At 42.3% G+C, this 139,628-nt stretch overlaps 1 protein-coding gene across 1 annotated transcript; it reads left to right on the top strand.

The window, feature by feature from the left end:
* Nucleotides 1–57,878: 57,878 nt before the first annotated feature.
* On the top strand, nucleotides 57,879–116,837 carry LOC147629813 (26S proteasome non-ATPase regulatory subunit 7 homolog A-like). Its single transcript, XM_086811347.1, has 10 exons — nucleotides 57,879–58,195; nucleotides 97,804–97,896; nucleotides 97,985–98,066; nucleotides 98,310–98,406; nucleotides 115,114–115,189; nucleotides 115,283–115,341; nucleotides 115,550–115,672; nucleotides 115,751–115,808; nucleotides 115,887–115,972; nucleotides 116,310–116,837. Exons 1-10 carry the CDS (start codon nucleotides 58,009–58,011, stop codon nucleotides 116,376–116,378), a joined length of 930 nt encoding a protein of 309 aa, XP_086667473.1. The 5' UTR covers nucleotides 57,879–58,008; the 3' UTR covers nucleotides 116,379–116,837.
* The last annotated feature ends 22,791 nt before the right edge of the window (nucleotides 116,838–139,628 follow it).

The raw sequence follows: 139,628 nt of genomic DNA, 5'->3' as shown, positions 1-139,628 counted from the left end.
GCTGGTCATTCTCAACTACATAGGAAGAAACATACATCTTGGTCTACATGTTTAGAACCAAACCTTGGAGAACCTAAAATATTATCTTCACATCCCAAGGGGAACCAATCTTCTATGTTTAAAGAGGAGTTGTATGTTGATGGTGATGTGGTTGAGCATGATTGGGAACATATGTCATTCACCGAAAGGCATAGGGAAGCTCTTGATATATGGATGGAAATGCCTAATTTCATTAAGAAAGAGTACAAATTTTTTTCTCAATTTGTAAATTCTTACACGCAATTCTAAAATATTGAGGATATTTATGAAGAGGATGTTGATGCAATGCAAGCAAGGAGATATGCATTGTTAGTGCCTAATGGTGGAGGAGAAACAAGCACTTGGTTGTCCTCTAGGCAAGATTTCTTTGATATAAGGAGACAAAGAGTGCAAGCTATGATAGTCAAACCACAAGCTTATGGATCTCTTGTAAACACTTCATATGCAAATGGAGTACATGACCTTCAAGCTAATTTGCAACAACAAGGTGATCGGAGTTGTGGTTTTATTTTTAGGAAGAAGAATTCACTTCCACCTTTGATGCACCAAGAGGAGACAAGTGCATTGAGGATTCCTATGCAACAAGGTGGGACAAATGAGCTTGATATACCCATGTATCAAGTTGATGTACATGATGAGACACATAGTCAAACATTATTTTCTTCAAAGGGAGTGATTGGAGGAAGACAATGTGTAATGATTGATGTTAAAACCTCTACAAGTGAAGCCAAGAGAAACAAGGGTATTTTATGTGAATTGTTGGTACCTACACTTGGCATTCCTCTTGCTTTGAGTGGGGATAGATCTACTATGCACTCAATTTTTCAAGATTTTGGCTTGAGAAAATGCAAAAGTGGACTTCCATTCACTATCACATTTGGTCATTGTATAGAGTATGACTATGTGGGTCTTTATGCACACATTGTAGGTGTTGAAGTGGATAAGACACTTGCTGTACTTTATGGACAACAAGAATATGAAGATACTTTGTTGTTGAATCTTTATTGACAAGTCACCAGTGTATCTATGGTTAAAGGGGATACGCAAGCTGAAAATGGGGGTGATTAGACAGCTTTCATAAGTGCTTTGATTGAGGAATTTTCAGCTCATGATATGACACCACGAGATTGTGAGGACATGGTCATTGATGACATTTTGGATGAGTACTCATTTGTTGATGAGACGAATGGGATGATGACTCATTTGTTTGGTGATACAAGTGATGACCATGCTTTGGATGATCATGCATTAGAGGTTCATGGAAGATTCATGAGAATGCATTGTATGATCCATTTTCAAGTTCGGTTTGGAAGACATATGATTGCCTCTTGTTTGACTATGAAGGCTTAGAAGATGTGGATCATTATTATGAATACAAGGGAGAATTGTCTCATGACAAGATTGTCGATACATGTGTTGAGATCATGCATATATAGGTAGTACACATATTGTTCATGGAGATGATGATAGTCTTGAGGTGACATATCCTACTCCTATAGATCATGACTATCACATGGATTTTATGCATGCTCTACATGTGGATGAGGATGAAGTATTCATTGGTAGCAAACATGAAAATCTTGAGGATGACACCTATGCTTATGGGGATGCTAGTTATGAGGTATGTGCCTTTACATTTTGTGGATGCCAACATGATTCTATGATCTATGGGAGTGGAGCATTCACTTTCACATGAATTCTATGTCACTTGAGATGCACGATATATGACTATGTGGCACTCCATGGTACGCCAAATCATAGTGTGGCCATTAGTCAGGATTTCTATGAGATAGGAGGATTCGGTGCTATGATCATTGTGATGGAGTTCCTCATACTACCAAGGTGGCATTGGTTATATGTTTTGGATTTTTGGATGGGATGTTATATCTTCCTTTTGATCTAGGAGATCACACAATTGTTTCATGGTGGTTGGATGATCTACATTGTGGTTATCTATTCGACCCAAGAGGATTGGCTAGTCGCGTCACCGACATAGGCTTTCTATATTCTCTATTCGATCCAAGTACTTTGTAGCTATTGCTTTAGATTCTACATGGCTTGGATTTACATTTCGTCCATGTGGTCATAGTTGTATGGATTACCTCATCTTTGGGGCGATACTCATAGCTTTTTCATTTAACCCCAGTGGTTAGAATAATGATCACATTGTGGATGACAGGGCATTTCAAAAGGATACATTTCCATTTGACCCTAGTGGTGGGATTCTTCTATGAGAGAGATGTTTACATTTTGGGTGGATTTACTTGTGGATGAGGATGAATGGAAACCACTTTCTTAGGTGCAACAACAAGCTCTATTATGTGAGGATGTGGTTGGGCCATTCGATATTCATTATATGGGATTTTATGACTCCTACAATGGAAGATGTGCATTTCGGAAATTTCGGACAAATTTGGTAGAGGCACTTTTTGGAGTCTTCTGGTGATCTCAATGAGCTCTAATAGTGACTATGATGGTAGTTTGTGATATGTAAATGCTTTGGAATCATGCACATGTCATTTGGGGCCCATTTTGAAGTGTTTTCATGAGATATTTGCAAGTGGTTTCAACATCGACTTGGGCTGCCATAACAATCCACTATGCTTCAAGATCACTTCTTTCATGATTGGAGGGTCTGGTTCATGGATGAGGCTACTTGGAAATCTTTGGAGTATGTGCAACAATATGACATACTCGAGGTAGGTGTTTCTTGACCAAGTGGCCTGATTGGTATGAAGAAAATGGGCAATAGTTGGGATTATAGGCATGTTGTAATTTCTGGATAGTTTTGGTGAGGTCCATTGTTGGGGTCGATGCTCTACTCCAACAAGTTTCAATGGTCATCACAATGGAAGAATATGATGCCGGACATGTTTGGCTAAAGTGTATGCATCACTTGCGTCCTATTTCATGGAGTTTTCATGAATAATTTTTTAAAGGATTTCATCTACAACAAGGGCTGCCACAATAGTTCCACACACATGCATTGGAGATGAAGTTTTATGGAATTCCTTACAATTGGAGAGCATAAAGGAGGAGCTAGTGTCCACCCAAACCCTCAAAGTGTGAGGGATCCATTCAGCCTCTTTCCTAGAGTATACACTGTCAATTCTAAAAGAGCTATGTTAGGATATTGTAGACTAAAATAAGTGTACCCCACTTAGATATCCAATCCCCCCGTATCCAACCACCATTACAAGACCTTTGTGAGCTATGTTAGGATATTATAGACTAAAATAAGTGTGCCTCCACTTAGATATCCAATCCCCCCGGATCCCAACCACCATTACAAGACCTTGTGGGAGTAGAGATCATTCCATTGCCTTTTTTAGCCCCCATCAGTACAACACTCCCACCCTTTCTATCCCTATATCTTTTAATAATGTTAAAATCCCCCATGAGTATCCATGGACATTGAGAGCCCATATTGTCTAGCCATTCCCATAGCTCCCTCCTTTGCTTAGATGTATGCCATCTATACACATTCACTAACCATTACTTTTGCTACTCAGCCTCAATGATGAGAACCCTTCCATTGGGGTGGGTGGCAATCCCTAAAGGCATAAGAGTTTTGTAAATAAGATTCATCACCATTTCTAAACTTCCACAGTTAGATAAGCCGCTATTTGTCTACTGCCAAATAGGTTGTGCTCGTGGGGATAGCCTAGATTCTCTAATTTTCCTTAGCAACATGTCTTCAAAAGTCATCCTTTTTGTTGGTAACACTTAAAAAAAATATGTCACGATCAAGACATGTGTTCATAAAAAGGCTGAAAAACATGTCTAAAAATGTGTATCTACACATGTAAACTCAAGTAAGAAGAGGCATGTAGGTTTCAAAACTCAAACCTCTTCATTCAAACCCAGATGTCTAGACCACTATGCTAGATTCACCACAATGACCTCCTCCTCATCCCAATTTATGTACTCTTACATTACAAACCTATATGGCCTTAGCATTTTTAGTGTGCGAATTAAATTTTTGAAGAGAAGACTAGTTGTCACTATGTTCATCACTCAGATGGGCACATACATTGGGGGAGGATTATTTCCATCTACTCAAGAAATATTTCTAGAGGTAGAGCATATACATTAGGGAATTGTTTCACTCACGAAAGCATATACATAAGGGGGAGTAAACATGGGGTAAGATAGGGGATTATTTCCCTCTGCTTCTAGAAATATTATAGCCTCATGGGTTAGAATAGTAGAACATAATAAGATGCAAATAATCATACCTCATTGTCAACAAAGCTTAACGATAGATAAGTAAATACCTGATGAGATTCTTGGCTATCGATAGAGGACATGTCACTCTTTGATTTAGTAGAACATAATAAGAATACTAAAACTCTTTGACTGTAATAAGGAAATACCTAATGAGATTCTTGGCTATCGGTAGAGGACACGACACTCTTTAGCTGTGCCCTTGTTTCCTTCAAAGCCTCTTCATCAATGCATACTTCTCCCATGAAGCATTCTATTATGCTGCCTCATCATGGCCAATAGCTTCTGAAAAATATTTTCTATTGCTTCATAGCATTTTCTTCATCTTCCCTTAAAGGGTGCTTCATGATTCATCCCCACAAAGAAATAGAATCCCCCCACTAAATGCTAAGCCAAAACATCCCCTCCCACATCCCTTTGCCCCTTCCCAACCGCTCTGCATGGCCCTTACCTCAAAGGGTTCTTCATCTCTCCACATAGAAATAGGGTCCCCCCACTGTATGTATGCCAACCCACTCCGTACCCTCCCCCTCCCACATCCCTTTGCCCTTGTTCCACAGCTACCACCCTACAATGTCCCCTTACCACATTTAGCCTTACCATACACATTTAATGATAACACACAAGTCCTTCGTACATACATAAAAGCCTCTTTAATCCACATCCTAATGAACTTTTAGATGCTTAAGCTTATTTTGAAATCTTATCTTCATCTTTCCATCTTGTGTACCTTGTGTGTGCATTAGTCAGTGTGTGAAAGCAATAGGGGCTTTAAGGCCTTTGAACCATATCCCAGTCTCAGTATAAAAGATTCATGAGCTTTGAGGCCCATGAACTACATCGCATATTAGCCTCAATGATATGGTTTTGCCTACAACAAAGATCTCACCTTTGAGAATAGAGGCACTAGAGGGTAGCACATCACTGGTTTTTCCTCCATAATAATGTAATTTGAGGCCCATGAACTACATCGCATATTAGCCCCCTCAACGATATGGTTTTGCCTACAACAAAGATCTCACCTTTGAGAATAGAGGCACTAGAGGGTAGCACATCACTGGTTTTTTCCTCCATAATAACGTAATTTGAAACAAATTTCCTTTTTGATTAAATAGCTGGTAATTATTTTTTCCTTTTGAGTTATGTAAATAGTTTAGGATGATTTGAATAGTTATAGTCATCTAGTTGGTGAATTTTCATATTAGTGGTGCAAGCATGATGTGGGTCTACATTTAAATTTAAATTCTCTAAATCTCATGATTCATGCAAGGTTTACCTGACAAAATACCAAATTGAATATGTGAAGGAAATTCCATGCATGTGCTGTGTTGGAGTATTTTGATAATCATCTTGTAGTCTAATCAAGGGCTATGTAGAACATTGTGGTACTCTTGAAATTTTTTTACAAATGCAATGAACTAGTCAATTTTGGGTCATAGTTGCAGATAGTTTAGACAATGTAAAGTGCTTCAATGAGACGTACAATGACATGAACATGGTATAAGTTTGATGAGGGCTATGCATACATGTGCTAAAGATAGAGTTCCAACAAAGGGAGCTTCATCTCGAGGCTTCAATGATCTTGATTTAAGTCAGTTGATGTGTTGTTGGGATTGGTTATTATTAAGAGGACATAGGAAGACACTAGAGTGAGACACTAGTGAACCTTCATTTCCACCCAGCTACCCCAATATGGACACTATTTGGATGCAATATTTTTTACAAACAAGATCTGATACCATCTTTTATACCTAATAGTGCAAATTTGAATATTGTAAGACCTTACACAAGGGGAGAATTTTGCCTTGTATATAGCTTTATGTGAAAATATGTTATTTCACCATTTTGTCTTTTTTGCAACATGGCATTTCATCTCTATTACACCAATCTAAATTTGCCATGTCAGTTGGTACTGTTTTTGATCTATTATATGTGACCCTAACCTTATTATATCTCGGTGCAAAGAAGGGAGATGGAGAAGAACACTGTATATTAAAAACAAAAACAAGGTCTTTAAAAAAATATGAGTTGTACTTAATAAAAAAGTAGGGCATTCTTTTGTTTATTTTAGGTGGGTGCGAATGAGCTAGAGGGAGGTGGGGTAGTGGTCATGGGACCTCCTTTTGTTTGTCATGAGGGTGAGGTGGATCCCTTGCAACCTTCCCCTTTTCCTCTTTAGTAAGGTGGGAAGGTGGCCTTGAAATACACACTCTTCCAAAAAAATAGGGGGTGGGGTCCTAACGACATTGACCTCTTCTATTCCCTTTTCCTGGTTTAATGAAGAGTGTTGCTTGGCAAGCCATTATCTCAGCCTCCACCCCTTGGTGCAAAGATGCAAAGAAGGGAGATGAGGAGAAGAACATTGTGCATTGAAAACAAAAAGAAGGTCTTATTCTTATTTTGGGTTGTAGTATTAAAAGTCTAGGGCATCATTTTGTTAAAATTAAAATAGTAGGCCATATTGAAAAACAAAAAGAAGGTCTTATTTTCTGGGTAATAGTAGGTCTTATTTTTATTTTGGGTTGTAGTCTAGAAGGTCTTATTTTTATTTTGGGTTGTAGTCTAGAAGGTCTTATTTTTATTTTGGGTTATAGTTATTAAGAAAGTAGGGCATCATTTTGCTTAATTTAGGTGGGTGATTTGGGGGGGGAAGATCCCCCACTTTGTTTACCATGAGGGTGAGGTGGAACCACTTGAACACAACACATGAATGTAATTTCCTCCACATATTCTACTAGGTAAGCCTTGCATGAATCGTAATTTTTGGAAATTTTTGGTGAATTTAGCTTTAATGGTAGACCAATAGCATGGTTACATCACTAATATGAAAAATCACCAAGTAGATGACTATAACTATTCAAATCACTATAAACCATCTCCAAAACTCACAAGGAAAAAAGATATATGTTCCTTCTACACTTGTGTAAACCCTAAAATTTTAGACATACACTAGCAAGAGCACACAATGGAGTGAAGATAGATCTTAACTAAAGATTTGAATATAATAGAGGAGGTTGGTAAACCCATCCATATATATTTCCTAGGGTTGGTAGCTCGGCCACCCTACAAATTCTTGTCCAAATGGACCATACCACATCACTCGACCAGGGGAATATTAGACTAAAAAAGATACCATACGTCTTATCATAGCTTCTAAGCCTGTTCGAGGTCATATAGGTGCCTACTCTCGGGCCTCGCATTTGGTGTCCTAGGAAGATCTCTTGCTACCCCATGAGGGAAGTCTACAATGTTAACTCATAGTTTTATCCTTAATTATTTACTTATCCACCAAATAGCCATAAGAATTCAACCAACATACTGAATCTATGTGACATAGTGTACCATATCTGTTAGCATCTTAAGGCGCAAAGCACACTGCTTATGTATTCTCTTATTCATTCATTCAGAGCAGCAATAATATATGCAGTCATTACTGATGGTTTATTGATTACCTATTCTTTATTTACTTGTTTGCATTGTTATCTTTTAATGTTCTATAATTGATGTATGTTAACATGCATAATTGTATACGTTGGCTTTTTCGCCAACACTTTGGCGATCCTGTTGTGTTCGATTTCCATTTGAGTCTCTTGGTTCTGTTTATTTGTTAGTGTGTTCTTTTCCATGCATGGATCTTTCACTGGTTGAGCGATCATCTTTCCTAGTAGTGAAACGTGTGATTGTGTCTAGCCTTTTAGAGACTGGCAATGTTGAAATCATCCATCACAATGTGGCATCGTTGAGTTCTATCCCCATTTACGTCTAGATTATGGTCGTAGATGCCTATGCATTCTTATGCATTGATCACTGTCCCATTGAATTCCTTGCCATCCAATTAGCTAGTCATTGTGGTATTATTGATTGCATTGAATTTAAAACCATTCATTTTTCAAATGGGTTGGGTTATTATTACCACATCAACTTTTACACTGTATTCCCCGTGGGTTATTTACTTTTACACTGTATTCCCCATGCCATGTGGTTTGATGATTTTTGTCAGTTTTTCCCTTTACTGAACTCTTTGGGATGAGCAAGGGTATGATTCATGATCGTCGTGGATTGCATGACTGACTGTGCACAATGTTATGCCACTCGTCATCATCAGGAAAGACTTTGCCTCATTCCGCTGGCTGACGATAATCCCCTGGACAACACCAGCCAATATAATTCGCATCCCAAAGATGCATGGGAGGAGAATTTCATTGACGAAGAATTTGGAAGTGAGTTTGAATGCTCAGATGGCCTTGTTCATGCATGGAACTTATTAGTCTTTGGTCTCCTCCTCACGGGTCTTGGTGCGCCACTATTGCTTTGGTTTTTTTGGGCCTTGGTATTGCCGCTTTGCCACTCTGTTCGAATGGCTCATCATGTCTCCTTAAAGTATCCAAAGTTCAATGTAAAGAAAAAGGAAGATCCAAATACCCATGTCGATAATTTCAAAAATATATGGCATGCTAATGGTATGCCTCCCACTGTTCCCACAGTGACCAAGCAGAATGGTTTTAGTGGCACTTTTGATGGTGAAGCAACAGGCATGCTCAATATGGTCCCAATCATTTTCTTACCTTTGAGGCCCTTTGAGATGCTTTCCTTCATCGGTTTCATAAAGACAAAACCTCAACTTAGGTGCTGGGACAAGCTTCATCGGCTGGAATAGAAGTGGTTGCCTATGGAGGATTATGCGACCCGTTTTTGTACTCTTTGGAGTCAGGTGGATCCTGCAGATCGGCCTACTAAAGATTTAACGAGGGAATGGTTTGTTCATGGATTGCACAAGAAGCTAAAACTAGTTATTGCTTCGGTGGATCTTACGGTTGGGGACTTTGATGCATTGGTGGAAGCCGCTTGTTGACGTGCTAAGCGTAGCTTGACAAGTCGCACTTCTTAGAAGGGAAAGCATAAGCACAACTTGGATTCCTTAGATGATGACCAAGAAGCGGAGGACACTTTGGATGTGGACTCAAATTCGGATTCAGATGAAGATTCCAAGCACCAAAACTGAAAGCAGTGAAGCTAGAAGCCGGATAAGGAAGATGAACGACTGTTGGCGGTATTGGTGAAGCTTAGTTTGGTGTACCAAGTTACCCAATGAAGGTCATACTAAGGAGGAGTGTAAGCTGACCTCATATTATGCAATTTTCATGACCAACACACATAGCATAGAAGCCTATTGGTACAATAGTCATGTTTATTATCCACCACGTCGCAGGACTAGGGCAACCCAGTGTTTCTAGTAGGTGGTGCCTGTCAATCCAAAAAATGCGTATGCATTGTTGTATCGTTCTTATGGGTGTGGTAGATCTGGAGGAGTACACGGAGGTGGTTTTCATTGTTATTATTGTAAAGCCCTAGGTCACCACCGTAAGTTTGAATGTCCAGTTGTCTGGAAGCACCATCATGGGGAGTTACAACAAAATCAGGTGGAGGGGTCTACTTCTCAGGCTTTGACAATTAATATGGTTCAGATTGAGCCTATTCCGGTGGAAGATAGTCCACCAATGGGGGTGTGCTAGTGGTGACACGTTCACATGAGTCAATAATGCAAGAAAAGAATGCTTTGCCCCATGGGCAAAGGATAAACCTACGGATTGGGTGGACCAAAAGCGTGTTCATCGGGATCAAGTTTCCAAGTTAGTGTAAGAAGCATAAAAGGTGGTCTGGAGCAATCAGTAGGTCTTGTCCTAGATCCCAATGGCAAGTTTGACTTTGCTGAGGACAGAGAAGCACAATAAGGAAAGTACGATTATCATGAAGAGAGCGGGAGAGCGAGAGAGAACACACAGAGAACTAGAGAGCCAGAGAGCACACACACAAGATAAGGGGTTAATCCACAATTGTTGTGTGTTCCCCACTCGCACTTGTATATAACTATAAGTGACTGTTACAAGTGGGTACATGGTCGGTCGGACCCGCATAGCTAAGAGACAGCTATCTAACTAAGGCCCATAGCCGTTACCCCAACAACCTCCCACTTAAAGGCAATGGGCCTAAGGGGAGTGTGAGTATGTACAACAATGTACAACAATAGAAGAAGGTCACCTATCCAATACCCACCATGAGGTCTCGGCAGTGTGCAAACCTCTCTGAAGCTAGACTCTTCGTAAGAAGATCTGCAAGATTGTCGTCTGTATTATGAATCTTGACAAGCTGGATGAGCTTATCACCAAGTACTTACCATATGAAATGGTACTTGATATCAATGTGCTTTGTCTTGGCATGGAATACTCGATTCCGGGCCAACATGATAGCACTCTAGCTGTCGCAGTATAGCACTGGAATCTCCTGTAACATACCAAACTCTGCCAAGAGACGAGAAAGCCATATGGCCTCCTTTGCGGCCTCCGTGGCTGCAACATACTCTGCCTCAGTGGTAGAAATGGTAACACAACCCTGTAGACGAGAGACCCATGAAATTGCACCACCTGCGAATGTGAACAAGTAGCCTATAGTCGACTTCCTGCTCACTAGACAACCTGCATAATCAGCATCTACATACCCATGTACCGCTGAATCTGTCTACCCATAGCATATGCACATATCCTGAGTGCCTTTGAGATACCTCATAACCCCTTTCACTGCTTCCCAATGCCGTTTGCCAGGATTCGCCATGTATCGGCTCACTACGCCCACTGCATAAGCAATGTCTGGTCTAGTAGCAACCATGACATATATCAAACAACCAACAGCCGATGCATAAGGTATCTTGGACATTTCAGCCCTCTCCTCATCTGATTTCGGATTGTCCTCTTGAGAAAGCTTGCAATACGTAGGCAATGGAGTAGAAAGAGCCTTTGCACCCTGCATATGGAATCGCTCCAAAACTTTCCCAATGTATTCCTTTTGAGACAGGTAAAGCAATCGCCTTTTTCTATCTCTCTGAATACGCATGCCAAGAATATGGCTCGCAATGCCCAAATCCCAGCTCAAATGCCTTATGTAGTTCAGCTCCTTTCAAGGAATTTAACGACTGCTTACATGTCCCGGCTAGAAGCATGTCATCTACATAGATGATCAAAATAAGAAGGTTGCCATCTTCGGCCCTCTTTACATAGAAATAGTGATCCTCTTCACTCCTGCCAAAGCCCTACTTTCTCATGAATGCGTCAAACTTGTGATACCACTCCCTTGGAGCTTGTTTCAAGCCATATAAGCTCTTCTTGAGCTTACATACATGACGAAATTTCCCTTTGTCAACGAACCCCTCTGGCTGTTGCATGTATATCTCCTCATGGAGATCACCACCATGAAGAAACGCAATCTTCACATCCATTTGATACAACTCCATGTCATCTCTAGCAACCAAAGCTAAAACAGTCCACAACGTAGTCATCTTGACCACGGGAGAAAAAACCTCATCAAAATCAATCCCATGTTCTTGCTTGAAACCTTTCACCACAAGCCTGGCCTTGTGTCATCCGGTGTAAACTTTTGCTTATACACCCACTTGCATGGCAAGACTTTATGCCCATCCGCCGCCGGCAAAGGCACCAAATCCCATGTGCCATTCTTCTTGAGAGATGCCATCTCGCTCTTCATGGCCAACTCCCACTTAATCTTATCTGCCCTCTGCATAGCCTCTTTGTAGCATGAAGGCTCACCACAATCAGTCACCATAAGATAGTCCAAACTTGGCTGAAATCTGTCAAGAGGATGTGACGGCCGAGTACTCCTCCTCAGCTGAGGGGCAGGCTGCTCATGTGAGACTCGTTGCCCATCAAAACACAGCTATTCTACATCATTATATGGCTGAAATTGTGGTACATGTGGACCTGTGGGTGGCTGATCTACCTGACCACCATCCAATACATTTTCAGGCTGAACTGGAGATTGTACTACCTCCTGCTGTACTTGCCTAACTGGCTGTCCAATGTATGTGTCCTCAAATATGGTACGTCTCACCACTTCTGGTCTATCAGCTGATCTTTTTGGCATAGAATGCTCTTTGAAGACAACGTCATTTCTGCGTACAATTTTATGATTACTAGGATCCCAAAGTCTATATCCCATCTCTCCCTCCTCACCATAACCAAGAAATATGCATTTCTGTGCTTTTGGATCTAACTTGTTGCGATCCTCTCTGCGTATGTTCACGTACGCATCACAGCCAAGCACACGCAAGTGTTTATAAGACAGAGGCTTGCCTATCCACATTTCTTCAGGCACCTTGTAATCCAAAGCACGATGAGGGGAACGGTTTATTAAATGTATAGCAGTTTTCACTGCCTCAGCCCAAAACCCATGAGATAAAGCAGCATGTGACAACATTGAACGGACTCTATCCTGTATAGTCCTGTTTAACCTCTCAGCAACACCATTCTGCGATGGGTTGTGAGGTGGAGGGAGTTCCCTTTTTATACCTTTCAAAGCCAAGAAGTCATCAAACTCTTTCGACACATACTCACCTCCATTGTTAGATCTAAGACATTTCAATGACCTACCTGTTTGATTTTCTACATATGCAAGCCATATCTTGAAAGTCTGAAACACATCATCAAGTATGGCATCATACACACATCTGTATGTACCAAATCTAACGGCAAGAGCTTACGCATAAGCTTCTTCTTGTGAGGAAATTGAACTTGCTTCCCATAAATGCAATGTTCACAATCAGCAAATTCAGAGCCACTATACACAGGCAAGTAGCCACAACGAGATAAGATTTCCATTCCTTTCTTGCTCATATGTCCCAACCGGCAATGCCACAACACACCTGTTAGCAGCTCGGGTGATAGCATGAGCTGAACCACATGAAATAGTACAATAAAGAGGGTATAGGGTATCAACCAATGATCCCTTTGCCATGACCAAAGACCCTTTACAGATTTTCCATTTCCCATGCCCAAAAGAGAGTGCATGACCACTCAAGTCAAGCTGACTAGTACTGATGAGATTCTTCTTTAGCTCAGGTACATGCCTTACATCATGAAGTGTAAAAATACGTCCATGACCAACCTGGAGATCAATATCACCAATGCTTGCAATACATAGCTCATGATCATCTCCAAGAAAAACCGGTCCCATGTCACCTGCCATGTATGTCGTGAACCACTCACGATGCGGAGTGACATGAAACGAAGCTCCCGAGTCAATGAGCCAAGTATGCATAGCAGTGCCCATGCTAGCTAGCAAGTGCTGGTCATCACATGAGAAGACATATAAAGTATCTCCTATTCTGCTACATACTCATCCACTGTGTCATCAATCTCCTCAATGGTAACACCACCTTGGCGTGTCACACCTCTATCATGAGAACCTGGAGAAGTGTATGAAAGAGCATTTGCTTCAACTTTGCCCTTCTCTTTGTCCTTGTCCTTCAACTTTGCCCTTCCCTTTGTCCTTGTCTTTGTCATCGTCCTCTTTCTTATCCTTTGACTCCACTTTGCCTGCCTCTTTGTCAGCCTACAACTTATGACATTGACTCTTATAATGCCCTTTTCTCTCATAGTAAAAGCACACAATGTCCTTTTTAGATCTAGATTTGCTTCTAGACTTGCCTCTTTTTGTCTTTGTCTCTGTCCTGTTGTCTACCTCTGACATTTATAGCACTTCTAGACTTGCTTCTAGACTTGCCTCTTTTTGTCTTTGTCTCTGTCCTGTTGTCTACCTCTGACATTTATAGCACTAGAGGCTTTAGAACCTGCTCTATTCTGCCTATTCATGTCCTCCTGCATGATGGCACCCTCTACATCAGCATAGACCTGCAAATGATGAGAGATGCTAGTGGCCGTGACAAATGTATCCCAACAACTGGCTGACCAAGAGCAATGATGACTTAACCTCATCATCCAAATTCAGCCCATGCTGAATGACATGACTGAAAGTCTTATTAAACTCATTCAAATGAGTCAATACAGATTGCCCTTCTCTCATTTGCAATTGCACAAGCTTCTTCAACCAAAAAACTTTGCTAGAAGCGCTTTGTTGTGCATACAATGTCACTAATCTCTGCCATACATCCCATGTAGTGTTCTCATTCTGAATGTTCATAATGATGTCATCGCAACATGTCAACATAATAGTGGCTTTAGCAAGTGTGTTTAGCCTCCACCATTCAGCATATGTCATAGACGTAGGCTTCCTGTCTTGCTCTTGAATGGGAACATATTGCTCCTTGAGATACAATATGTTCATGCATTGTGTCTACCACACATCAAAGTTGAAGTTCCCTCTAGCTTCTTAATGTTCATCATAGATGACGAATTTGTCCCATAATGTCCAAACAACAACAACAACAAGTTAATGATGCTCAAATGCTTAGCTCCTTGCAAGCAATCAATGCCGCAAAAGAGTGAAATGCACTACAAGTGCACAACTTGTACAACGACGAGTGCCCCCAATCAGCTACGAATATAACCTGTATCTGTCACTCAAAGAGAGTACCTCCCACTTCAGATAAACATCTGATACATGTGTCAAATACACAAGACTCTGAGCATAAGTGTCCAAGCAAGAAACCGCAAAGCGACGGTTCACAAACACTTGCTCAATGCTAACCAAACAATAGCAACCTATTTGCATCCATAGCACAAAACAACAATTGTATACATCAGCCCAATGACATGTGAAATGACCAAACATAAGTGCAAACGATCCTCTATCTGCAGCTCAGATAGGCATCCAGCAATCGTACATATCAAAAACAACCAAACATCCGGAAGCGAGCTGTTTTGACACATAAAGCAAGATGTACACTCAAGCTTCCAGCTGAAAACTGATATGTTGCTGTTCACGACGGCTGAAAAACGGGCTGCTCGGCTCTTTCTCTGACGCGCGATGCGGAATGCCTACTGCTCTCCAACGCACGGATCTTCCATAGCCAAAGCTTTGATACCAGTTTGAAGAGAGCGGGAGAGCGAGAGAGAACACACAGAGAACCAGAGAGCCAGAGAGCACACACACAAGATAAGGGGTTAATCCACAATTGTTATGTGTTCCCCACTCACACTTGTATATAACTATAAGTGACATAAGTGACCGTTACAAGTGGGTACATGGCCGGCAGACTGTTAAGATTCTAGAAATGGGATTGATCATGGTGAAGGACATAGATTAAGCAACATAATTAAGGTGGATTAAACCACACTAAAAACTCCATGAGAGAGAGGAAGATTGCACACTCAACAATAGCTCTATTCCCCTTGTATATCACAACAATGAACCATACAATGATATAGGCCCTCTAGCCTTATCCCACTTTACATGTCATCATCCATGTGGCAACTCTTTTTCCACTCTTTTGGTCAACACTCACACACCATACAATGTTACATGTGGCATTCCTATCTCACCACAATATCTTGCACCTCTAGGGTACTTTCCCACATACACAACACCGTGATTATATCTCTCAACACCCCCTCTTAATCGATTATATCACAGTGTTCCACAACTCACCCATCATCCATCACCCATATCAATGTAGCATTGCACAAACGCAATCGCTACCTCTCAACACCCCCCCTCAATGATACATTGGAGTGTCCATCAACCAAACATGTGTGCCCGTGTCTACCATCTTAGACACCTAGTCCATTTTGAGTCAACTTGCTCACAATGGAACCATTGAGTCCGATTTGAACATGGAAGTTCGGGTAGGAACCAACCCATGCGCATGCACCTCACATGTGCATCGCTCATGCACACATCACAAACAACCATTTTGAGCTTCTCGGTGAGCTCGCGGGCATGGTTACCCTCATACCATGGGTGAATACATATCTCGTTTTGAGCACGCAAGCTCGGGCACGGTTTGCCCTCATATACATGGGTGAAACAAATACAATCCTTTTTATGTGTGTGCAAGGGCAGGGCACCCATCAAATCCAATTGAGAGAGAGAGAAAAAATTCCACGGCTTTATTTTTACAAGCCGATATTTGCCTATTATTTCAAGGCATAGGAGAGATACAACCACATTTTGGGAAATAAATTTTGAGCTCTCCCATGGTGCTTTTACATGTGACCACCGTCAAATATGGATACCATACATGTGGTTTTCCATGACCATAAAACAAGGGCTAAAGTGGCTATGCACCATAGAAATAATGTGGCTAAGGGTCGATTTTTGAGCCACGCATTTTTTATTTAAAAAAATTTTAAAATTCTAATGCGTGTTGAATGCGCCTCTGTGCACCGCGTTGAATTTCCTGACACCTTCCTCTCGACTGCTTTTGAACTCGGCTACTTCTGCAACAACAGCTATGGCGGGTACCCTTGCTGCCTTCTTGCTACCTTCTTGCTGCTTGTGGCTCTGTGCATCGCAAGCCTCTCTCTTGCACGAGTGTCACCTCTCACTGCCACTGGGATTGCTACCCATTGCCCAGCATTGCTTATGCTTTCCGATGCCAACCCTACCCTGCTCTTTCCTTGCATGCGCCCCTTTGCTACCTGCGCAGTGCTGCAATTGTCCTTCTTTCCGATGATGAAGTTGAGCAGGTGATGCATGCCTTCGTCCTCTAGCCTCCATTTGTTGCTGCTTGGTGATATGTTGACTCTCGACCGAGCAGCACAGGTTGTTGTGCTACCCTCTGCAAAAACTGTATGCTGAGCTCTCTGCTCCATACGTTATTGATCTCCTCCAGAGGGTGTCACAGCTGCATCTGTTGCAACTTTCGTCGTCCTCTCAATGTGCCTGCTTTCTTTCTCTGCTACTGTTTTTGCTTTAGCTGTGCTTCGTCTCTTAGCCCTAAAGTCTGCTAGTTGTAAATTAGCATCTAGAGCCCCATCACTCTAGTGCTTCTCTGCTTCTGTCTTCAACTGTGTTTGTGCTTCATCTTTATGCTGCCGGTTTTCTACAGCTCATCTTAGCCATAGCTGTCCGTCTGTCGCTACAGCTGTTTTGCCGCCATCAACTCCTCTACTGATGGCGCTTGCAATTTATCAAGACTGCAAGCTTGCATGTGCTTTTCTCAAAGCTTCCATTGGAAGCTTGCTTCAACTTTCTTGATAGGCCTGCGTTCAGGCTGGATTCTAATAGCCATCAATATAGCCATTGTGAGCTCCCATTTGAGCTCCAAATATGCATGCATCCATTCAAGTTTCAGTCTCTTTGCCTCTTCTAAACCTCTCTCATTGAGGCTTTTCCCATAGCCATCAACATGGTCTTTCATGAGCTCCAATCTTCATGCTCCTCCTTTGTGCATGCAACCACTCAAGGGTGCTTCGCCATTTTGGTTTCTCTCAAGAAACCAAGGTGCATAAACATGTGGAAACTGCCAAGGTTTCCATCCCCTTCTTTGCTCTCCTTCATTGAGCAAACATCAACAAGTGCATCTTCTTCTTGATGCACACACATGTGAACTCCATTGAGTCCACCATCTCACTTGCCATCATCTTGACAGGCATGCACCTCCTCCACTCTTTGCCCAAATGCAAAGAACCATGGGATCTTCACATCCCTCAAATCAGCAACCCTTCTTCCATGCTCAACAACAAAAACTTGAGGCAAAACCGCACTTTTACCTTCACAAAACTTTGTTGGCAGCTTCTTGTTGATGATGACAGAAATTTTTGTCTCCAACTCCATTTGCATCTTCCCTTGATGCAAATCTTCTCTTTGTTGCAAAACTCCATTTGCAACTCTCTTGGGCAGCTTCTTTGATGTTTGATGAAGACTCCATAGTCTTCATAATGCTGAAATCTTGATTTTCAGCTTCATAGGCAGCTTTGAACTCCTCTAGAAAACAATAATAGAGTGTGCATAAATTTTTTTTAAATGAACCATAATAACATGCTTAATCAAACAAACACACAAACAAGCTAATATACATAATAATCACCATAACCAAGAGCCCATTTGGCTCTGATACCATGTTAAAATTCTAGAAATGGGATTGATCATGGTGAAGGACATAGATTAAGCAACATAATTAAGGTGGATTAAACCACACTAAAAACTCCATGAGAGAGAGAGAGAGATTGCACACTCAACAATAGCTCTATTCCCCTTGCATATCACAACAATGAACCATACAATGATATAGGCCCTCTAGCCTTATCCCACTTTACATGTCATCATCCATGTGGCAACTCCTTTTCCACTCTTTTGGTCAACACTCACACACCATACAATGTCACATGTGGCATTCCTATCTCACCACAATATCTTGCACCTCTAGGGTACTTTTCCACATACACAACACCGCAATTATATCTCACAAAATGGACCCGCATAGCTAAGAGACAGCTATCTAACTAAGGCCCAGAGCCGTTACCCCAACATATCATTCCTTCTTCTATGAAGCCTCATGAAGGCCAAAGTAAGAAGCAATTGCGAATGGCCTAGGAAGAATCCGACCTCTGAGAGGAACTAACAAAGGATAAAGGAGGCCGGAGAGTGCCAGTACACACCGGATGTGTGAAAGAAGTCCAGTTGGATGAAGGAGGCTGGAAGGTGCTAGTTTGAATAAGATCTGGGAAAGCTATTGAGTTCTTGATGTCACTTTACCAAAGAGGCGTGAATAGAAGTCAAAGGAAGCAAAAAGCTTCAGCCAGATGGGGAAGCAGACCCCGGAGACGATAAGTCAATCAAAGCAACATGATACTATCCACCGCCGACAGTTTGGAAAGAAACAATTTGGATGTGGAAAGATGGCACCCTTGGAGTATGATCTCTGGGAGGATTTGAAGAGTATCAAGCTGAATCTGACGCTGGATCAATTGCTATCTTTAGTATCCAATTTCTAGACAACTCATCCGAAAGCTTGAGGGAGAAGATTATCTTATTGAGGTTCTAAGCACAGTGGTCTATGCTCCGGAAGACAAAGAGGATCAATTTGATTTTAAAGTCCAGCTAACTGCGGATTGGGATGAGGAAATTCCAGAAGTGGTAGTTCAGATTCAAGGTAAGACAATCAAGGGTGTGGTTCTTGATGGTGGTAGATCTGGAGTAAATGCTAGGATAAAACCTGCCAGGAATTGGGCATCCTAGAAAAATAATTAGAACAGGCTCCGTTTCTCATCTGAATAGTAGATCAGCGAAGAGTGAAGCCGCTTGGTTTACTTCGAAACTCCGAAATCTAGATAGCAGGATGTGACTTCCCAATTACTTTCATTGTGCTGAAGATGGAAGGAGTTGTTAAATCTTACCCATTTTGTTAGGTAGACCGTAGTTGAGGCAAGCAAATATTCAACACAATTGGGCAACTAATCAGATTACAATCTTGAACCGGAAGAAGAAATTCCATGTACAAGTGGCATCCTGTTATATGTTACAAGAATCTATGTGCCCAGTTTATGCTAAAGGATTTAAATGCATGGAAGGAGTTGAAATGGTTGGAAGGAGTTGATGTGGATGAAGAGGAAGAAATCCTTAACCAAAATCCATATTTAGTATCACTGTTGAAGTGGATGTGGATAAAATTGTTTCCCATTATAGTCCAACTCTGGATATGGTCCAGTCTTCTACATTGGAGAGTACTGTTTTAGATGATGCGGGTGTACTGGAGGAAGTTCAAGATCTCTTGAGGCAAAAGAAAATCATGAGAAAGAAATGAAGCACAACTGCAGGGTGACAATCGATGAGTTGGAAGACATGAATCTAGGTGATGCGGAGGATCCAAAGATGGTTCGCATGTCAACGGTAAGTTGAATGCAAAATTTAAACAAAAACTCTAGAAATTATTAAAAACATATGTGGAGTTATAAAGATATGAAGGGAGTTAATCCTCATTTTTATCAACATCACATCAATCTTAAGGAGGATGCCGTCCCCCCATCAAGCAATAGCGGTACCGGATGAACCCGAATTATGCAAAGCAGGTTAAGGAGGAAATTGAAAACTAGGATTTATATATCCAGTGGATAAGGTGACTTAGCTATTGTCATTAATAGTGATTGTGCTGGAAAAAAATTGAAAGCTCCACATTTTTGTGGATTACTGGAAGCTCAATGCTGCAATACAAATAGATCCTTTTCCACTTCCATTCATAGATTCAGTGTTAGATGTTGTTTCGCAGGCCATGAGATGTATTCTTTCTTGGCCATGAGATGTATTCTTTCTTGGATGGTTTTAGTGGATATAATTAAGTCCTGATGGCCATGAGATGATTTCTTTCTTGGATGGTTTTAGTGGATATTATTCTTTCTTGGATGGTTTTAGTGGATATAATTAAGTCCTGATGGCTTGAGATGGTCAAGAAAAGATAGCTTTTGTTAAAGAATGGGGAGAATTTGCTTCCAGTGTGATGACATTTAGTCTAAAGAATGCTTCAGCAACATTTCAAAGAATGGTTGAGGAATGGTTCAAGAAATTTTATATGATTACTTGGTCACGTTTATGAAAGTATTCTTGGATGATTTTAGTGTCTTCAGTAAAATGGTGGAGCATCTCTTGTTCTTGACACTCTATCTCGAAAGTGCCGAACCGCCCGTCGTCTGAGTCTCAATCCAGCTAAATGTGCATTTTTAAATTCCTTTTCACATTCAAATTTTGATTTTTTTGGTATCCCAATACCTTTTCCATAAAAACCAAAAATATAGTGACTAGGCCATGCACGAAGTATAAAAGAAGCTCCATCTCGCCCTCATTTGGACCCAAGTTCACATGCGTATTCAACATACATGGAGCCCATGAGTGCTATGAACCTTTAAAATTTTATCAATTTAGGTGAGAAAACATTGTTCCCATGCACTCGTTGTTGCAAGTACCAAGTTGCTCGACGTGGAAGAAGAGTGGAATCCTGTTAGGGCATGTAATGTCAGGCAGCCAAAATTGTGGTGGATTCCAAGACAGTGGAAGTAATTAAGGCTTTATTGGCACCCCGCAATATCAAAGCATTACAAAGATTTATGGGTAAGATTAAATGGGATAATCGATTCTTATGGTATTTGGCGGATGTGGTGGCTAATACGATGTATCTTCTTACAAAGAAAGACGTTTCGTATGACTGGATGGATGCCTATCAACAATCTTTTTGGTATTTACAAACCTAATGTTGGTAGTCGCACCAATTGTTCAACCACTAGATTGGTCTAAACCATTCCATGTCTTTGTAGACCTCTTTTGTTGTGTGAAGAAGAAGAATAGTTTTCAGCCTCTCAGCTTGTGTGTTCTCTTCTAGGGTTGTGCGAGTGTGTGTATGCTTGCAAGAGCTCAAGTTCTCTTCTCCCTTGCATTTTTTCATGGTATTAGAGCCTGGTTCATGCTAAGGGCTGAGCGGCAAGCAAGAGAAGAACATGAAGCGGTACGAGGGTAAGAGCTTCATCTACTCTTCTCCCTTTGTGTTGGCTACTATACCCTTGTCTCGGGAGCTCTTTGAGAGGCACCGGCAAATGAACTCCGATTGAGGAGCTTTATTTGTGGGAGGAGAGCTATAGGGCAACTCTCCTATATTTGTTGGACTTCAATTTTTGGGTCGAAAACGCGTTTTGGGCGTGTCTGGATCTCCGTTTTTTAGTTCATAGGTGTTCACAAGCACTACGGGTAAGTCTCGATTCTTTGCAGAACTCTGTTTTTGGAACTGCAGGAAGGGCAATTGGTTGTGCAGACACTGTGTGTACTATAAAGAGGTCTCAAAGTTGCCCATTGGGTGTATGTATGTAAATTGAGGTCACTGGTTGTAATAGTTTGCGTGTAGTATAGTACTGCTGCAGAGAATACAATAGTTTGTGCAAGTCAAACAAGAGTGCTATTTTTGGTAAAATTTTATTGCAGACAAGATGTCAAATGATGGAATAAACCAGTTTGTTTGCAGAGAAGCTTGACAAGAACAACTTCCATGCTTGGAGGTTTAGATTGACCAATTTCCTGATGGGAAAAGGTTACTGTTGGAACTACATTGAAGGTGAACATGAGGAGGCCCAACAGCTGCTGCTGCTGCAGATATAAAAGAGTCCAAGAATTGGAATCAAGGAGCAAGGAAAGTCATGTATTGGCTTTCTATCAGTATACAGGACACTATGATTGGGCATATACAAGATACCAAGCCACCTAAGGAGGCATATACAAGATGCCAAGCCACCTAAGGAGGCATGGGATGCCTTGGTGAAGCTGTATGAAACCAACACTAAGGCATGAAAGATTCAGCTGAAGAATGAGCTTCATACTGTGGGAGAATGAGCTTCATACTATGGGAATATGTCCGCCGTGAATGATTATGCTTTGAAGATCAAGTGCATTGTGGAATCCCTTGCATCAATTGGTGTTTCTGTGGATGATGATGATAAGGTGGAAGTGTGTCTGCGTGGTCTCGGGCCACAATACAAGGCATTTAAGATGTCTATTCAGACTCGAGAGAACATTCCCACCTTCATAGAAATGGTGTTAATGTTGATCATTGAAGAGAAGAACTTGGATGAAGATCAACAGTCTTCACAAAACAAAAACACTTCACAGAAGCAGGCCTTCTACACAAGTTCATGTAGAGGACAAGGTAGAGGTTGTGGACGTAGCCAAGGTGGTGGCCGAATAGGTAATCAGAATTATGGTCAGTAGTAGCAACAATCCTAAGATTCACAACACACAGGTGGAAGAGGCGAGTTTAGAGGCAAGGGGAGTCAACGAGGTCGTGGTAATTGGCAAAGGCAGCATAATGATACACAAGGTTGTTTTTACTCTGGTGGTAAGCCTGGGCATGTGCAAGCAGATTGCTATGAGAAACAGAGTGACATGCGAAATGAAAAAGTGCAGTAAAACAATTTTGCATCCTCTAGCATAAATAATGAGGATAATGAGAGGTTGTTTGTTATGCAACATATGGTTAATGCTGTGTCTGGAAATGATGTAGCAGCATGCAAGGATGATGTATGGTATGTTGATTCAGGTTCCTTGTACCACATGACAAGTCATGGTGAGTGGTTGAAGGAAATGAAGAGTCTTGAAAGACCAGGTTTTGTTAAAACAAGGGATGACACTGCTCATCCGATTGCCCATGTTGGGGATGTGCCATTGTCTATGCAGGATGGTAAGGTGAAGTATCTTGCAGATGTACTGCATGTTTTAAACATTACAAAGCATCTGGTTTCTATTGGCCAGATGATTGAGCAGGGTTTGCAAGTTCAGTTTAGGGGCTGTTATATAGAAGACTTTAAAGATAAGTGTAGGTTGGTTGCAAAAGGCAACAAAGTGGGCAGAATGTTTACATTGAATGTAAATATTCCTAAAGTGAGTGCTACAATGTTTACAAGTGGTTCAGGAGTTGTTGTTTGCAGATACAGACATTTGGCATAAGAGAATTGTTGTTGCAGATACAGACATTTGGCATGTCAATGTGCAAAGAATGAAGAAGTCTATGCAGACTAAACAAATTGTGATAGGGCTACCTAAGTTTAAAGTTGAAGGTATGCAGAAAGTTTATGAAGTATGTCAATTTGGAAAGTAAACAAAACATGTATTTCCACATGGCAGAAATGTGAGTAGGAATGTACTAGATGTAGTGCATTTAGATGTATGGGGTCCTGCAAAGACTATGTATATGGGTGGCTGCGCAGGTACTACGTAACATTCATTGATGACCACACGAGGAAAGTGTGGGTGTCTATGGGTGGCTGCGCAGGTACTACATAACATTCATTGATGACCACACGAGGAAAGTGTGGGTGTACTTCATGAAGGAGAAGAGTGAAGTGTTCACTCATTTACAAAATTTCAGAGTTATGGTGGGGCTGAAAAATAGACAGGAAAGCATGTGAAGCACCTAAGGTCAGATGGAGGGGGAGAATACTTCTCCAATGAGTTCTCTGAATTCTTACGGAAGAATGGCATTTAGAGGCAATTTACATGTAGATACACTCCGCAACAAAATGGAGTTGGCGAGCGAAAAAAAGGCACATTACAGAGATAGCACAAGCATTGATGGGGCTGAGAAGAATATGCCACATAGCTATGGGCCTGAGGCTATGTCTAAAACAGTTTATATCATGAATAGGACTCCTACTACCAGCCATACATGATGTAAAGCCAGAGGAGAAGTTTATTGGCAAGAAACCTGATTTGTCTCACTTGAAACTTTTTGGATATATTGCATATGTGCATGTGCCAGATGAGTTACGTACCAAGCTGGATCTAGAAGCAGAAAAATGTGTGTTTATTGGGTATTCCCTTGAGCAAAAGGGATATAGATGTTATAATCCTACTACACATGAATTGAGAGTAAGCAGGGATGTTGTATTTGATAAGATGAGTAGCTGGTATACTGTTGAAAAAGATGATATTGGGGTTAAATGTAAGTGGAAATATGGCTACACAGAATGCAAGTCAGCAATCAGAGTCATTGAGTGGACCAGGAGAGTCCTCATCCAATAGTTCTGTTGATAGACCATGGAGTGGTAGGCTGCGTCATAATACCAGTCCTGAAAAGACTGTTGGTACATTACATAAAGGCAAAGAGAAAGTGGTTGATCCCCTTGGTATGCCTAATATTTATGCACGGCATTCTCTTGTTGATGGAGATTCTAGTGGCTCAGAGATGAGCCTTGATGAGGAGCTTGGGATTCCAGCAATGAGGACACCTGGTGTGAAGAAGGCTATGGAAGCCATGAATGCAAAGTTATGAAGATCTGGAAGAGTCAAAAACCTTGTGCAAAGGTTGACTTATGATGGTTATGTGGCACATCACTATACTTATATGGCAAAAGTTGTGCAGGTTGTAGAACCCACATGTTTTGATGAGGCTCTTGGAAATGTGTGTTGGGAGAAAGCTATGGATTAGGAGATAGATGCATTGTATGGAAATGAGACTTGGGATTTGGTGCCATTGCCTGAAGGCAAGAAAGTTATTGGCTGTAAGTGGGTGTATAAGGTGAAACATAACAATGATGGTAGCATAAGCAGGTACAAGGCTAGATTGGTAGCCAAAGGATATGCGCAGACACATGGGATTGATTATGAGAGGAGACATTTTTCCCAATTGCAAAGATGGCAATTGTGAGAGTTATGATTGTAGTGGCTGCAACTAAAGGCTGGTTTTTACATCAGATGGATGTAAAAAATGCATTCTTGCATGGTGATTTACAAGAAGAGGTGTATATGGATCAGCCACCTAGTTTTGAGGATACAAGTCACCCAGAGTATGTGTGCAAGCTTCGTAAGGCCTTGCAAGCTCCACAAGCATGGCATGACAAGATTGCTGAGTATCTTGACACTATTGGTTTTCATATGGCAGATGCAGATCACTCTTTATATGTGCGCAAGAGTGATAAGGGTATTGTGATCATCACCATTTATGTAGATGATCTTATTGTTGGGGATGACAACTTGGATGAGATTGAGCATGTGAAAATTCTTCTCAAAAGGAAGTTTGAGATGAAGGATTTGGGAGATCTGAGATCATTTGCACACTTGAGGGTATTTGGCTGTCGCAAAGACAGTATGCATTGGACATGTTGTCCAAGTATGGGATGGTTGATCGTAAGACAATCTTGGTGCCATTAGATCAAAATGCAAGCTTAGTGCAGATTCAGGTTTTCTGTTGGAGGATCCCACTATGTACAGGAAGATTGTGGGGAGTTTAATCTATGTCAGGATTAGCAGGCCAGATTTGAGCTACACTATTGGCTTAAAGAGCTAGTTTATGTAGGTTCCATGCAAACCACATCTTGACAGTGTCCAACGCACACTTCGGTATTTGAGAGCCACTGTTGATTATGCATTGTTTTATGCAGCAGGTGTACCATTGGAGCTATATGGGTACACAGATGCAGATTGGGCAGGTATTATCTCAGACAAGATATCTGTTAGAGTGAATTTATGTTTTCGTTGGGGAGTGCTGCTGTGACATGGAGCAGCAAGAAGTAGCCCATAGTTGCCTTGTCGAGTACAGAGGTAGAGTACAGAGGAGTTGTGGTGGCAGCATGTGAGGTAGCTTGGTTACGCAAGCTACTTGTTGCTGATTTGGGGTGTGACAATCTTAGCATCATACAGTTGGCCAGGAACCCATTTTTTTATGTGCAGACAAAACACATTGAGGTGCATTACCACTTCATTAGGGAGAGAGTCTTGGCAGGCGACATCGACTTGGCCTACGTCAGCACACAGGATCAGGTTACTGACATCTTCACGAAGGCCTTGGGAGGTGAGAAGCTCTGTAAATTTCGAGATATGGTTGGAGTTCATGAGCTGGAGAGTTGAGCTTGAGGGGGAGTGTTGAGATATTAAGATCAACATGAGCTGAGCTTGAGGGGGAGTGTTGAGATATCAAGATCAACATGGGCTGACACTCACGAGATGCCTTCATGACCACCGTCGACATTTATATCACTGGCGAGTTTGGTTGGCATCAACATATCTTCGCCATAGATTCTACAGCTGGACTACACCGACTATGTGAGGTCCCTATCCCCATCGCACAACGAATTCAGGGGTTCTAGCAGTGGAAGTAGCATTTCTTACGCAGGGCAGGGTCTCACACTCGAGGCCTTACCCATGGATATCCAGACAAGATACTAATCCATCGGTTCTTCCAAAACTGATCCCGAAAAAACTTCCCTTGCCCGGAAAGCACGAGCGATTCCTCCAGGATAACTTTTCTCTAACGTAGTCAAAAGCCTTACTAACTGAACTGATCTGACCAAACTAGTAAGTCCCAAGTCAAATCAGGGAAAAGATTGCACTTGGATCATAGAGACCAACGCTTTTTTCCTCATTGAGAGGCACAGCCGTTGATTCTTTTTCATAGAACAATTTTTGTCCGGGATTTACTTCATCTATCGTACCATAAGAGAATTGAGCCTTAATTTAAGGATCCATCAGTCCAGCCTAACCCCATCCAGTCCCATGGGTTAGCCAACCGCCCAACCACTGTAGTGATGGGATCCAATTAAGAATTTGGTTAGGTTTTGTTCTGGGTACCAGGGAAAAGAGTTCCCAGGTCCCCTAGCCAGATATTCATGCAAACTTAAAACTAGTCACACCACTTACACACCCAATATGAAATTCCCTTTTTCTCTGCATCAGCTATCTTTAAAACAATCATTTAATGAAACCATTGTGTCACTGATCACAATCCTCAAAATCTTCGGTTGAATCCTTATTTCCAATCATTCCTTGATCGGTGTACGTATGCATCATTGGCAACCAAAACGCTCACCACTTGTTCAGGGGCCTTTTCGATAGTTCCTAGCTCATAGTAACCGGTAATATATTCACATATCAAAATGGAATCTCCATTGAAGATGAGCAAGATCAACATCCATATAAAAGAGCCATGGACTCATCCGTTGAGGACCAGCAAGGTCAACCAACCAAATCCATGCCCGAATTAAAAAAACAACTCTTACGCCTTGTTCCAATATCTTCCCCGACATACGTGTGGGTACCTTCGACGACCCAGAACCCGAGCACCGTATGGTCAGCACCCTCTAGGATCCTTCGCAGGTCACCTAGCGCTTCACTCATAGGCCGCTTCCTTGGTCCCTCATCCACTGTACCAGAAGCTCACCATTTAAATCAAACCGAGGCTGGTCAAGACCTCGGCCGACCTTGCTACGCGAGACGTCCTCTGTTGACTCTCCATCACAGCAGTTGCAACTTTACCAGATAGGTCTCCACGACCTCATTCACAAAACGATCAAAATACTTCCCCACCATTCTTGACATAAAACAGTCATTTAAAAACAGATTTCACATACAGATACAGTTCCAACAATATTTCCATTTTTTCTCATCACTCCACATCCTTCACATTAGTCCCCATCTTTTCTCATCTTCCCACAAATTTTTTTTCTTCATCAATCCCTATCAGATCACATCATTCCCACATCAAATCACATCCAATTGCATCATCCACACATCAATCCACATTATCCATACATCCATCCACATCAATCCACATTATCCACCCATCCATCTACATCTTCCATACATCCATCCACATCATTCCACACGTCAATCCACATCATCCATCCATCCACATCAATCCACATTATCCACACATCAATCCACATCATCCATACATCCATCCATATCAATCCACACGTCAATCTCCACATCATCCATATATCCATCCATCATCCATATATCCATCCACATCAATCCACATTATCCACACATCAATCCACATCATCCATACATCCATTCACGTCAATCCACATTACCCACACATCAATCCATATCATCCATACATCCATCCACATCATCCACATCATCCACATCAATCCACATTATCCACTCATCCATCCACATCATCCACACCAATCCACATCATCCATACATCTATCCACGTCAATCCACATTACCCACACATCAATACACATCAATCCACATTCATTTCATAAGTATTCCCATTCTCATCTAATCACATCTTTTTCTATCTCATCACTTATTTCCTCATTTATCCTCATCAGATCACATCTACTTGCATCTACCCATACATCTCATCACTTCACATACATTAACATCTATCCAGTTTACATCGCATCTTATCACATCCATTTCACATCACATCTCATTCATTCACATCCCGATTCACATGCTCACATTCATTCACATCCCTTATCGTTCATTCACATCCCGATTCACATGCTAACACATTCATTCACATGCTCACATTCATTCACATCCCTTATCGTTCATTCACATCCCGATTCACATGTTATCACATTCATCCACATCCTATATCATTCATTTATATCCTGATTCACATAACATCACATCTCATCTATTCATTCACATTTATCTGATTTACATCACATATCATCACATCTATTTACCTTTCATTCTCATCACTTCTATTCTCATCACATCCATCCATCCATTCTTTCCCATCTATCTGATTCACATTACATCTCATCATATCTATTCACCTCACATTCTCGTCATTCCTATTCTCATCGCATCCATCCATCCATTCATTCCCATCTATCTGATTCGCATCACATATCATCACATCTATTTACCTCTCATTCTCATCACTTCTATTCTCATCACATCCATCCTCTATTCATTCTCATCTATCTGATGCATATCACATCTTATCACATCTATTTACCTTTCATTCTCATCATCACTTCTATTCTCATCACATCCATCCTCTATTCATTCTCATCTAACATCACATATCATCATATCTATTTACCTCTCATTCTCATCACATCCATCCATCCATTCATTCCCATCTATCTGATTCGCATCACATATCATCACATCTATTTACCTTTCATTCTCATCACTTTTATTCTCATCACATCCATCCTCTATTCATTCTCATCTATCTGATTCATATCACATCTTATCACATTTATTTATAGAATGTACGAGAATTCTTATTTTTGATATAAAGATTCTTTACGCATCTATTTATGCATAAGAACAACTTAAGTGGGAAATAACACTTTTAAAAAATCCGTTTATGCATTTATATATGCATAAATTTAATTTTAAGGAGAATAACACTTTCGAAATAAAAATAAATCTTTTATGCATCTTTCTATGCATAAATTCAATTTTAATGAGAATAACTCTTTTGAAATAAAAATAAATTTCTTTATGCATCTTTCTATGCATAAAATCAAAATTGATGAGAATAACTCTTTTGAAATAAAAATAAATTTCTTTATGCATCTTTCTATGCTTAAAATCAAAATTGATGAGAATAACTCTTTTGAAATAAAAATAAATTTCTTTATGCATCTTTCTATGCATAAATTCAAAATTTGATGAAAGTAACGCTTTTATTAAAAAATTTCTTTTATGCATCTATCTATGCATAAATTCAATTTCAATGAAAGTAACACTTTTATAATAAAAAAATTCTTTTATGAATAAAAATCAATTTTGATGAAAGTAACACTTTTATAATCAAAATATTTCCAATATGCATCTTTTTATGCATAGAAATTAATTCTAATGAAAATAACACTTTTATTATAAAAATATTTCTAATATGCATTTTTCTATGCATAGAATAAAAATAACACTTTTAGAATACACAAGCAGTGGGGATTACTCTTTTTGAATAATAAAAGATAAAACTTATTTCACAAAATTTAAGAAAATTTTGCCATAACCTCCTTTGTATGGCTGACCATTTTTTAAATTTTTTCATTTTCAAGTTACTTAGAAATTATCCCAAATGGTTTAAAGCATTCTAAACTAATCAAATTTCACTTTTTAAAGAGAAAAAATATAAAAAGTTTAATTCTAACAATTTGATTACACATCTAGGATAAAGAAAGGCTGAATTCAAGAATGAAGAGAGGGGGAAAGCCTTTCCAACAAGGCATAGCATCATTTTTCATTTTAAAGAAAATAAAAATTAGAAAACCATTAAATGGAATAAAGAAAAAGTAGGATTTCCAACTTACATGAATTTTTGTGAGCTTTCCTTTGGCTTGATGGTTTGAGGGATCTACTCTTGTTTGCAACAAGAGTGGCCACCAATTCTTTTGAAGAGAAAATGGTCAAAAACTACTGAATTATCAATAAATTCACTGTTTTTTGGCTCTGGGGAGGAGTAGAGTAACAGTGCATAAAACACTATTAACCATTTACAAAGGGGGAGGCTTCATTTATAGGAAAAAGTGAGCCTCTAACCAAGCAAAATGATTCTAGAATGAACAATCCTTCATGGAAATTTTCAATTATACAGATTTTTAATTTGACATCCCTTAACTTGATCCACTGGGTCAAGTGTTAACAGCACCAATCTGCCAGCACAATCCACTAATCTCATAGTGATTTATTGAAGTCATTAACGTCATTCCAACTACGAACATCATCACAGGGACTCGTCCCATTCATTCTCATTGTGGTTTTGCTTAGTTTATTATATTTCAACCAAAATTCAGGAATCTTCATTTCTCAATCAGAATCCAAATCAACTCATCAGTTCTCAACCACAATTTAAAATCATATCAACCACATTCGAATTCATCATCTGGATAGTATTAATGTTTATAATTTCAAGTCTTAGATTTACTCGTATATAGTGTCAGTTAAAGAGCTGCAGTTATACGCTCGGTATATACGGGTAGTCACGATCCTTGGAACTCTAAGGTAAATACCATCATGTCTAGGCCTCAAGCAAGTCAGGGATTCCATACAATTGCGGTACTTCCATCTGAAGACCCAATTACCATCATGTCGAGGCCTCGAGTGTGACCCTGTCCCACGCAAGAAATGCTACTTCCTCAGACTCAAAATTTCCATTCAATCCTTGTTTCTCACAAAACAGTATCACTCTAGACTCTCCGTTGAGACCAGCAGGTCAGCAAAACGAGATCCAGATTACAATAATTTTCTCATCATCATACATATATATATCTTCCACGACATACGCATGGATGTCCTAAGCACCGCAAGCCCGTGCATCGCCTAGTCAGAACTCTCTAGGATCCTCCTTAGGTGTCCTGGCACTTCACTCAAGGACCGCTTCATCAGCCCTCACCCATCGTACCGGAAGCATACCATTTTTCACCATACCCAGGCTCATCAAGACCTGGGCAGGTTTTTGCCGTGTGAGCCATCCTTTGAACACTCCCCGCCAGCTGTTGCAACCGAACTTCCCTTAGAAAAAGACATATACCAAATGCTCCCTCTAGCATTATGGCGTAAGACAGTCCTTTAAGAAAACATGGTTTCTATGCAAGTTTTCAGTTTTGATTTTCTTTTGAATACAATGGGTATATCTTAAATCCATATCCCAATACTTCTAGATCAGAGGTCTAAAATTCCAACAGAATTTTCTGAATTCTGTAACCTTGATCCTCAGATCAGAATCAAGGATCTTAACTTGATTTCAGATTCGGTGGGTGATTTGAGTGAAACTTTCCTGAACTGGTCACATCGTCTTTTCTTGAAACTCACGAAGGAGATTAAATCTTGGTCATAGTCTGATTCAGGGTTTGAGTCTGGAAAGGTTCTCCTTGAACTAACTCTCTCGAAGGATAATATTTCAATTACTACTTTACTGAATTTCATTCATTGAGTATTTTGCTTAACCGAATTTAAAACTAATCATGAATTCTTGAGGAATAAATTAATCATTTATCTAAAATTTTGACTTCGATAGTTTTTTTTTAAATTTTCTCATTACTATCCGAGAGAATATGAAACGGTAGAATTTTCTCTCAAAGAGTATTTACTTATTCATTTACCAATATTCATGGGATTTAAACATAGGATTAAAGAGAACTCTTATTTTGATATAAAAATTCTGTATGCATCTATTTATGCATAAAATCCAACTTCTATGGAAATAATACTTTTATATAAAAGAAAACCCTTTTATGCATCTATTTATGTAAAAAAATCAATTTTAATGAAAGTAACACTTTTATAATAATAAAAATCTTTTATGCATCATTTTATGCATAAAAATCAATATTGGTGAAAGTAACACTTTTATAATAAAAAAATTCTTTTATGCATCATTTTATGCATAAAAATCAATATTGATGAAAGTAACACTTTTATAATAAAAAAATTCTTTTATACATCATTTTATGCATAAAAATCAATATTGGTGAAAGTAACACTTTTCTAATAAAAAAATTCTTTTATGCATAAAAATCAATATTGATGAAAGTAACATTTTTATAATAAAAAAAATTCTTTTATGCATAAAAATCAATATTGGTGAAAGTAACACTTTTATAATAAAAAAATCTTTTATGCATAAAAATCAATATTGGTGAAAGTAACACTTTTATAATAAAAAATTTTCTTTTATGCATCATTTTATGCATAAAAATCAATATTGATGAAAGTAACACTTTTATAATAAAAAAAATTCTTTTATGCATAAAAATCAATATTGGTGAAAGTAACACTTTTATAATAAAAAAAATTCTTTTATGCATCATTTTATGCATAGGAATTAATATTGATGAAATTAACACTTTTATAATAAAAAAATTATTTCCAATATGCATCTTTCTATGCATAGAATTTAATTCTATTGAAAATCACACTTTTAGAAAAAAAATTCCAATATGCATCTTTCTATGCATAGAATTTAAATCTAATGAAAATCACTCTTTTATAATAAAAAAATAACTAATATACATCTTTCTATGCATAGAATTTAAATCTAATGAAAATCACTCTTTTATAATAAAAAAATAACCAATATGCATCTTTCTATGCATAGAATTTAAATCTAATGAAAATCACTCTTTGATAATAATAAAAATAACCAATATGCATCTTTCTATGCATAGAATTTAAATCTAATGAAAATCACTCTTTGATAATAAAAAAATAACCAATATGCATCTTTCTATGCATAGAATTTAAATCTAATGAAAATCACTCTTTTATAATAAAAAAATAACCAATATGCATCTTTCTATGCATAGAATGAAAATAACACTTTTAGAATACACAAATGGTGGGGATTACTCTTTTTGAAAAATAAAAGATAAAACTTATTTCACAAATTTTAAGAAAATTTTGCCATAACATCCTTTGTATGGCTGACCATTTTTCAATTTTTTCTATCCTCAAGTTACTTAAAAATTATCCCAAATGGTTTAAAGCATTCTAAACTAATCAAATTCCACTTTTAAAAGAGAAACAATATGAAAAGTTTAATTCTAACAATTTGATTACTTATCTAGGATAAAGAAAGGCTGAATTTAAGAATGAAGAGAGGGGGAAAGCCTTTCCAACAAGGCATAACATCAATTTTTCATTTTAAAGAAAATAAAAATTAGAAAACCGTTAAAAGGAATTAAGAAAAAGTAGGATTTCTAGCTTACTTGAATTTATGTGAGCTTTCCTTTAGCTTGATGGTTTGAGGGATCTACTCTTGTTTGCAACAAGAGTGGTCACCAATTCTTTTGAAGAGGGAAAGGTCAAAAACTAATGAATTATCAATAAATTCACTGCTTTTGGCTCTGGGGTGGAGTAGAGTAACAGTGCATAAAACACTATTAAGTTTCTACAAAGGGGGAGGCTTCTATTTATAGGAAAAAGTGAGCTTCTAACCAAGCAAACTGATTCTAGAATTTTCCAAATCAGTTTGGTCAATTTTTGACCATTTTTGCGTCAGTTTAGCTTACTTTTTTGAACTAGACTTGAATTAGGAGAGAGGAGAGATGAAATATCTCAATATTTGAGAATTTAAAACTCCACCACACATGTGAAATAGGTGCCTCCTTCATGAGGGGGAATCCCCACTCTTGAGGTGTCAAATATTCATTTTTTTAGTATTTCCTTTGGTCCTTAGTCCACTCTTCATCTTATGTGAGTATTTACTCATTTTTGGGGAGATTTTCTTTATTTCTTTAATTTATCTCCTCCATACATTTGGATGAATCTAATTGGCCCCTCAGAACCTTAATTTAAAATTTTCAGAAAATATGGACCCTTAGGATAAGGCCTTTTGAACAGATTATAATTTATTTCTAATGCACCTTCTGAAAATCTTTTTGAACTTCTATTTTTGGAAAATTTATTTTAATAAGAAGAGATATTTTCCATCCAAAAATATCTAAAATCTGAATAACCTCTCTCTATGACATTTTCTCTCTCTAAGCATAAATAGGTAGAAACAAGATCTTTTATTATTCTGAAGAGGGAATTGATTACAAGGGAAGATACTGGACATCTTGAGGGGCTGGGGAGGAATCTTACATTCTTTGCCACTTGAAAAACATAGTCCTCATCTCGCAAACTGGGGGTAATCCCGCAAACAGTTCGGCTTCTTTCTCCTGGGTGGCATCTTCAAAAGGACAGAACTTCCATTTAACCAATAATTCTCTCAGAATTCTATTCTTGAGAACCTTTTCTCGAACATCAAGGATTTCTTCAGGTTGGAGTTCCATCTGCCCTTGGGTTGAAGAAGTTAAGATTTCATCAAGCACATGATTCGGGCTTGGTATATACTTTTTAAGAAGGTTGACATGAATACATTATGTACTTTGAGAGGAGGAGGTAGAAGAAGCTCGTAGGCTAAGTCACCTACTTTCTTTGTAATCAGATATGGTCCACAATATCTGGGGGATAACTTTTTGTACTTCCCAAGAGATAGAGAACTTCTTTTGGGGCATACTCGAATGAAGACCGTATCTGCTTCTTCAAATTTTCTGTCTGTCCTCTTCTTATATCTGTTTCTGTCTATCCTGGGTAACTTTTATATCTTTGTGAATTGATTGCATTTGTTGCTCCATGTCGTCAAGCATCTGTCTGGACATCTCGACCCTAATCAATGGGTCAGACCAAGTTAATGGAGTTAAGCAATCTTCTCCATACAGAGCTTTGAAAGGGCTCATCCCAATACTTCGGTGATAAGAAGCATTGTAGGCAAACTCGACTAGGTGCAGATAGCTTAGCCACTTCTTGGGTTCCCTGCCACCACAGCATGACCAAATTATATCTTCGATTACTTGGTTCACCCTTTTAGTTTGACCATCGGTCTCAGGGTGGTAAGCTGTGCTGAGATCCAAAGAAAGTTCCTACTGCTTCGAAAAATGCAGTCCAGAATCTTGACGTGAATTTGGGGTCTCGATCACTTACTATTCTTTTGGGTAGGCCATGCAATCTGAAGATTTCCTTGAGGAACATTCTGGCCACATCTACTGTAGACATCAATCCACACGTCAATCCACATCATCCATATATCCATCCACACCAATCCACATTATCCACACATCAATCCACATCATCTATACATCCATTCATGTCAATCCACATTACCCACACATCAATCCATATCATCCATTCACATCATCCACATCAATCCACATTATCCACTCATCCATCCACATCATCCACACCAATCCACATTATCCACTCATCCATCCACATCATCCACACCAATCCCCACATCATCCATACATCCATCCACATCAATCCACATTATCCACACATCAATCCACATTCATTTCATAAGTATTTCCATTCTCATCTTATCACATCTTTTTCTATCTCATCACTTATTTCCTTATTTATCCACCTCATCAGATCACATCTACTTGCATCTACCCATACATCTCATCACACTTCATATACATTAACATCTATCCGGTTTACATCGCATCTTATCACATCCATTTCACATCACATCTCACATCCCGATTCACATGCTAACACATTCATTCACATCCCTTATCGTTCATTCACATCCCGATTCACATGTTATCACATTCATTCACATCCTATATCATTCATTTACATCTTGATTTACATGACATCACATCTCATCTATTCATTCACATTTATCTGATTCGCATCACATACTATCACATCTATTTACCTTTCATTCTCATCACTTCTATTTACCTTTCATTCTCATCACTTCTATTTTCATCACATCCATCCATTCTTTCCCATCTATCTGATTTGCATTACATCTCATCACATCTATTCACCTCACATTCTCATCATTCCTATTCTCATCGCATCCATCCATCCATCCATTCATTCCCATCTATCTGATTCGCATCACATATCATCACATCTATTTACCTCTCATTCTCATCACTTCTATTCTCATCACATCTATTTACCTCTCTATTCTCATCACATCTATTTACCTCTCATTCTCATCACTTCTATTCTCATCACATCCATTCTCTATTCATTCTCATCTACCTGATTCATATCACATCTATTTACCTTTCATTCTCATCACTTCTATTCTCATCACATCCATCCTCTATTCATTCTCATCTATCTGATTCACATCACATATCATCATATCTATTTACCTCTCATTCTCATCACATCCATCCATCCATTCATTCCCATCTATTTGATTCGCATCACATATCATCACCTTTCATTCTCATCACTTCTATTCTCATCACATCCATCCTCTATTCATTCTCATCTATCTGATTCATATCACATCTTATCACATTTATTTATAGAATGTACGAGAATTCTTATTTTTGATATAAAGATTCTTTACGCATCTATTTATGCATAAGAACAACTTCAGTGGGAAATAACACTTTTATAAAAATCTGTTTATGCATAAATTCAATTTTAAGGAGAATAACACTTTCGAAATAAAAATAAATCTTTTATGCATCTTTCTATGCATAAATTCAATTTCAATGAGAATAACTCTTTTGAAATAAAAATAAATTTCTTTATGCATCTCTCTATGCATAAAATCAAAATTGATGAGAATAACTCTTTTGAAATAAAAATAAATTTCTTTATGCGTCTTTCTATGCATAAAATCAAAATTGATGAGAATAACTCTTTTGAAATAAAAATAAATTCCTTTGTGCATCTTTCTATGCATAAATTCAAAATTTGATAAAAGTAATGCTTTTATAAAAAAATTCTTTTATGCATCTATTTATGCATAAATTTAATTTTAATGAAAGTAACACTTTTATAATTAAAAAAATTCTTTTGTGCATCTATTTATACATAAAAATCAATTTTGATGAAAGTAACACTTTTATAATCAAAATATTCCCAATATGCATCTTTCTATGCATAGAAATTAATTCTAATGAAAATAACACTTTTATTATAAAAATATTTGTAATATGCATTTTCTATGCATAGAATAAAAATAACACTTTTAGAATACATAAGCGGTGGGGATTACTCTTTTTGAATAATAAAAGATAAAACTTATTTCACAAAATTTAAGAAAATTTTGCCATAACCTCCTTTGTATGGCTGACCATTTTTTAAATTTTTTCATTTTCAAGTTACTTAGAAATTATCCCAAATGGTTTAAAGCATTCTAAACTAATCAAATTCCGCTTTTTAAAGAGAAACAGTATGAAAAGTCTAATTCTAACAATTTGATTACACATCTAGGATAAAGAAAGGCTGAATTCAAGAATGAAGAGAGGGGGAAAGCCTTTCCAACAAGGCATAGCATCATTTGAGTTTGGTCTTGGTCATTGTCTGATTCAAGGTTCGAGTGTGGTAAGATTTTTCCTCAACTATCTTTCTAAAAAAGGATTGATAATTCAGTTACTAATTTACTGAATTTCATTCGTTGAATATTCACTTAACTGATTTCTAAATTAATTATGAATTCTGATGAGGAATAAGTTAATCATTTATCTGAATATTTTGATCTCGAATTTCCTAAATTTTCTTTTTACAATCTGTGTGAATATAAAACGATAGAATTTTCTCTCTTAGAGTATTTACTTATTCATTTATCAAATACTCATAGAAATTAAACATATATTTTAAGAGAATTCTAATTTTGATATAAAAATTCTTTATGCATAAAAATCAACTTCAATGGGAATAACACTTTTATATAAAAAAATCCTTTTATGCATAAAATCAAATTTAATAGGAATAACACTTTTAAAATAAAAAGAATTTCTTTATGTATAATTTATGCATAAAAATCAAAAATTTTTAGGAATAACCCTTTTATAATAAAAAAATTATTTTATGCATCTTTCTATGCATAAAAATCATATTTAATAAGAATAACATTTTTACAATAAAAAATTTCCATTAAGCATCTTTCTATGCATAGAAATTAAATTTAATGATGATACCACTTTTATAATAAAAAAATTTCCATGATGCATCTTTCTATGCATAAAATTTAAATTTAATAAAGACAACACTTTTATAATAATAAAATTTTCATTATGCATCTTTCTATGCATAAAAATTAACTTTAATGAAAACAACACTTTTATAATTAAAAAATTTCCATTATGCATCTTTCTACGCATAAAAATTAAATTTATTGAAAATAACACTTTTATAATTAAAAAAATTTCCATTATGCATCTTTCTATGCATAAAAATTAAATTCAATGAAAACAACACTTTTATAATAAAAAAATTTCTACTATGCATCTTTCTATGCATAAAAATTAAATTTAATGAAAACAACACTTTTATAATTAAAAAAATTTTCCATTATGCATCTTTCTATGCATAAAAATTAAATTTAATGAAAACAACACTTTTATAATAAAAAAATTTCCATTGTACAAAAATTAAATTTAATGAAAACAACACTTTTATAATAAAAAAGAAAATTTCCATTATGCATCTTTCTATGCATAAAAATTAAATTCAATGAAAACAACACTTTTATAATAAAAAAAATTTCCATTATACATCTTTCTATGCATAAAAATTAAATTTAATGAAAACAACACTTTTATAATAAAAATTTTCATTATGCATCTTTCTATGCATATAAATTAAACTTTATGAGAATAACACTTTTATAATAAAAAAATTTTCATTATGCATCTCTCTATGCATAGAAATTAAATTTAATGAGAATAACACTTTTATAATAAAAAAATTTCATTATGCATATTTCTATGCATAGAAATTAAATTTAATGAAAACAACACTTTTATAATAAAAAAATTTCCATTATGCATCTTTCTATGCATAAAAATTAAATTTAATGAAAACAACACTTTTATAATTAAAAATTTCCATTATGCATCTTTCTATGCATAAAAATTAAATTTAATAATTAATATTAGTGATATCCATGCATATTCACGCGTGAATATGTACATGGAGTAATTAGAATATTTCTTTTAGAGTGCACAAACAGTTGGAATTACTCTTTTGGAATAAAATAAAAACAAACTTTCTTTTCCACAAAATTATGGAAAATTTTACCATAACCTCCTTTGTATGGCTGACCATTTCTCATTTTTATCATTCTAATTTCAACTTAAATTAACCCAATCTAGATGTATCGGACTCTAATCTACTCAATTTTTAGAATTCAAGAGAGTAAACAATAAGAAAAATTTAATTAATCATTTAACTAATCTTTCTAAGATTAAGAAAGGCTGGAATGTAAAGAAGAGAAGGGGGTGGCCTTTTCATCAAGGCATAGCATTAGAATTTACTTCAATCAACTATAAAACAAGAAAATCAAGAAAACCATAGATTTAAAATTAAAAAGTAAGAAAATTTACCTTATATGGAGTTGTAAGCTTTCCTTTGGCTTGAGGGATTGAGGGTTCTACTCTTGTTTGAAGCAAGAGTGGCCACCAATTACTTTGGAGAGGATTAAGCCAAAAACAATTGAATTATCAAGAAAATTCAATATAAATGGCTCTGGGTAGGAGTAGAGTAACAATGCATAAACACCATTAAGCATTTACAAAGGGGGAGGCTTATATTTATAGGAAAAAGTGAGCCTCAAACCAAGCAAACTGATTCTAGAATTTTTGACTATTTTGGGGTCAGTTCAGCTTACTTTTTAGAACTAGACTTGAAATAGGAGAGAGGAGAGATGAAATATCTCATTTAATTGATTTAAAATTGGGGGGTAATGATGAGAAAAAGGTGCCTCCTTCATGAGGGGAGATCCCCACTCTGAGGTGTCAAAATTCAGTTTTTTAAATGTTTTCTTTGGTCCTTAGTCCACCACTCTTCATCTTATGCAAGCATTTACTCATTTTTGGGGGATTTTTCTTTTATTCTTCAATTTATCTCCTCCTTATATTTGGATTAATCTTATTGGTCCATCAGAACCTTAATCCAAATTTTTCAAAAAATGTGCTATGGCATCATTGTTGGCAACCAGAACGCTCACCACCTGTTCACTCAGGGGCCTTTTCTATAGTTCCTAGCTAATAGTACCCGGCAGATAATCACTTATAAAAATCAAGATAGAATCCTCGTTGAAGATCAGCAAGATCAACCAACAGATCCATATAAGAGAGCTATGGACTCATCAGCTGAGGACCAGCAAGGTCAATCAACTAGATCCATACTCGGTTTCAGAAAACAACTCTTACTCCTTGTTCCAATATCTTCCAGGACGCACGTGTGGGTATCTTCAGCGACCCAGAGCCCGAACACCTTATGGTCAGCACCCTCTAGGATCCTTCGTAGGTCACCTAGGGCTTCACTCATGGGCTGCTTCCTTGGCCCCTCATCCACCATACCGGAAGCTCACCATTTAAATCGAACCGAGGCTAGTCAAGACCTCGGCCGACCTTTCTACGCGAGACGTTCTCCATTGACTCTCCGTCTCAGCAGTTGCAACTTTATCAGTTAGGTCTCCACGACCTTAATCACAAGACGGTCAAAATGCTTCCCAGCATTCTTGACATAAAACAATCATTTACAAACAAGTCACAAATACAGTTTCTATATTGAACTCTCGTCTTTCCACATTGTTCCACATTCCATCCATATTACTTAACCCAATTCCAAATCATATGTGTATCCATTCTTGACCAGATACATCATTTTCCATCCCATCACATCAGATTCATTCACTTCACATAACATCCATTTCTATCTTTCTTAATTTACATTACGTCTCATCACATCCATTTCTCATTACATCTCATTTGTTCACATCTTATATTATTCATTCACATTCTGATTCACATGACATCTCATCTCATCCATTCGCTCATATCGACTTCATATCCATTCACATACATTTTTGCATTCATTATTCCACATACACATCCACATTCGTACATCCACATTCACATCTACATCCATACATCCATTTTCACATCCACATTCATACATCCACATCCACATCCACATCCATATCCACATTCACATCTACATCCATATCCATACATCCATTTTCACATCTACATCCACATTCTTACATCCACATTCACATCTATATTCATACATACACATCCATACATCCACATCTATATTCATACATCCACACCCACATCCACATTCATACATCCATATCCACATCCACATTCATACATCCACATCCCCATTCACATTCATACATCCACATCCACGTCCACATCCATACATCCATTTTCACATCCATATTCATACATCCACATCCACATCCATACATCCACATCCACATCTACATCCATACATCCATTTTCACATCTACATCCACATTCATACATCTACATTCACATCTACATCCATACATCCACATCCATACATCTATATCATACATTCACATCCGCGTTCACATTCATACATCCATATCCACATCCATACATCCATATCATACATTCACATTCGCATTCACATCCATACATCCACATCCACATCCATATCCACATTCACATTCACATACATCCACATTCTTACATCCATATCCACATCCATATCCTTATCCACATTCCATATCTACATTCATACATCCACTTCCATACATACACATCCATATTCATCCATCCAGATCCACATCCACATCCATACATCCACATCCACATCCATACATCCACATCCACATCTACATCCATACATCCATTTTCATATCTACATCCACATTCCCATTCATATAACCACATACGCCTTCACATCTTTTCTTTTACATCACATCCATTCTCGCCCTATCACAATCCATATACATCTTATCCCATCAGATACACTTCTTACCTCATCCCATACACATCTTATCACACCCTAACTCATCTTATCACATCCTAACTCATTTCATATGCATCTTATCACATCCTATCACTTCTCATACACATCTTGTCACATCCTATCACTTCCCATACGTATCTTATCACGTCCTATCACATCTCATACACCTCTTATCACATCCTATCACATCTCATACGCATCTTATCAGATCCTATCACTTCTCATACACATCTTATCACATCCTAGCACATCTCATACACATCTTATCACATCCTATCACATCTCATACACATCTTATTAGGCATAAAGACAACTTTAGTAGGAATAACACTTTTATAATAATCCTTTTATGCATTTTACTATGCATAAATTCCAATTTAATGAGAATAATACTTTTGAAATAAAAATAAATCTTTTATACATCTTTCTATGCATAAATTTTCATCTTAATGAAATTAACACTTTTAAAATAAATCTTTTATGCATCTATCTATGCATAAAATCAAAATTGATAAGAATAACTCTTTTGAATTAAAAATAAAATTCTTTATGCATCTTTCTATGCATAAAATCAAAATTGATGAGAATAACACTTTTGGGTTAAAATAATTTCTTTATGCATCTTTCCATGCATAAATCCAATTTAGTAGGAATTACACTTTTAGAATAAAAGAATTTCTCTTATGCATCTAATTTATGCATAAAATCCAATTATGATGAAAATCTCACTTTTAATATATAAAAAAATCTTTTATGCATATGTTTATGCATACAAATCATTTATGATGAAAATCATTCTTTTGATATAAAAGAATTTCTTTTATGCATCTAATTTATGCATAAAATCCTTTATGATGAAAATCATACTTTTAATATAAAAAAATTCTTTTATGCATCTACTCATGCATAAAAATCAATTATGGTGAAAATCACACTTTTATAAATAAATATTTCTAGTATACATTTTTCTATGTCTAGAATGAAAATAACCCTTTAAGAATACTCATACAATGGGGATTACTCTTTTTAACATAAAATTTAATTACTAGAAATCCTCTTTTTCTTAATTCATCAATTATGCATAACATAAAAATCATTTTCTCCATGATTACAATGAAATTCTTTCAATTAATCTAGGATGATAATTCCTAGAATATGGTAGGAAGTCCTCTTTTCATGCTTTGAATGAAATTATTTTATGTGTAATTTTTACAGAAATTTCGCCATAGCTCCGCTGCTACTATGACTGATAAATCTCAATTATTTTAAAGGATAAAGCTTATCATTAAGGGAATGATTAGAATGATCCCTAATTGGATCATTAACCCATAATGGATTGAATCATCAATATTCATGAAATACAAAAACTAAAAGTATAGAAAAAAGCCATTAATTTGGCCTCAAGCATAGATTAATCTTGGATTAAGAAAAAGCTTTATGAAAAGCTTCATTTGGATTGAGAATAGGTCATGAGAATGTCCATTCTTTGAGTGAGAGAGAGAAATTACATAAAAACCATTAAAATTAAGCATAAATAAAAATTTATGTAATTCTTTACTACCATTCATCAATTAACTTCAATAGCATTCAAAAACCATTCCAATTAAGCTTCTCAAGCTTGAGAGGGGTTGAGAAGAGAGAAACATTGAGAATTTATAGAAAAGATCAAAATTCACCATTTACCTTACAAATTGCTTGATTCTTTGTTCACGATAGAGGCCCCCAACCAATCAATTGGTTTGGTGTGCTGATGGAGTCACCAATGGAGATTAAAGAAAGAGGGAAGCTCTGATTTCTTCAATTTGGAGAGAATTTTAGAGAATAGTAAAAATTAGCATTATTTCAGCATAATTTTGGCATAGTATAATTCTCATATTTTTTTACAAAGACTCAAGTTCTATTTATAGGAGAGGGAGGTTCTAACCAAGACCAACTGATTTCTAGAATTTTCCAGATTTCAGTTTGGTTGAATTTGGACTAGATTTGGACCTAGTTTGTTTCCTTTTTATTTCGGTTTGATCCAAGAGAGAGGAGAGATAATCCAAGAGAGAGGAGAGATAAAAATATCACATTATTTTTTAGCTTAAAACTCATTCAAGCATGTGAAGTATGCACCCTTGAAGGGACTCCCCTTCCTTACATATGTGTCAAAATGGAATGATTATACCCAAAATATCTCATTTTTTAGTAATACTCATAGTTTTTTACTAATAACCCTTGTACATAGTCAACTCTTCATCTTATGTAAGCATTTACTCATTTTTGGGTAATTTCTTTTACAAATTGGATTTATCTCCTCCCCCCACACATGGATTGATCTTATTGGCCCATAGGAACCTTAATTTAAAATTTTGAAAAAATCTTGACCCTCAGGATAATGCCTCTTGAGCAGATTATACTTGATTTCTAATGCACCTTCTGAAAATCTTTTTGAACTTCTATTTCAGGGAAACTTATATTAATAGGATGAGAAATTTTTCTATCCAAAAATATTCAAAATCTAAATAATCTCTCTCTAGAATATTTTCTCTCTCTAGGCCAAAACAGGTAGAGACAAGATCTTTGATATTTCTGAAGAGGGATTTGACTACAGGGGAAGATACTGGACATCCTGAGAGGCTGGGGAGGAATCTTACACCCCACTTAAAAAACGCGAGATGTCCTCATCTCGCAAAATGGGTTCCTTATATTTTGGAGAACCCAAACAGAATCCTGGGATAAAGATCCCTTATATAAAACTCATTATTAAATAACAATTCACTCAGATCATAACATTCAATTCTTTATCACACGATCATGTAGACGATGAGCCAACTCCGAAAAGGAGAAGGGTTTAGTGATTTTTCAGTGATGATGATCATGATACTCATCAATATTGTATATGATTTTGTTTTGTAATTTTTAGTCAAAATTTTTGTTTCTCGCATTGAAAGAGTATTACAATTCAAAAGGTATACTATTGTAAATTGCCTTGTGTGCTTTAGGGGAAAGTCAAAACATATTTTGACTATGCAGGAGGCTTGATTGCTCTAACCAAATGTGTGTATGTGAAAACAGTTAGTTGATCATCCCAAAGCTTGTACATGTCATCTCCTATGGATTTATACTAGTTCCCCTCCATGAAATAAGTATTTTTATTATTAATCTTGTTACCCCATGCATCCCTTTGATCCTTAGTTGCCAACCCTTTGACTACTATACATTTGACAACAAGGAAGAAATTAACAATTTCTTCATTCTCCTCTTCGCGAGGGATTACAAAGTTATCTCTAACACAAAGGGCATCACTTAAGTAATCATAATGTCCCGCATAAGTGGGACCATGAATGTTATCAAAAACACATGAGTTGTCATCGTCATCATCTGATGTATCAACATCATTATAATCATCATCGGGTATAGGACCAAAGTGTGGTATTGCCACATCTCTACATGCGACCTAACCTTATATCTTCCCCATCTACCCCCCATACAAGGAGTACAAAAGCATGACAATCTCCTTGACCGCACGCAATGCAATAGCATCAGTTTTATGGCATAGACATTTGACTATCTCAACACTGCCTCCCCCTACCATTCCTAGGGAAGATAAGTGCTAAAAGTGCCACCCGAATCAGTGGCACTGAGTACAAATGCTTAGGGTGTTCTAGCAACTAATCTATATTCTAGAATCTACGATATGGAAACCTGAAAGTACAACAATGCCACCCGAACCAATGACAAAGTTTTACACAGGTGGTGCCTAAAGAGAAGAAGGAAAGACCCGAAAGTGATACATTGCCAACCGAAACACAGTGACAATGTACTCACACGAGTGAATACAAACAAAAACCTAGAAGTGCACAATGCCACCCGAAACAGTGGCATAGGTAGCAAACAAACAAACCTACAATCACCAAAAATAAAGGTGATGTCCCACAACGGTATTCGACAATAGCGGAGTGGGACAACATATGCAATACAAATGAGAACAATGCTTTTTTGAAAAATTTAAAACAAATTCTAATTTGAAAACACATTTGAAAATCTAAAATTTAAAAATTTTACTTTTTTTTCCTATGCAAATGGAAAGAGAGAGAAAGAGAGAGAGAGAGAGAGAGAGAGAGAGAGAGAGAGAGAGAGAGAGAGAGCGAGACGGTGAAAATGGGAGGCAGTTTTGCGTTTTTATTTCGGTGCTTTTTATTCGATCGAATGGCTTTCGATCGAATCACTTTCGTTCAAATATCTTTCGATCGAATCAAATGCTTTAAAAAATGTTATTCCTTGAATTATACATTTATTCATGTATATCCTCGTATTTTTTGGTAAAATATCATTATACGAGACATATAATGCAACTTATGGTAGCGTTGATGTCTCGGCCTCTTCCTACTACAACAAGTTGGTATATTGGTTTGACGCCTCCTCCAACATTAACTACATAGTAGTTAGGGTAAAGGTCTGTGGAGTCTTCAGTGGCATGAGAGATGCGGTCTCGAACTCAACCTCATACACTGAGGATAATCAACAGGTCCCTCAAAACCTATTTGATTAAGTGGTATAATCCTTGGAGGTGAGGGTTGAGGTCTTGAAATTAGTGGGGGTAACGGCACATTTAGTGCATTTTGTAAATTCCCCTAAAGATAGGTTAGGTCAGATGCTCAACAGTCAGTGGCTTGAGATGTGGTAGCAGGAGCCATGGCTTGTGGTTGTGAGGGTGCTGGTAAGTCAACTGTCATCTAGAAGCATTAATGAGAAATTGTAGGTATGTTCGACATTGTGAAGCTTCATGACCATAGAGTCCACATTGTACCGCGTGCCCACAAGATTGGGCATTCACTTATTATATGCCCTTTGTTGGCACATTGAACACCATTGTTATATATATATATATATATATATATATAACAATGGTATACTCCCTCCTTGGGTACATATGTACGTTCTTAGGAGCTTTGTTGGCTTTCATTCCATCTTGGAGTGCTGTCATGAAATCTATGAAGTTCATGGCCGTGCTAAAGTATTACCTTTAGCCATGGGTTCGATAGTTGCAGTGCTATGTGTAGTAGCTTCGGAAGATAGAGATTTGGAATCAAAGGTTCTGGCCCCTTTAATCATGAGGTTATCTTCCAATTGGATGGCATTAGCTGTAACTTCATTCCATGTGGTGATTTCTCTAATGATCAAGCCATTATAGATCTCCTCATGTTTTAGCCCATGGATGAATATGTCACGAAATTGATTATTTGAAAAGCGTTCATGGGGGGTGCAATGAGAATTCAAATGTTTAAGTGCCAACAATTAGTGAAATCTCTAACTAAACCTCTTTCTCTCTCTCTCTGCTTTGTGCAACTGTGAAGCTACACTCCATAATTCCCCTTCATGCACAAATTGCTTTAGGAACAATCTTCTAAGAACTCTGAAGGTCATGCATTCCTTAGTCTTGAGAGTTCTATACCACTCCCTAGTTTTACCATCTAATGTAAGGCTAAAGGTATTGGTCTTGGTGATCTCATTTTGTTCTCCTAGGGCCTCACAGACTTGATCGAACACCAAAGTGTGCTAGTATAGGCGCTAGTGCAACATGTGGTATAATCTGAGGGCATAGTGGTTTTTACCCTAGCGAGGTTGGGCGAGCAATATATGGAGGTGGCATGGGTCCCACACTAGTGTTATAGCTAAGTGAGTATGTGCTAGCATTGGTTTGGTTGGCAATATCATTCTCACTCTAGGATGTGAGTGTGGCATCCATGTACTAGAGTGGAACATGGGAAATGGAGGGTATGAGAAGTGGACGCTCCTCCCATGGCTTGGTTGGCCATGGTAGCTGTATTAGGAGCATAAACTCTAGGGGCGGAAGAAACTATGGTGGTGGCTACTGTGGTAACCATGGGCATGCAGCTAAGAGGCAATGATGTTGCATTAGTCGTAGGTCTTGTAGTTGGTGGTGTGGCTAATGCAATGATGTTACATTAGTCGTAGGTCTTGTAGTTGGTGGTGTGGCACCAATCACTGGGTTGGAAAGCGTGCTAGCATTGTCATGTGTGGAGAGAACTCTAAAATCTAGGAAGGTGAAGCTCGTGTTTAGCTAGTTCTTGGATTCCTATAATGGCCTTATAGGATAAAGGGTGTAGTCTGGTCTAGGTTATAGCCGAGTGAATCTATAATGGTAGGGTCTTGTGGGCTTACAGAAGGTGTTATCATTTCACTTATTATGGGGTCTCTAGCCTTAGATGATCCTTTCATGTTCAATGGTCCTATAAATGCATTCATATGGATGCCCCAAAAACGTTCCCCCTCAGTTGTGGCTCCAAAGACTATTTGGACAATCTCTTCCCAACTAACACCATACGTTTGGGCAATCCCAAAATTTATAAGAGTTTACTCCCATTCTTTTGTGTGAGTAGACATTGGTCTAGAATTTGAACTTCTAGTTCCCTCTTGGAGTCATGCGCAATGTCACCATTCATGTCTTGGTGGCTGTTAGGTATTACACCTACGTAATCCTAGCTTGAGACTGGTTTGGCAGATTGAGTTTCCTAGGCTATTAATTGTTGTTGTGCCAATTGTGAAGTCTCTTGTTCTTTTGCTCTAGCAGCCTAAATTAGTGTCTCTACTATTGCCTACACTTCTTCCGATGGTCTGTCATCAATCATAAGCCCTTGTATAGGAGGTGGGTCAGTGAGTAGAGTAACAATAGGAGCTCCTTGGCTAGGGATATCAACGTGGATGCTTTCTCCTTGCAAATGAGGCTACATGTGGTATTGCTCTGGAGTCCACCTTAACTCCTCCATTGATGGGATGGTATGTGATGTAGAGTGGCTTAGAGGTAATAGACAAAGCCGAACTTAAATCCTCCACTGTGGGATGGTATGTGTTGTAGAGTGGTTTAGAGATAGCAGTAGTAGCAACCGAAGCCAAACCTTTGAGATAACTCGCCCACCATAAGACCAAAAAGGTTGGAAGCCGGTCTAGTTGACGTCGGTTGGGGTAGGGCTCTCTCTCCCTAAATATTGAGAACCTTCCACTTAGTCAAATTCAGATGAGATTAGTGGCAAGTCCAGGATCCTATACTATGCTAAATTGGGTTCCAATCAAAGGTCCATAGCTTAGAGTAGGCTGGTAGATCCCTAGCTCAACGGATGTGATGTCCTCTAAATTGGCCTCTAAAACACATCCAAGCCGTAAGTGCATGTGACTTAGGACAAGTGGTCGGGGGCCAAGGAATTAAATGACCAGTTTTTTCTTTTAAAAAAATTTACTTTCTAAATTTATAATGTTAGGGAAACTTGTCCAAAGTGGGCTGTTTTGAACACTCTTGGAAGGGTTGTATATGCATTTTTTTGGGGTACCAGTTTGTATAGTTGCTGCAAATTTTGAGATTTTTTGGGGGGTTGTACAAGTTGTACCAACGTGATCCCCAATGGCCTAAAATGGCTATCTAGAGAGTTTGTACATGCGCTTTCTTTTTTAGGCTACTGGGTGGTAACTTTTCCTTTTTAAATTTTTACTTTTCTATTATTTAAAATTTTATTTTTTAGTTTAGTTTTTTGTGGTTTTGGTTTCGGTTTGTGGTTTCATAGATTACCCGAAAAGGGGTGGTGTTAGGATTTTTGGATCTTTCCTAAAAGCCTACGCACATATTAAATGTGGCCAACGAAAAAAGCTAACAACTAGTGGCCCAAATTACATGAGGATTAAGCCAAGTTAGTCTCCATTATTAGTACTAATGCAAAAAACATGCAAAACACAAAATTAATCCATTTTGCAAATCCTACCTAAATCCTTGTTTTTATCCCAAATTCTATGTGTAGGGCATCAAAATTGGGATAAAACCCATGCTTGGAGACCAATTTTCAGGTCTATTTAACCATATTGATTCAATTTCAAGACCAAATTATTGTTTTTTTGGTTAAAAATGAACAAAAATAGAAAATACAGAAATTAACCAAAATAGGAATTGCAAAAATTAAAAGATACAGTTTTAGGTAACAAGAAAAACTAAACATAGATTTCTTAAGATAAAAAGAAAATGCAATAGAAAACAAGAACAATGCAACAAGATCAAAGGTTTTTTGAGATTTCATTTCTACTCCATTCTTGAAAAAAACCACAAATATAATAGAATTACACCATTCACAATGCATTTAAAATGCATTGTAGCTATATGTGGTGGAGCTATTCCTCGGCAGTGCGGCGCCATTTGTGGGGGTAACTCCTTACACCATGGGAAGGGCGTAGGAAACTACTCTTATCATGGGGCTCTGCCTCACTGCCCTCCTCGTCGAGAGCACGTGGAAGCTCAATCAAGAAACCAATAAGCCATGGTATAAACACAAAGCATAGTTGGGGGGTGTCACTCACCTCCTAAATGCTTGCAGCTCGCCAATCCTATAGCTAGCATCATAGAATTTTAGCCATTTTAGCACCTATGGCCTAAAGAAGGCAAAAATGATATGGTGGCCGACACTGACGCCTTAGAGGTCTTCGGTAAGGGTTAACACCAAAGTACAAGGGAATGGGACTATTCCTAGTGTGCGAACTCCCACCTTAAAGATCCGCATGCATTAACACACTTGACGGTGTGGAGATGGAAGGATTCTTCAAAATGGTAAAGCAAACTTAGATGCCATTATGGCCCATTAATTATAAATACTGTGAAGGATTCTTCAACAGTAGCAAACTTAGATGCTACTATGGCCCATTAACTATAAACGCTAAAAGAAAGAAGAAAAAATAAAAGAGGCTGTAATAAAATGTGAGGCCTACCATGAAGCTAACGTCAGGTAAGACAAGTTGCATAACTACCACATTTCCATTAACGTGGCCTAAGTCATTGACCTGGAAGAGGAAGCCTGGGAAGTGAAGCTCGCCTGACTTTAGCATGGAATGACCACACGGACACGGGTCTAGTACAAAAGCTGGCACTCTCTTCGACCTGGGGGGGCTAGCCATAACTTAATGTCCCATCATGAGACCTAGTGTGCACTATAGAAATCATCATTGACTCCCACAAAAGTGCAAGTGGAAGCACAAGTAGAAGGTGTAAACGCATTAAAAACCACATGCATGGGTTCATTGACTACCATGTTTTCACTTTGGAAATAATCCCTCGAAAGGGATGTTCTATACCATGCATGTAGTAGCTAGCATGCGTGAAGAAGTGCTTCTTGGATGAGGATGGATGGGGCATAATCAATGCTAAATAGAAAGGAACTCATGAAAAACCGCTACCTTGCAACTAGCCTCAGGACATGTAACCGTTCTAATGATAGATGAGGAGCCCATATCTTGTAAAATCTTAACACTAGTGGACCATTATCCAATCAAAGATGTGCTAGAACCCATTGAGCTTCCAAAGGCAACCCACATTCTTACCATGTCGCTCAAAAAGAAGTTTGTTCTTTACTTAACCATAGGGGTAAAAATAACCCCCTCAACACAAGTGGACTCTCCAAGAACTAACCCAACTAACACTGATAATTCTAACATTCCTAACCTCGTAGAATCAGAACTGTAGGTGTGCCACCCATCAGCCCCCAACAACATGAATGTTTCCATGATGGGAGTGATAAATGGTGGGTACCAAAAGAGATGCTTTAGGAACAATATTACTATGGAGGGTAGAAAAAAATCTAGTTACCCAAGAGGAAGGTCCAGCATATGTCAGTAATAACCACACCACCTGCTGCCATCGGACCACATTGCAAAATACTGAGCCCCAAACACAAACCAAAAACATGGTTTATCAAAAAGAAGTTGTTGAAAGCCCAAGTGTACTATGCAGGTCACACATAACTTTGGCTACCCAAGGGTACTATGCGTGAAGGTCACACAAAACTTTGGCTACCCAAGGCAATGTAGTCAAAACCAACCCATCAAAGAGGACAACCCCGACAAAGGAGAACTACCAAAAGATGGTGGGTACTTGGTACTCTAGTGTCCCAAGGGTATTATGAAGGTAGCAAAAGCATTTAGGTCCTTAAAGTCACACGAACATTACCCCAAGCTCTTCAATCGCCATAAAAAGACCAAGGAGAGATGGAAATGACAACATAAAGCTACCAACACCACAAAAACCCCATATGAAACCCTAGCAAAGGGTAAGGCAAAAATTGAAGAATTCAAGGAGCCCCATGACCACTGCCAAACACCACACCATAAATAGGATATTCCTTCCACCTTGAACTCAGAAGCCTATGATGAATTTGAAGGCCCTAAATGACATTACTCTTAAGCCTCACTAATGGACCAAAAATAGATACCTCACCCTTGCCAAATGAAAAGGGATGCTAATCAAATAAATAAATAAAAACTGTCGAAGAAAGTAGGCAAAAGACTTGAATAGGAAAGTAGGTAAGATGGAGCAAAGAAGAAATCAAAAATGAAAGAAAGCAAAGGAATGGAGACTCATAAGAAGGAGAATTTGTAAGAAAGCCAGGACTCAAGGAAAGTAGGTAAGATGGAGCAAAGAAGAAATCAAAAATGAAATAAAGCAAAGGAATGGAGACTTATAAGAAGGAGAATTTGTAAGAAAGCCAGGACTATTTATGTAAAATAGCTTTTCTAATCACTAGTCTTCTAGGTACATGTGAGATATAGTGCTCCATCTCATGTTTTCTACATGGGTTTCTCCAAGAGGGAACAAAATATGGGTTTTCTCTCTCCCCTCATGTTTAAATGACATCTGATTTGTGAGACCAAACTTTATAAGTTTGTGGGGGGTATCAAAAGTTGTTCATGTGAGATATGGTGCTCCATCTCATGTTTTCTACATGGATTTCTCCAAGAGGGCCCAAACACACAAAATATGGGTTTTGTTTCTCCCCCCATGCTCGAACAGCTTCTAATGATGACCCAAAATTTGCAAGTGTGGGAGATATCGGATGACATCGGGCAAAATGTGGTGCTCTATCTCATGTTTTCTATGCAAGTTTCTAAAAAAAAGGTTTTCTCTCTCTTTGTCGTGTCATCCTGGTGATCAAACTTTGCAAGTGTGTGGAGGGTACCACTGTTCATGCTCTTACAAAGTTTGGTCTCATCAATCGATGATGCCATGGTGGGTGTGGCGGTAATTCCAAGGATCACATTAATCTTGTTCTCGTTTGTGAAAATACCATTTTTGGAGTTAATCTCAAACAATGACATTGTGTTTAACCTAGAATTAGCATTTGAGTGGATTCAATGAGATATGGTAGAGTCGACGTCTTTCAAAAACAAGCCTAAGATGAGCAAGAGGCTTTTTCCACTTTGAGTGCACACAACGGTCATCATAATGAATATCTGTTGGATTTTTTGGAGGAGATCCTTAAAAAGGCAATAAACAATAAGCATTGGAAGGTGGTGGGGGCATTGGTCAAGCTAAACCACATGACGTAATGAGCATAGGTCCCGCACTCTAGAGTAAATGATGTCTTGTATTTGTCAGTTGGGTTGATTGTCGCTTGGTTCTAGGCTGAGAAGCCATCCAAAAAGTTGTAATCCTCTGCTCGATTGACTCTTTTTCCAACATGTGGTCCATGTAAGACATGGGATAATGGTTTTGCACCTTCATGAAGAGGCTTCATGGAGAGGGATGATGTGTTTCATAGATTTTGGAAGACTTCTGTTAATGTCATTGTTTTCATGTTAGTGTACTTCCAAGCAAAAACATCTTAAAATTCCCTTCATGTCAATGATCTTCTAGGAAAAAAAAAATTTACAATTCTTTGTGAGCATAGCACCAATTTGTTCTTCTGTTATAAATAGCTTTGCAACTTTGTTGATTCGAGATTATTAAAGGGTTGTAATATGATCTTCTTTATTCTTGAAGGATATCACTGCATGATTATTGCTTTCATGTTGAATGTAAGGTATCACTTTTTCCTCCCATTTAATCGTTGTTTGATGTGGCATTGGTCACATTTGTTAATGTCTATCACCCATTAAGAAGTCCTTTGATGCCAGCTTGAAGAGCTAAAAACTTAATACAATTACATGGTGTCCACTTCCTTTGAAGAGCTAAAAACTTCATCCAACTATGTGGTGTCCACTTCCTTTTGAAGGTTGTGTGTGTGTGTGTGCGCGCGCGTGTGCATGTGCACGCACAAGCACGTGCGTGCGTGAGAGAGAGAGAGAGAGGGGGGGTTTGATGTAAGCACGACTTTAAAATTAGGAAAAATACCTTTTTCTTTGGGTAAAGTTAAGCATATTTTGGTGTTCTCTACTATAACGAAAGTGCTAAAAAATATATTAGTATCCTCTATCAACATAAGGGCTAGATTAATGAACACAAAGGTTAAAAAATACCTTTAAAGTTTGAAAGTCTCAAAAGCTCAATGTTTGATAGATTGTGGGGAAAAAAACCTTCAATTTTGAACGTTTCTTTAATTTGAAATAAAGGTTTCATAGTTTTTGTGTCGACAGTATAACATTAAATTGGGAATAAAGCCACAACATTAATACATATGGCATCGTGTTATTGGTCATAGAGTCGTGTTATTGGTAATAAAGTTGTGTTATTGGTAATAGAGCCATGTTATCATTGCTTATTATTTATTTATGGAATTATACAAAATAGAGCCTCTCTTTCTTTACACCAGAAGCATAGAAGCGTTCTCTCTCTCTCTCTCTCTCTAGTTGATATAAATGATGCTTCCTCTCATTATTTTGGTTCAATCCATAAGCATTGTTCTTCACCTTCACCAACTAAGCCTTAAATTCGTAGGGCAAGTAGTGAGGTTTGAGTTTCCTTTCTTAAACAAAAGCCTTTAAATTTGTAAGGTAGGTACTGAGGTCTAAGTTGCCTTTGTCATATGAACAAGTAGAGAAAGATGGTGGTGTGTACCTACTAGAAGAGTTGGTTCTACAGCTCAAGACATTGGATAAGTATCTTGTGAGGATATCATAAGGGCAAGCTACCCTTATGAACAAGTAGAGAAAGATGGTGGTGTGTACCTAGAAGAGTTGGTTCTACAGCTCAAGACATTGGATAAGTATCTTATGAGGATATCATAAGGGTAAGCTACCCTTAAAGTAGAGGTTTTCCATATCAAAAACCTCCTCATAGGATTTTATGGTAGGATCAATAGAGACTTTGGATTTTGATTAGGGTTTCACCATTAAAAAGATATGAGGGTGTTAACCACTTTGTAGGTTAACATGGTTTATTAGCTTGACCTATCATAAGGCACTTTGCAGCTTAACATGGTTTCACTAGCCTAACCTATCATGACCTACCTATCATAAGGCACTTTGCTATCTTATCCACGGATGGAAGCCCATCTTTTGTAGACGACACTAGACTTTATAAAGCAGAATTACCTTGGCTTAATGCCAGATGGGAAAATGACAAACCTCATATACATATTTGCGTAAGGCTAGAACTATAGTGGCCCACGTTTATTTTTTAGCAATACACATTCATTCCCTTGCAATAAAATACTTGTGAGCTCTCCTTCGTCTCCTTACACTCTTGCTTGCTTGATGGCTTGATTATAGGATCTCTCTTGTATGAGCTTCTCCTCTCCTCCTTGTGTGATTAATCCATAGTGTAGGCAACCTTCTTCTCAACTCCATCACAGTGATTGAAGTTGTACCTTCACACCCATAGCCATGGAAGCATTATGTTGACAACAGAGTGAGGATGCAATGGACGAGGTAGCGCACCCACATGGGAAGTTACACTATGTGGCTATATAACAAAGCACAAAAGACACTTGTTTTAGCAAATGCCAAGGTAAGACCTTGACTTGAACATTAGCGCCATCAGGGACTAGCCTAGGGATTAACTCCATTTTTCCATCTATTTTAAGCTATTGGGACCACCCAATATTGCCCATTATTGATTAGGAGGGTTACACTCCAAATAACATATGGTTTTGGAACTTTGGATGTGTTAGATTTGTTGTGTTTCATTTTGTTTTAAAGCTTATTTGCATTTTATTTGATGATTTACATGACTTCGAAGTCCACAAGGCTGTGATTTTGTTGCATTGAATGAAGAAATAGCTTAGCATTTGTGATTAGAAGTGTAATATGCACTTTGACCACTCCAACAAAACATAAGCTTTGAGATTCATTCGTGTGGAGTAGGGTCAAAAAGTTAACTTTTGTTTATACATTGTTGGAATTGGTAGCTTAGAAGCATCTAAAATCAACAAAAAATAATCAAAAAAAGACTCAACCACATTAACAAACACCATTAATTAGGATTAGGAACCTTAATCATGCTAGCATTCATGGTGCCTGGAACATGTGCAAAGAGAGGGATGAAGGTTTAAGCCATAACTATGGTGGATGGAAGATAGCCATGTTGAGTGTGTGTGTGTGTGTCTGGAGAGAGAGAGAGAGAGAGAGAGAGAGAGAGAGAGAGAGAGAGAGAGAGAGAGAGAGAGATGATAACTACAAGAACAAGAGAAATATGATACGTAACTCAAATGAGACTCTAGTATTTAGAGAACCTCCCAATAAGTACATGCTTTACAAGCATCAAGCCTTATCTTCTGACCTAGACTTTAATAAGGGTTGTTCACATCCATGGAGGGTGTTTACACTAACTCTAAAATACCCAATATCCCCCTTCAGAGTGATGGAGCTGATGCGTCCTTCAATAGTTTCTATACTCCAATACTAGTAAAGAAACAAGACATGTTCCCCACTACTATTGACTTATAGGCTCATAAGCATAGCTCAAAGGCATAAAAGCATGGCTAAGAAGCTCATGTATCATGGTTTATTCAGAGGTCAAGTCCTGCCTCGGGAGACAAAGAGAGTCTACATTAGCATACCAAAACAACCCCCTTGCTCAAGTAGGATAAAGAGAGAATGATGGAGCATTATAAAAGGAAACACAAAATATTCAGATTTTGGGGGACTTCCTAGGCAGAGAACCCATGACTACAAAATATTCAAATTTTGGAGGACTTCCTAGGCAAAGAACCCATGACTCAATGCATAATAGGAAAAAGATAACTTTAGAAGTTTAAAGAATTTCATTTAAAAACTTTGATGAAGATTTGTTATGTTATTTTAATGTTTTTGTGATAATTTTATTAGTGACATTGGCTTATATACTAAGGTTTATACGTGGCTCGTTAATTAATACAGAACAAAATTTAAGTGAATAGACATAGAACACAAAATAAAGCACCGAAATGTTATTTTGGTGCCTATTAATTAAATTCATTGTTTTGCTAATCTCAAAAGCTTAAATACTATGGTTTTATCTATTACATATTAACCATGGACAACCAAGGAACAAAGAGAGGAGAAAAAAGAAATCCTTGATTTCTAAAAAATAAGAAGAAAAAATCCCTTCATTTGACCCTTTGTATTCTGATATTCTGATTTTTAATCCTTTGTATTCAGGACTAGTGAATATTATTTAATGGTAAATATATATGTGATAAGTAGAAGGAGAATATAAATTGAAAAAAAAAAAAATCTTGAAAGCGAAACTCTACATGGGCGACTGATACGGAAAACGTGCTGCTCCGGAAACTCTTCTCTTTGTTGCGTCGGTTCTTGTTTCGGGAAAGAGCTCCGCCGGACCCATAAGCATAGAAGAGCAGAAGAAAAGAGAGCAGGTAGCAGTAGGACATGGACGTGGTAACATCTAGCCACGCAGGGGAGAGGCCCGTCGAGAAGGTAGTGGTTCACCCGCTGGTTTTGCTGAGCATCGTGGACAACTACAACCGCATGGCCAAGGAAACCCGCAAGCGCGTCGTGGGCGTCCTCCTCGGAGCCACCTTCCGCGGGCAGGTGGACGTCACCAACAGCTACGCAGGTCAGGACGCCCCTTTCACAACCTTCAGGGTACCGGTTTAATCCTTGTTTTTGCTAGACGCAACAAAAATGACACATCTTTTTAGTTTGCACATGGAGGGTGCCATGATTAGTATTTTTCTGGCTCGCTGCACATGGGCTAGAGTTAGGATTTGTATTGCTAGGGTTTCAGGTAAATTAGTTCTCTGTGAGAGCGCATCAGGTGAAATGCTAGATGCAAAACAATGCACACATCTTTCAGTAAAGAATGGGTCCTGAATCAGGGCTTTCCTCATGGAGGTTTCCCATATGCACACATGATTAGAAGAGGAGGATTATTAGCACTCATCAGATAAAATTGGGTTTTACACAGTTTCCCTGAGAGAGAGAGAGAGAGAGAGAGAGAGAGAGAGAGAGAGAGAGAGAGAGAAGTTTCATGATGCCGAGAGGATATCCATGTAAAAAGAAACATTCTCTAATATTTTCTTAATCATGTGATCAAAGCAAACACATTGCAATAGACAATGCTACGCACCATTTCTCTCTCATGGATACTATGCTCAACATCTTGTAGACCAATGGAGGATTACGATGGTGGCGGTAGAGTCAAATCAAGTATATGAATTACTTTCAGGGGACCCAACACATTTATGGCTATTCCAATTCTCGAGTGCCTTACCAACATGATCTGCCATGTCCATGGAAGGAGTAAGCCTCTTGGTCCAGGTCCAAGGTCCAGACCACACTAAATCAATAATAATCCAAGACTCACTTATATAGGGCTTATTGCTGCCATAAATAACAATCCAATCATAAATAGTCAATAACCTTGGACTTATTAAATCTGAGCCTTAGCCACCCATCCAAGCCTGCTTTCCTTGCCCTTGCTGGATTAATCCCTAAGCCCAAGGGTTAGTGCTAGGTACATAACATTCCTATCCACTGAGGACATTTCCATTTTTTTTTTCTCAAAAAGAGACTTCTATTAAGTATGAGAAAAACATACAACAATCACAGCTATAAGCCGGAAGAGAATAGAATCACCCCAATATGTAAGGTGATTTCAACCACTCAGGAGCATCATGATGCCATGTAAGACCTGTGGTACTAGAGGAAAAGAAGATGCCATGGTCCCATTCCCGCATAAATATCACACGCTTCGCCTGTGCAGAACGAGAGGGCCCCTGAATGCGAGCCCAAATAGCCATAGATGAATCACCCCATATAGTACTAATGCACTGAGACCCAAAAATCTGGACACCCTGAATAGCCTCCGTGCATCTAGCTTTCCAGATTTGCCATGCTGTAATACTGGCAATAATCTCCCAACTGGTGTCAATCCTCTGTCTAGGGGGTGTATAATCAGAGTGAGGAACATCCTGCAATAAACCATGCTGGGCAATACCTCTACGAAAACAGAATCTCTTTACCACTGCCCTCATAAAAAAGTTGCGGACCGGACTGGGAGAGCCAAGCAACTGCCCCTAAGTCACATGCATGGCTTGGCCACTCAATTTGCCCATAAGTTGGGCTACAAGACCCCAAATATGCTGTGCAATGCTGCACCCCCGTAGACAATGTAGGATCGAAGGCATCAATCCACTCCCACTCTCCTGGATCCCACTGAAGATATCTGATAGGACTGCCACCATATAGCGACAAACACCAAGAGCCATGAGTCACTATCTGAGGAGAAGGGTCAATGAACTAGTGCTTCCTCGAGCGACCAACAATCCTCACTGGACTAAGCCTAGTGTTTGGTATCATCTCCTCCATACATCTCTTCAATCTCCCACTAGGCATGATAGAATACATGAGGAAATCTGTATCCTCCTGGTCTGGTAGAGCAATGACCTGCAGAGGTATGCCTATCCTCGAAAAAACTCCCAGCCAACTCGGATGATAGTCTCCGTGAAAGGTCCCAGAAAGCCACTCCAGCGGAATAGCTGCATCAATCTGATCAATATGAATGCGAGAGCCCCTAAGATGCTGAGTGGATGCAACTCTCCGATCCTCCGGAAGACTCTTAAAGGTCTTCCAAGCAAGAACTGTGTATGCGCATCTCTCCCATCCTGACCATTGCATATAACGAGATGCACCAAGTGGCCGACCTGCCTCATCCCTAATGAACTCGTTCCACATAATAGGTTGTCGGTCAACCTCGTCCAAAGACCTAGGAAGCCTTTGTTGCAAAAAATATCTCATGCTTCTCCATGCTCTGACAATGGCTGCAATAAGAGGGGAAGATGGCTAGCACTGGGGCTGGAAAGGGCCGGCCCCCCCTCAATACTTTTTGTATGTCTTGGAGTATTTATGTTTGTACAAGTGTCATGGGCGTGACTGGCCAGATTTCTCCACAAGGGAGTGAAAACAACCAAATAAAAATGGTTCAAGTCGATGAAGAGGTGTTGGTCGGAGTATCCCCAAATCACAGGCTCATTCCCACCTTCACTGGGTGGACACCTGCCTTTTATTGGTCTTTCGGGACCGTGCACCAACAGGCACGCCCGTACTAACGCAGGCTAAGGAGTACACCGCGGAGGGAACGTGGCCTGGTTCTCCCCAGTGAGCTTTGCTCCCAAATTCCTTGGTGAGTAACCTTCACTGGCTCTCAGAAGCTCTGAGAGCGCGGTTAACAACACCACACAGGAAAATATACTAGCCACACTAGGAAGAATTTCCTGAACATGGTCAGAATATACATGCCATGCTCCTGCACTACACAACTTAAAGCATTCTCTGAATTTAAATTAGCAAATTTCAGATTTATACAAATGAGAAAAATATGAGAGCACCTGGTACAATGAGTACAATTCCGGTACAATAGGTACAATTTGCAGCAAGTACAATCAAGCACTTCAGGTACTTCACATGTGTGCAGGTACAACCAGCCAGGTAGTATTCAGGTTTTGTACTTGCAGCAGGTACAACAGGTACATAGGGGCAGCCAGCAGGTAGAGGTGGGCAGGTACAGTACTTGGGGCAGCAGCTGCAGGCGAGTTCAGCAGGTACAGCACATGGGTACAACAGGCGTGGGCAGTAGTCGGGTACAACAGCCAAGTACAGGGCAGGTACATGCGGGTACAACAGCCAGGTATAGGGCAGGTACAGGCGGGTACAACAGGCATCTAAAGGGCAGGTACAACCAGCAGCAAGGAAGCCAGCAGCAAGGAGGCGGATACAGCCAGCAGCAAGGAGGTGATGGAGAAAGAGGCGATGCAGAGAGAAAATCCACCAACCCGCCACACGTGGGAAATTTTCCAATAATGTTCCATGCAAAAGCCTTATCAAAGGTTATAAAACCTTAATACATAATTAACACTTATGGGCACCATCCAAAAGAAAATGTCTAGCCCCTTTTTAAATGTGTGTGGACACAGGAATGGGTCTTAGACTAGGACTGTTTTGGGTGATGCCTTTTATGAAGGCAGCCTAGGGCTGTAGCAAAGTACCCTTTCTACACCATATGAAATATACTGAATTTCCAGCACATCTCTCTCTCTATACTCTCTCTTCATATCTGCGTTTTGCATCAGCATGTTTGCAGGAGTGTTTAGGGCTGAAAGAAGACTCCCAGAGCTTCCGCGCGTTACATTGGTATCAGAGCATCAGGCTCAGCAAGGCTAAACACTGAATCAGTCCCATATGATGGTGTACAGGTCCAAGGTACAGGAAAGTACACGGATACGAAGCCCAAGGCAAAGAACACAGATCGGGAAGAGCTCCCGGGAGGTTTGTTGGTGGTGTTTCACAAAGCCAAAGGGGATGGCAGTCCTGTGAGCCAGATAGGTTCTCGGGCAACAGTCCCAAGGGAGGATTATCCTCCAAGGGTGATGTGAGAGTGCCAGACTCATTTCTCAGGAATGAAGACCAAGACGGTGTTCAGAGTCAGGGCAAGAATGGATTGTGGACTAGAGGGAATAGCTGCATAGATCTTCGTCCGAGACAGAGTGGTTTGGAGAACCGGGCCGGGACTTCAGAGAAAAGGGTTGCCAGGGATGGATGGATGACAGAGGGACTGCGGGAAAAGATTGGGATGATGACAGTCATCCAGGAACAGGCTGGAATCCCGTCATCAAGTTTAGCAGAGGGGGATGTCATGTGCATGTTTGCCCATGGACATATCCAGATGCTAGTCCAGAAGAGGCAACCAGTAAAAGATAACTAGAACTAGGATTTTGGAGCACAAAGTGTAGAAGAGGCTAGTGTGGACTTGGAGCAAGGCATGGAGGACATTAAGAGGATGATGTCGGCTGCAAGGAGTGTGCTGTCGGCTGAACCATGAGGCGGCTGCAGGCGCATCAAGGATATGATATTTTTTGTCCAGTCGGTCGGCCAGATCTCCTTTGGTCCAAGAGGCCTATAAAAGGCACATGAGCTCATTGTTGTAGTCATTCATTCCCTCATAGAATGGGTCTTAGACTAGGACTGTTTTGGGTGATGTTCACCTTTTATGAAGGCAGCCTAGGGCTGTAGCAAAGTACCCTTTTTGTACCATATGAAATATACTGAATTTCCAGCACAACTCTCTCTCTCTAATGTCATGGCCCTGTGAAAATGGAACAGTACAAGTGTGGGCATGGTGGTTGCAGAGTCAGAATATTTTATGATTCACATGGGGGGTGCCCGGACAGAGTTTAAGATGTGTGGACATCCCTAGGTGTGAAGGGGGGAACTAGAAACATTAAACTTTAATGTTTATTAAAGTTTGCCCCTAGGCCTTAGTGGCCCTAGGGAACTTATTAAAGTTTGGGGCCCTAGGGATTATTTTGGGGAGGAGAGTCACTCCACTTTTGGAGTAAGTGTATCTCTCTCTTCTTTCTCTCTCTAGCTTTTGGAAAAGAGGGAATCGTGGAGTTCTTCAAGCGCATGTACACAAGCGTGGAGAAGTGGAAGGAGAAGGGCGACTGCTGAAGACTGTTTGCTGCTGTTTTTCCCTGTGCAAACCAGCCGTACCGCCCTGTACGGACAGGCTGCAGGCTCTTTCTTGGTCCACGCTACACACACAGGAGCTGCTGTACGCCTTTTTCTCTGCTGGATTCTCTGCGCACAGGTCCTGTGCAGGCTGTACCAGCAAGTACACAGCCAGTACAGTACTGTACGGCGGCCGTACAGTGTACGGACAGCCAGGTACAGCAAGTACAGTTGCTGCAGGCGGTGCAGACAGGTGCTGGACAGAACTGAATATTCAGATTCAGGCGAGTATAAGTGTGGACAGCCGACTGTTTGTGCAAGTACAACTCTTGGCACGTATCCCGAGGTGGTACAGACGGGTACAGTGCTGATTTTCAGATCTGTATTTTCAAGGACAGCATAAGAGTGAACATCAGGAGGAGGGTACAGGCAAGTACAAGCACATGGGTGAAGCAGGGTTGTGGATACAAGTGCCTGCAAGTACAGATTGGTGCTGTTGCTTCCTCCAGTGCTGTTTCACGAGCTGAATTTGGTAAGCTCCGTTTCTGTTCATCTATCTCTCTTTCTACTGCTTGATGTCTGTTGCAGATATGAGTTATCTGGCCCCTTGTGAGAGGAGGGGTATGGCAGATTGACAAGGGTTGAGACAAAGTTTGGACAGCATATGTATGTATGAGCTGAGATGATGTATCATGCACTTGAGTTATGCCAGATGTATGCCCATGGCTGCCCTGCTTAGTGGTCTTGGCTGATCAGAGGGAGGCACAGTGTGTTATTGTGGAATACAGATCTGTGTGCATAGATCCTCTGTGCTAAGAAGGATTTGTGGGCCGTCAGATTGGACATACAGGTGTAATCTCTTGGCTGATTTTTGTTGTACTCAGCCATTCATATTATTTTAATTGAATAAAGAAATACCGCAAGGGGCGCCAAGCTTTGGGGCCAACAGGTGTCGCCTTGTTTTCAGATTTGGGCACTCTAGCTCCAATCAATTTTGTTTTTCACATCTAGACTACAAGTGGACGAGTGACTGCTAGTCTACCGCACTCTGGTTTTCTATCAGAGGCCGGTTTCACTCTACTCTCTCTTCATATCTGCGTTTTGCATCAGACTCTAATCTGTTTCCAAAAGAGAACTCTCGTTATTACAGCGCAGCATACCATAGAGAATGCACACTTGTACAACACCTCCCTGCTTCCAAAGGTATTCTCCATCTCTACCTTGGATCCCTCAACCCCTTTCCCAAACAGCAGTAGGGCTGTACCAAACCACATGTCCTTCTCTATAACCACAGCTTGCATGTAACTAATCTCCTCGAGAAACCGATAACCTGTTCACATGAATCCAAAGACATGTTTCCACATGAAACCAAAGTCTTGTTTCCACTTGAAACTAAAGACCTGTATCCCATAAACCATAGGCCTATTTCCTGTCTCTTCCTAGGATACATCTTTGCTGTACACGCAGCCAAGTGTCCATGCATACAGCTGTAAACACAGCCCACAAGCTCGTCCAAAACAGCCCCGGAGCTTTCCCTGTTCTTGCTCTCCAAGCCGCCAAACCCTTCCTCTCACAAAGGGCCAGAGGAGAACCTCCAAGACAACGATGAGCCAGCAAGAAGAGGAGAAATGAAATGAAATGAAATGTTATATTAACGTCTTCAAAAGGCCATAATGACCTATGAGACCAAAAAGTTACATCATGGTGGGTCTGATACAATGTTTGGATAAAAAACTAGAAAATGAAAAATAAAGATGATACTACTGGCACCTAGAAAATGAAACTGGATCTGGAAGGTAAACAGAAACCCTTATAGGGGTGGGCGTCTGGACCACCCAAGCTCAATCGCACGATCAATCAGTGTACCGCTAGTGTGGGCGGTATCCATGTCCTGCTGCTGCTGTGGTCCATCTGGCGCAGTGATGGTTGGACTAAAGAAGTCTGTAATGTGCCTCTGAGTCTGGCTCTCTGTGCGCCTAAGCAGGCTATCTCTATATCTCCGCAGCTCAAGTAAGAACAATCCCAAACACCTCTGGTCCTGGTACCCCATGACTCTGGAAAGTGGTCCAAAACCCTCTCTGAATAAACAGTGGAAACGACCTCGTATCTCATAGTATGCAGTACAATGGCATATATAATGCAGCTCTGTCTCTGGCTCCCCATGGCATACTCGACATATCCTGGCCTCAGCTGGTATACCTCTATATCGGCCAATCTCAATCTCAAGCTGATGTGAGGATGTGCGAATCTGACCAATAGCACATCGTACTGCATGAGACAAGTGTACATCCATGTAACTGGGTCTGATCACAAAACCATCTGCTGTGAGCTGAAGAAAATGCTCTCTGTAGAAAGCCATCTTCGTGCCCAGCTCCTCAGTCGGCTGCATCCATGTCCTCCTAATGTCCAGTTGAACTAAATCCTGACAGGTGAGTCTAGTAAGAGAAAACGTTGCCATTCGAAACACTGATGAAACAGCGAACGCGTATGTGTGTTCGGGGAAGCAAATCTCCAAGGATCAGACTCCCGGTCGTGAGATAGGAAGAGAGATGAGTTTTCAGCCCGTCTTCTCCTGTGCCACGTGTTGGCTGTGCGCCTCCTGAAGCCAGCTCGATAGTAGCCAATAAGGGGAGCAAATGTGCTGCAGCTCTCCTGCAGTTCTACTGTAGCCAACCTCTCTCAAAGAGCATGGACAGCCCTGTGCGCCTCTAGTCCAACCCGCCCGTGTGCCAAGCGAGGAGGAGAGAGAGAGAGAGCAAAACCCTGTCTGCAGCTCTGTGCGCGCCACTTGCTTTTTGCAAAGAGAGCCCAACCGTGAGCAGTCCACTTCCTACAGTGCAGACCATGTGTTCGTTGCAAGGAGAAAGAGAGAAAGGCGTGTGTGCTGCAGCCTGACCAGCCCCATCTTTGCCAAAAGAAGCCCCCCTCCCCCCCTTCATGTGCAGTTGTAGTTCAGCCCTCCTGTGCCCGCCTTGCTTTTCACCAAGAGAGAAAGGATAAGCCCTGCGCTGCAGCTCTGTGTCGCCTATGATCCCTGGCGACCAGCCATCCAAGAAGAAGCACCCCACCATCGTCTCTTCCACCCTCTCTCTTTTTAACAATAAGGAGGTGCCTCAAAAACAGCCCGTTTTTCTCCTAAAAAGCAAAAACAATAGCAATAGCAAAAAGGCGCATCCTCCAAATTAGTTTTTTTTTAAAAATCATCAAAGGTTATAAAACCACCAAAGGTTATAAAACCTTTAAACTTTAATTCTTTTTGTCCCCTTTACACTTGGGGTTGTCCACACATGGGTTTTCTTATCAACTCCAAACCAATGCCATTCACACTGTCCACCATGTCCCCGCACCCACCTGCATACTGTCGAGAGAAAAACACAGGGTCGTAACAAGGATTATCCAATTCAGAGGACCAAGTGTTCTAGCATGGTCCAAGCACTCGAGACGGCTTCTTGGACACAGAAATGGGCTTTGAAGCTCAAGTGTCAAGTGGAAAGTATGTATGGCGAACTCTTGAGGATTTGGGAGAGATCAAGTGATGAAACGGGTTTCTACATGGTGCTTACATGTATTTCTCATGTGGTGGAATACAAAGAGATCATCTCCTAAATTTTAGGGGAAGTTCCTATTTTTGGCAATCTTCGATGGATTTTTGTTCGTGTCATTACCTCCGGAATTTGGCAGAGATCAAGGATTGTTAAAGCGCCATTGTGAAATTAGCTATCATCTGGGATATTTTGAGCTGAAGATTGTGGAATTTTTGGCCTTTGGATTTGGGACATGTGGTAGATAAGAGGATAAAAGTGAGACAAGTGTCCCCACACTTGTCAATTTTAGCTCTACACATGGCATTGTAGCATTTTCTTGCTTATTTGAATATGAGAGAGTTATCTCTTGGGCGAGTTTGAGCTTCAAGTAGGTTTTTGGAGGCTGAAAACTCTGATTTTTCACAATTTCTCTTCATTTCTAAGCCCACCATAGCCATATCCAGCTTGGGGAAGATGATTTTCACTACTCTACACCATCTTGCACACCCCGGATGACTGTTTTTTAGCAAAATAGTCCTAAAGCTTGCTGAAATTTTTGGTTTTATGTGATATACAAAGAAATACACTAGTTTATCTGTTCATGGATGAGCCCCATGGGATGGTTTACAGGTCTTGGCACTCATGGATGCGACATACAAGTTGTTGTACAGGCTTATGTGCTTGTGGAAGAGCCATATGGGTTGTTATACATGTTTGTGCGCTTATGGAAGGACATGCTGGATAGCCTTATTGAATGAAGGACATTTTTATGGTTGTATATGGATAATCCGGCATCTCCTATGGGTTGTTATACATGTTTGTGCGCCTATGGAAGGACATGTTGGATAGCCTTATTAGATGAAGGACATGTTTATGGTTGTATATGAATAATCCAGTATCTCCCATGTTTGTGCATTTTCGAAGGTTTGATAGAAACTCAGTATACAAAGGGCTTTGTGTGAATATATACTCTTATGTGTGTGTGTGTGTGGAGTGCGTGTGTGAGAGCATATCTTGATACAGAGTTCTATACCCACTATTGGGCACTGATGACGTTAGTGGGGATGTCGTAGTATCTAGTCCATACTATGCATAATGGAGTTGATAGTTATATAGTCTTGTGGGTTGACTACCATGTGGCATGACTATATAACATGCACGTTTCTAAAAGGTGAATTTGGACATGTTCTTGGATTCATCTAGGTATATATATATTTCTCCTCGGATGGGGGGGGGGGTCGGCCCATTTTGGCCTCTATGCGGTGTTATATGTGTAACTTCTATTTTCAGCTTTGTGGATTGTTTAATGGTTGTGATTAAATCCCGAAATGTTTAATTGTGCTCATGGTCAAGCGATGCACTCCCACTCCCGCGCTTCTCGAGCGAACTACACTCCATGGCATAGCCGCTTGTAGTATGGCTGCCCAGGGCTTGGCCGGCTGTTGCGAAGGCCCCTCGGGCTGGCCGACTAGCTGCCTAGGCTTGGCCGACAGCTAGTCCATGCCTTCTAAGGGCTGGTGGACTGGGCCTTTGCCTCCTAGAGGATGAGCAACAATGCTTATGTCCTATAATTGTTGGCCAATCATGTTATGGGCTTCTTGAGGGCCAATGTCATGGCCCATGGGCTGCCCTGCATACGGGATGGATATTTGATGATGCAAAATCGCGCTTGTGTGCATAAGGATTTATGGGCTAAGGTGATGGATGAATGCCATGTACCGCCCTATGCAGGACCTAGAGGAATTCTTGCCACTATCCAGGCTTTGGAGAGGTACTTTTTTTGGCCAAACATGCGCAAAGACATATGTTTATGTGCACGAATGTATGGTTTGCCAGAAAGTGAAGTTTGACAAGCATAAGGCACCCGGTTTGCTTCAACTGTTGCCTATTCCGGATCAGCCATGGGAGTCCATAGCCATGGATTTGCCTAAAACGCAGCATGGAAATGACGCCATATGGACCATCATTGATAGGTTTAGTAAGTAGGCTCATTTCGTTCCTGTGCGAAAGAATATTAAGCTTGAGCACATGGCGAGAATATTCTTGGTCCAGATTTTTAAGCATCATGGTATGCCTAAGACTATTGTGGGAGATTGGGATCCGAGAACCATAAGTTTGTATTGGCGGGCTTTATTGGATAATATGGACATAAAGCTGAATTTTTCATCAGCTTATCATCCTCAGACGGATGGGCAGAGTGAAATTGCAAATTCAGCTTTACTTGATTTGCTCAAGTGCTATGTGGCTGAGCGGAAACCAGATTGGGAGAAGTACTTGCCTCTCGTGGAGTTTGCTTATAACAATACGGTGCACACCTCCACTGGGAAAGCACCCTTTGAGATTGTTTATGGTAGGGAAGTACTTTCACCTATCCTTCGCACGAAGGATGAAATCTTTGTTGCGGATGAGTATGTTAGAGATTTGGATACAGCTTTCTCACAGGTACGGACAGCCATACAAAGAACTTTGGAAAAGCATAAGAAAGCTGTAGATAAACATTGTAGACAAGTGGATTTCAAAGAGGGTGATTGGGTGCTTCTTAAGTTTGAGAAGGCACGCCTTCGGAAGCAACCTGGCAAGGAAGGCAAGTGCCCAAAGTTGTCTCCCAGGTACCATTTCAAGTGTTGGAACGGATTAATGAGGTGGCTTTTAGGCTTGCTTTGCCTGAACACCGGCGGATACATAATGCTTTTCATGTTGGCCTCCTCAAGAAATATGTGGGTCTTGAACTGCTTGAGCCGGTTATTGAGGACCAACCTGAAATTGATGAGCGTGAAGAAATGCTTCAACCGGAACATATTGTGTTTCATAAGGAACGGAGAGCTATTGGTGGCAGGCTTATTCGTAGGTTCCTTGTGAAGTTTAAGAACTACCCCGCTGTGGATGCAAAATGGGTAGATGAAGGCTACCTCTAGGATTATCCGAATCTTCTACATGTTTATTTGGCCACTTTTCAGTTGTTGACAATTGATTAGAAGCCGGGGAGAATGTCATATTTCTGACTAAACACATGTGGAGGAACACCATGGAAGGGTAGGTATAGACATTGGTGTGTGTTCTAGGCATGGTTTAGTACATGTGGAAGGAATCCGTGGAAGGATTGAGATCCTGGTGTGAGCTCATGGCATGGTTTGTTACATGGGGAAGGACTCCATGGAAGGATTGAGATTCTGCTGTGAGCTCCTGGCATGATTTGTTACATGTGGAAGCGCTCCATGGAAGGATTGATATCCTGGTGTGAGTTTTGGCATGGCTCATTGCATGTGGAAGGGCTTCATGGAAGGGTGGATACAGTTCTGGCATGCTGATGAAGTCTCATGGAAGGGTGGACACCCTGGTGAGCATTCGTTGTTGATTATAAAGTGTTCACATACACTTAAGTTTGGGCGGATAGTTTATAAAGTGTTAACATCAAGAGGACCAGTTTCTAATGAAACTTGGCCATTTTTCAAAGTGGGCAGCCCACCAAGCAATAATAGCTCCACGAGTTGCTATTCTAGGAGGGAGAGGCGAAAAGTAGCTAGGTGCCTCCTTTTGAGCTGTTTTTGGAGGTGGAACACCCTAGGACTTCACACAGGTGTCAGTTTGGCATGCACAACAGCTCTAAGGGCTGGTCGACTCCTTCTTGGGCTGATACATAGCTGGGTGCTTCCCTCCATAGCTGCTACAGACACAAGTGAATTCTTCTCTCTCCCCCTTGAAGCAGGCTATTACTTCTAGCTTCTCTACAGGTCTCGTCGACTGCTGCACAGCAGGTTTCAGGGCTGAGTTTTGATGCGCTGAAGGCTTTGGGTTCAAGGCAAACAAGAGGGCACCCATATCATCTCTTGGGGTGACCTGGACAGCATGTTTGTGGGCTGAAACAGTGCTATTCATGAGTCCAATTCAGCAAGGTTCTTCGTGACAAATTCGAAGGCAAACAATATCTAAACCTATGTGAAGCCTGTGGCTCTAAGGGTGGAACCTTCAGGTGGCCAGAGGCAAGGTTTTCATGGCTGGTTATTCGGGACAACACTACTGCTAGAGGGTGTGATCACGTACTAGAGTATGGTTGTGCCCGAGGAACTCTTGGAAGGCTGAGTTGAAGTCTTAGGCAATTGTTTGATTTGTTTTCATCATATTCCGGATGTATCTGGTGCCAGTCTGAAGAGTGTTTACTCTCTGGCACCCGTTCTCTTGTACTGGAACACTCTGTTGGTAATAAAGATACCTCAGGGGGGGCTGGCCCAACTTCAACCCCTAGTGCTGTGTTTTGTATCGGTTTTCATTTTGTTGATTCATTGGTTTCAAAGTATGATTATGTATTGTCAGATGCTATGTATTATGCCATGATGTTATGTATGGGATAAGGTTTTCTATGCACACACTTCCGTATTTGTGCATACAACCCTGTCTTTGCTATCATGTGAAGTGTTGCACTGCACATCCGGAACCATATGCACATTGGGCTTTGATGCATTCGCATTATCACGCTGCTTCTTGTTTGGGCATGCATTTGCAATATGCTCAGTGCTACCACAAGTAAAGCATTTCCCCTCGCTCACATACTGCTTTTTCTGCTTCGGAGTGAGACCATAGTCTCTCACTTGGAAGGGACGCTTCTTGGTAGACCTATTTTCAGCCTTTGCTCCATTTTTATCTTGGTTTTGGTCCTTTTTAGGTGGCTGTCCATTATTTTGCAGGTTTTTGACAAGCCTCTCTTTGCCTTGGAATGAGGGCTTAGCCTTATCGGATCAACTCAACTTGAGTTCCAATTGCTCGGTGTGGCAGTGGCGGCTGCAATTAGTTGGTGTAAGGTGTGACGAGGATACATTGTAGTCCCGCTTTGTACACGGGTTGCAATCCCGATTGAAACCTTCTCTTTCTTTCCGTCTCAGTGACATATGCATAAATGGAGACACCTCCAAAAGCACTTTCCAAAACTTTTGCACATATGTATTCACTGTTTCCTTCTCATTTGGCTTCACCTAATTCCACTTCATTGTTATCGCATTCAATGCATTGGGAGGCAAGAACTGGGCATAGAACCTCTCCTTGAACTCTTCCCATGATCTAACAGGATTTGGTGAGAGCTTCTCCATGAGCCATTAATGAGCAGCAGTGCCTTTCATGAACATGCTTACATGCTGGATCATGGATTTCTGAGTGAAATCCTCATCACTAAAAGCAATATTAAATTGGGCAATAAAAGCAAGGGCCTTTGATGTATCATATTCCTCATGATATGCGTCAAACTTCACAGATTTGTATCCGGCTTTGAAGTCACGAGACTTTGATGCATTAGTCTACATCTCAACATGTTTTCCCGCATGTTTGTCCATTGGGACAGCCCCTTTGACTGGCATCATGATAGGAATAAAAGGTGATGCATTAGGCATAGATACATGTGCCCTGTAAGCATGAGGCATGGTTGGCTCCTCAACACACACTGGTGCATTTTCACCCATAGCTTCTTCCTCACGAGCACACTCAAGGGCATGAGAGAGATGCGGAATACCTGCACCAACAGAAAATTATAGTCCATGTTGCATGTGTTGTGTATGCACATTTTTAGCCGGCAATGGCATTTGACATACATTTTGACCACTACCATAAACATTGTATCCTTCACGGTCTACATAAGGTCCTGTTGCATGGCGTGAAGTCGTTGATGGTTCCTCTCCAATAGCATGAGGATTCATCCTCTTAGACATAAGTTCTTGTTCGAGCATCTGTGGGGATACCAAGACATGTGGGATGGTTGCCTTTGCTGCACAGGCATTCTCGGTACGAGCCAAGTATGCACGCGTTGCATCCCTTGGTTGCATGTGCAACTCTTGAGCAATCATTGCCATTGCATGATCCATATAAGATTCAGCTTTCTTGGCCTTCAAAATGATCATGTACCAATGGATCCTCGCGGCGGTAGATCTTCAATTCTTCTTCTTGTTCATAAAGAAGAGCTTGCATACGAGTAAGTTTAGCCCTTAAGGCTATGGACTCTTCTTCTAGCATTTTCTCTTTGCCATGGGACGGCTGTCCTACATGTTCCTGTTCCCTAATGTGCACCACATGAGTTTGCTCTTCTTATAAAGCACTGGAAGTACGCATTTCGCCTCTTGTGTTAGCATCTCCAACATTCATAGTGTTCTAAGTGTAGAGATAGCTAGTGTTTGCGGTGATCGTTTTTCATGATTGAAGTCAAAGAGAACTGTATGCTCTGATATCAATGCAACTTGGTTGAACACAATGCTAATCAATACACTTAAATACACCAAGATTTAATGGACAACATGCTCAATACAAGAAGTAATTTGCTGAATTGACAAGAGACGCACAATGAGCCGGAATGGCCGGTCCCTCCATCATATAAAGTATATTGATCTTGGGAGAATCAAGTACATAGTGTCATGAGCATTTCTGACCAGATTTCCATACCAATGCATATGAATACAGTATTGCAAACAATGTGGTTGTCGGTGTAGACTTGCAACTCACACTACTCTCTCAAGTGCCCATGTTCCCTACCATGTGCTCTCTATTGTTCCACCAACACATGGTAGCAACAATCTGTAAGAGAGCACGTAGGACAAGAGAACACTTACACATGGTATGTGAACATGGAGTCCTGCTTCTTCCTCTTGCTATTGTTGGGTAGGAGGGAAGCTAGCCTGCTCACTCACACACACACACACACACACACACACAACCTCAAGCACAGAGAAACGTGAGTGCTGGAAAAGATGTACTCAATAATGATATGAAATGAAAGTACAAGTGAGTACTAAAAGGCCTAGGGCAAAGTGTCCAACACACATAAGTGTGTTTCCATGGGGAAAAAACGTGTCTAGTCACAGGGAAAAAGTACCCGTGAGTAAGCCGGGTTCACACCTGAACTAGCTGGGAGTGGACACGACCAACAAACCCCCCTCAAGTGAATGGTGTGAACGGGTAGCAGCAGGGTGATAAAGCTATGAATGCTACCCTGCACTATGCTCCACAGTAAGAGTGAACTGCAGTGCCAATGGAAAAAGCAAGCACTATATGATGGGGAAAAGGAGAATCTCCAATGTCATAGTGCTAATGCTAGAGCACAGTAGTACATAAATGCATCACCAGAAATGCATGGCAAAGATCATGTGGACATCAACTCCATCAAATCAAGAGGCATCGCATAATACCACCCTGAAGGCAAGTACCAAATGCCAAGCTGAACTGCATGTAATCCACATCAATGCTCTGTAACTGCACGAGTGATAAGCATAAGAAGAGGTAGCAGATATACGCATGTGTAAAGGCAACAGGATCCAAAAGTCATGCTTGCGAGACATGCAATGTAAGTTGCAAAAGTGAGCTTGCCCCCAAGGTAAGCTACACGAGCCTCATTGCGACCTGAATACAACACCGCCAAGGTATCCCAAGCACCCGTAGGTCCTTCACATGCGTAAGGTACTGATTGATAGAGTCACCTTCAAGCATGCGGTCAGCTTGCCCCCAAGGTAAGCTACACGAGCCTCATTGCGACCTGAATACAACACTGCCAAGGTATCCCAAGCACCCTTTGCAGTGGTGCAAGAACGAATGTGCGGAATGATATGCCTGCGGCACGAGAGAGCAATCAATGCATGGGCCTGAGTATCCCTAGCATCCCAAGTACGTTGCTGCTGAGTAGGAGGAAGACTAGGAGGTGGACCTGCATGAGGGTGAGCGGGAATCACTTCACCTTCCGTTGGAGCAGGTGCAAGAGGACGCTCCTCAGCGTCATCCACATACAACCATACATTTTTGGCAACCAAAACATGACGCATCATAGGGTAGTTATCCCCATTGAGCTTGTCCTCTTGAGATAGCATCCCAAAGAGGTCATTATTACTATTGGCCATGATAGTACAACAAATCTGTCACAAGTCACCAAGAGTAGGCAATGCTCAGCAAAACCGTAAGAATGTGGGAGATAAATAGCAGGATAACCAATGGATTGAAAGGGAACCCCTTCACCACGAGAAATACATATGCATGTCCCAAATCTGCAAGTGTACTGCACGATGATGCAAATCTGTCAAAGTGTCTACAATGGCATACATATACTGTAGCAAACCACAAATGTATACATGTGCTGTGAAAAACACAATCAGCTGACACCTGTAAAAGCTGCAAGTGCGCAAATCATGGCAGGTAAGTTGGTCGAATGCTCCAAAAATGGGCTCAATGTAGAAAAGCCCTAATTTTTAGGCAGCTAGTTAGACCAAATCTGAACCGGATCTCGATTGTCACCTCGACCAAATGCTGCAATGTCCAAAAATTGGGGGAAATGCCCCAATCCCAACCAAATGTGCCTGTAATACCCAAAAAATTGGGGGAAATTTCCCAATGCCAACCAAATGTGCATGTAATACCCAAAATTGCCTGCAAATAGTGTTTCTGCAAAATTCCCAAATTTCTAGTGCAATTATCCACCAAATCTGCTCAAATCAATGCCAATGTGTGCCAATGTTGCAATTGCAGGCTCAATGGTGAAAAGCCCCAAAATTACTGCAACTAATTTGCTAATTTTTAGCAATTTTAGGTCAAAATTTAGGGAAAAAAATTGCAATTCTTTGAGCATAGCTATCAATTTGTTCTTCTGTTATAAATAGCTTTGCAACTTTGTTGATTTGAGATTATTAAAGGGTTGTAATATGATCTTCTTTATTCTTGAAGGAGATCACTGCATGATTATTGCTTTCATGTTGAATGTAAGGTATCACTTTTTCCTCCCATTCAATCGTTGTTTGATGTGGCATTGGTCACATTCGTTAATGTCTATCACCCATTAAGAAGTCCTTTGATGCCAGCTTGAAGAGCTAAAAACTTAATACAATTACATGGTGTCCACTTCCTTTGAAGAGCTAAAAACTTCATCCAACTATGTGCTTGTAATACCCAAAAAATTGGGGGAAATTCCCCAATGCCAACCAAATGTGCCTGTAATACCCAAAATTGCCTGCAAATAGTGTCAATTTTTGCAAAATTTTCAAATTCCTAGTGCAATTATGCACGAAATCTGCTAAAATCAATGCCAATGTGTGCCAACGTTGCAATTGCAGGCTCAATGGTGAAAAGCCCCAAAATTAATGCAACTAGTTTGCTAATTTTTAGCAATTTTAGGTCAAAATTTGCAAATTTCACAAACCTGAAATCTGTAAGGGATTTGGAGTTGCAGTTGGGCCGAGCGGCGAACAGTGGCGGCGGATTTGAAGGCAACTGCAGAGGCGTTTGAGGGTGGTGGCGGCGTGAGGGCGGCGGCGGCGGGCAGCTGAGGGCGGTGGCAGGGTGGCTGAGGGCAAAACCCTAACTCTAACCTAATGCAGCAAAACCCTAATGCCAATAGGTTGAAGCTCAATGGCTGAAGCGCAGCAACGGGCAAACCCTAACCCTAACCCTAACCACGCTCTGATACCAATGTTGGGTAGGAGGGAAGCTAGCGCGCGCGCGCATGCACGCAACCTCAAGCATAGAGAAACGTGAGAGTGCTGGAAAAGATGTACTCAATAATGATATGAAATGAAAGTACAAGTGAGTACTAAAAGGCCTAGGGCAAAGTGCCCAACACATATAAGTGTGTTCACACGGGGAAGAAACTTGTGTCCAGTCATCACAGGGGAAAAAGTGCCCGTGAGCAAGCTGGGTTCACACCTGAACTAGCTGGGAGTGGACATGACCAACAGCTACTTGCTTCCATATTTAAGCATCAAAGCTTACCAATGCAAGTAGAGTTGATGACAGTGGAAGTATTTGCGATGGAAGCGTTTGGAGTGTTGAAATCTTCATTCTGTCGCGATCCTTCGCGACAAAAGTCTTCAAGAGGATGAAGGGATCCCTGGGAAAGCTTCCCCTATGGTTCAGCTTGAGAAACTAGGACTAAAATTAGGGTTTTCAGAAAAAAGACCAGAAATTATAGCAAATATAAGAGCTGTTTTGGTGAATTTCAGTCGTTAGGTGTGACATGTGAGGGATTGACCGTAGTAATCACAACCTTAGGCTAACTAAACTTTACTTAATGATGCTTAAGAGATCGACAATTAGTGTCAATGCAATGCAGTGCAGCTATATTAAAATGAATGGGTTACAATGAGATCTAAATAGATCTATGATGCTGTCCTAGATGAAGATCCTTCTCGGGATGAGAGGGATATGGTGAATGCTGATGATGAGGACCTTTCCTTGCTCCAATGCTGAGGTCCACCCTTTGATGCCGGCTTCCCTCTATGTAGGACATAGGGCTGATGAACTATGTGCTGAATGTGTTGGCTAAACTGCTGATCTGCTTCTTTCTTGCTCCATGGATGAGAAACGCTGAGGAGAGATGAGATCATGGATTGAATATGCTACCTATGATGACTGTATGCTGAGTGAACTGCTGTCCCGTTGACTTCCCTTGTCTCCTGGGAAGGAAATGCTGAAGAGAAGCTGAGATGATGGACTGAATCTGATGCTTGAGACTCCCTATGCTCCCAAGGTGGAAACGCTGAAGGGAAAGGTGCCTAACTGCTGAAGAATAATGCGCTTCGATATATATGGTGAGATGCTGCTGGTCGGCCAGCTCCTAGATGCTCACGACCTGCCCATAAATGCCATAAATGCTCATAATACTAGTCGGCTGCCACCTACTTGCTGTCGGCTGCCTCCATAAATGCCTATGAAGCCTAATGAATTCTAATGTGTTGCTTTAGATGATGTACTCAGCCTATACCACGAGATACATGCTGAATACCATGCTTAAATGCTTGAGAAAATGCTGGAAAATACCAGATGAATCTTGAAAAATCCCGATTAATTCTTGATTAATGTTTATGATTCCATGTCACTTGTACACCTTTCGGGTGTACACGTGACATTCCCCTCTGCTAAATTGTTGCTGGGTGGTATACCTTGGCAGCCTTTCGACTCCTCTACTGATCCTTCTCTACTGAAACCACTGCCCCCCTTCTGACTTCTTTTGTTGGGACTGAGTCGGAGTTGAATCCTTTGAGCCAAAGACTTGTCTACTGTGGGAATTGAATGCCAAATGCTGCTAAAACTGCTTGGACATACGTGAGTCACCCCTGTGAGTCACCCCTGATCTGTCTGTGGAATCCTTTCACACACCATCTTCGTCGTTCTTGAACCTCTGAACCTCCTGAGGCGATGTTGGAGAAAACTTCCGTCTTATTATGTGGAACAGAACCCCCTGCTGTTGCCAAGTCGAAGCCCAAAACTTCATTTACTCCCTTGATGATGGATGTCATTCTTCCCTAGAGAACTCATGGGCAAAACATGTATGCCTTGCAGATGCAAGAGTGACTGCTAGGATTACTACTATGCAAGCCATGTGCAACCCTATATGTTGTGCAAGAATGCAGATGGATGGGTTACTAATGCATGCCTAAGGGGAAATCCCTAAGGATGGCTTGCAAGATTTTGAGAACTGGGTTTAACTGTGCGGAAGCGATTAACATGATGACTGACTGAATGAATGATGGAATGAAAAATGAATGATGGAATGAAAAATGAATTAAGGCTGGTTACCCTGTAACGCTCTGATACCAGTGTGACATGTGAGGGATTGACCGTTGTCATGTGCAAGTTTGCCCATGGACATGTCCAGAAGCTAGTCGAGAAGGGGCAGCCAGGAAAAGATGACTAGAACTAGGAATTTGAGCACAATGTGCAGATGTGGCAGTATGGGACTAGGAGAAGGACATGCGAAGGATGGTGTCGTCTGCATGAAGGGTCTGCTGGCTGAACGAGAGGAGAGTCGGTTGTACCAAAGGAAGGCGACTGCAGGCGCTTCAGTATTTGTGGATTTATGACCTTTCGGCTGGCCGACCAGCAGTCGGCCAGCACTCCAAGGGGTCCAAGAGACCTATATAAAGGCGCATGTGCTCATTGAATTTGTCATGTGCATAAAATGACATGGACATTCTCAGATGCTGGTCCAGAAGAGGCAGCCAGAAAAAAAGTATAAGAACTAGAACTTGGAGCACAGAGTGCTATTGGCAGTGTGGACTTCGAAGAGATGGAAGGCTTGGAGAAGATGGTGCTGTCGGTTGCTTACAGAAGTGGGCGGCTAGACCAAAACAGAGGCAGCTGGACCAGTTCAAGAGGCGCTGCGTTTTATTGACTAAAAGCCAAGACTGCCTGCTGGTCGGCCAGTTCTTCAAGGAGTCCAAAGGCCTATATAAGGCATAGGGTGCTCATTGTGTTGTTCATTCACTCCACTAGGGAGTGGATCCTTAGTGTAGGATTGTTTTGGGTGATTACACCTTTTCATAAAGGCAGCCCATGGCTGTAGATTTAGGGTACCTTTTTGTACCATATGAATATACTCTCTCTCTCTCTCTACTCTCCCTTCTGTCTGCGTTTTTGCATGAGCATGTTCTAAGTGGTGTTTAGGGCTGAAAGAAGGCTCCCAGAGCTTCCGCATGTTACATTGGTATCAGAGCATCAGGCTCAGCAAGGCTGAACCCTGATTCAGTCCCAGATGATGGTGTACAGGTCCAAGGTACAGGAAAGTGCACGAGTACGAAGCCCAAGTCAAGGAACACAAGATCGGGAAGAGCTCCCAAGAGGTTTGTTGGTGTTCCACAACGCCAGAGGGGATGGCTATCCTGTGAGCCAGATAGGTTTTCTGGCAACGGTCCCAAGGGAGGATGATCCTCCAAGTGGTGGAGTGAGAGTGCCAGACTCATTTCTCAGGAATGTAGACCAAGACAGTGTTCAGAGTCAGGGCAGGAACGGATTGGGGAGTAAATGGACCAGATGCATAGATTTTATTCAGAGTCAGAGTGGTTTTGGAGATCGGGCCGGGTTTCAGGGAAAAGGGTTGCCAGCGATGGATGGATGACAGAGGGACTCAGGGAACAGAATGGGATGATGACAGTCATCCAAGAACAAGTTGGAATCCCGTCATCAAGTTTAGCAGAGGGGGATGTCATGTGCAAGTTTGCCCATGGACATGTCCAGAAGCTAGTCCAGAAGGGGCAGCCAGGAAAAGATGACTAGAACTAGGAATTTGAGCACAATGTGCAGATGTGGCAGTATGGGACTAGGAGAAGGACATGAAAAGGATGGTGTCAGCTGCATGAAGGGTCTGTCGGCTGAACCAGAGGAGAGTCGGTTGTACCAAAGGAAGGCGACTGCAGGCGCTTCAGTATTTGTGGATTTATGACCAGTCGGCTGGCCGACCAGCAGTCGGCCAGCACACCAAGGGGTCCAAGAGACCTATATAAAGGCGCATGTGCTCATTGAATTTGTCATGTGCATAAAATGACATGGGCATTCTTAGATGTTGGTCCAGAAGAGGCAGTCAGAAAAAAAGTATAAGAAGTAGAACTTGGAGCACAGAGTGCTATTGGCAGTGTGGACTTCGAAGAGATGGAAGGCTTGGAGAAGATGGTGTTGTCGGTTGCTTACAGAAGTGGGCGGCTGGACCAAACAGAGGTGGCTAGACCAAAACAGAGGCGGCTAGACCAGTTCAAGAGGCGCTGCGTTTTATTGACTAAAAGCCAAGATTGCTGGCCGACTGCTGGGCGGCCAGTTCTTCAAGGAGTCCAAAGGCCTATATAAGGCATAGGGTGCTCATTGTGTTGTTCATTCAGTCCACTAGGGAGTGGGTCCTTAGTGTAGGACTGTTTTGGGTGATTACACCTTTTCATGAAGGCAGCCCATGGCTGTAGATTTAGGGTACCTTTTTGTACCTTATGAATATACTGAATTTCTCTCTCTCTCTCTCTCTCTCTCTCTCTCTCTCTCTCTCTACTCTTCCTTCTGTCTGCGTTTTTGCATGAGCATGTTCTAAGTGGTGTTTAGGGCTGAAAGAAGACTCCTAGAGCTTCTGCGTGTTACAACCGTAGTAATTACAACCTTAGGCTAACTAAACTTCACTTAATGATGCGTAAGAGATGGACAATTAGTGTCAATGCAATGCAATGCAGCTATATTAAAATGATTGGTTTACAATTGTCACCAATTGGCCGACCATTTGGTCCATCTCCAGTTTTTGCGTCTCGTTAACTTGAGGCCAGGCCGGTGTCTCATGTGAAGAGGCCAGTATTTTGCTGACATGGACGGGAGCCAGACTGGTGCCACCCGTGTGTTAGCAGGATGGTGTCGTATGGACGGGAGCCAGACCAGTGCCACCCGTGTATGACCTGGACTGTGTTCGACCTATGGGATTGTCACGCCATGGAAGAGCCAGTATTCGTGCCATGTTTTGCCTATGGGACTGTCACACCATAGGGAGACTCGTGCCTGGAACTGTGTCTTACCTATGGGACTGTCACTCCATAGGAAGACCAGGTTTTTATGTTTTTATGTTGTGCCAGTTTTGTGCCGACAGATATTTTGTACTTGTTCCATGAACGGGAGATATGTCCATGTTACTATTTGCACATGCACACATATTTTGCATGTTTGAAACTGTTTTAGCATGACATGTATTTGTGTGTTTGCCTGCTTGACGTGTTACTTACTGAGCGGGGACGCCTGCCAGTGAGTCGTGAAGTCTGCTCTGTATTCTGACGAGCTTTAGTGCATGTGAATAGGTGGTAAGTATGTTGCACATGTTGTTTTTATTATTTTATCTCTAACCTCTTATTTTATAAGGTTAGGTGTTCACATTGATTTAAAAGTGGGCACCCCCTTTGGGCACCCACTTAGGGGCCAAGGTGGGGAGCCCCACTTTAAGTGAGCGTGGGGGTGGGCATGATCACCTACCCAAACTCCCCACCCACATGCAAGCGTGGAGTAAACTCCACATTAATATTATTTAAAAAAAAAGCTCCCTCCTTCAAGCGTACACCCCATCGCTTCCACCCTACGTGAGAACCGGCGGCTGTGTATTTTCTTGGCTCCCAGGCGACTGAAGATTGCTGCGCATGCTTCTCTGGTGGACTGTGCGTACCATCTGCAGCAAGAATCTGCAGCAAGATTGCTGCGCATGCTTCTGTACGGCTGTTTCTCCCTCTGGCGCATGTTCTTCCTGAAGGCGACTGCTGTAGTACCCTCTGCTGCTGGCTGCGCCTGCCTCTCTACAGGTGGCTGAGTGTTGTTGCAGGCGGCTGTTTACTCCACGCTGCTCTCTCTCCCAGGCGGCTGGCTGTAACTGTACTACAGGCGGCTGCTCACCTCCCATACAGGCGACTACACCTTCACTGCTGGCGGCTGCTTCTCCTCCCCCAGCCAGGCGCCCATCACATGCTCTGCCTACACAGAGTCGGCTGCCACCATCTGAAGGCCACGCCTCAACTCTACTGCTCCTCCAGGCCTTCTCCTTTTCAGGCTACAGCCAGGCGGCTGTGCACTGCAGCCAGGCGTTACTAAACTGCACACCGAGGCTACTACTGAATTGCTCCCCCAGGCGGCTGTGTGTCCAACATTGTCAGGCTGCGTGTGCATCACCCACAGGTGGCGTCTTGCATCCAGGACATTGTCCACCACCAGTAAGCTGTACTTCTTCTCTCACAGCAGGCGGCTGTGGTTTCTTGCGGTGGTACTTGCCTTGGTGGTTCATCACGAGGCGACTGAGTCTTCTTCAAGGGGACTTCGCATCTCCTGGGTGGTTTCATATTCTACACAAGCACCACAAGTATTGGTTTTCTATCAACCATCTACAAGTAAGTGAATTTCAGATTTCAATAAAGTATTTTATGTTTAAATCTGATAAGGGATTCATCCCGCTCGACCAACACCCATTCGGTGCCGGGTTGTCCAAGCTATATTGGCGAACCTCGGTCCAAAGGTGCTGAGATCGGGAGAGCCAGGCGTTAGTACGAGAGCGCCTGTCTGCGTGTGGTCTCGGAACACCAGTGAGGCGCTCTCCGCGGAGTCCAGTGAAAGCACAGGACCGTAGAGATTGGACCACACTAGTGGTCGTTCTGCTTCGAGCTTCTACATCGAAATTCGAGCCTACTTGTTTGGTACTGTTTTCATATGTACATGGACATTATCTGGTTCTTGGAACCCATGGAGCATTGTATTCATTAAATACTCCCAATAAATATATCATATATTGAGGGGGGGGGTCGGCCGTTCCGGCCCCAGTGCTGGTGTCCATCTTTCCATTTCATTTCATTTAAATTTCAAGTTGTTTTAAGTTGTCCATTTCATATTTGTGGTTTTAAAGTTGTGCTATTAAGCGTGTGGGTGTCCAACGGAGTCTTTCCCACTTGACGGGATCGGTTTCAACAATGAGATCTAAATAGATCTATGATGTTGTCCTAGATGAAGATCCTTCTCGGGATGAGAGGGATATGGTGAATGCTGATGATGAGGACTGTTTCGCGACTTGCCCATAAATGCCATAAATGCTCATAATACTAGTCGGCTGCCACCTACTTGTTGTCGGCTGCATCCATAAATGCCTATGAAGCCTAATGAATTCTAATGTGTTGCTTAAGATGATGTACTCAGCCTTTACCACGAGATACATGCTGAATACCATGCTTAAATGCCTGAGAAAATGCTGGAAAATACCAGATGAATCCTGATAAATCTCGATTAATTCCTGATTAATGTTTATGATGCCTTGAATGATGCCATGTCACTTGTACACCTTTCGCGTGTGCACGTGACATTGGGAGTGTGTAGGAGAGTGTGCACCACTTGGAAACACTATTGGAAGCACGGAAAACACACTAGCAAGCTTGGATATGGAGTCGGGAAGCTGAAAGTGCAGAAAGTACGGCCAAAAAGGTCTCATGAAGAGGGGCATCTACTGCTAGAGAGAGGGAAGAGAGATGGTGAGATGTCCACTCTTAAGTGTTAGGTAGAGGGGACAGTGACTTGTGGTGCAAGTTGGCACGAACACATGGTTGGTTGCTTCCTTTGTACAAAGGGGATAAGGTTTGGGCAGTGGGCATTGAGTTCTGTCCACCTCGGGACATCAATGTGTGCGAACACAGGGCTAATCATAATTTGTAAGTGTGTAAAATTTGAACAATTTGATTTTAAGGTTTTGGAGGTCAGTCACTTTCTACAGCTCAGTACGGGCCTTCAAAGGAGAGCTTTGGCTTCGATACACTTTCGAAGTTGAAACGAGAGTGCACTTACGACCTTTTTCATGGAATCAGGTTCCCGAGACAAGGGTCCTCAAGTGAGAAGTGCTTTGTTTTCAAGATGTCCACCATTGGATCCGCTTTAGGGTTGGATTTGGTGAAGCAAATGTGACGGACCGGCTTTGGCGACTTGTGACATGGGTGGATACAGTTCGACCACATCCGATGAACATCATATTAGGTGACCATGGCTTGTCATGTGTATGATCCAAGGTAGCATATTAAGAATGCAGAGTATAGAAGTAGTTAGAGCTGGTCAAGTGTGTTTGGTCGCCCAAAACTTAATGAAGTGTGTACACACTCATTTATAAATTAATGCTAGTTTCTAAGGCTAGGTTTATGACCAATACTTACCACCTATCACATGCCACATAACCATGTCAACAGACAATTTTACACGCACGGTTCACGGAGGGCAGATTTAGGGTGGATTTGCAGCCCTACAGGTTCCTGGAAGTGCCCAAGACAGCCCCATGGTTGGGACACCTTTCGGGCATAGTTTGGACACAAAATATGACTTTTTTTGGAGAGTGTTTTGTGGGAAAATAGGCAAAACCAACTTGATTACGAATTGATATCATTAGGCATTCATTAGAATCATCATTCAAAGATCAAGAGGATCCATTTGTCAGAGTCTGCAAGGCAGGAAGGACACAATGGTGGATTGGCATGAGCTTCTCTTGTCCGATTGCAAGTAGGGGGTTGCAGGGATCTTTGGTATGCACCATGAAGCTGTGAATCAGCAAGATCATTGTATATATAGCATGTTTTGGCAATCTACAGTGGATTAGCCTCTGATTAGGTCTCTCTCTCCTTCTCTTCTCTGTCTTTGTTAAAGATAGGATTAGCGTTAATCTTCTTTGCTTAGCGTTAATCATGAACATGCTTCCGCAACGCATGTTACAAGAAGGATCCGCAAGATGCATCAAGGAAGTCATCATTGCAAAATTAATTGTAAGCATGACAACACAGGTTGTAATCTGGCAGATCTCCTCAATCCGGATGGAGCAATTCCAAGAATGATAAATGGTCGGAGAAGGGACTTGAGAATCCCGCAATGTAGAGTGAAGCCACCGCAAAGGGAGAGGGACTCGGCGGAGGCGGAGGAGAGGTAAGGACTAATGGTGAGGGTGAAACCAAGGAAGGAGTTGATGAAGTTGCTGGTGATTCTGGGGATCCTGTAGTCTCCGGGGTTTCATCAAAGCGCATGTCCCGAGATAATCTAACTTTCTCCTTGTTGGGATCCCAAAGTTGAGGGCTTTGTTCTGGCTTTGGAGTGTTCGCTGTACCCTACGAAAATCATTTTGGTGGATTTGGGGTCAAACTTCGTCCGATGAGAATCGGGAACATGAACATGAGCAACACATCCAAAGACATGGAAACTGATGGCTTTCTCCTAGAATATACCTCCTCATTGACCGCCTTTGTGGGGGAACAATTGATGATGTACACAATAGTGTTAACTGCTTTAGCCCAAAACTTCCGAGGAAGCCGAAAATGAGAAAGAAGAGATTGAGCCATCTAAACCATGGTCCTGTTCTTCCGTTCTACTACCCAAGTGTTGGCTATAGCTAGAGCTTAACAATCAAGACTAAACATGATTGGTGAATGAGAGTCAATAAACACAAGAGACCAAGAGTGATAAGCTCACAAAACGGTAAGCACCAAGCTTAACCTAGTATCACCCATGTGGCCATCCCACCTCCTCTTCTTATCTACACCCCAAATAATGTACCTTAGGCCAAAACCATATGAAGATTAGCCCCACACTAAGGTTGAAAAAGCAATATTTACAACATGTACTGTATAGATATGTCCATGTGGCATCCAAGTGTGGGGAGATGCACGTGACATACCCGTCTGCTTAACTTGACGAAAGTTGTATAGCCTTCAAATAGTCTGTGAGTAATGTTGTATAGTCCACACGATCTCCATAGGATCCCCTCTTATGTGAAGCTCAATCTGTATGTGAAGGGGCAGGTGATATTGAAGACCATTACCTTGGTTTTACCAAGGTTAATTGTGAGGTCCCACTGAGTGCAGAAATCTTGTAAGGCGTCCAAATATCTTTGAAGCCCCTTGAATGTGAAAGGAGGATGAACTCATCTGCATAGAGTAGTAGGGGGATCAATATGTCTGCCAGTGTGGAAGCAGCCCCGCCTAATCTGTGAATGAAGCTTGAGATCTTATCAATGTAGAGGCCAAAAAGAGTGGGTGATAGAGGGCACCCCTGTTTCACCCCAATAGTATTGGAAATCTCTTACGACATACCTCTCGGGGCTCTTACTCGTCCAGTGATGGACTCATAGAGGGCGATGATGCGCCGAACCATGTCTGACGGGACTCCTATCTTCTGTAGACGGTGTAGGAGGCGGGGTACAATATCAAAAGTTTTGTGGAAATGCACAAAGAGCAGTAATCTGGTGATATCATGCTCTACTCTTCTCGATGATGGCACATAGGGTGAAGATGTGGTCAAGGGTAGAGTATCTCCTCAGAAAGCTTGCCTGTCCCGAGGCTTTGCATCCCTGTCTCTCTACAAATGAATTGAGTGCCGCCTCTAGCATAGAATCCGTAGAGTTTGGCCAATGTGTGGCCAAACTCTAGCATAGAATCCATAGAGTTTGGCCAATCATGATCATCCTGTAGTTTTCAGGATCAAGTGGATCTCCGACTTTGAGGATGGGGGGGGCGGTGGGGTGTGTGTGTGTGAGAGAGAGAAATGAAATGATATATTAATGTCCTCAAAAGGCCAAAATGACATGTGAGACCAAAAAGGTTACAACAATTGGTGGATATGATACAATGTCTTTGTAAGAAAAGCTAAAACAACTAAACAACTAACTGAAACTGAAACAATAACTATGAGGAAAAGTAAGGTACTAGGAGCTCCTAATGGATAACATCTGGGAAGGAAAACTCCAGCAACAAAGGTAAGCATCATATACATCACTATCCAAAGATGTCTCTCATCGGTTGATGGCGGATATCCTCAATGTCCTCCATGGTGAGTACTCTGAGTGGACGTCTCCCATGCCGTGCTAGTATGGTCCTGATCCTTTGTTGTAGTCTCCGCCGGTGTCGAGATGGGCCTCTCATCTTGGGGCGTGTTGGTGTCACCAATTGGCCGACCATTTGGTCCATTCCCACATTTTTGCGTCTCGTTCACTTGAGGCCAGGCCAGTGTCTCATGTGAAGAGGCCAGTATTTTGCTGACATGGACGGGAGCCAGACTGGTGCCACCCGTGTGTTAGCAGGATGGTGTCGTATGGACGGGAGCCAGATCAGTGCCACCCGTGTATGACCTGGACTGTGTTCGATCCATGGGACTGTCACGCCATGGAAGGGCCAGTATTCGTGCCGTGTTTTACCTATGGGACTGTCACACCTAGGGAAACTCGTGCCTGGAACTGCGTCTTACCTATGGGACTGTCACTCCATAGGAAGACCAGGTTTTTATGTAATAAATGTCGTGCCAGTTTTGTGCCGACAGATATTTTGTACATGTTCCATGAACGGGAGATATGTCCATGTTACTTTTGCACATGCACACATATTTTGCATGCTTGAAACTGTTTTCGCATGACCTGTATTTGTGTGTTTGCCTGTCTGACGTGTTACTTACTGAGCGGGGACGCCTGCCAGTGAGTCGTGAAGACTGCTCTGTATTCTGACGAGTTTCAGTGCATGTGAACAGGTGGTAAGTATATGGTACATGTTGTTTTAATGTGTTATATTCTAACCCTTTGATTTATAAGGTTAGGGGTTCACATTCATTTAAAAGTGGGCACCCCCTTTGGGCACCCACTTTGGGGCCAAGGTGGGGAGCCTCACTTTTAAGTGAGTGTGGGGGTGGGCATGGTCACCAACCCCCACTAATCCCCCACATGCATGGTGGGTATCACTAAGGTTAACTCCACATGAATTTTATTAAGAAAGGGCCCTCCTCTTCAAGCGTGGCATGCATCGCCTCTCTCTTACGTGGAGAACCAGGCGGCTACCATCTCTGCGCTTGCTCTTCTACCGGCTGGAGTTCATCTTGTTGCTGCTTCAGGATACTACAGCTACACAAGAGGCGACTGCCCCTTCATAGGCTGGCTGCAACTGCCCCTCTACAGGCGACTCCTCCCATCTCTATTACTGGCGACTGAATTCTACTGCAGGTGGCTGCGTTGAGTTACCTACAGGCTGGGCTGCCTTCTGTGCACTGGTATTACCTACAGGCTGCGCTGCCCTCTACTGTGCGCTGCCCTTTACTGTGCGCTGGTATTCCATACAAAAGCTGCCATCACCTGAAGGCTGCGCTGCCCCATGTGCGTTGGTGTTTACCCTCTACAGGCTGGCTGGAACCCTCTCCTACAGGCGACTGCACCATAGGCTGCGCTGCCCCTACTCAGTGCTGGAGTTATCTGCAGGCTGCACACTACTCCCTCCGTCCTCTCCTAAAGTCGGCTGCCTACCCTGCACAGCAGCTGCCACCTCTGGAGGGCTACGTTTCCCTTCCTACAAGACAGCCAGCTCTTCACAGCAAGGTAACTACACATACTACTCTTTCTGCTCCCCTTGCTAGTGGGCACTCCTACTCTCACAGCAGGCGGCTGTGGAACTTCGTGGTGGTGCTGGTCTTGATAGTTCCACACTAGACAACTCTTTCTCCAACAAAGGTGGTTTCATCCTCAGCAAACACTACTAGTTTTGGTCTTCTATCATCCACCTACAAGTAAGTGATTTTCAGATTTGAGTAAAGTTCTATATGTTTAAATCTGATAAAAGATTCGCCCCGCTCGGCCTACACCCGTTCGGTGCCGGGTTGTCCAAGCTATATGGGCGAACCTCGGTCCAAAGGTGCTGAGATCGGGAGAGCCAGGCGTTAGTACGAGAGCGCCTGTCTGTGCGTGGTCTCGGAACACCAGTGTGGTGCTCTCCGCGGAGTCCAGTGAAAGCACAGGACCGTAGTGATTGGACCACACTAGTGGTCGTTCTGCTCCGAGTTTTTCTACATCAAAATTCGAGTTATTTGTTTAATACTGTTTTCATATGTACATGGACATCATCTGGTTCTCAGAACCCATGGAGCATTGTATTCTTTAAATACTCCCAATAAATATATCATATATTGAGGGGGGGGTCGGCCCGTTCCGGCCCCAGTGCTGGTGTCCATCTTTCCATTTCTGTTCATTTAAATTTCAAGTTGTTTTAAGTTGTCCATTTCATATTTGTGGTTTTAAAAGTTGTGCTATTAAACGTGTAGGTGTCCAACTGAGTCTTTCCCACTTGACGGGATCGGTTTCATTGGTATCAGAGCACGGTTGTTTCCCTCTTCCTAGTGGGGAAACGAACCTGTGTATTGGACATCCCGCTTTTAGCAAACTTTGAACACAATGGACAGCCAAGGCAACCCTTTGGAAGTACCAAATTCGAGGGGTCCCTCTAGTGCTTCTCGTGGGTCTGATGCCCTGCGAGGTAGACACAAGCCTCTTGAAAGGGTTCTGGATAGTGAATCCAAAGGTCAACTGTCTCCAGGAAAGACAGTTATGCTTGAACAAGACCCTGATGCTATGAGGGCTGAAATGGAACATATGAGAAAACTTTTGCAGGCTCAAGAGCAAGAATTGAAGTTTTTGCATGAAGATCCTCATCTGCAAAGTGCTATCGAAGCCAGGAAGGCTGATGCTATGGTTGATGTAACCTTTGAATCTATGGCTCGTGAAGTGGGCAAGAAACCAAGGGAGTTGGCACTTGCCTATCTCCTTCGCAAAGGTGATATCAAAGAGGGGGATGACGGAGAGCTAAAATTCAGAAATCCACCTCGTTTAAAGCATGGAGATCCTGCATCCCAGAGGCTGAAATCTTATATGCAAAAGGAAGAGGTGACTGTCACTTCTCGTCATGCATCCTCTCCCCAAGGCACTAAGCCTGACAGAAATATGTATGCCAGTGCTCATGGAGGGCACGAAAGTCACATGCATGCAAGATATGTATCTCATGGTGACAGGTCTGCTTCCAGGAAAATTTTGCCTTCTGAGTTGTCTCATGGAGAGACCATGCCATATGCAGGTAAGTCACATGCATCTGAGCTTCGAGTTCGTGGAGCACATGCCACCGTGCCCCATGAAGCTTCTATGACGGCCCATGGAGCCCATGCAGACAGGGCTACCCCGTTGGATAAGGGGAAAAGAAAAAGAGAGGACCATGAGCCTCATGCCAGGAAGCTCAAGGAGTTCAAAGCAGGTGATAAATCTGTTAAATTTGATGTATTTCATGGTGAACATGATGCTTCTAAGGTGTTAGCGTTTGTGGCACAGTTCGACATTGCCTTTAGTGATGAGGATTTCACAGAAAAGTCGAAGGTGCGCCATGCTAGCATGTTTCTCAAAGGCACTGCTGCTCATTGGTGGATCACCGAAAAGATCACCAAGGATCCCATCTCTACTTGGAAGGAATTCAAAGACAGATTTTATGCTCAGTTCTTGCCACCCAATGCAGAGCAAACTCTCACTCAAAAGTGGGATAGGCTGGAACAAAAAGATAATGAGAGTGTGCAACAGTATGTTAATAAATTTTGGAAAGTGTTGCTGGAAGTGACTCCCTTCATGCTAATCTCTGAGGAGGAAAGAAAGAGGAAGTTTCGTTCTGGATTGCAACCTGCTTATAGATCGGGTATTGAATTGCACCCAAAACATACGTTGCAACAACTCACAGCTTCTGCCCTTGCTACAGAGCAATTGGTGCTCAAGATCAAGCAAGATCAAGGAGGTTCCAAGGCGAAGGACAAGGCTGTCCCAAATCAGCAAAAGGGTGGACAGCCACCTAAAAAGAACTTCCGGGAGCCTTACAAGGGTGGTAAAGCTGAAAATAAAGAACAGGTCCCAAGAAAGAACAAATTTGGCTTAACCCCGGAGCAAAGAGAGCAATATGCTAAGGATGGAAAATGCTTTTCTTGTGGTAGCAAAGACCACATGTTTCGGCAATGCCCAGATCGCAAACCAAAGCACGAGGACAAGCATACCAAAGCAAATGTTCATGCAGTTCCTGACGTGCAAGGTAATACAGGTCATGATGCTAAAGAGAGAATGGTTTGCAAGGCATGGGGGCAAGTTAAGGATCAGCCCGCACTCTTCATGTTTGATGACTGTGCAACTGACAATTTCATCTCTATGCAAATGGCAGCTGCATTGGGTATTGAGGTTGAAAACATGGGACCTCAGATTGAAGCCGAAGCTGCATTCATTGGTAAAGAGGTGCAGGTTACCCCTTTGATTGGGAAGTTGCGTATTCATATACAGGGCTACCTTGACAATGAGCATTTCTTAGTTGCTCCTTTGAATGGATGTGATGTATTGTTGGGCAAGCCGTGGCATCATAGGCTTGAGCCCCGCAAAGACTACAAGTCCAATATGATTTCTTTTATGCATAAAGGCCGCATGCACTTTATTGATGCTGGCAAAGAAGGGGATTCCATCCCAGTTGTATCACACATCCAAATTAATAAAGCAATGAAAAAGAGTCTTTCAGCGTACTTGATTTTTGTGCGTGATAGTCTTGTGCCAAATCATCAAAGTGTGGATGCTATGTCTAATGATAGGCTGAATTTTCTTAATGCATTCAAAGACTGTTTTGCTGACTCATTGCCAGGTGAACTACCTCCCCAAAGGCCCGAAGATCATTGTATAGATCTTGTGCCAGGTAGTTCTCCACCTAACAAACCCGCATACCGAGTGAGTGCTGCACAACAAGAAGAAATTATGAAGCAGGTTAACGAGCTTTTAGAGAAAGGTTTGGTTCAGCCCAGTTCCTCACCTTACTGCTCTCCTGTGCTTCTTGTTCAAAAGAAGGACGGATCATTCCGTATGTGTGTAGACTATAGAGCTTTGAACAAGCTTACCATCAAGAACAGATTTCCTATTCCACGTATTGATGATATCTTGGATAAGCTTGATGGCTCAGCTTGCTTTAGCAGACTTGATTTGAAGAGTGGTTATCACCAGATACGTGTGGTACCGCAAGATGTCCATAAGACTGCATTCAGAACAGCCTTCGGATTATATGAATTCTTGGTAATGCCTTTTGGTCTCACCAATGCTCCTGCTACTTTTAATCGTATGATGGATAGGATATTCCGATCCCATCGCAAGTTTACAGGAGTCTTCTTTGATGATATCTTGGTTTTCTCCAAGAATGAGCAGGAACATAGAACTCATTTGGTCACAGTGTTCGAAGAGTTGCGGAAGCATAAACTCTTCGTCAATGCCAAGAAAAGTGAGTTTTTCCTTTCAGAGATTCATTATTTGGGTCATATTGTATCCAAGCATGGAGTTACAATGGATCCTGCAAAGATACAGACTATTCGGAATTGGCCCGAATTGCAAAACGTACATCAAGTGCGTAGTTTTCTGGGATTATGTTCATACTACAGGCGTTTCATAAGGCACTTTGCTATGATTGCAACTCCTCTACATGATCTCACGAAGAAGAAAACTATTTTCAAATGGACTTCAAAGGAACAGGATGCTTTCTTGCAGCTCAAGCATGCGATCATATGTGGTCCAGTATTGATTGTTCCTGACTTGCATAAGTCATTCGTGGTTGAATGTGATGCTTGTGGTGATTGCATTGGAGCTGTCCTAAATCAAGAAGGGCATGCAATTGCATACGAGAGTCGTCGTTTGCATGATGCTGAGCTTCATATGGATATCTATGAGAAAGAGCTCTTGGCTGTAATTCACGCCTTAAAGATTTGGAAACATTACCTTCTTGGGGCTGAATTTGTGGTCAAGACAGATCATCAAAGCTTGAGATACTTTTTATCTCAAACCAAGCTTTCAGAGAAGCAAATGAGAATGGCGAATTTTCTTTCCATGTTTCATTTTCAGATTGTGCATACTCCAGGAAAGAAAAATGTAGTGGCCGATGCACTATCTAGGAGGCCTTATATTGCTGCAGTCTCAGTGGCCTCTCATGGAGATCTATCTGCTATGAGAGATTTGTATCATTTGGATGCTGATTTTTGCCATATATGGACTGATTTGATGGCTGGTCATTCACATGCCTCTTATGTTATCAATGAGGGTTATCTCATGAAGGATAATTGCCTATGTGTGGTGAAGGATTTGCGTCCAAAGGTTATGGACGAATGTCATGCTCCACCTTATGCTGGTCATAGAGGTATTATGCCTACTACTCGCATGATTCAGAGATATTTCTTTTGGCCAAGCATGCGTAAAGACATTGAGGCTTATGTGCGTGAATGTATTACTTGTCAAAAGGTAAAATTCGACAGGCAAAAGCCTCCAGGTTTGCTTCAGCCATTGCCTATTCCCTCGCAACCTTGGGAAAGTATCACGATGGATTTTATTATGGATTTGCCTAGATCCCAGCATGGGAATGATGCTATTTGGACTATTGTGGACAGGTTTAGCAAGCAAGCTCACTTCTTGCCCGTCAAGAAAACCATTAAAGCTGATCACATGGTAAAGCTTTTTCTTGCTAATATTTTCAAGCATCATGGTATACCTAAGTCCATTGTTGGGGATAGAGATCCCAGGACTACAAGCCTATTTTGGAGGGCTTTGTTTGATAATATGGGTACTAAGCTTGAGTTTTCATCAGCTTATCATCCCCAAACGGATGGCCAAAGTGAAGCTGCGAATTCAGCTGTGTTGGATTTATTGAAGTGTTATGTGGCAGATCAAAAGAGTGCATGGGAGAAGTATCTTCCACTTGTTGAGTTTGCTTACAACAATACAATCCATGCTTCCACAGGAAAGGCTCCATTTGAGGTTGTTTATGGCAGAGTGGTCTTGCCACCCATCCTTCGTACCAAGGATGAGATTTTTGCTGCTGATGAATATGTTCGTGACTTGGATGTTGCCTTTGGTCAGGTGCGGACAGCCATTGCAAGATCTCAGGATAAGCATAAAAAGGCTGCTGACAAGCATAGAAGGGACATGGAAGTCAAAGAAGGTGATTGGGTATTGCTGAAATTTGAGAAGGCTAGGCTTCGAAAGAGGCCAGGACGAGAAGGATCATATCCTAAGCTTTCTCCTCGCTATTATGGACCCTTCAAGGTGATTCACAAGATCAATGAAGTGTCATACAGGCTTGCTTTACCTAGTCATTGGAAGATTCACAATGCTTTTCATGTGAGTCTATTTCGGAAATATGTGGGGCCAGATCCTGATGAGCCTGTCACAGAAGATCCGCCAGAAATTGAAGAGCTTGAGGAGATCCTCCAGCCAGAACAGATTGTTTTTCACAAGGAGAGAAAGCTACCTGCAGGAAAGCTTTCCAGGAGATACCTTGTGAAGTTTAAGAATTATTTGCCTATTGATGCCAAGTGGGTAAATGAGGATTATTTTGCAGATTATCCGCAATTGTTGCAGGCATATCTTGAGGCTTTTAAGTTGAGGTCAACTCTTTAGAAGCCCGGGGGGATGTCACCAATTGGCCGACCATTTGGTCCATTCCCACATTTTTGCGTCTCGTTCACTTGAGGCCAGGCCAGTGTCTCATGTGAAGAGGCCAGTATTTTGCTGACATGGACGGGAGCCAGACTGGTGCCACCCGTGTGTTAGCAGGATGGTGTCGTATGGACGGGAGCCAGATCAGTGCCACCCGTGTATGACCTGGACTGTGTTCGATCCATGGGACTGTCACGCCATGGAAGGGCCAGTATTCGTGCCGTGTTTTACCTATGGGACTGTCACACCTAGGGAAACTCGTGCCTGGAACTGCGTCTTACCTATGGGACTGTCACTCCATAGGAAGACCAGGTTTTTATGTAATAAATGTCGTGCCAGTTTTGTGCCGACAGATATTTTGTACATGTTCCATGAACGGGAGATATGTCCATGTTACTTTTGCACATGCACACATATTTTGCATGCTTGAAACTGTTTTCGCATGACCTGTATTTGTGTGTTTGCCTGTCTGACGTGTTACTTACTGAGCGGGGACGCCTGCCAGTGAGTCGTGAAGACTGCTCTGTATTCTGACGAGTTTCAGTGCATGTGAACAGGTGGTAAGTATATGGTACATGTTGTTTTAATGTGTTATATTCTAACCCTTTGATTTATAAGGTTAGGGGTTCACATTCATTTAAAAGTGGGCACCCCCTTTGGGCACCCACTTTGGGGCCAAGGTGGGGAGCCTCACTTTTAAGTGAGTGTGGGGGTGGGCATGGTCACCAACCCCCACTAATCCCCCACATGCATGGTGGGTATCACTAAGGTTAACTCCACATGAATTTTATTAAGAAAGGGCCCTCCTCTTCAAGCGTGGCATGCATCGCTTCTCTCTTACGTGGAGAACCAGGCGGCTACCATCTCTGCGCTTGCTCTTCTACCGGCTGGAGTTCATCTTGTTGCTGCTTCAGGATACTACAGCTACACAAGAGGCGACTGCCCCTTCATAGGCTGGCTGCAACTGCCCCTCTACAGGCGACTCCTCCCATCTCTATTACTGGCGACTGAATTCTACTGCAGGTGGCTGCGTTGAGTTACCTACAGGCTGGGCTGCCTTCTGTGCACTGGTATTACCTACAGGCTGCGCTGCCCTCTACTGTGCGCTGCCCTTTACTGTGCGCTGGTATTCCATACAAAAGCTGCCATCACCTGAAGGCTGCGCTGCCCCATGTGCGTTGGTGTTTACCCTCTACAGGCTGGCTGGAACCCTCTCCTACAGGCGACTGCACCATAGGCTGCGCTGCCCCTACTCAGTGCTGGAGTTATCTGCAGGCTGCACACTACTCCCTCCGTCCTCTCCTAAAGTCGGCTGCCTACCCTGCACAGCAGCTGCCACCTCTGGAGGGCTACGTTTCCCTTCCTACAAGACAGCCAGCTCTTCACAGCAAGGTAACTACACATACTACTCTTTCTGCTCCCCTTGCTAGTGGGCACTCCTACTCTCACAGCAGGCGGCTGTGGAACTTCGTGGTGGTGCTGGTCTTGATAGTTCCACACTAGACAACTCTTTCTCCAACAAAGGTGGTTTCATCCTCAGCAAACACTACTAGTTTTGGTCTTCTATCATCCACCTACAAGTAAGTGATTTTCAGATTTGAGTAAAGTTCTATATGTTTAAATCTGATAAAAGATTCGCCCCGCTCGGCCTACACCCGTTCGGTGCCGGGTTGTCCAAGCTATATGGGCGAACCTCGGTCCAAAGGTGCTGAGATCGGGAGAGCCAGGCGTTAGTACGAGAGCGCCTGTCTGTGCGTGGTCTCGGAACACCAGTGTGGTGCTCTCCGCGGAGTCCAGTGAAAGCACAGGACCGTAGTGATTGGACCACACTAGTGGTCGTTCTGCTCCGAGTTTTTCTACATCAAAATTCGAGTTATTTGTTTAATACTGTTTTCATATGTACATGGACATCATCTGGTTCTCAGAACCCATGGAGCATTGTATTCTTTAAATACTCCCAATAAATATATCATATATTGAGGGGGGGGTCGGCCCGTTCCGGCCCCAGTGCTGGTGTCCATCTTTCCATTTCTGTTCATTTAAATTTCAAGTTGTTTTAAGTTGTCCATTTCATATTTGTGGTTTTAAAAGTTGTGCTATTAAACGTGTAGGTGTCCAACTGAGTCTTTCCCACTTGACGGGATCGGTTTCAGTTGGCCGCCCCAGCTCTATAGCCCGATCAATCAGTGTACCTCTGGTGCAGCTATACTCTGGGGCTAGCTGCAATGCCTGCTGGCATGACTGTTCAATCTCTGGTCGAAAGAAGTCTGTAATCTGCCTCTGTAGGTGTCTCTCCCTCTCTGATCCCCTCCCTCTCAAGAGACCCTCTCTATGTCTACGCAGCTCCAGCAAGTATAATCCGAGGCATCTCAGATCCTGGTATCTCATGACTCTGGAAAGTGGTCCGAAACCCTCTTTGAACAGGCAGTGAAAACGGCCTCGTATCTCATAATATACTGGACAGTGACATGTGTAATGTAACTTTGTCTCTGGCTCCATGTGGCACAACTGACAAATCCTGGCCTTACAGTCTCCTCTGAATCTGCCAGTCTCAATCTCTAGCTGATGTGATGTGCGCATCTGACCAATAGCACACCGTACCCCATGAGAAAGATGAATATCCATGTAGCTGGGTCTAATCACAAACCCATCCTCCGTGAGCTGGAGAAGATGATCTCTATAGAAAGCCATCTTCGTACCAAGCTCGTGTGTCGGCTGTATCCATGTCCTCCTAGTGTCCAGCTGAGTCAAGTCCTGCCTGATAAGTCTGGTAATCTCTGCCCGTGTGAGAGGGAGGGAGGGTGCATCCAGGGAGTACTGAAATGGAGGTAGCCTGTCCATACTAAAGCCATGCAGCTGGAACCAAGCTGTCATCTGTGCATACCAACATGATCCGTCTCCCTGTGATGCCAACTGTCGTGAAGACTCCAGGGCTAAGCGAGCATATCTGTCTCTAGGGAGAGCCCGCACAAAGGAGACTGATCGAGTGAGTGCCTCTACTACCAATGGGGGGCAGCCATCTCTGCACGGATAATATCATGTGGTACGGAGGCCTTGGCCCTAATCATCCGGGAAATCATAGAAACCAAGGGCCTCTTCATACATCTCCATCCATCAGTGCTACCAGCTCGGCTGTGGTGATCCATTGAGGGTCCCCATATCTCCACTCCATACTTCATGGCTGAAGTGACCAAAGTGTCAAAGAGCCAGAGCTTTGTTTGAGGTTCCTGAAACTGAACCTGCGAACACATCCTCTCTAGTCTCCCCAATGCTGCATAAGCTCTGGTCAATCTGGTCTTCGCTGCTCTCCTCAAGGAAAATAGTGGGCCACTAAAAACCACACCAAGGTAAGTATATGCATTTGTGTACTACACTGTCTCCTGACCATATGTAAAGGTGGGTACTGACCTCCTAACCCATTGTGCTGTGGTGTTAAACACCATCACCTTGGTTTTACCAAGGTTAACAGACAATCCACTGTCCTGTGCAAACGTGTGCAATGCATCCAAATGACGTTGCATCCCCTCTGGAGAATCTGAGATCAGCACAATATCATCAGCATACAATAACAGCAAGAGAGAGAGAGAGAGAGAGAGAGAGAGAGAGAGAGAAAGAGAGAGAGAGAGAGAGAATTTTAGTGCTCAAGTTTGAAAGAAACAAAGGTTTTGTTGTGTGCAGTTCCTTTTGAAGAGGATGACAAAGATCCGAACATCTGGTTTATGGACCACAATTACCATGAGGCAATGTTTGACATGTTTAAAAGGATAAATGGTAGGTGCCATTTTATTTAATCTTGTGTGGTGGTGCTAGTTTTGAAGTTAGGGTCATACCTTTGTGAAGTTATATAAATATATTGCAGCCAAGGAGCACGTGGTAGGTTGGTATAGTACCGGGCCAAAGTTGCGGGAGAATGATTTGAATATACACGAGCTCGTTAGAGAGTGGGTGTCTCACCTTATAAACTCAATTTCTAAAGTTGTCTTGCATATATTGAGTCGTTACTTTAGAAAACGTTCATGTCGTTATTGGGTCATGTTAGTGTACTCACTTAAGGTAATAATTTACATCTATTCTTTTTCAATTTGTTGGCTTAAATACACCCAAGTCCAATGAGGCTGTATATAACAGCGTAGACATGAGAAAAAATGGTAGTAGTTTAACTGTGTTGTTTGTTTTGGTGGCAGCTATGTTCCAAATCCTGTGCTTGTAATTATTGATGTGCAGCCTAAAGAGCTAGGAATACCAACAAAGGCTTACTATGCAGTAGAAGAAGTAAAGGAGGTGAGTATGATTGTACATTTTTGTGCTGCCTGCAGTCTGTGGCTTTTGTAGGCATCAACAGAAGGACAAATTTCATTTCTAGATACACAGAGCTTGAAAAAAGCATCATCTCATACTTTAGTCCCTATCGCCACTTAGATGCATGTGTTACAATTCAGCAGCCCATGTTGCATATTAGTAGGTATGCTGTGTATTGTACACAAAGCTTCAAAAACTCCTGATCTGTAATAAATACGTTTGAGTACCCTTCTCTTTTTTATTACATATACGCGTACATGCTTGTATATGCAAATACTAAATCGAGGTAATTTCATAGAACCTAAGCTGTTGGGCATATGCTAAATCTCATAGGACGTTGATGAAGCATGAAATGAAGAATCACATGATGCTTATAAGAGTAATGGAATTTTAAGTGGGGGGTAAGAAAGATCCTACTATTACTTTTACAGAAAAAACCAGCGGTACAGCTGAATACAACACTGCTAAAAAGCAGTCCAATTATTCATATGAGATAAGGAAAGGGTTGCTCCCTCCTCGGCTGCTGGCCGCTCTATTTGAGGGGAGCGGGGGGGCTACAACTGGAGGCAGAGGGAAAAGCTACAACGGGGGCCTGTAGTGCCAAGAAACTCACCGTTCTCCCTGGATAGGAAAAGGGTCCGGGGTCTAGGCATGGAAGTTAGCTTCATGCCGATATTCTGAATCACGGGCCAAGCGCTCAAAATGGCCCCAGAGGGTGTGTATAAGATCCACCCAAATGGAACGGATGACCTTAGCTTGGGGGTAGCACTACTCATATCATATATGCCAATAAAATCCCCCCTGCAGTGGTGATGTGAACCTATACAAGGTGGGTAGCAAGTCACTTGTTGTAGGAGAGTAAGCCCAAAGCTTTGCGGAAAGCTTCAAACTTCTCTCGAGGCAACGCCTTCGTGAACATATCTGCAACATTGTCTTGTGTAGAGCAGTAAGATAATGTGATCTCCCCTACATCTCTGACATAATGATAATGAATCTTGATGTGCTTAGTACTTGTATGAAACATTGGGTTTTGTGCCACGGCTATAGCACTTTGACTGTTAGTATGGTAGTGGGTGTCTGTTGACACTCACGAAGATCAGCCATCAATCTCCTTAGCCATACACAATCTACTGTGGATATAAAGACTGCCCTGTACTCAGCCTCACAAGTACATGTGGCAAGAGTGGGTTGCTTTTTGCTCAAGCATGATGTGCATGAATGCCCTGAAAAGAAACAATTTCCACTAGTGGATCGCCGTGTATCATAGTCACTAGCCTAGTCTGAATCATTGTAAGCATGCAATTGCAAGCTACCCCCCCCCCCCCCCCCCCCCGCCCCCCAGGGATATACCAAAGCAATATCCAGGGTGCCATCATAATTTGAAATAAATAGTGAGCAAAATTATTAAAAAATCACTAAGCAAGCACTAGATGAGACAAATCAATGGGTGATTTTTTATTGGAGATAAAGAAACGGAGAAGCGGAAACGGAAACGACAACTCTCGGGAAACGACGTTTCCGTGTTTCCGGGCTAGGAAACGGCCGTTTCCTGTTACTATGACCTTCACCCTGATGGCTGGAGAAAATGATGAAGTGGATGTATGCTGAAAACTGTTGAAGGCTGAAAACGCAAGGGACTGAAGCGCTTTCTCCTTGGCTGAATGCTGATGATGCGTTTTGTTGATGATGAATGCCTATATGCTCCAAGTGATGATGCTCCCAAAGGCTGAGGGCTGAATCACTTTTGCTTCAATGATGAGATGGAATGGAATGATGCTATGGATGCTATTTATATGAACATGGGCTGTTGGTCAGCTGGCTACAGAGCTGGCCGACTCTAGCAATTAATGCTACACGACTTGCTAATGTGTTAAATGCTGAAATGATGTGATAAAATGCTAAAATAATACTAAAAAATATGGTAAAAATGTGGAATAATGTTGAATATTATTCTAAGGCTTCTGCAATGGTCTATATGCATATGGGATGAATGCTATGCAAATGCAGACCATGAACTGATGCAAACCCTAAGGCTTCTACTGACTCTACATATATGAATGATCCTCTCCAAGTGGGTTAAGGGACTTGATTGACTGACTGACACAAGGCTGAGAAATGACCTACGTAGCTCGTGCTTGACATATCCTGGACTAAGGATTACAATGGGGCCACGGCATACGACAATATCATATCCTAAAGGGTCCTATTGCTGAACAATGATGCACTGATGATGAGCCATCTTGTCACCATGCACTACATTGTAGAGTGCATGTGACAAAGGAAGCGTAAATCAATTGTTGCAACCTCTTTGGAGAGAAATATGCAATCTCTTGATCTTTACCAATTCTCTAGATCCATAGGCTTTCATCCACTCTAATCCTCAAAAATAGCCCCATGATGACAGCTCATATCTTAACCATCCTTTGGTTACATATCAACCTCCCTACCCAAGTCAAAAACTGCCCTGAACCAGACAATCCCTCTTCTTTGATTCCCCAATGTCAATAGCTTCACTACCCTCCTCAGATTCACAACATCTTAGACCAATTGTTCCCTCAGTTGGACAAACTTTGATTCTAGACAGTACCTCAATTCAGGTCTAAAACAGTCCTTTGGATACCAAGTTTGTTTCTAGATTCTCACTCTCTTCAAATTTCAGAAGAACTCCATCCAAGCAATCCTTTCTCTGATCATCTTTGGTACTGTACCACTCCCTTCTACTCAGACCTAATCAGATGTGCTGCTGGGATAGTTGATCAACTCAAGTGGATCTTACCTTTCTCCTAGAAATGATGTTTCCTTTTCTCCCTTCAATCTCAGAACGACCCAATCCAGTGGTTTTGTCAGATCAGGCACTCTTTGATCCTGTATTCAATCCCTCGTTCAAGCCCCAAATCTGCCCAGCTTTACAGTCATCTTGGCATCAGATTTGTCTTAGGTTGGTTCCCCTCTTGGCAACTCAGAGAATCTTATCTTCTTTGCTCATGACATCTAGATCCAAGACACATCAGCCCTTCTAGTTGCTATGCTTCCCCTGATTCAGTCCCAGCATAATCCTAAAACTCCGTTATTCAAACTCCTGCCACTAATGCGTCCACTTAGATGTAGCACAAGAGCTTCTTGCACCGTCTCCAATGCACTGTGAAGGAAGAAAGGAGAACCAAGAACCATACTGCGTAGAAACGTTGCACCAAATCTGTATCCATCAGTATTGCTCAACATTTGTATGTCTAAACCACCCATGTCCTGTGGAACATACGCCAAATAATACATCCGTCGTTACACCTGAGTCAAAACCCCGGTTGTTGTCGGTACAATCTGCAAGAAATCTCTGTACTATGAAGATACACCAATTGGCCTATCCTCCCATGACGAAGACAAATCTGATGACATGTCATCTTGTGGTGCCTCCATGACATCAGACACTCAAGATACTCCACCCAATGCAAACGGCAGGTGAGGAGCCCCCTCCTAAACGACCCCAAAAACTGAAGCGATCGCCCTGAAGCCAAAAGATTCTTCGCTGAGTGCAAATGGCAATTGTGAAGACTCTCCCTCATAGACCTGGCTCAAAACTTCCTCCTTTCGCACGTGTGGCTTGATGCAATGAAGTACCCTAAGCCCCTTTCCAACAAGGCGTTAGTCCAGATGACCCTTGGCGTAGACAATAAGTCACATGCCAACCAGGCATCATGTCCACTCTACCACTTGCACTTTGTGTTGGTACTCTGACCACACACCTTGGATGAGAGGTGGGCTCAAGTGTGAAACATAAGATGAGAATCACTTACAGGCATAGTTATCTTGGTGCTCCATAAACATTACTGCGACATGTAGTTATAGAGGCATCAAATTCCCCATGATAGGCATCAAACTTCACTGACTTGTCCCCTGCCTTGAACTCCTTGAGCTTTTTAGCATGAGACTCAAGTTCTTGCCTCTTTCTCTTTCCCTTGTCCAACGGGGCAGCTCTCTCTGCATGAGCTTCATGGGCAATCTTAGGTGTTTCACTAAGCAAAGTGACATGGGTCTTTGGTTCTTGTGGCCCCACTGCATGTGACCTCGCTGAAAGATGCCTTGTCTCGCCACGAGACAACTCAATAGGCAAGGTCCTTTAGCTTGCATGCCGACCACTGTCCCCATGATGTACATACTTGGAATCCATATGGCCTTCAGCATGCATGAATCTGTTTCCTCCTGTGCCATGAGGAGTGGATGCATGGCGAGAAGTGACCGATACTTCTTCTTTATGCAAATATGATCTCAACCTTTGAGAGGCTGGGTCTCCATGCTTCAAACGGGGTGGATTCTTGAACATAAGCTGTCCATTCTCTCTCTCTTTTAGGTCACCCTTTCGGATAAGATAAGAGAGTGCCAACTCCCTTGGCTTCTTGCCCACTTCTCGAGCCATATACTCAAAAGTCATGTCCACCATAGCATCAGCTTTCTTGGCTTCTGACACTTTGTACATGGGGGTCTTCATGCAAGTATTTCAGCTCTTGCTCTTTTGCGTGCAAGAGTCTCTTCATGTGCTCCAACTTAGCTCTCAATGCATTGGGCTCTTCCTTCTACATGGGCTCTTTACTGCGTGATGGTTGCTCCATCAATGCATTGTCATAGACTCTCTCAAGAGGCTTATGCCTTCCAATCCGTGAAGCAATTGATTGGCCCCTCGAATTCGGCACTTCCAATGGGTTGCCCTGGCTGTCCATTGAGTCAAGTGTTCGTACTTGCTTCCGATCTCAAAACTCCGTGTCTTCTCTTGAGGAAGAGAGACGACCGAGCTCTGATACCAATGTGACCGCTTCCTATAGGAGGCCTACAGATCGGAAGACAATATACACACATTTTAACTTAACTGAAGTTAACAATGGAAACAACAACAGCAACATAAATACTGGAAGTACCAAAATACACATGACACCAGCATTGGGGCCGAAAAGGGCCGGTCCCCCCCTCAAGACATTTTGTATTTCTTGGAGTATTTATAAGTACAAGTGTCACGGGCCTGATAGGCCAGATTTGTCAAATCACAAGCTCATTCCCACCTTCATTGGGTGCACACCTGCCTTTCACTGGTCTTCCGGGACCGTGCACAAACAGGCACGTCCGTAGTACTAACGCAGGCCAAGGGGTACACGGCGGAGGGAACATGACCTGGTTCTCCCCAATAAACTTTGCTCCCAAATTCCCTGGTGAGTCTAACCTTCCCTGGCTCTTAGAGGCTCTGAGGGCGCGGTTAGCACCACCACACAGGGAAAAATACTAACCACACGAGGAAGAACTTCCTGAGCATGGTCAGCAAATACATGCTTTGTTCTTGCTCTGCACAAAACTTAAAGAATTGTCTGAATTTAAATTAATAAATTTCAGATTTACACAAATGAGAAAACCTGAGGGCACTTGGTACCACAAGTACAATCCGGTGTAGCATGTACTATTCAGCAATTACAGTCGAGATTCAGCTGGTACAATCCAAATTCAACACACATGTGAAATTCAGCATCAAGTACAGCAGGGCAGCAGGTACAAGCAAGTACAGTCCAGCAGTTTTCCCAGGTGTGAATTCAGCAGGTACAGTCCAGCAGGTTCCCACGTGTGAATTCAGCAGTTTTTTCAGCACACGTGTGGGTCTCAGCAGGTACAATCCATGTGGGTAGCAGGCGATGAGAAAATGCAACAAAATCAGGCCTTCAAGAGGTAGGCGATGGAGAGAATGAGGGAGAATAGCAAGCGATGAAGAGAAAATTACAGCCAGCTTCCCACATGTGATTAATTACCATATTAACTCATGCAATAGTTTATCCAAAGGTTTACAAAAGGGTACACAATATTAAAAGGTATTTTAAATGCTCATGGGCACCCTAATGTCCAGTCCCTAATTTAAATGTGTGTGAACAACTTATTAATTTTACATTTTAAAAAGGATAAAATGGTAATACTTACCACCTGTTCACACGCCACACCACCGAGTCAGCAAACAGCACTCCACGGTACACTAGGGGCCTCCCAGACTAGTGTACTGGCACAGCATAACAGGCAAACACTCGTAAACAAGTCATGCAAAAACAAATTTATGCATGCAGGCATGAATGCATGTGCACATGTAATGGACGAAATCTCTCTTTCATGAAACTTGTACAAGAAGTTCCTGTCGGGCACAAAACTGGCGCGACAGAAATATAAAAAAATGTCATGGTCTTCCTATAGAGTGACAGTCCCATAGATAAGACACCATCCTGGCCATACACGGGTGGCACCAACAGGCTCCCATCCATAGAACATGAAGCAGGTCACACACGGGTGGTACGAAACTGGTTCCCGTCCCTGTGAGACAACACTAGTCACACGGGTGGCACTAATCTAGCTCCCGTCCATGTGATACCAAAAGATTGGCCCTTTTACATGGGACACTGGCCTGGCCCCATGTGAACATGGCACAAATCTGGCCGCTCTATGGAGTGACAGTCCCATAGAAGTGGCTCTAGAAATGGAGATGGACCAAATGGTGACACTGTCCCTTTATGATGACCATATGAAGTTTCCAATGTAGGGGACATCCTCCTAGTTGGAGACTTCAATGCCCACACCGAATGTGCACAGGTACCCTTCTTTGAGACAGATGATCCCATGTACTAGGAGATTGATCGGTGGGTACAGATCTGGAGCAGACATCATAGGATACATCAGCCCGCATAGACTATGGAGAGTCTCTCTTAGTCTCGGCGGGGCTCATAGGCTAGCCATTTATAATGGCCTAGCCAGATGGCCTAGATCCAACTCCTTCACCTCCTACCCCTTCGAACATGGAGCTAGTACGGTGGACTATCTAATGGGATCCCTCTCTCTGATCCCACTCATTCTGGAGTTTACCATGTCGCCTGACCCCATCGGTGTTGGAGCCGACCATGCATACCTGGCCTTCTCCCTCACATGCCGCTTTGGCCCATCACCGCCCGAGATACCACTTCACTAGAGAGACCTCTTCCATCTATTTTGATCACGTCTACCACATCCTCTCCGACCTCGACCCCCACATCCCACTTGATGAGGTTACCACACACCTCTCAACCACCCTCCATACGTCTGTTGCAGTCGCCTTCTCGCACTCCAGAGCCACCCCTACGTGACCAGGAGGGATTGTCCCACATAATATCTGGTACCACGAGGAATGTCGTGATACCTGAGCCTGTCTACATCGGGAGGTGGCGCTAGGATCCACCACTCACCAGTAGGCGCGAGTGATCTTTCAACGTCTCACACGGAGAAAGAAGAGAGCCTACCTAGCCAGGCTTGAGCAAGAGCTATACCAGCTATTTCTTGGGATGGACTATAACGAGGCTTGGAGGATCTTCCAGGATCATCGCCTGCCGACTCCGATTACTTCACCCGGCACGTGGCACAACTATGCCACCTCTCTCTACCATATGCCCCGAGCAGTTGCCTCTCCCCCATCCACCCGAACCTTATCCCCCACACTCTTCCTTCTTTCACCTGAGCATGGTGAGAGATGCTATTGACAGGATGCAGACTGGGAGAACACAAGATCATGATGGACTCCTCACCGAGCATTTCTCTCATGCTAGGGACATGCTAGCCCCTTTACTGGTTCACATGTTTAACAGGGCTCTATGTGAGGGCTTCCCCGCCAGCTGGTCATTGAATACTATTGTACCTATCTTGAAAGCAGGTGACCCCATGGACCCCAGCAACTACAGAACTATCATGATTGGTTACACCTTGGCCAAGATTTATGGTTTGATTTTGGAGCATGAGCTTAGTAGATAGTCCGAGGAGCAGAGACTCAGAGCACCGGGGCAGGTAGGCTTCAGGAGAGGGCACTCCACACTACATCATATCTTTACACTATGGGGGATCATTGAGGAGGGGAGAGCTCACGGCATAGTAACAAGGGACGGGGACGGGGATTCCTGGGAACGGGGACGGGGAACGGAGGCGGCATGGGTCGGCATACAAAATATGCAATTTTAAGTAAGCACTCATTTAAGAAACTTAACAATACTAAAACAAAGTCACTTTACACTTCCAAAGCATCAATATTAAGTCATACTAGCAAAAAAATGGGTGTTTTAGAAAAGGAGATCGGGCACCATTGACACAGTCGCCAAAGGACACGGTGATGTTGGGGTACATGCTCTCAACGATCGCTCGCCCACAACTAGGTTTGGGCCAATGATCTCTATGCCACTAGCCCACTCTGTTGCTAGCACATCAGCACTCTTCCTGGTCTGAGAAGCATCATGTGAGGCGATGAAGTACATCTCACCGCGGGAATATGCAACAAGGCCATGGATGGACCTCTTCCGCGTATCACTCCATCCATCGGCTATAAGGGACACTCCATTCCTTGCCCATTGTCGCTTCATGTTTTTTGTTGCTTGCTCTACAAGCCTCTTCTTCTTTTCTAGCAATGTGGTGCGCAAGGACTCCGATGATGGGGGCGTATAGTTTGGACCATACTCCCCTATCTTCTTCACCATGACCTTGAAGTAGTCCGATCTATCCACAAAAAATGAATAATTTAATAACCGATCAACTTCAAAGTTCAAAGTTCACGTAACTTGTAAGAGGAACCTTGTAAAATGATAGATCTTAAGCTAGACATCTTAATTCTTGATTACCTGGCAGCATGGAAAGCAATGTGGTCATGAAAGAAGAAGCGGGCTATGGCCGTATCCACCTCTTCCTTCTTCTTGGGATCCCAACTACCCTCAAGAGTACTTTGCGGGCATGAGTGTGTGGATGCGGTCGGCATGGAGAAGGATGGTGTTGGGGCCCGTTCTTGTGGGGCAGGTGATGCGCCCGCGGGTGCCGATGAAGTGGATGCACATGGGGATGCCGATGTGGATACCGAACCTTGGGATGGCCTCACTAGTGTTGCTGGATCCACGGCCACATGCGGCACTCTCCTCCTTGAAAGCAAGGCCTCATGTGCGGCAACACGTTCAAGAAGCCTCCTTCTCATCTCCGGTGTGACCTGATCACAAAATCGGACCTCATGACCGGGATCATGCAAGAGGTGAGCTCTCACTTTATCCGCTCCACCCGTTCGCCTATATGGACATAGCTTGCAGGACCATGGGCGAGAGCCCCCTTAACTTCCGGGATGATTGGAGTTGACCTCTTCCCACCAAGACCAACCTTCGGTCCTCCTTCCTCTATTCGTATTGGCGCCGCCGGAACGAGGTGCGGGGGATGGTCGCGATGAAGATGCCATGGAGGCAAGTGCCAAGGAGGCTTGAGCAATGGCGGTGAGTGTAGGAGAGAGATGTAGGAGAGGCTAAAGCAAGAGGAGGTGAGACCGTGAGTGTAGGAGAGAGATGTAGGAGAGGCTTGAGCCTTGAGCAATGGAGGTGAGAGTAGGAGAGAGATGTAGGAGAGGCTTGTCAATGGAGAGGCTAGAGCAAGAGGTGAGTGTAGGAGAGCAACAAGACTACAAGTGACAACTTGAAATTACAACTTACCCAAGGTCCCAATGCCACTTGAGCCTTGAGGCTTGAGGAGAGCTAGAGCCTTGCCGGGTTGCCCAATGCCCACTTGAGTCTTGAGCCTTGAAAGTTGAGGAGTGTTGAGTCAATGAGCTTTCCACTTGAGCCTTGAAAGTTGAGGAGCGTTGAGGCTTGAGCTTGAGCCTTGCTTGAGCCTTGCCAATGGGGGCTCTTCTTATAGCCATGGGCCAAGTGGGGAGGGCTGCTCAACGGCTAGGTGCCCAACGGCTACAGGGCGCCCAACGGTTACAGGGTGCAACAGCCGACTGCGCAACGGTCCGCTGACCGTCCCATCCAGCTCCGTCCCACACGAACAGCCATCCCACCGTCTCGGAATTGCCGTCCCCTTGTTGCAGCGTGGGCTCACACGTCCCTTGGCCATCCCCTGTCCGGTTCCGTACCCGCGCGTTATGGGACGGCATTCCCTAGTCCCAGTGGTCCGTCCCCCACGTCCCCTGTGACTGTGGCTCACGGGCATCGGATATACTGCTGCTTTGTGGATTTCGCAAAGCTTTTGATACCCTCCCACGGGCCAGCCTGATGAGGAGACAGTAGGATATGGGAGTGCCAGCATAGATGCGTTGGGGGATCATTACACTCTATGAGTCAGTTACAAGCAGAGTACGGGCTCTAGGTGGTGACTCAGAGATCACACACAACACTATCGGGGTGAAGCAGGGCTGCCCCGGTCTACACATTGATGAGATCTCGGATTACATAGATACAGGGAGGACTAGGAGCACATTTAGCAGGAGTTTTGCTGATCCCCTTGTATGCAGATGATATTGTTCTTATTTTTGATTCACCAGTGGGGCTGTAGAGGCATTTGGATGCATTACTGGTCTCTTGTGAGGACCGGGACCTCACTGTGAACCTTGGAAAGACCAAGGTCATGATCTTTAACACCTCCTCACAGTGGATAAGTAGATCTGCAGTACAGTTTACATACAGTGGAGAGCTTGTGGAGTATGTTACCTCATATGTATACCTTGGGATCACTTTTGCTGGACCTCAGTTCTCGATGTGCGAAAGGCAGTCAAAGCTAGATTGATGAGGGGATATGCAGCCCTTGGCTTGCTAGAGAGGAAATGCTCGCAGATACAGTTTCAGGAGCCGAGGGCGAAGAGCTTTGGCTATTTGATACTCTAGTTACACCTGCATTGCTGTATGGTGCCCCCATCTGGGAGCCTAGCTTATACCACAGGAGGAGACAGAGGAGAGAGTTGGCCGAGACAGATACATAGGAGGTATATAATGGGTGGAAGCCGATGGAGAGGCCCCTAGTGGCGATGATCCCGCGCATGATTAGGAGTAAGCCATCAATGCTACATGAGATTGTGTGGGCAGAGATGGGGGCTGCATCGATGGTGACAGAGGCTCTATTCTAGACAGTGACATACTGGGACAGGCTATGGGAGCTTCCACTAGATAGATATCCCCGGCTAGCCCTGGAGTCCTCGAAACAGCTGACACTCGAGGGAGATACAGAGTGCTGGTATGCACAGGTAGGCACTTCGTTTGGCATGCACGGTATGCAGATGGAGACACTCCTCCCGTTCGAGTACAGCGTAGGGGCCTTGTCATTTGCTCTCAGCCACACAGTGCGGAACAGGGTTATCAAGAAGGACATTGTCAGACTGGATACTCAGAGGACATGGAGTTAACCTAGTCGTCCACTAGGGATGAAGATGGCCTTCTACAGAGATCACCTCCTATGCCTGACAGAGGATGGTTTCATCATCCGCCCAGGCTACATGGACACACACCTATCTTTTGGGGCGAGATGTGCGATTGGCCAGATCCGCACCTCGTCCCACAAGCTGAGAGTGGAGACTGCCAGATATGGGCCTAGGGCGGCCGCACTAGAGGACAGGATATGCGAGCTCTGTCACACAAAGCCTGAGACAAAGGATCATTATATATGCTGATGCCCTGTATACTATGAGATTTGCGGGAGGTTCCACTGCCTCTTCCGAGCTGGGTTCGGATCACTTTCTAGGATCATGGACTTCTCGGATCAGAGATGCCTGGGACTTTTTCTTCTAGAGCTCCGTAGACACAGGGAGTCTTTAGTGAGATCCAGATCAGCTGTACTTGCTCGAGCACCAGCACATAGAGCTCTCACTGACTTCTTCCATACTAGCACTCCAAGGGCCGTTCCATCTATCATACCCGGACCACAAGCTAGTGTAGGAGCTCGGCCGAAAGGTGTGACACTCGACAAAGCGACTGAGGTATGCAGAGCTCGATGCCGCCCGAGACCCCATGGCCCTCGCCCACGGCCACGCCACTGGAGGAGGATTTGGGCCATCATCTCCCATCATCGGAGGACCTTCTCGCGCTAGCTTAGTTTTATCACCTTGAGCACCATGTCACGACGGTCCATGAGGGATGTATTAGGGTGATATGAGAGCTCTTTGCTCATGTACCTAGATCAGATTTTATAGTTCTAGATTTTTGTTATCTTTCTTTATTACCATTTTGTACCCAGGATGATGTACCTCATGGATATGATGTAACCTTTTGGTCTCATAGGTCATTTTGGCCTTTTGAAGACGTTAATACAACTTTCTTTTTTTCCTCCTCTGTGTGCTGGGCATACATAGCTATTGTAGCGGACTGCAAGGTTCCTCTCTTTGGCCGTACAGCAGGCAGTCGACTGTTCACTCTTTCTCTCTCCTCCTGGTGCTGGTCGTACAACGCTGACTGCAGCCTTTGGAAAGCTTCTTGGTGTTGTTTGTATCTTGCTTTTCAGCAAGAGTTTTGCTAAAGCTTTGTCGAGAATCCGGTGCAAGTTTGCACCCGCACCTTGGTTTGATGTAAAAGCTTTTACTCTGAATATAGAAGCTCCTACGGGGGCCGTCTGTTTCGGCTCAGTGGTGTGTTTTGGTATTGTTTTGTGGTTTGTCTGTTGTGTTTCAAAGTGTGTGTCTGGTACTGAAGTGTCTGTCTTTTGCCTCGAGATTCTCCCGGTTTGGTTTCACCTTTCATACTGGGAAATGTCTAGGCTAGTGACACCGGTTCTGAAGAAGCCGTTTCCTCGGATTGCTCCTCCAAGGTAACAAACAATCCTATGCGATGTGCTCGGTGGAGTCACAGTAAAGCATTGTCCAGCAGCCATCTTGGCGTGACGCTCTTAAGGCGTGAGGCGAGTCACCAAGTCTCCCCCACTTGCCTTGTCCTTACCATCATTGGCCTATTGTTGAGTCGTAGACTTGGAATTCTCTCACATCTCGAAGGTTGTAGCAAGATGAATTGCATCCGAAAGATCACGGGGCTGATGTGCACAGACGTCTGCATGCAAAGATGGTTTCAAACACAAATTGGTCAACTTGCTCTGACTTCTGGAAAGTCCTCAGGAACATGATCAAAAGCTTCCAGAAATAAGCGAAATAGTCAGTTATCATTTCATTGCTATGATATGACTTCCATGTTATTTACTTTATTGGCCCTACTAAATCCTCTCTTTTTCTTCTAATACTAGCTCCGAAGCATGGGCCCTTGTAGATTCTAGATCTTGAATACTAGATGCTCGAGGTGCTGACTCCCATCTTGTCGAGATGGGCAGATATAGCCTCCATTTTAGCCGCCAGCGCGCGTCGATGGATGCCTTCATGCTGAGAAGCAAATTAGCGAGTTGTGAATTCATGATAAATATCTAGTGATCAAGGACTAGGTGAGGGATTTCAGCCCTGCGCGATGAGGTAAGGGTTTGATGGGCCAAGGAAGCACAATATACCCCATCCAATGAAGAGAACCCAAATTAGCGAGTTGTGAATTCATGATAAATATCTAGTGATCAAGGACTAGGTGAGGGATTTCAGCCCTGCGCGATGAGGTAAGGGTTTGATGGGCCAAGGAAGCACAATATACCCCATCCAATGAAGAGAACCCAAATTTTTGCTTTTCCCAAACCCGAACGCACATGGGTGCAAGAAAAGAAAAGAAAAGAATTTTGCAGGTTCCCTAGGCTCTGATTCCAACTGTAGAACACTTGTGCCAATGTGCTAGGGTTTTCTAGAGATAGAAAGAAGAGTGCGGCCCGAATCACACATACATCACACACAAGAGTCCTAAACTACGGCTTTGTATTATGTACGAGAAAGAAGTAATACAACTGAAATTCAAGTACAAGATGTGGTCGAGAATAAAGATGTCAAATCATGGCCCCCTTGACCTACTGTTCACTCTTGGCTAGCACTTCGCCTACAAAGAAACGCTGTAGGAAGTACAACATTGAGGAAAGCAGATGAATATGATGATTTAGCTACCCATGTATATATATGCACCAATGCTTCTAGTTGGCTAGCAATATTGCTGTTACAATTGCCACATCAACTATGTGGCAGTGCCACGTGTCCACTATTGTTTAGCTCTGCCACGTGTCCTCTACTGTCGAGCTCTGCTTGTCGATTGCTATTTGATGTTTGGCTCCACCTTGCATACTCGTAGGCGTGTCACACTGGGGTTAGTGAGCTTGGGGTGCTCGTGGTCTAGGAGGGTGAGGCCGTGTGGCTCTCCGAAGTGCGGTGGCACGAGGCAAGGTAACTCCAATCGAGGGGTGAGACGGTGGGCCTTTTGTCGCTACTGTGGTGGCCTATCCGTCTGAGTGTCCTCTGAGTGCTGCACAAGGCTAGGGTTAGCACAATGAGCTAAGGAGGTTCAAAGATAGCCATGGTGTCGGGGTGTGTGTAGATAGATAGAGAGAGAGCTAGAAAGAGAAAGACTACTGTCAAGAGAGAGTATTTGAACATACAATTGATTATGATTGATATTGTAACTTATACCAAGTACATGCTTTTGTAGGCAATCAGCCTTATCTTTTGACACACAAACCATAAGTCAGTGACACGTCACATTTGGTGACATCACTTCTTAGGTCACTCTCACACTTATCTTATCTAATCATAAGAGAAGGTTCACACATATAAGCACACTTACACATATAAGGGGTGTTCACACCTATACACTTACACATTGGTGGGGCCACACAAGGTGGACATAGGAGATGGACACGCACACATACGACTCCGAATCCCAACATAACCCCCTTTCGGAGAGCGAAGGTGGAGTGACTTGAGATAACCTTCATCGTCTAGAGGACCAAGGCACCAACATCGTAGAAATGCCCTTCCAGGCCTGATTTGTGGGAGCTCCACCCCTAGCAATATACATCAGTTTACCCAAGGAACACCCCCCCTCCCCTCCTTTCCTATTCTAGGCAGGGTATGACAGAAACAACGAGCCTTTTATAACATTAAGGCGGAAAAACACACACACAGATTATTACACCTTGTTTTGGGAGACATCCCGGGCAGTGAACCCGCGACACACAAATAAACAAAAAGCACAACAAACAAAATTAAAAATTATCTTTGGAAGTTTAGATGCTTTCTGGGCGTGTGTCGGTGAAGTGGGGTGGCTTCTGGCGCTGCTTCAAGGCTACCGCCCCTTCCATGGCGTTATGGAGTCTTCAATGTCTTGACTTTACCTGATTCTGAAGACAGCCTCAATTTTATTATCACGTGATTAAAGAAAACCCCCGATTTGTTTTTTTTTCCTTTCTGCAGATATGATACTGTTGTTGAAGATGTTGATGATGCTGGTGGAGGTGTTGGACGGGGCACGGATGATGATTGAGAAATGATAGTTGCCATCTGTATTACCACTGTTAGCAGCAGGTTGTTGGCAGCAGTTGCGTGGTTGGGTGAGAGCGGCAGTGATGGTCAGTGCGCTGATGCTGGTGGACGGCCTTCAGGTGACGAGTAGAGGGGCGTCGATCGAAGCACTGGCTTCGAACAAAAAGCGGAGCCGGGAAAGATAGTGCACGAATGGCAGTGTGCCGCCGGCACTATCCACGAGCAAGAGTGTGCAGCCTGGGAGAAGACGTTGCGTCAGGAGAAGAGGCGTAAAGACAGTTGGTGGGCGCAGCTGGTGGTGCGAAGATATCAGGGCAGAAGAGAGGGCGGCTGCATGCGAAGGCAAGCAGACACTGAATGAAGCACAAGAGGCGGAGGTAGGTGGCAGCTCCTCCCAACTTCTTGGCCCCCCTAGAGCGGCGAGGCAGCTGCAGGAGAGATGGCGGTCAGGAGCTTGTACAGATGGCCGCTGCTAGTAAGCAGCTCGGGCAGTCAAGAGGCAGCTGGTGGGCACTGGGCTACTGGCATGGCTGCACAGGGAGGTCGATTCAGGTTGTCGAAGGTGGACAGCAGTGCAGCATCGTAATGTCCAACAGCTTCACAGCAGACCGGCTCTGATACCAATTGAGAGCTGCACAAGGCTAGGGTTAGCACAGTGAGCTAAGGAGGTTCAAAGATGGCAATGGTGTTGGTGTGTGTGCGCAGACAGATAGATAGAGAGAGAGAGCTAGAGAGAGAGAGACTAAACTCAAGAGAGGGTATTTACACGTACAATTGATTAGGATTGATATTGTAACTTGTACCAAACACATGCTTTTGTAGGCAAGCAGCCTTATCTTTTGACTCACACAAACCATAAGTCAGTGACACGTCACCTCAATGCTTAGGTCACACACACACACACACACACACACACACACACACATATCTTATCTACTCATAAGAGTAGGTTCACACACATATAAGCACACTTACACATACAAGGGGTGTTCACACCTCTACACTTACACATTGGTGGCCACACAGAGTGGACACGCACAGGGCACAAGAGATGCACACACACACACACGACTCTGAATCCCAACATCCTCCTCGTGTGGGCGGAAAAAATTGGTGATGGTAGACAGAGATGGGTGCCGGGGTTGAGGATCTCTGAATATTATTAACTCTCTGTCTCGTCGGATCTTCAACAAAGTGAGTCCGAGACAATGCTGATCTGGATACTCCATAACCCGAGATAATGGCCCAAACCCCTCTCTGAATAGGGCAGTGGAATCTCCCCCTGATCTCATAACACACTGGGCACTGACAAATACAATGCTCCTCAGACTACTCCATGGCACAATTTACAGAGTCTGCTTTCTCTAGGGATCCCTGCTGCTCTGCCAACCTCAATCTCGAGTCTTATGGGATGTGATCCTGAGAGAGAGAGAGAGAGAGAGAGAGAGAGAGAGAGAGAGAGAGAGAGAGAGAGAGTACCTCTGACTTTTTCAAATCGAGCAGATTTGCTTGTTTTGTAAGAATTTCTCTTTTTGATGCAGGATGCTACACAGAAAAGCCAGAAAGTTTTTGTGCATGTACCTTCTGAAATCGGGGCATACGAAGCAGAAGAAATTGGTTGGCCTTGTCTTGACAATGACTTAGGAAGCTTTATGCAATCTGTGCATCACATATGAGTTTCTCAATGACGCTTTGTTTCAAACCTTTCAGGAGTTGAACATCTGTTGAGGGATGTGAAGGACACGACCATAAGCACTCTTGCAACAGAGGTGATTTTTCTTTTTGTTTAAAATTTCTTTGAAGTATTTCATATTATTTTTTCTGTTATATTTAATAAAGATTTACTTGTTTCTTTTGATCTCTCTGTTTAATGTGGATTCATTTGTTTATTTATTGAGTAAACAACCTATGATCCTTGTTTTTGAGGATTTTCTTTTCATCATGCTAATGGTTTTGATTAAATCACGCATTTTACAGGTCAGTGGAAAACTGATTGCATTGAAAGGACTTGAAGCACGGTTGAAGGAGATCCATTCATACTTGGATTATGTATTAGATGGAAAATTACCCTTAAACCATGAAATCCTTTACCATCTACAGGTACACGATTGTAGCTTTCTAATTTTTTGGTTTGGCAAGCATAACTGGTTTTAATGAGCTCTTTCTCTCCCCATGCAGGATGTTTTCAATCTACTGCCAAATCTGATGGTTAGTGAGCTTGTAAAATCCTTTGCAGGTAAGTGTGCGACTCCTCGAGTGTCTTGTTTGTGTCATGATGTAAAAATGTTTAGTACGCTATATGGGGTGTACACAGTGAAAACGAACGACATGATGCTGGTCATTTACCTTGCGTCACTTATACGAAGCGTGATAGCCTTGCACAATCTCATCAACAACAAGGTATGTTTTCAATCAATGCTATGCTTAGACCTGGAAGAAGGGATAAGTTCAACCATGATTTGGAGTCCAGTGGAACCATCATTAAATCTCTGAATTAGTGCTAGTTATGTCTCTTCCATATATTTCTACATATTTAGATACATACTTAAGAAATAGCTTTACGTAATCAAGATAATAGACTTTTATTTGTATGATGAAGGTAATAGAACATATGTAATTTTTCTATTAAGTATTTTCTCAATCAAATCTCCTTCCCAATGTCTTAAGGTTTGGCATTTGACCATTTTTTGTGTTTTAAAGTTGATAATATATGACCTTCAGTAATGCCTTTGTGTAGATGTTGAACAAGGAACATGAGAAGCTTGCAGATGATTCCTCTGGGCCGGCCATTTCAGCTGCTGCCTAGTGAAGTGCCACACCCCTCCCCCCACCCCCATCATGATGTTCCTTTTTTCCTTTGTATGCCATTTTCCAGAGTGCATGTTTCTTCAAACATGCGTTGTCTGTGTTTGGCTAGAAATAATGAGGACCGCACTTGTTTGCGTTGCGTTTTGTCGATTTTACTGAAAAGGCAAAGAATTGTCTTTTCTTCTTGTCAGTGAATGCAAGAAAGGCTTGGAACAGGGTATGCTAATGTACAAGCAATCAAAATATTATAAAAATTTTGTGAGGATAATAGGGAACACTTATTGGGTTCTATTTTTAGACCACCAACTTGAACACAATAACCTACAATTGGAAATGGGCTTGGTTTATAGATGCAGCAAGATTATATGCTAGTTTATGCTTGCAGCTCTCTGACTTTAGGTGCTCCTCTGTATAAATCATTTGACTTGAAGAGGATTCGCAAATATGCTGTTTGTTCGCATGGTGCTGGTTATACAGGTTGGGCACAAAAGTATTGTGTGATATGTGTCAAGTCTGATTGTTCCAAGTTGTTATGAAAAATAACCCTACAAGTAAGATATTAAGGTTGCCACTTATGATAAGGGTACAAGAAGAACCCTAATTTTTTGTAATGAGGACCATATGAAATACTCGAGGTGGACCTTGCGTTGTGACATGCTAGGTAGTGTCATTATTGTCATATGCCAATGTTGCCATCTACTTAAATCGAGCATGAATGCTTTTCAAAGTTCTTGCTGTTTTGAGAGTTGAATTTACTTGCCCTTGATGTAGTTGAATACACCCCTGCAGGTATCTTATCTTGATCCGCTGCCATTACAAGAGGCTTCTCATACATTGAGCCTTTGTGCTGTTGCATTGCTGCCCAAGGAACTGGTTACTCTGCAGCTTTGGTTCCACATTGGTATCACTTGCTTGACAGTTTTATTAGTTGAAGTAGTGAGATCATAGCCCTCTTAAGGGGCTGATGGTTTAAAGGTAGCTTTATAAGCGTGTGTATGGATTTTTCCACTCATCAATCCTCTTCTGAGTGAGAAGACTAGAGTACATCCAAGCACATTGAGTGTCTGTGGGAAGTAAATCAACCTTCCCCTCGCATAACCAAGTCCATGTGGTAATGCCAGTAATGCCCCTATACACAGGCAACTAACCTGCCATTGACATCACAAATATAACCAGACCCACTAAATATGTCCTTTCTAATTACCAAATCAATTTGTGGTGTAGGTTACGGGCTATCCAAGGACATGAGAATTGTAAGTCGAGATCATGAGGGCCTATGATCTAAGTTATTGACTCATGGTGTGCGCCCAATCCCAGCCCTGGTTTTGTTAGCGAGTGTTTGTGAAAGCTTTACCAAGTCCTGCAAAAAACATCTATCCATCTTAAAAAAAAGGGAATTTGATAATTTCCCAAAACTAACAAACTATCATAGTTGAACATCTCATGGCCTTGATTAAGTGGTTGGGCAAGAGGTTGGAGAGCTTTTAGTATGGCTACTCTATAGTGAACCATATCATAACATTAGGGGGAGGTAATAGAGAAGGATGGAGTGAGCTTTTGAGGTGGTAAATCTATAGTGAGTTGTCATAACCCTTACGAGTCATCATTGTAGCTCTTTATGGAAATTCAATGCAACAACTTGTGGTAGGCATGTGAGGAAGATGAGGTCATTTGGGTGCCAATAGTCAATCCATAAGTAGGTCATAGGACATCTATTCACATAATATGTACTAGCTTTAACACAATTGGTATTACCCGCATTATTGAAGTTGTCCATAGTTCAACTAGTAAGTCTTATTCGATAACACAATGAAAAGCTAGTTGAGAGGGTACTTTATTATCTTATCTTATAGTAGAAGAGTTGCAAAAGTATCCACACATGCTCTTATGCACTGAAAGACCATGGTCATGGTAAACCATCTATTGTAGCCTTCAAAAACGTTCTTTATGTTTGAGAATCGAATTGTGGAGAGTGGAATACCCACGCTTCTTTTTTTTGTCAAGGAATAGTTGAGAAGTCTATTGAAAGGCACATGTAAGCACCACATAGAAACTTGTTTCATTGCATGTCTTGAGTTGTGTGCTCTCTTTGAGATCCCCCACCTGTGTCCTGTGCCCCCCCCCTTCCCCCTTGCCTCTTTTTCACCCTTCTGCATCCGCCCTGCCTTGCTCGCTTGTCAAATCCCCATCGGATCTCCTCATGGAACGCTCTTGGTACGTGACTCGAAACCTAAAAACAAAACAAACAAACAAGACGGGGGTGCAGGCGTGGCTCACCTCCCAACCTCGACAGCCGTGGGCAAGCCCACAAGACTTGGCTGTCCCCATCGAGCCACGAGCTGAGCTAACTAGATGGACGTACCGACCAATCTCTACCTCGTGACGTCCCATACCGCCACGAAGCTACCCTCGCGGGCCTCGAGACTGCTGTCGGCCTCGGCTGCATGAAGTACGTGCACGTCTGCACTAGATCCAGGCTCCTGACCATAGCGCTCTCACAAATCACGCGAGACTCTATATGAGTAATGACTAACCTTGGCCATCCTTTTATAGGCTCTTGGTCGGTCATCGGGCATCCACACTTGGATGCTCGTCCATCCATACTTGGGTGCCCGTCCGTTAGTCTATCCCTAACTCAGCTCGCCAATCAGCCTGCCTAGCTCCAAGCTTCCCCAAGCCTCGAAGCTAGTCTTGTGTGCGTGTAGCACATGGTAGATACACACTGTGCACATGACATGCTTCCCTTCCTCTAAGAGCTCACTCGTGAGCTCACTAAAAAGCCAGGGTAATCTCTCTGAAGAGTAATCAATGTCTTCCATGTAGCGTCCTCCTCAACACAATCCTTCCACTTGATCTTGTATTCCGTAATAAGCGTATTATGCAATCTTTTTTCACGAAATCCAAGAATCTTTTCAGGTTCGTGTGAAACAAATGTCATGTCCTCGATATCTATGATTTCTTGAGGAGTAACTAACTGGTCTGTTCCGCCCAGTACTTCTTTAAGTCTACTGACATGAAATACAGGATGAACTTTCATATGAGAAGGCAAATCCAATTTATATGCAACTGAACCAATCCGTCGTGTAATACAAAATGGTCCACAGTATGTAGGGGATAATTTCAGAGATCGACTTGTCCGTAAAGTCTCGAAATCTTTCGGAACTCGCAAATACACCATCATTCCTTTAGAGAACTCTCTGGGTAAACGATGTCTATTAGAATAAAATCTGTCTCGGTCTTGAGCACTTCTAATAGATTCCTTTCGCAACTTGTAACATTTCTTGCATATCTTGCAAAAAATTACGTGCTGCATCATGCTGAAGTCCTGAGAATCCCACTGTAAGAGGTGGTCTAGGTTGAAACCCATACATAAGCATGAAAGGACTAAAACCTGTACTCGTATGCTTAGTATTGTTATGTGCAAATTCTAACATAGGAAGATAATCCTCCCATGAACTCTGTCTTTTGGATACATATGCTCGAAGCATATCCTCCAAAATTTGATTCACTCTTTCAGTCTGGCCATCAGATTGAGAATGATCTGAAGAACTCGAATTCAAAGTTGTTTCCAACTTCTCAAAAACAAGTTTTCAAAAATCACGCGTAAACTTAGAGTCCCTATCACTGACTATGTCTTGCGGTAACCCGTACAGTCTAAACAACTGCTTGATAAACTGCCGTGCTAATTGCGTAGCTGTAATGGTCTTCCGGGTCGGTAAAAATCTAGCCACTTTTGTCAAGCGATCTACCACAACCCAAATAGAATCGTGGCCTTGATGTGTTCTTGGCAATCTGGTAATAAAATTCATGGAAATACTTTTCTATTTATTACCTGGGATTTGTAAAGGATGCAACAATCCAGCCTATCTAAAGCGTTCAGCTTTATTTGCTTGACAAACTCGACACTTGAGAACATAATCTTCTACATACCCTTTCATCTTTGGCCAATAAAAAGTGTTTCACTAACGATAATGTCTTGTGTACCCTAGGGTGTCCAGCAGAAGGGGCGTCGTGACACTCCTTAAGAATCTTGGACCGAATGTCCGGATCTGTGGTACACAAATTTTGTCATTACGGAATAGTAAACCATTCCGAATCATCCACTGGCCTCCTGCAGCCTGAATGGTAGGCTGCTCAGTCATCGAGTCGTCTTGGTCAATCAATGAGCTCACGTTTTGGATCTTATGCCAAAATGAAGCAAAATAACTAGCAGTCCTGCAAAGCCCTCTCAATGACTGAAATAAGTAAGTAGAAATCTCGGTGAACGACAAAGTATTCGGTGAATGACAAAGTATTCAGCTCTCTAATTCAACTAAGCGCATCTGCAACACTATTCATGGATCCTTTTCTATAACAAATCTCAAAATCAAAATCTTGCATTAATTCAGTCCATCGAGCTTTCCTTCCTCTCAAATCGTCCGAATCACACACATACTTGATTGGTTGATGATCAGTCAATACCTATAAATAATGTCTCCAAACCTTGAGAGCGTGAATCACAGCATAAAGCTCCTTCTCAAGGGTTGGCTAACGAGATTGAGTGTCGTCTAGCTTTTTACTTTCAAAAGTAACATGTCTACCATCTTGAAATAGAGCAGCCCCGATGGCATAGTTGGCATCAGTTTCAAGAACATAAGGCCGACTAGGATCAGGTAATGCTAAGATAGGTGCTTCCTTGATTTTATCTTTCAAAAGTCTGAAGGCCATATCCAGATAGTTATTCCAAGTGATGGGCTGGTTTGACTTACGTCCACAAATCTTTCAACAAGTTGGTCATCGGTACTGTGAGCTGAGAGTACTCCCGCACAGATTTTCGAAGAAAAACAACAAAACCAAGAAAAGAACGAAGTTGTTTTACTGTTCGTGGTATAGGCCAGTCCAGAACCTTCTGAACTCGGTCATAGTGCTCAATCCATCTCTAGTGATCTTGTGTCCCAAGTAAATGACGTCTGTCATAAAAAACTCACATTTACTTAACTTAGCATATAGTCGATTTTGTCTTAAAATAGATAAGACAATCGTGAGGTGTCTAACATGATCCTCAAGAGTACGACTATGTATCAAAATATCATCGAGGAACACAACCATAAATTTTTCTAAATGTTCACGAAAAAAGATCGTTCATTATTTGCTGGAAAGTGGCTGGAGCATTGGTTAACCCAAAAGGTAATACGAGAAACTCGTAATGGCCATACCTAGTCCGAAAGGTGGTTCATTACATACCTTTCATGAATACGTATCTGGTGATAGCCAGAATGTAAATCTATCTTCGTGAAATATTTCGCTCTTGTTAACCGATCAATCAGGTCATTTGATCTAGGGAGAGGATAACGGTTCTTAATTGTCAACTTGTTCAATCTCTTGTAATCTATACACATTCTCAAGGTGTTGTCCTTCTTTCTCCTAAGCAACATAGGTACACCCCAAGGTGATTTACTTGGACGGATCTGGCCCATCCTCAGATAATCTTCAAGTTGTTTAGTCAACTCATCTTCCTCAGCTTGGCTCATCCTGTAAGGTGGAATACTAACAGGATGAGCACCAGGGATTAGGTCAATACAATGATCTACTGCCCTTTTAGGTGGTAAGCGCTATGGCAATTTCTTAGGAAATACATCTTGAAATGAATCAAGTATCTTCTGTAATTCTTTGCTTTCAAATACACTTAATTCATTGACATGCATAGAAGGTATGAGAAATGAAGAAAGTGAAATCAATACACAATGGAAAGCGGTATACAAAGAAGAATCCATTATATTTTCAAAATCAACTGTATTTACAAGAGGTCCCTGAGAGGGATGTATACAATCACCTAAGATACTATACTCGGTGTTCCTATGTTGAAAAGAAAAAATATGACTAGACCAATCTATCTGGACTTGAAGAGTCTTAAACCACTCAATCCTCCCTAATAACAAGTCTACATGTTCTAGGTGCATAATATAGCATTCCAGACCATCTTTGTAGTCCTGAATACGGATTGGTAGCATCTCCACCTTTCGATCCCATACTTGCCGACCTGTAGGTTATGGTACCCGATAGGTATGATCGCTGGGTGTCGTATCAAGATCCAATTTCTGCACAAGTTTGTAGTTAACAAAGTTGTGTGAGCTGCCAGGGTCTAGAAGAATGTGAATTCTATGGCCATTCACTTCTCCATAAACTCAGAGAAGATTATGCAAGCCAAAAACTTTAGAGTTGAACAAACAATCAGAACATGTACTAGGGCGAGAGTACAGTAACGACATACCTGTCAAAGACAACTAGTTAGCTGCCTTTGGCTTGGGTCCTGCGTTGGTCTTTGCACTCTTTTGCTTTGGGCACTCGTTACGCATGTGTCCTTTTTCTTCGCAGATGAAACAACGTCCCTCCTTCTTGAGCTTCAAAGCTTTAAGGAGATGTTTCTTCTTCACTGGTGTCGAACTTGAATTCTTCGAAGGTTGGTCCGAAGACTTTCCTTCAGTCGAGTTAGCCATTGGTGCGGAGAACTTTCTTTTGTGCTTGTTTTCTTGCTCGGTAATAACGAGTTTAGACTTGGAAGAGACCATTGTATCATCATAGATACGAGCGGAATGAATGGCATCATCAAAAGTTTTGCATTTGTTATTTTTAACTTGTAAACGGTATGAGTCGGGTAAACTGGCCAAAAAGAACCCCAAAAGAGTTGTGGGATCCATCTTCGTAGCTTTCATCTGCAAGTCTCTAAATTTCTGGAGGTAGACCTCATAAGTGAGGTGCTGCGAGGTCATGGGGTCAAAGCTGTAAACTAGGCAACAACATCATAATCATCCTCTTTCTTAAGGAATTCTTTCTTGAAGACATCTTCGAATTGTGCCCAAGTCGTTGGCTTAGGGTTGAGTTCCTTCCACCAAAGCAAAGCTTTGCGTGAGAGGAAACCTGCTGCTAGCTGGATCTTTTTCCCATCGTCATGGATGGAACTGAAAATGGACTTGCCACTTATGTAGCCAAGTGTCCACTATCTCCTTGGTACGCTGTTTTTGCTCGCCCCCGAACTGTTCCGGAGTAATGTTGGGGCCTAAAGCAAAGGCCAAGGTATCCATACCCGAAAGAGTAGATAGAGTAGTGGTCAAAAGAGAGATGGAGTTCTGCAAAGCCTGCATCTGCGCGACGATTTGTGCTTGACGTTCCGAAGAAGAAGCTTCGAGAGCAACTTTAAACTCTTGGAAATCTGATTTTGACACATAATCGTCGAAAAGGTCAGCATCGGTATCTTCCATAGTCGGCAGGTCTTCACGTTCGATAAGGGGCTCCAAGTCGGATTCTTGGGTTGACATCTTGAAGAGGGCAAGGGGAGAGAAAATTCGATCTTGCACAAGAAAAGTGCTAAAGAACTTGAGAGCTTGAGAGCTTGAAAACTTGAGAGGTGTGTGGCAAGAAGCCCACTTAAGGGGAATATATGGCTTCCCCAAAAGCAATCTTGAGCTTTTGCTTTTGTGTTTATATATATATATATATTCTGTTCTCTTAAAAAAAAACCTTTAAGCATTAAGTAGGTTTTTAAAACCCTTTACTAAGGTTTAGGAAAAAAAACGAAAGCATGAGAAAGAAAAAAGTCCACGCTACGTTGCTTTTCGCTAAATCCATCGCCTCCTTCTGCCACCCGTCTGATTGCGAGTATACGTGTGTAATCTGTCGTCGTCGCCTGCGCACGTGTTTGGCCGCCTGCATACGGCTGAACTGCCTGTCCAAGCTGTTGACTGCACGCCTGTGCGCCTGTGCGCCTGTGCTGCCTACGCATCTGGTGATGCCCGCCTATACAGACTGTGCCCACTGCCCATGTGCAAGACCCGGCCAGCGTCTGTAGATGAGCACCCGCCCTGCGCATACCAACGCTGCACAACAACAGTCGGCGATCTCCTCTCTCTCTCTCTCTCTCTCTCTCTCTCTCTTTTCTCTTACAAACTAAAGTCGACATGCGTTTTGTTTTCTCTCAACTGTTTATAGGTTGCAAAAAGCACATCTAGCCTTCTTCTTGCTAAACAAATCAACCCTACTAGACCACCATCTCCATGATCACGGGTTTCTTCGATGAAAAAGCAACATACTAATCTAAAAAAACAACAGTATGCATAGAAAAAACAGCAAGCTTCTTGAACTCATACCTTTTCTTCGACCTCATCTTCTCTACCTACCGACTTGCTCGTTCACGAGGCATGCTCTGATACCACTGTCAAATCCCCACCGGATCTCCTCGTGGAACGCTCTTAGTACGTGACTCAAAACTTGCAAACAAAACAAACAAACGAGACGGGGGTGCATGCCTGACTCCCCTCCCAACCTCGACAGCCATGGGCAAGCCCACAAGATTTGGTTATCCCCACCGAGCCACGAGCTGAGCTAACTAGATGGACGTACCGAGACCAATCTCTACCTCGTGACGTCCCATACCGCCACGAAGCTACCCTCGCGGGTCTCGGTTGCATGAAGCACGTGCACGTCTGCACTAGATCCGAGCTCCTAACCATAGAGCTCTCACAAATCACGCGAGACTCTATATGACTAATGACTAACCTTAGCCACCCTTTTATAGGCTCTTGGTCGGTCATCGGGCGTCCACACTTGGGCGCTTGCCCGTCCATACTTGGGTGCCCGCCCGTTACTCTGTCCCTAACTCAGCTCGCCAATCAGCCTGCCTAGCTCCAAGCTTTCCCAAACCTCGAAGCTAGTCTAGTGTGCGTGTAGCACACGGTAGATACACACTGCACATGACACCGCTTCCCCCTCCCCTGTTCTGCGCTTTCCTCCTGTGTCTTCTTCTCTGCTCCCCCTCACCCCCGCACAGACCGCTTCCCACCTCCCCCCCTTCGCTTATGTGCCACCTTGCCCCCCTTCCTCTGCGCCTGCGCCGCCCCCCTCCCCTGTCCTGCTACCCCCCGTTCCCCTCTCTTCTTTGCGCTGTCCCCCTTTTCCGCCTTCTCCTCCCTTCTCTCTCTCTCTCTCTCTCTCTCTCTCTCTCTCTCTCTCTCTCTCTCTCTCTCTCTCGCTCCCCCCCCAACCCCCCCTACCCCCTTCTCTCAGTTCCCTGCCTTCCCTCCTCCGTGTGTTTGCTCCCCATTTCTCCTTCCTCTCCCTTTTCCCACGGGTAGATTTTTCATGTTCTTCGTCACTTTTACTCGACAAGTCTCAGCACTTTCTAGTCTTCACCTTCAAGAAGATTCCATGGTAGTTGCTCCGTTAACCCTGACCAAGGTCGTCGTTGCTTGCTTATCTTTTTCTGAAGCGGACCTTCAGATCCTTGCCACGACTGTTGCAGCATTAGAGGCCTGCACCTTGGTTTGCAAAATTGTTGGTAGCCACCCTGCGCGCAGACAACTCAAAGATCTTTTACAGGCAAGCCTCATTGGTGAGCCTGCAAAGATCACATAAATTCACCCTCTAGGACATGGCTACTACTAGGTGCAGTTTGACTTTCCAGCGGTGGCAGTCCAAGCAGCTGGAGCCCTCTTGCACTGTGTATGGCACATGCCTTCTTTGTGCTGTGGTAGCGTGGCTTTGACCTTGCGTTTGATCCCCTGGCTGGCGTGATGGGCTTCCCAGTGACAGTTTGCTTCCTAGGCCTTAGGAAAGGAATACCTTCCTCTTGTCCCGGTGATTGGTGGTGCCATCGAGAGAGTGATGGAACCCCCCTGTTGCCTCGGCCCTCGCACGGGCAGCCGAGACTCCATCCCTCCTCATCTGTGTTGCCTCGATGGATTCAGTGCCTCACGTTATCTATTTCTTACCTCCACGGTGACCCCATCATGTAGCGCGTGGAGTATTCAAGCCTTCCACGTCAATGCTTCATTTGCAAGTAGATGGGACATCTAGCTAGAGCTTGCCCTTGGTGTTAGTTAGGAGACCGACTCCGGTGCTTTCTCCCCCTCCTGTTTCACATTCAGATCCTCACCAGGGGACAGAGAGAGAGAGGCAGGCTCCCAGGCAGCGGAGCATCAAGTCTCGACCGCGGACGACCTAGCTGTCGGAGAGTGTGGCAGACGGTTGGCCCGTGCCCGGACCGTCAGTCGACAACAAGAGCTCAGTGCTGTTGCCGTATATGCCAAGTTGGCATAGTATAGGTGGATTCGGTTCTGTCAGAGAACCGTTTTGATCATTTATCATAGCATCTACCCGTTGGGTGATGAAAAACAGGTAGAGGGAGAGGAGACACACACAGGAGCAAACCCTAGAGGAAAGCCATCTCCCTTCTCACACAATGCATAAAGCCATAATCCTTAATCTACAACACACTACTTGTGTTGTGTCCACACAGTGCTAACCCTAGCTAATGTCTACACACTATGACCAGCTGGACGCGGTCATTTATGTCTCACACATGTTACTACCTAACATGCCCGCACCACATAGTGCAACTGGCACAAGCTAACATCAAGCTTGAATCTCAACAGCCCCTCTCAAGCTCATGATGTACTGCCATAGATGAAGATGTAGATGAGCTTGGGCTATTAAGGCTCTCAACACTCCCCCTCAAGCTCATCCCATGTACCCCCAACATAGCATGGAAGTACTCAAACTTCTCCTTGCTAAGTGGCTTTGTAAAGATGTCGGTCGCGTGCTCTTCAGTCTTCACATACTGCAAATCCACTGTACCATCCAACACTTCCTCTCTGACAAGATGATAGTGGACCTCTATATGTTTGGTCCGCGCATGAAAATATGGATTCTTGGCCAACTGTATGCTGCTCATGTTGTCACAATGAATGACAACCTTGCCATCAATAGGCTCACCCAAATCAGCCAAGAGACTCTTTAACCATACTCCTTCACATGTAGCAATGGCTACACCCCTGTATTTAGCCTTTGTACTAGATAAAGCAACAGTAGGTTGCTTCTTGCTACTCCAACTCACCACTGCACTTCCAAATGTAAAGGCATAACCACTAGTAGACCTCCTGTCATACCTGCCCAATCTGCGTCTGTGTAGCCATGTACATCCAAGCCTTTACCATGTTAAAAAAGAAGACTATAATGTGCAGTGGTCTTTACATATCGCATAATGCGTCTCACTGCATCCAAATGAGGTTTTCTGGGGCTCTGCATAAATTGACTTACTAGCCCCACAGCGTAACTGAGATCCGGATGGGTGATAGTCATGTAAATAAGACTGCCAACCATCTTTCTATACGTAGATGGATCATCCAACTCTTCACCAAAATCAGCCCGCAGCTTCACATTTTGCTCCAAAGGTTTACTCATTGGCTTACACCCTGTCATCCCATATTTTGCCAACATATCCAATGCATATTGGCGTTGCACCAACCATGTACTTGCATGGTCTTTGATCACTTCAATCCCAAGAAAATATCTCATTTCACCCGTCTTTCATATCAAACTGCCCACTCAATGCCTTCTTGACATGCATAACATCTGTAGCATGATCTCCTGTGACAATCAAGTCATCCACATAGATGACAAGTAAGACAATCCCATGATCTATTTTCTTCACATAGAGTGAAGAATCTGCTGAAGAAACCTGAAATCCAAAGGAAATAAGATATCGGCTTATCTTATCACTCCAAGCACGAGGTGCTTCCTTCAAACCATATAATGCTTTCTTTAATCTGCATACATGAGTGGGGTTCCTCCGGTGTACATATCCTTCTGGCTGTGCCATATAAACTTCCTCTTGTAAATCACCATTTAGAAATGCATTTTTCACATCCATTTGATGCATTTCCCAACCATTTGCTGCAGCCATAGCAATGACTGCTCTCACTATTCCCATCTTTGTAATTGGACTAAATGTTTCATCATAGTCCAAGCCTTGGGTTTGTGCATAACCCTCAGCTACCAACCGCGCTTTATGGCGCTCAATGGAACCATCTGATTTGCATTTCACCTTATAAGCCCATTTGCAACCAATGACATTTTTGCCTTGTGGTAAGGCAATCAAATCCCATGTTTCATTATGAACCAATGCGTCCATATCTCAACATCCATTGCCTTCTCCCATACATGCTTCCTAATAGCTTCTGTATAGCATGTAGGCTCCACATGCTTTACCAAAGAGGTCATATATGCGTAATGCATAGCAAAGTCACGATATGTCAACCTGTCAAAACTGGATACCTGACCCTTTGGGACCTCCGCAATAATGCATGCGGATCACTCTGAACACTTGTCACTCTAGCATGTGGAGGCACATATCTATCCTGCCTTTCCACTTGGTGTGCGTAAAACTGGTATGCCAAGTTTCTCATCCAAACTTTCTGAACTTAACGACTCATAACCTGTAATGCCAATTCCTTCAACCTTCTTTTTGCCTTTATTCAGCTGGCCCAGACATAGAAATAGAACTTGCTTGTGGTGGCAAGTTCACATGCACATCAACATCAACGAAATCAATGACACCCTCATCCTTTGCCTTGTACTACCAACTAGCAAGTTCATCAAACACCACATCTCGTGAGATAACCACTTGCCTAGTTTGTGGATTGTAACATTTATATGCCTTGCGATCCTGTGCCTACCCCAACAAAAATGCACTTTTCTGCTTTAGGATCCAACTTCTTCCTTCTCTCATCAAACACATGTACATGTAAGCTATGCAACCAAACAATTTGAGGTATCCACTGTCTGGCCTAAAACCTGTAAGCCGTATCTCTGGCGTACTTCCATGTATGGCTACTGTGGGTGTCTTATTAATAAGTACATACACCGCGGTGGCACACACGTTTCTTCCCAATAATAGTCTGGCATGCTCTTTTCATTAAGCATCGCCCTCCTGGCCACATCACAAATGACTCTATTCTTCCTCTCAGCAACACCATTTTGCTGAGGTGTATACTTGCAAGTTAACTGCCTTCTTATGCCATGCTTTCTCAAGAAATTCTCAAAAGCATGTGAGGTGTATTCACCACCTCCATCTGTCCTCAAACATTTTATCCAAGAGCCATATTGCTTCTCTGTAAAAGCTTTGAAGTCCATAAACTTTTCCAACACTTCACTTTTCTCTCTGAGAAAGTAAATCCAAGTCATTTTGCTGAAATCATCAATGAATGTCACATAATACAAGCTGCCTTTAATGGATGGGTTTTGTGCGGACCCCATACATCACTATGAACTATCTCAAGTGGCCTGCTACTCATGTTGCCTTCTTTAGGAAATGGCAACCTTGCTTGCTTTTTGAACTGGCAAGCATCACAGACATGCATATTCCCATCATACTTGAATCTAGGCAGCCCACTTACAATGCCTCTTGCCTGCATGTTCTTTAACCTTTGTATGTTCACATGTCCAATCCTTTTATGCCACATGTCAATGTCCTGTACCACATTTCGGCTTTTAGAGAACATTGCTGATTTCAACTCAGGAATCCCAGCATCCAACTTAAATAACCTGCCTTCTTTGTTACCTTTGGCAATGACTCTACATCCATTTTTGAAATCCTCAACGAAGCAACCATGCTCGTTGAAACGAACCTGTAAACCCTGTTCCACTATTTGACCAATTGAGGCCAAACTTTTTGTAATAGAAGGCACATACAAGACATCTGCCCCATAGACTTTGTTTCACCATTGTGCATAACCAATGGTACACTTCCAACATGTGTGAGCATGTTGGGTATTATCTCCTGTCTCCACATAGTCTTTCACATCCATAGGTTTCATATGCTCAAACCATTCGCCATGACAAGTCATATGGTTTGATGCTCCAGAGTCCATATACCAAGTGTCATCACTATCACCATTTGTCATCTTGTCTCCACATAGCCTTTCACATCCATAGGTTTCATATGCTCAAACCATTCGCCATGACAAGTCATATGGTTTGATGCTCCAGAGTCCATATACCAAGTGTCATCTCACTATCACCATTTGTCATCATAGATCCCACAACATGTTTCATGGCAAACAAGTGATTTGCGCTGCCATCATTACTGCTGCTTGATGCATAATTTCCACCATGTTGTGCATAATGTCCACCATGTTGTGCTCTTCCCCCTCTCAAATCATTTTGTTTGTGGAAACAATCACGTGCCATCATATGATCAAATTTCCCACAGTAATGGCATTCCACATTTTGCATAGATGTTTGTTGGCCTTGCCAACGTCCTCTACCACGAGGATTATCTCTGTCTCTCTGAGGTGTATATCCACGACCACCTCTAGCACCATATGAAGGCTGAAAATTTTGTTATGGTGATTTGTCCTGCCATTCACTACCACGTGATGCAAATCTCCCCCTGCCTCTAAATCCCCTTTGTGAATAGAAAGCTTGATTTTTGCCATTATCATCATGACTAGTAGATGCATCATGAAAAGAGTCACTGAGTTTGATCTCCTCAACAAGCAAGAGAGAAACCAACTCACCAAAATCAGGTAAACCTGTACTCTGAACAGAGATAGATGTATCAAAAGACTTGTACTCCTTGCCAATACCACGCAAGGTAATGTCTACCAAATCATCATCAGCAGGCATGGGGGCATTGATGGTTGCCAATGCATCTGCATAGTTCTTTATCTCTTGTAAATAATCATGAATACTCCTTCCTTTTCGCTTCACATTATGAATCTCTGTTGTCTCAACTGAGACTTATGAGCACTAGTATCTGTATCATCAAACAGCTTTACCAACGTATCCCATGTATCCTTGGGATTCTCAACATCATATATATGTATGAGTATAGCATCCGAGATACATATAGATAAGTAATGCAAAACTTTGTATGCTCTCTCTGACCATTGCTTTTTATGAGCTACAACCTGTTGTTGTGTAGGTTGTCGGGGTAGTTCCGACTCTGGCTCCGCACACCTGTAATAACAAGGTTCCAAAATCCTTTTCCCTTCAAAAAGCTTTTAATCCTGTACTTCCATGCTAGGAAGTTCTTCCTATCCAACTTCTCATCCACAATCTGTACTGGGTTGTCTGACATATTTGCCCAATGCAAATGCACCTTCCATACACGTCCAAATCTGTAAACGAGCATTCCTCAGCTCAACCACACTCTAATAAGTGTTCTAGATACTCCAAAGTACTCAACGAACTTCACTGTTGATGTAGAAAATCAAAATGATTGCATTCAAATTGAACTGATTATATTCAAATTGAACTGATTATATTCAAATTGAACTGGCATATGCAGTCCAAAGTACCCTGTTTTGGCGCGCTTTCCAAGGCTTCAAATTGCAATGTAGTGGTTCAATCAAGTGTGGATAACTTGCATTGACACCTAAACAAGCTCAATGTTATATATCAACACCAAGGTGCATACATATCAAATTTATCAAATCCCCTTCTTTGTTTTGAGAAAAACCAGTAAAACCAGAAAAGACCAATGCTCTAATTCCTTTGATTCTTGTCCAAATTGAGAGACCAGGCATTCATTAGCTTAAGCATTGATGTCTACTAACTCCATGTAAAAGGAATTAGACCAATTGTTTAAGTTGAGAGTAATTAGTCGATTAATCACCCTCTATTTTATTAAACTGTAGACAGCCTATTTAATCAGCTCATAATCATCTCCATAATGCATAATTGCTCCAACCAATCACATGTCAACCTTCTCAAGTGTGTGTACCACAAAGTTGCTAAGCAAATTTTGAATTTAATCAGTCAACAAAGTAGCATTTGACCTCCACTTTTCAAAAAGATGAGAAAAACTGTTGTGTTTCTTCTGTTAAAAATATGGCAAACACCTTCACTAAAATGATGTGTAGGGCACATACCTTGTAACTAGCACTATGCACTAAAGTCATAGATTGTGGGCAAATGGATACAAAGGTTATTATGCAACCTTACCATGATGTAAAAGAGTCATTTAAGAGCTCAACATCAGCCAAAGGGGTCGTGATCTCTTGATTAGGTAGCATTGGTGTGATTAGCAATATTCTAGGGTTGGTGGTCACTTTTAGGTGCTTGAATCTAGGAGGGAAGGTGGAGATGATTTAGATGATGATTAACACCTAATCTTGAGCTTAATCCTCATGTACTTTAGCCTATATAAAGAGGCTCTCATCTATTGAAATCAACACATATTTGCCCCTCACTTATGTTGTCATTATGCTCATCATTATGCTAATTACTTCTTGATTAGTAGCTTAACTTCATCTTCTTCATTTCTATTCAACTATGCAATGGAGCTAGTGTTTGATCCTCCTTAGGATGGTTTTTAACATGGTATCAGAGCAAGGACTAGCCCATTCATCTAGAATCAAGCCCCATCTTATTTGCTTAGCAAGAGATTAGTGAAAATTAGGGTTTCATTAGCTTTTATGGGTTTCCTAGAAAATAGGATCTAGAATAGCAGCTGAGTGGAGGCCTTGGTGCTCACAAACCACGTAACCATTGCCAAAATCCTTTTGTGGGCACTTCACCAGCAATATTGCTAAGGGGCATGGCACCTCAATTGCACCATTGATAGCTCCACGTCGCCGGCAACTTCGTTTTCCCCAAAACAGGCACGTTTTTGATAGGCGACCACCAAAAGTATTGCTGCAGCTCACACACATCAAATTGGTCTAATTCCTCTGAGATGTGGCTTCATTGGAACCTAAACTTACTCCTCCTAAGAGGGTTTTGCAAATGATTGAGTGTGCTTCACACACCAAGCAAAAAACCAGGGTGCTGTCCAGAACTGCCATAGCCAGAAAAGGTACTTTGGTAAATTTGAGATTACTCATTGATTAAGTTGCTTAAGCAAGTGTTTGTGGGCTCTAAAATCATCTAGACATACTGCTATTCAATGCCCTTGAAGATTTTTAGCTCATTCTTTGTGCAACTCCTTCAAATATTGACTCCAAGTGAGCTCATTTCTCTGCATAGTGAGCAGAATATTCAACTCCACTAATCAATGATTAATCTATCCTAATCCTTATCATTTGGTGCAATAAGTGGTTTATACATGTCATTAGGGACTTGCTACATCCCCTTATTACTTCACACTTAATTTGCCCCTTGATTAGGTGTCTCCCTTGCTTCCCACAAATCAATATATTTTCTGGTTTTATCTTTTGGAAAGCATATGCTAAATAACTTGATTTAGCACTATTCCTTGGTCTTAATCTCTCTTGTAAAAGGGTAGACACTGCCTCAATCATCAGAGGTAAGACCCCCTTCATTCCATATCATAATGGCTACCAAGGATTCTCCATCAATGCGCTTTAAAGGTCATGGTTTTCACACATGGCAAACCCGCATCAAGTTAATGCTCATGAAGAAGGGGCTCTTCAACATAGTAAATGGGAATGAGAAGAAGCCAAGGACTCTTGCTGATGTTCCTTGTTGGGAAGTAAGAGATGACAAAGCTCGTGCCATCATCACATTGGAGCTTGATGACACTTACATTCATCATGTGGATGGATGCGAAACTTCCAAGGAAGTTTGGGACCAACTCACAACTCTATTTGGGGCTCGATCTAAAAGTTCAAAGTTTGGTTTGCTCATTGAATTTTTTAAGCTAGAAATGAAGTCTGGCACATCCCTAGCCTCACATTTGAACTACATGAAAGGCCTATTAACACAACTTGCAGGAATAGGTCTTAAGATGGATGAAGATGTCTCCATTGGTGTATTACTTAAATCTTTACCTGAAGAATATGACCATGTGGTCACAACCTTGACCAATATGCCAATATCAAAGCTTGTGGACATTGAAGCATCTCTTCTTGAGGAGGAGAGAAAACTAAAGACCAAGCAAATGGAGTCTCCATCGTCATCAACCTTGTCTACTGAAAATGCTTATTATGCAGGATCTAGTAGGTATGGCAAGAACAAAGGCAACTACAACAAGGGCTACAACAAAGGCAACTACAACAAGGGCTACAACAACAACAATCTCATTTGTGACTTTTGTCACAAACCTGGTCATGTAGAGAAGAATTGTTTTGCCAAGAAGAAGATGCAACGAGTCTACATCATGGAAGAAGTGCAGCAGGAAGAAGACCAAGAAGAAGAAAAAGATGAAGACAAGGGCTACCATCATGAGGCCCTATCTATGATTAGATCAAATCATTTATTCTAAAGTGCTAAAAGCAAGGGCATGCCCTATACACATGGGTGTCCTCTTCACTCATACATGTAGCCACGTCTTGTCACACTCTTCTAAAGTCGTCCCATACCTCTTTTGTACGCATGACTAAAGCCTCTGAGTTCACATTGGCATAACCTATGTATGGCATTGCTAGTCAGACCACGCTCATGCATGCTATCACTGAGCATTGGGTGGTTAATTAGGCTCATGAGAGTCAGCATGACCAACTGCATCATTGAGTGGATTCAATGTTTGAGGAGGGGTGTTAAAAATATGGCAAACACCTTCACTAAAATGATGTGTAGGGCACATACCTTGTAACTAGCACTATGCACTAAAGTCATAGATTGTGGGCAAATGGATACAAAGGTTATTATGCAACCTTACCATGATGTAAAAGAGTCATTTAAGAGCTCAACATCAGCCAAAGGGGCCGTGATCTCTTGATTAGGTAGCATTGGTGTGATTAGCAATATTCTAGGGTTGGTGGTCACTTTTAGGTGCTTGAATCTAGGAGGGAAGGTGGAGATGATTTAGATGATGATTAACACCTAATCTTGAGCTTAATCCTCATGTACTTTAGCCTATATAAAGAGGCTCTCATCTATTGAAATCAACACATATTTGCCCCTCACTTATGTTGTCATTATGCTCATCATTATGCTAATTACTTCTTGATTAGTAGCTTAACTTCATCTTCTTCATTTCTATTCAACTATGCAATGGAGCTAGTGTTTGATCCTCCTTAGGATGGTTTTTAACATCTTCCCTACAGGCTGCGGCGCCTGCTCATGAGGTGATTTGGTGAGTTCGTTGTGATAATTGAAGGTATATATATATGTGCCTAACACTCCTAGGCATGTACCCAATCCATCAATTAGTTGATTTTTGCAAAAACTAGCTTTAATTGCATCAACAATGGACCTCACTTCTTTGTTTTTGTGAGGGCTTCAAAACAGTGAATTTCCAATCATTTAAATGCATCAAACTTGCTCCAAATTCAATGTAGGGCTTGCACATGAGTTTCCAATACATTCCCATTTTCCAGATACATGATTCTTTGTCAGATTTGTCAGATTTGCAACTATTTGCATCATACACTCACCACACTCAAGCTTCAATGGAGAGCTTGCAAAATAGAAATTTCTCTTTGCTCAAATCTCGTGTTGTTTGTGTTTTTGCACCTGCAATCTGCTCAAGGATGTTTAGTAGTCATTACTACCTGGTAGGCCAAGCTCTCAGATTTTATGGAAATCGGTGTGCTCCAAGCTTCACAACATCAATGGCAAGCTTCACAGCTTCTTCTCCCTCTTCTCTCACTCACTCATAAACCCTAATAGAGAGTACCAGGCTCTGATACCATGATGAAAAACAGGTAGAGGGGGAGGAGACACACACACAAGAGCAAACCTTAACCATAGAGGGAAGCCATCTCCCTTCTCACACAATGCATAAAGCCATAATCCATAATTTACAACACACTACTTATGTTGTGTCCACACACTGCTAACCCTAGCTAATGTCCACACACTATGACCAGCTGGACACGGTCATTTGTGTCTCACACATGTTACTACCTAACATGCCAGCGCATAGTGTAACTGGCACAAGCTGACATCGAGCTTGAATCTCAACATTGGGGATGAGCCCCCTCAATTCACGGAGTGGGCCCCTTCAGCCCCTCTGGTTTGGTGGCGGTCGATTCCCCGTTGAGATTCCTTGCCTGGCTCTCAGTGCCCAATGAGATCGGTAGACCCTACTGAGCGACGAGCCTTTCCTAGTAGCCTTCCTCTCCAATGGATATCTCCCTGGCGAGCCTTTCTTAGCAGCCTTCCTCTCCAATGGATATCTCTCGCCTCTCCGGCCTCCCCTCTCCCCCCCCCCCCCCCCCCCGGCGGCAACCTCCTTCGCCTTCTACTCCTCCTCCATCCTCACCCCGACTTTACCTGCAGAGCAGCAGTTCCTTCTGCCCCATCCTCTTCATCAGAGCCCCCCCCCTCCGCCTCTCTAGAGTAATCCGGTCAACCCCTAGCAACCCTCGGCAGCCAGCGAGTTGATTCACCATTTCTCTGAGCCGATTGAGATGACCATTCTGATGAGGGATCTCTCGCTACAGTCCCCAGGTGGGTCCCCCAAGATCTTGGGATAGCCTGTGGATTATAGTTTCTTTTGATGTCTTCTAGTGGAAGGGACATATGTTTGAGGAGATAGTACTCGCTATTTGGATATGTGCGGCTTTTCACCAGTCGAGACCCTCTACGCCAGAGAATGGTGTGATGATCTTGTCTTCCCCTTTGAGTGTAGCCCTGAGTGTAGCCCCGGGGATGGAATGGGACTCAAGAGTCGGTGGCTGCCGCCATCCAGGGCCAGGTAGTTGAGCTCTCCCATAATCTTCACAATCTTCACATCACCGACGTACTCACCCATCTATGGCCATTGGCTAGGATGGAGCTTGGAGGCTAGGACGGGGAGATAATGGCCTCTAGTCTGGAGGTGGTGCTTTTTGTGTTCATGCATACTTTTGTCATAGTACCTCTTCTTCCTTCTTATAGCTACCTCCATTGTGATCATTGGAGTCCGGAGTACGCATACTCGAGCTCGGACAGAGTGGCGTCACATGGAGAACAAGAACCGTGTCCACATGGCACACCTTCATCCCAGGACGGATTGTGATTGTTCCCCATCTAAATCTTTGCCCAAGACACTTCGAGTGGAGGGCGATTCCGCTAGCTCCGCCTCACACAGAGATTGATATGCGGATAGTCTCATGGAAGATACAGAGTTTAGGGGGGCCTTAGTGCTTTTAGAGACAAGGCGTCCTCAGAGGAGAGCTTCAGAGAGCCACAGTTGGGGGACCTATAGTCCTCGAGGAGCATCACCTTTCTGAGGGGTGCACCCGTCGATGCGGGAAGATTTTACCAGGGAGGAGTCGTACTTTTTGGTCTCCATCCTAGGGATGCAGGGAGGAGTTTGTATTTCTATCAGTGTTGAGCAGCTTTTGCTCGGCAGTGAACAGGCTCAGGAGTCATAGTGCTTGGGCGAGCACAGTGGGTTACCATTTTGATTGGAGAGGATAGCGTTTGCTTCCTCAATGTTTATGCCCCGAATACCCCAGAGCCCTCTTTTGGAGCACAGTCCGGCAGGCCCTTCCCCAGGCTACTGACTTTTGGTGCATGGGTGGTGACTTCAACATAATAGAGGCAGCAAAGGATAGACTTGGAGGAGGCATGGCCATAGTCTCAGGAGTAGACTACTCTGCCTAGGAGGAGATGATACTGGTACTTAGGGGCCAAGACCCTTGGTATCTTCCAGAGTTTGGGCGTAGCCCTGGGAGCCTCTCTAGACTTGATAGGTTTTATGTTGATGAGTGGGCTTGCTGGCTGTGGAGGCATGATCAATATCCTGGCAGGCACTACTTTTTCAGATCACGTGCCGATTGTTCTGTCCCTAGAGGACCGAGGCATGACAGGCATGCGAGCTCAGAAATTTCGGATAGCCTCATTCAGGACCCCAAAATCTGCACCAGTATAGAGCATATGTGGGCGGGACTAGACTTTATCTCTGGCTTTGCTACGTGCACATTGGGCCTAGGGGGGTCAACGGTTTCTTCCGGGAGGTAGCCTAGAGCAGATTGGAGGGATGTCGAGAGCAGGAGAGGAGGATTTTGAGAGCAGGAGACAGCGGCTTCAGGAGAGTTTCCTAGATAGTGCATGGATTGAGAGTTCCCCAGACAGCACGTGGATTGAGAGTTCCCTAGACAGCACGTGGATTGAGAGTCGGCTTGCTCCCGCCTGCACGGAGATTAGATGCATTGAGGAGAGGAGGGTGGAGTACAGGTACCATACCAGAGTATCATTCTGGACTCAGGTTGTTGATGACAGAGTCGCATGAGATTTCTTTGAGATAGCCGGCCCCCACAAGAGGAGAGGTGGTATTCACAGGTTGTGCGGCCAAGCTGGATCTATTGTTTTTTGATCCCCTCCATGTGAGAGCCATTACTAGTAAAAAGTTGCTATATAGCAAAAGTCATGAAAGCATTCACTATATAGTGATTGATCTAGGAAAACTTTCCTATATAACAATCTATATAGTAAATTATTGCTATATAGTAATCAATAATCAAGAAATCACTATATAGTAATCTATTACTATATAAAGTAAATTGTTGTGATGTAGCAAAAATCAATGCATAAAAACCACTATACAATAATAATAGTGATAAAAAATTAAGCTTCTAAGAAAAAGATGAGATTTTATTAAGACAAATACATTGAAAATCAAGTTTCTTATTTACTAAGTATTATTATTCTAAAGATTTCTATATAATATACTAGAGAACATAGTTTCCTATATAGTAATATAGTGCTAGTTTATTTCCTATATAGCAAATGCTTTCCTAGAATGAAGAACTAGGAAGTGTCGAGCCTTGATCAGCAATGCCTGCTCACTGCCCACACGGCATAGAGATGCCAGATAACTGACGTCCAAATCATAACACGGCAATCCACTTCCAATCTTCCTGTGCTAACCAGTTGCTGCTAACACGGCAATATTGCATATAGAGAATGAGTAACACGGCAATCCCAAAACAAAACAGCTCTGCTGAACGCGAAACACAGAAAGCTGTTAATCTTCCCGAGTCAGATCTGTAACCGCATGAGTGTGCATGCAGGCCTTCGTTTGGAGCACTAGAACTCCTCAAACGGATGCTCAAGTTATGACCAAAATACTGAAGTGCTGTCAAGCTCTCCCACCACCAACGACTGCTTCTGTTGAGGTGCTCTCTGCTCCTCACACAATGGGAAGAGTAAAGCTCAAGTTTGAATGCTTGAGATGTATTCTTTCTTGCTTCTCACTTTTGCTGACTGTAGGCCGCTTCTTCTTCCTCGTGTCGTCGTGTTCCCTGGAAGACATGTTTCTCTTACTACTGCTCACTTTTCCTGAGCACAGCTTGTGAGTGAAGACTCAATACACCCACTGCCCCCTAGCTGTTGCAGCTCTGATACCATATATCACTCGATATGATTCCTAGCCTCTCTCACCACGCACACACTCTTGCACAGAAGACACATCACACGTTCTTCCTCTCATTAATTTCCGTGTTGCTTCTTCTGATTAATTTCTCTACTCATTATCCATAGTGAGAGCATACATTAAAATGATTAAGTGTGCCTTGTATACTTACTGCACTACACACATGCTACATCTTAAAATACGGGCACATGTCGTCCCGTCCGTTTATTCACTACCGGCGCGTGT

This window comes from Cibotium barometz, chromosome 17, assembly GCF_041138505.1.
Source record: "Cibotium barometz isolate CiBa-2024 chromosome 17, ASM4113850v1, whole genome shotgun sequence".
Taxonomy (NCBI): Eukaryota; Viridiplantae; Streptophyta; class Polypodiopsida; order Cyatheales; family Cibotiaceae; genus Cibotium; species Cibotium barometz.
The sequence above is the reverse complement of the archived record's forward strand: the minus strand, read 5'-3'. Positions and strand labels throughout refer to the sequence as shown.

Bases quoted from the DNA above. Each gene is read 5' to 3' on its own strand.
- LOC147629813 (XM_086811347.1), top strand. From the start codon at position 58,009: ATGGACGTGGTAACATCTAGCCACGCAGGGGAGAGGCCCGTCGAGAAG. The intron at 97,897-97,984 runs GTAGGTGCCATT...AATATATTGCAG, and splicing joins CATGTTTAAAAGGATAAATG to CCAAGGAGCACGTGGTAGGT. The intron at 98,407-115,113 runs GTGAGTATGATT...TTTTTGATGCAG, and splicing joins CAGTAGAAGAAGTAAAGGAG to GATGCTACACAGAAAAGCCA.